At 42.3% G+C, this 144179-nt stretch overlaps 1 protein-coding gene across 2 annotated transcripts; it reads right to left on the bottom strand.

Moving 5' to 3' along the window:
* Nucleotides 1-57077: 57077 nt before the first annotated feature.
* DIS2 (Arp2/3 complex, 34 kD subunit p34-Arc) lies at nt 57078-111419 on the bottom strand. Of its 2 annotated transcripts, XM_087394563.1 has the most exons (9): nt 110985-111416; nt 94597-94663; nt 92011-92218; nt 91572-91741; nt 81457-81534; nt 80820-80952; nt 73896-73987; nt 57713-57769; nt 57078-57605 (listed from the first exon to the last, which is right to left on the bottom strand). In XM_087394563.1, the coding sequence occupies exons 1-9, from the start codon at nt 111044-111046 to the stop codon at nt 57522-57524; spliced, it is 951 nt and encodes a 316-aa protein (XP_087250689.1). In that variant the 5' UTR covers nt 111047-111416; the 3' UTR covers nt 57078-57521. The 2 variants fall into 2 exon arrangements, with proteins under 2 accessions (XP_087250689.1, XP_087250690.1); XM_087394564.1 differs by lacking the exons at nt 57078-57605; nt 57713-57769; nt 73896-73987 and adding an exon at nt 80108-80198 and having other exon boundaries at nt 110985-111419.
* Nucleotides 111420-144179: the final 32760 nt, after the last annotated feature.

Raw genomic sequence — 144179 nt, 5'->3', positions numbered from 1 at the left:
TGTATGGAACTGAGGTAGTTTTACCACTAGAGATAGAGATTCCGGTGGCACAAGAATAGAGGATGACAGAAGATGAACATGTAGAGGCCAGATTGGTGCAACTTGAGAAGCTAGATGAAACTCGATGCCTTGGACTACGCTAAACAGAGATCCAAAAGAATCGACAAAAGGCCCGCTTGGATGCTAAGATTTTCAAGGGATGGGAAAGAAATTTTGCTGAGGGGGATGTTGTGCTATGCTTTGATTGGACCACCAAATGGATAAGAAGTTTCTACCACTGTGGACCGGTCCATACAAAGTCATCAAGGAACGTAGCAATGGGTTTGTACAAGTTCAGGTGCTGCATGAACCATATGGCAAGAAGGTGATCAACAAGCATTACCTCAAGCCCTTATTTATGCATGATGGACCCAGGCATGGAAATGCTGTGCATTCCCTGCCTGGGGGGAGGAACTGTTATGGATAAATTTGTCTAAGGAAAAAGGCATAAATATGAGTGTGTGTTTGTATGTGTGGCAATAGTATAATAAAATATGGTGTGCATAGGGCCCAGGGTTGAGGTGGTAGGGCATGACCATGTGCCACCCTTCCACATAAGAGAACCCATAAGGTGTGTTGTACATAATTCATGGTAGTAATATTATAAAATGTAAGGTGGCATGGCTCCTCCATGTGCCACCCCTCTGCCTAGGCTGCATTTTGTGAGGTATGGCTCAAAGTCCATGGGAGAAGTAATATAAAATAGGTGGAGATAGATATTATATTGGGTTATTCCCTCCATATAGGATAGGTCCATGTGGGGGAGGTATAGATAGTCCAAGGATGCAAGTTAAATAATGGGGAAATTTGGATGAGGTGGCAAGATTCCTTGTGCAAACCCTCCACTTGTCCTCCTAGAGGTTTGAACATATTATAAAATTGGGAGAGACCAAGGGAATATCATAGACTTGAGATATGGGGCTTGATTTATGTGGAAAAATGAGGCAAAGGGTTGTCGCACACAATTGAGAGTGCGTAACCACCTAGCCCACATGGGAGACTTTTCCACACACACCATACATGTGGGAGGATGTATTTATTGGGAGAGAGCCCCTCTCTTGGCTATAAAAGGAGGGGGCTATTCCTTGGTGAGACACACTCATTCTTACAAAGCCACCTAGCTAGTACTTTGATATTTCCCTCTCATCCTTTCTTTCAAATAAATCATGGTTCTCTTCCCTTGATGTCTCCATCTTTACATTCCTCCTCCCATCATGAACATGCTTCTCTTCCCCCTCTCCCTTTCCCCTTGTGCCATAGTCTCCCTCTTCATTCCCTCCCCTTCTAATCCCATTTCCCCTCCCATGATAACGTTTTGCCCTCATGTTCTTCTTTCCTCTATGGCCCTTGAGCGTCGCCATGCTTAGTGTCTAGCCTCTTGTTCTGATTTCTTTTCCAGCAAACAATACACAGACGGGTTTGTGAAGATAGTGAGAGAGAGGGAAGGAGTCTCACTTGTGGCTTTATCACATACACAATGGGGGAATACACACAGAGGTGGAGGCTGAAAATAGTTTTCCTCTTCTTAGTTGTGAAAGCCAAAAGAACTCAAGTACAAAGAAATAGAAGAACCCTATATGTGGGTCTCAAACCAAACTCAACTAACTAAGGTGGCATACTAACTGAGCCACAAACTAGAGTAGATAAGGATAGCTGTCATCTCGTGGGCGGTGTACCAACCGCATCTGCAGCTAACAAGTCGGTGACATAAATACACAACGGTCACCCTAGCATATCACAAGTGGAGCTCGATATCTCAACACTCCCCCTCGAGCTCAATCCCAATTCTTACACACCAAGCAGGTCTCTAAACTTATGCAACTTCTCTGTGCCCAATGCCTTCATGAATATGTCAGCGACCTGATCCTCTATGCTGACATAAACTAGATCAATAAGACCTAGTAAAACCTTCTCCCACACATAGTGATAATGCACCTCAATGTGCTTTGTCCTAGCATGAGAGACTGGGTTATTTGCCAAGTGTATACTGCTCATGTTGTCACAATAAATGACAACTGGCCCATCTGTAGACTGATGCATATCATAAAGTAGCTTATGCAACCAAGCTACCTCACATGCAGCCATTGCTGCACCCTTGTACTCAGCCTCTGTGCTTGACAAGGCAACTGTAGGCTATTTCTTGCTGCTCCAGGTGACTGCAGCACTCCCAAAAGAGAACACATATCAGAAGTACTACCACTGGTAAATCGTCTATCAGAAGTACTACCAGCCCAATCAGCATCAATGTATCCATGCAACTGTATCTGAACCCCAGCCTCATAAAATAGTCCATACTACAATGTGGACTTCACATACCTGAGTATGCGTCTAGCCGCATCCAAATGCAGTTTCCTTGGAGCCTGCATAAATTGACTTACCAATCCAACAGCATAGCTTAAATATGGCCTGGTAATAGTCATATAAATCAGACTTCCTACTATGCGTCTGTACATAGTACGGTCTTCCACCAGAAGCTCACCTGCATCTGTGCTCAGCTTCACATTCTGCTCCAAAAGGAATTGAAAGAGGCTTACAGTAACCTGTCATCCCATATTTGGACAGCATGTCCAATCCATACTGCCTCTGCAAGAGCTGTATCCCACTTGGTGATCTAATCACCTCAATGCCCAAGAAATAACGCAGCTCTCCCAAATCTTTCATCTCAAACTTTTGCTTCAATATCATTTTCACATGAAGGACATCTTCATCACTATCACCTGTGATGATCAAATCATCAACATAAATAACAAGCAGCATAACACCTTTCTCTGTTTTTCTCACATAGAGTGAGAAATCTGCCTTGGAAATTTGAAAGCCAATAGTGACAAGATACTGTCCTATCTTGTCAGACCATGCTCTAGGTGCTTGCTTCAAGCCATACAAGGCTTTCTTCAACCTCTGCAAACAAACTCAGGATGAATAGCATGAACATAACCTGGTGGCTGCTCCATAAAGACCTCTTCTTGCAAATCACCATGCAAGAAGGCATTCTTTACATCCATCTGATGTAAAGACCATCCCTTTGATGCAGCCATAGCAATGACTGCTCTTACGGTTGCCATCCTTGCAACCGGACTGAATGTTTCTTCATAATCAATGCCATATGTCTGTGCATACCCCTTGACAACTAATCTTGCCTTGTATCTATTCACAGAACCATCTGCATTGTGCTTGATCTTATAAACCCACTTACATCCAATTGCATTCTTGTGTTTAGGCAAAGGCAACAATTCCCATGTAGCATTTGCTTCCAAGGCATCCATTTCTTCATCCATGGCTTTCTCCCATTTTTCATTTCCCATGGCTTGTTCAAAAGAAGTGGGTTCTAGTTCCTGTATCACTTTGACCATATAGGCATAGTGAATGGCTGTAAATCCATCATATTTCAGCCTATCGACAGGATACCTAGCTTTGGTAGACCTATGCAAAATAGGCTTACTTCCAGGTGCTCTCAAAACATCCCTAGTCTTCCTTACTCCAGGTGTAACAATAGAAGGAATACCCAACTCATCATCAATGCTCTGTTCTGAGCCACTGGATTCACCATCCACATAAGAGTGACGTGCATTCACATCAAACATTGGCTGATCTACCTTCTCTTTTCCTTTTCGTGATACCTGCATACCACTATCTGCATTGCTTTGAGGAGATTCTCCTGATCTCAATCTACCTATCCATGGCGAAGTATGTGAACCACTGCTAGAGGACACTATAGGTCCACTGATATTTTGTGATTGCTGCTATGAATTCTATGCAGCATTACCATTTTGTGCATCTAAATCAATCATCACATTTCCTGGTTTATACCAGCTGCTCATCTCATCAAAAACAACATCTCTACTCACTGTAAACTTACGAGTAGAAGGGTTATAGCATCTATACCCTTTCTGCTGCAGAGAAAAACCAATAAAGATGCATTCTCAGCTTTTGGATCCAACTTGGACCTCAATTCATCTGGCACATGAACATAGACAATGCAACAAAAAATTTTCAAATGAGAAATGTCTGGTTTCCTACCAGTATACATCTCCCCTAGCGTCATGCCATGTATTGCTGCAGTGGGAGTCCTGTTCATTATGTAAACTGTTGTTGCAACTGCTTCAGCCCAATAATAATTTGGTAGATCTTTTTCATTTAGCATGGCCCGAGATACCTCTCCAATATGCCTATTTTCCTTTCTACAAGTCCATTTTGCTGTGGGGTATGACTGCATGAATATTGTTGCTTTATGCCATGCTCCTGCAGGAACCTTGCAAACTCATTTGAGAGGTACTCTCCCCCTCCATCTGACCTTAGGCATTTTATTTGAAGGCCTGTTTCTTTTTCAACCATAGCTTCAAAAGCTTTGAAGTGCCCAAACACTTCACTTTTCTTTTTCATAAAATACACCCAAACTTTTCTACTGAAGTCATCAATAAAAGTGACAAAATAGTGACAGCCTCCAATAGATGCAACTTTAGTAGTCCACACATCAGAGTGGATCAATTCCAATGGCTTTTTACTCTCTTGAACATGCCTAGGAAATGGTTTCCTTGCCTGTTTTCCAAATTGACAAGCTTCACAAACCTTATGCATTTCTGCAACCTTGAATTTAGGCAATCCTACAACAATATTTTGGGCTTGCATTGATTTAACTCGTTGTATATTAACATGACCAATGTGTTTATGCTAGATATCAATATCTGCAACTACACCGGTCCCATGTGCAAACATTGCTGCACTCAATTCAGGCATGTCCGCATCCAACGTAAACATCCTGCCCTTCTTCTTTCCTTTTGCTATCTAGCGACCGTTATTTTTCATATCCTCAACAAAGCATCCATGAGGATTAAATTTGACCTGCAAGCCCTGCTCAACCATTTGACCAACAGAAACTAGGTTCTTGGTGATGTTTGGGACATGAAATACATCAGACAAGTATTTCTTTTTCCCATCCTACATAGACAAAGGAATTTTACCAGTCTGCACAATAGGATGTGCAGTATCATCACCAGTCTCCACAAATCCTAGTTTTTCCATTTTCCTTGCATCTTGCATCCATTCTGCATGACTTGTCATGTGGTTTGATGCACCTGAGTCAACATACCACACATCATTTTGTTCTTCTGCACTTGTCATAGAATTGGTCATATGCTACACCATAAATAGATGCTCATTTCTGTCATCACCCTGTCTGCTAGAAGATGCATAATTGCCTTGCTGCAATTTTCCATTCATAATGTCATTCTACTATTTGTAGCAGTCCTTAGCCATATGACCCATTTTACGACAGTAGTAGCATTCAACATTGTTGTTTGCATTTTGGCCTCTCTGCCATCCACCATGGCCTCTTTGGCTCCCCCTGCCTCTAGAGTTACCACGTCCTCCTCCATAGGACTGGTTTTCTTGAGTTTGCTGCATATTCTGATTTTTACCACAGGCTGCAGATCGGCCTCCTCTACCTCTGCCTCTACCTCTTCTAGCATTTGAGTAGAAGACAGTTTCTTTTGAAGTTCCTCCTGAAGAAGATGCACCCCCATTTCTCTCCTCTTCAGAAATTAGAAGAGCAAACAACTCTTCAAAATCAGGAAATTTTTCACGGACGACAATGGATGTCCAGAACTGTGCATAATCCTTTCCTAGACCATTCAAGGTCATAGAAACTAGATCATCATCTTCCACTGGCGACCCAATGGAAGCAAGTGCATCTGCAATTTTCTTCACCTTCATGTGGTAGTCATTGATGCTCAAATTTTCTCTCTGCATATTGTGCAACTCTTGTTTAAGTTGCATTTTCCTGGCTTGCGTATTTGTGCTGTACATTTTTGCCAAAGTATCCCATGCCTCCTTTGGCGTACTTGCATCCTGAATATGCACAATCATAGAATCTGAAATACTGATAGACAGCCAGTACATAACTTTTCTGGCTCTCTCATGCCATCCTTTAAATGCCTGCATTTCCTATTGATTGGGAACATTAGGAAGAATTGGTTCTTCTTCATTTCCTGTAATGAACTCCCAATAGCCTTTTCCCATAAGGAAATTTGTCATTCTAAACTTCCATGCCTGGAAGTTGTTCTTGTCAAGCTTTTCAGTGACAATCTATGAAAGAGAATTAGACGCCATTACAGAACACTGCAAAATATTCTGTCACTGCAAAAAACACAGCTTTTGCCTCACATGGGCAGATCTGCAAAACTGATGAAAGTGGTATTTGACCACACAGTCACTTCCTAGTGACGATTTTGCATCAACAGGAAACAAGCATGATTCTGCAACTCCCAATATCTCTGCACACAGGCATACGATGCGATTTCTGTGGCAACTTTTCACCGACCAGTAGAGCAGTGGTTGCACAGCAAAAACAGGGCCTTTTTTTGAGTGCCTACGAAGAACTTCTGCCTTCAAAATAGGCCCACAAATGGCCTAGAATCAAAAAAATAAAGTCACCAAGGGCTTTGCCCTGTCCCGTAGCATATACTGCCCTCTCGCCACACACAAAGGGCGTCTCAATTTGAGACAGTACACTCTTGCACTTCTGGTTGTGCTACCTGCATAGATTTGCTCCCAAACTCGAAAAAGGAAAGCAACACTGGTCCTCATACTAGGACACTGCGAACTTGGTTTGCTTTCTTGAGCTCCTTACCACGAACAAGGCTCTGAGACCATGTGAAGATAGTGGGAGAGAGGGAAGAAGTCTCACTTGCGGCTTTCTCACATACACAATGGGGGAATACACACACAGGTGGAGGCTGAAAATAGTTTTCCTCTTCTTAATTGTGAAAGCCAAAAGAACTCAAGTACAAAGAAATAGAAGAACCCTATATGTGGGTCTCAAACCAAACTCAACTAACTAAGGTGGCATACTAACTGAGCCACAAACTAGAGTAGATAAGGATAGCTGTCATCCAGCTATTATTCGTGGATAGTGTACCAACCGCATCTGCAGCTAACAAGTCGGTGACATAAATACACAACGGTCACCCTGGCATATCACGAGTGGAGCTCGATATCTCAACACGGTTTTGTGCATGGCAGGAGCATATTTGATAACATCTTCTCATTTTGGGAGGCTTCGAATTGGGCCATGCATAATGGCCACAAGCTAGCCATTCTACTCTTGGACTTTAAGAAAGATTATGGTAGGGTAGAGTGTGTTGAGATATCGAGCTCCACTCGCGATATGCCAGGGTGACTGTTGCGCATTTATGTCACCGACTTGTTAGCTGGAGATGCGGTTGGTACACCGCCCACGAATAATAGCTGGATGACAGCTATCCTTATCTACTCTAGTTTGTGGCTCAGTTAGTATGCCACCTTAGTTAGTTGAGTTTGGTTTGAGACCCACATATAGGGTTCTTCTATTTCTTTGTACTAGAGTTCTTTTGGCTTTCACAACTAAGAAGAGGAAAACTGTTTTTAGCCTCCACCTTTGTGTGTATTTCCCCATTGTGCATGTGAGAAAGCCACAAGTGAGACTCCTTCCCTCTCTCCCACAATCTTCACATGGTATCAGAGCCTTGTTCATGGTAAGGAGCTCAAGAAAGCAAGCCAAGTTCGTGGTGTCCTGGTAAGAGGACCAGTGTTGCTTTCCTATTTCGAGTTTGGGAGCAAATCTCTGCAGGTAGCACAGCCAGAAGTGCAGGAGTGCACTATTTCACATTGAGACGCCCTTCGCAGTGTGGCGAGAGCGCAGTATATGCTGCTATGCTGCGAGCATGGGCGAAGCCCTCAGTGACTTTATTTTTCTGATTTGAGGCTGTTTCGGGGCCCGTTTTGAAGGCGGAAGTTCTCTGCATGCACTCAGAAAAAGGCCATGTTTTTGCTGTGCGACCACTGTTCTGCGGGTCGGTGAAAAGTTGCCACAAAAATTGCATCGTATGCCTGTGTGCAGAGATATTGGGAGTTGCAGATTCATGCCTATTGCCCGTTGATGCAAAATCGTCACTAGGAAGTGACTGTGTGGTGAAATACCACTTTCGTCAGTTTTGCAGATCTGCCCGTGTGAGGCAAAAGCTATGTTTTTTTGCAGTGACAGATTATTTTGCAGTGTTCTGTAATGGCATTTGATTCTCTTTCATAGATTGTCACTGAAAAGCTTGACAAGAACAACTTCTAGGCATGGAAGTTTAGAATGACGAATTTCTTGATGGGAAAAGGCTATTGGGAATTCATTACAGGAAATGAAGAAGAACCTGTTCTTCCTAATGTTCCCAGTCAACAGGAAATGCAAGCATTTAAAGGATGGCATGAGAGAGCCAGGAAAGTTATGTACTGGCTATCTATCAGTATTTCGGACTCCATGATTGTGCATATTCAGGATGCAAATACGCCAAAGGAGGCATGGGATACTTTGGCAAAAATGTATAGCACAAATACGCAAGCCAGGAAAATGCAACTCAAACAAGAGTTGCACAATGTGCAGAGAGAAAATTTGAGCATAAATGACTACCACATGAAAGTGAAGAAAATTGCAGATGCACTTGCTTCCATTGGGTCGCCAGTGGATGATGATGATTTGGTTTCTGTGACCTTGAATGGTCTAGGAAAGGATTATGCACAGTTCCGGACATCCATTGCCGTCCGTGAAAAATTTCCAAATTTTGAGGAGTTGATTGCTCTTCTAATTTCTGAAGAGCAGAGAAATGGGGGTGCATCTTCTTCAGCAGGAACTTCAAAAGAAACTGTCTTCTACTCAAATGCTGGCAGAGGTAGAGGCAAAGGTAGAGGAGGCTGATCTGCAGGCCGTGGTAGAAATCAGAATATGCAGCAAACACAAGAAAACCAGTCCTATGCAGAAGGACGTGGTAACTCTAGAGGCAGGGGGAGCCAAAGAGGCCGTGGTGGATGGCAGAGAAGCCAAAATGCAAACAGCAATGTTGAATGCTACTATTGTGGCAAAATGGGTCATATGGCTAAGGACTGCTACAAAAGGCAGAATGACATTATGAATGGAAAATTGCAGCAAGGCAATTATGCATCTTCTAGCAGGCAAGGTGATGACAGAAATGAGCATCTTTTTATGGTGCAGCATATGACCAATTCTGTGACAAGTGCAAAAGAACAAAATGATGTGTGGTATGTTGACTCAGGTGCATCAAACCACATGACAGGTCATGCAGAATGGATGCAAGATGCAAGGAAGATGGAAAAGCCAGGATTTGTGGAGACTGGTGATGATACTGCACATCCTATTGTGCAGATTGGCAAAATTCCTTTGTCTATGTAGGATGGGAAAAAGAAATACTTGTCTGATGTATTTCATGTCCCGAACATCACCAAGAACCTGGTTTCTGTTGGTCAGATGGTTGAGCAGGGCTTGCAGGTCAGATTTAATCCTCATGGATGCTTTGTTGAGGATATGAAAAATAATGGTCGCTTGATAGCAAAAGGAAAGAAGAAGGGCAGAATGTTTACGTTGGATGCAGACATGCCTGAATTGAGTGCAGCAATGTTTGCACATGGGACCGGTGTAGTTGCAGATATTAATATCTGGCACAAACGCATTGGTCATGTTAATATACAGCGACTTAAATCAATGCAAGCCCAAAATATTGTTGCAGGATTGCCTAAATTCAAGGTTGCAGAAATGCACAAGGTTTGTGAAGCCTGTCAATTTGGGAAACAGGTAAGGAAACCTTTTCCTAGGCATGTTCAAGAGAGTAAAAAGCCATTGGAATTAATCCACTCTGATGTGTGGACTACAAAAGTGTTAGAATACTGAAAGGAAAGAGTAGAGTGGACACAAAATCAGAATACTTGCTTATAGAATGAAGAAGAAAGAGGTCCTTAAGTAGGCACCTCATACAAGGTCACTGACATCACTGATGACCTCAAAGCTCCACAATCATCTCCTCAATCTGCTCCTAGATTCACTCAATCATCCTATGTGGCTTTTCCACCACCTAACTGTGCTTGTGGGCACCTAACTATGCCTCTAGCACTCACACATAGAAACATAAGGTGTGCCTAAGGCATACACCTTGAGATATCCCAACAAACCCCCCCTCAAGGAAATGCCTCAGGCTATGTCAAGGATACATCTAGTCTCATAGTTTCTCATGCCATCTCATGGTGGTCAAGGATTAATCTATGGCTAGGTTCTCATGCTAGCAAGGGTTCCCTTGGGTGTAAGGTAAACAAAAAGGGATACAAACAGACCTTCCAATGGTTATCTCTCCTACATGTACATGCACACAATGTCTGTAGGAGGTACCATGGAACAAAACATACACATGGTCTACATCATAAGGTGACCAGAGGTGTTTACAAAACACACAACACACAATAATTTATTTTCATTCATTTTGGAGGACTATCCAGGCTGAGTACCTTGACATAAAAAGAGTGATCTGGAGCATACATAGAGATGATTTAAAATGCATAATCTTCATGGGATGCCTCATCTTGTGGAGGCAAATTCACTGTAAGTAGATTTGCATTTTTTGTCTTTGCTTTGTCTCTGCAGAACTTCTCACTATGGTTGTTTTTGCCACAGTGCTTACATGGATTAACTTTGAAGCAGTCCTTTGAAAGGTGATTTGTCTTTCCACAGTGATTGCAAGGAGAGTACTTGCCCTTCTGGAATTTCATAACATAAGCAGTGTCATTGCCTTTCCTTAACTCCATGTGTCTTTCTTCTTCTTGGAGAGCTGAGATAATGCCTTCAAGGTTTGGATTGGGAAGATTCTTCAAAGTGCTTACAATGTGATCAAAGCTTTCAGGCATACTCTTAAGTAGTACTGCCATAGCATCATCAGGGGTGATAGGAGAGTTGATAGAAGCTAACTGAGTCATAAGACTCCGCATATAGTTGACATGGGCAGCTAAAGTAGTATCACTTGCCATCTTTAATTCAAAGAAAGAGATTTTAAGTGATAGTTTAGAAATATGAGAGCTTGCACCAAAAATCAAATCTAGCTTTTGCCAAGCTTCCGATGGAGACTCCAAGTCAGATATATGATGTATGTAATCATCACCCAAAGCTAAAGCAATTATACCATATGCTTTTTCTTCTCTTGCTGGATCCCTTGCCGGTCGTGTCGGAGCTGAAGATTCCCCAGCATTTGAGGCCGTAGAAGAAGCGGTAGGAGTAGGTTTGACAAGTCCCCATAAGTTCTCCCGCATTAATGCAAATTTTACCTTCATTTGCCATGTATGGAACCCCTTTCCATTGAACTTCTCAAGATTATATAAAGTAGCCATGAGAGGGTCTAACCCAGATATTGGGCAGTGTCTATCTCTCTTACAAGGCAAAAAGAACTGCAATACTTCCAAAGTATAGCCACTTGTTGTAGCAAATAGTAGTGACTAGTTTTCAATCAATGATGCTACTTTTTATATGCTTCATAGAAGTGGATGAAATAACCACTTTCCAATCACAACCAGGTCTAGCAAGTCAAAACAAAACTGAAGCAACACTTGTAGTGAAGTTATTAAAAACTTCAAAAGACCAGAAATGCTAGAGTAGCATTTTATGTAGCATCATTTTCAAAAGCATGTAAAAACTGTCAAAACTAGAGAGCTGAACTTGGAGGGCTCATAGCACACTCTTCAAAGCAAAAGAAAGGGGGCTTTTTGAGGCAAAAGAGAGCTGGTATACCACAGTAGATCCTCTGGGAAGAAGAGGCGAAAATATGCGTCAGGTTGCCTTCACCTTCATGAACAAAGTCGACTGGTTTTTCTCTGTTTTCTCCTTCAATATGCAGCCATTGCTGCTCAGATTTCAGCACAAGGTAGCTCTAGGTATGGACTAACTCCCCCTGAAAGGAATTAGAGAAAGTCAAAGCAGGCGCAGAGAACTTGCAGCAGAGAACTTCGACGACTTTCGTACAATGGCGACCAGCAGCGCGGGTATTTTGTCAATTCCTTCCAGCCCGAAGTTTGCCCTAACAAGAGGGATCTACAGCAGAAAGGGTGTGGGAAATGGTTGAGGATTGAAGGAGAACAAGCTCAAGCAAAATTTTTGGAGAAGAGGCAGAGATGGTGAAGAAGAAGAAGAAGAAGAAGATGATGATGTGGCAGAAATGGGCTCAAGGGGGATGAAATGGCTCTGATACCATGTTAGAATACTGAAAGGAAAGAGTAGAGTGGACACAAAATCAGAATACTTGCTTATAGAATGAAGAAGAAAGAGGTCCTTAAGTAGGCACCTCATACAAGGTCACTGACATCACTGATGACCTCAAAGCTCCACAATCATCTCCTCAATCTGCTCCTAGATTCACTCAATCATCCTATGTGGCTTTTCCACCACCTAACTGTGCTTGTGGGCACCTAACTGTGCCTCTAGCACTCACACATAGAAACATAAGGTGTGCCTAAGGCATACACCTTGAGATATCCCAACAAAAAGCTGCATCTATTGGAGGCTGTCACTATTTTGTCACATTTATTGATGACTTTAGCAGAAAACTGTGGGTGTATTTTATGAAAAAGAAAAGTGAAGTGTTTGGGCACTTCAAAGCTTTCAAAGCTATGGTTGAAAAAGAAACAGGCCTGCAAATAAAATGCCTAAGGTCAGATGGAGGGGGAGAGTACCTCTCAAATGAGTTTGCAAGGTTCTTGCAGGAGCATGGTATAAAGCAGCAATATTCATGCAGTCATACCCCACAGCAAAATGGAATTGCAGAAAGAAAAAACAGGCATATTGGAGAGGTATCTCGGGCTATGCTAAATGAAAAAGATCTACCAGATTATTATTGGGCTGAAGCAGTTGCTACAGCAGTCTATATAATGAACAGGACTCCCACTGCAGCAATACATGGCATGACGCCAAAGGAGATGTATACTGGTAGGAAACCAGATATTTCTCATTTGAAGATTTTTGGTTGCATTGCCTATGTCCATGTGCCAGATGAGTTGAGGTCCAAGTTGGATCCAAAAGCTGAGAAGTGCGTCTTTATTGGTTATTCTCTGCAGCAGAAAGGGTATAGATGCTATAACCCTTCTACACATAAGTTCACAGTGAGCAGAGATGTTGTTTTTGATGAGATGAGCAGCTGGTATAAACCAGTAAACGTGATGATTGATGTAGATGCACAAAATGGTAATGCTGCACAGAATGCACAACAGCAATCACAAAATATCAGTGGACCTGGAGTGTCCTCTACCAGTGGTTCACATACTTTGCCATGGACAGGCAGATTGAGATCAGGAGAATCCCCTCAAAGCAATGCAGAGAGTGGTACGCAGGTATCACGAAAAGGAAAAGAGAAGGTAGATCAACCCATGTTTGATGTGAATGCAGGTCACTCTTGTGTGGATGGTGAATCCAGTGGCTCAGAACAGAGCATTGATGATGAGTTGGGTATTCCTTCTGTTGTTACACCTAGAGTAAGGAAGACCAGGGATGTTTTGAGAACACTTGGAAGTGAGCCTATTTTGCGCAGGTCTACCAGGTATCCTGTGGATAGGCTGAAATATGATGGATTTACAGCCATTCACTATGTCTATATGGTCAAAGTGATACAGGAACCAGAACCCACTTCTTTTGAGCAAGCCATGGGAAATGAAAAATGGGAGAAAGCCATGGATGAAGAAATGGATGCCTTGGATGCTAATGCTACATGGGAATTGGTGCCTTTGCCTAAAGGCAAGAATGCAATCGGCTATAAATGGGTTTATAAGATCAAGCACAATGCAGATGGTTCTGTGAATAGATACAAGGCAAGATTAGTTGTCAAGGGGTATGCACAGACATATGGCATTGATTATGAATAAACTTTCAGCCCGGTTGCAAGGATGGCAACCGTAAGAGCAGCCATTGCTATGGCTGCATCAAAGGGATGGTCTTTACATCAGATGGATGTAAAGAATGCCTTCTTGCATGGTGATTTGCAAGAAGAGGTCTTTATGGAGCAGCCAGCAGGTTATGTTCATGCTATTCATCCTGAGTTTGTTTGCAGGTTGAAGAAAGCCTTGTATGGCTTGAAGCAAGCACCTAGAGCATGGTCTGACAAGATAGGACAGTATCTTGTCACTATTGGCTTTCAGATTTCCAAGGCAGATTTCTCACTCTATGTGAGAAAAACAGAGAAAGGGATTATGCTGCTGGTCATTTATGTTGATGATTTGATCATCACAGGTGATAGTGATGAAGATATCCTTCATGTGAAGATGCTATTGAGGCAGAAGTTTGAGATGAAGGATTTGGGAGAGCTGCGTTATTTCTTGGGCATTGAGGTGATTAGATCACCAAGTGGGATACAGCTCTTGCAGAGGCAGTATGGATTGGACATGCTGTCCAAATATGGGATGACAGGCTGTAAGCCTATTTCAGTTCCTTTGGAGCAAAATGTGAAGCTGAGCGCAGATGCAGGTGAGCTTTTGGAAGACCCTACTATGTACAGACGCATAGTAGGAAGTTTGATTTACATGACTATTACCAGGCCAGATTTGAGCTATGCTGTTGGGTTGGTAAGTCAGTTTATGCAGGCTCCAAGGAAACCGCATTTGGATGCGGCTAGACGCATACTCAGGTATGTGAAGTCCACATTGCAGTATGGACTATTTTATGAGGCTGGGGTTCAGATACAGTTGCATGGATACACTGATGCTGATTGGGGGCTAGTAGCATTTCAGATAGACGATCTACCAGTGGATATGTGTTCTCTTTTGGGAGTGCTGCAGTCACTTGGAGCAGCAAGAAACAGCCTACAGTTGCCTTGTCGAGCACAGAGGCTGAGTACAGAGGTGCAGCAATGGCTGCATGTGAGGTAGCTTGGTTGCATAAGCTACTTTATGATATGCATCAGTCTACAGATGGGCCGGTTGTCATTTATTGTGACAACATGAGCAGCATACACTTGGCAAAGAACCCAGTCTTTCATGCTAGAACAAAGCACATTGAGGTGCATTATCACTATGTGCGGGAGAAGGTTTTACTAGGTCTTATTGATCTAGTTTATGTCAGCACAGAGGATCAGGTAGCTGACATATTCACGAAAGCATTGGGCGCAGAGAAGCTGCGCAAGTTCAGAGACCTGCTTGGTGTGCAGGATTTGGGATTGAGCTCGAGGGGGAGTGTTGAGATATCGAGCTCCGCGATATGCTAGGGTGACTGTTGTGCATTTATGTCACCGACTTGTTAGCTGGAGATGCGGTTGGTACACCGCCCACGAATAATAGCTGGATGATAGCTATCCTTATCTACTCTAGTTTGTGGCTCAGTTAGTATGCCACCTTAGTTAGTTGAGTTTGGTTTGAGACCCACATATAGGGTTCTTCTATTTCTTTGTACTAGAGTTCTTTTGGCTTTCACAACTAAGAAGAGGAAAATTGTTTTCAGCCTCCACCTTTGTGTGTATTTCCCCATTGTGCATGTGAGAAAGCCGCAAGTGAGACTCCTTCCCTCTCTCCCACAATCTTCACAGAGTGGGGCTTTTTGGAGGGCACACCTACTCGCTTTGGTTTCTTAGATGCATAGATCAGCCCACAGCCAGGTTCTTATTGGTGGAGTAAGGGGGGATAGGTTTGAGATTACCAGATCAGTCCGTCAGGGATGCCCCTTAGTCCCCTTTTTATTCCTTTTTCTGGCTGAGACTATGAGCTATTACATTAGATCTCAAGATGGGATTGTAGAGCTTAGGCTTCCTCTGAGGTAGGAGGATGAGTTCTTAGACAGTGAGTTGTAGATGATACAATTTATTTTTTAGATGCCACTCCATAGACACTAACTTCATTTAGGATGACATTGGATTTGTTTTGCATTGCGGCAAGTGCACACATTAATTGAAACAAATCCAATGGTTTTTGGATCAGTGATGAGGACACTCTAGTCTGGGGGATTGACATAGGGTTCACTTGGATTCAGAGGGGAGTCTCTGTCAATTATCTAGGATGCCAGGTTGGGGTGGGCATCTTTCCGGCACAACAGTTCGCTTCCATGTTGGATAGTGTCAAGAGGAAACTCATCTTTTGGAGTTTATCCAGACTTGACCTTGCATCTAGAGTTGTGGTTGTGAACCAGGTGTTATTGGCCACTACCTGGTTCATTTGCTCATGTTGGTGCAGATCTAGAGGTTATATTGCTTAGCTCATGAGACCTATCAGGAACTTCCTATGGAGCTGTTTAGATGGCACCTCAGATGTTGTAGCTAGGGTGCCTTGGGAGAGCCTCATTCTCCCCACAAGAGAAGGAGGTCTCAATATTATTAACCCGAACTTGCATTGTATGGCCTTGCTCTGCAAGTTCATAGTATGTGGATGATGCCTAGACAGGAGCCCTATAAAGATTTTTTCTCACGTAGCATTCAGTCTTGTACCCCTTCTCATGGGGGAGATTGGTTGGACAACCACAACAGAGGGATCTTTACTTCAGCCCACCATCTCAAATCTCCCCCTTCCCCTCTCGTGGCTACTATTTTGAAAGCTTGGGGCTACTTTAGAAACACACTTCGGAGAGTTCCACCCACCTCTCATGAAGAAATTCATAGGCAGCCAGTCATTGGGATTACTCGATTTTGGATGACCATGGTAGGCCACTTGGAGTGTCACATTATATGCAGTGGTCTAGATGGGAGAGGGGACCTACTTCTACAATATGCGCTTGGCAGGCCTTTATGAGACTTCTAGAGGATCAGAGACTTTTAGCAATTGGACACCTCAAAGGGAGTGGACTCAGGATACAGTAGATACAGGTAGCCATTCCACCAGAGTGGATTGACACAGATGACATGCCAATCACATAGTTCACTTGGTGGGTAGCATTTTTAGGGGCAAGCATTCTGTTATAGATTATTGCACTAAAGGATGCACATGAGGATACGCTTGTTTTTTATGTTCAGTTGGGTTTCATCCTATCAAGATTGCAGGTTTCATGGAGTGGGGTAGGGACTCACAGTGGTATCTTGACCCTGATCCTATTCTCCTTGCACTGGGGTCTTGGAGACTCTGGCTTTATAGTGATTCCCCTATTAGGTTCTTGCCATGGGACCCAGGGGAGTGGAAATGAATTAATGAGTTTCCCCTTCTTTTGCTACACAGTTAAAAATGCTCGAAGGTTTCAGCTCAGCAATAGAGGTTGAAGGCCCTCCAGAGTGCCACATTGGGATAGTTTTTAGATTTTCGCAGTTGTGCAGAAAAACTTCTGGCATAGGCTTCGGAAATCCCTCAGGAATATAAAGATCACTCTTTTCTTTTGGCATTCTATTCATGGAAGGATTGCAGTGAACCTGTGGAGATCCAGGTCCAGGGTTGACCCTACTTGTCCTCATTGTCACGTGGTAGTTGAGCTAGTACAACATTGCCTTTGGAAGTGCAGACATGTGAGGATGATCTGGAAAGGTGTTGCTAGGATATTTAGCATCTTTCATACAACTTTCTATATGACTTGGGGTTCAATCACTTGGTTATCTCTTACTAGCCCTAAGGTGTTTTTCAAGGGACATGATCTAGATCCAGCTTTCATTGTACGGTGACACTCAGTGGAGTCTTGTTCCCTCCAGGATGTTCCCTTCATTCCTTTCAGAGCTGCTCATGCCTCTGTAGACACGTCTTGGGAGATTTTGGCTAGCATTCCAGCTTGGCATATTTGGAGAGCTAGGTGTACAAAGGTGATGAAGGGTATCCAGGTTCCTCCTTCCTAGGTTATGGCTAGTATTTAGACCGACACAGTACACACTTTGATGGCCATATGGGCGAGCATGTAGGGATCCTCCAGAGCAGCAGAAGAGTTACTTTTTTCAGAGTTTGGAGAGGATCTCCTTTCTTCTTTGAGTCTCCCTCAGGGTTGAGATGGCATTTTCAGCCTCCACCTTGCTTTTTTATTAGCTCATTTTGAGCTATTTTTTCCTCATGCATTACATGATGTGCTCCCACATTTGAACTTGCTCTCGCCGGTTTCATTCATACTTAATGAAGTAATTTTCTTGAAAAAAAAAAAGAGATGTAGGATAAAAAGTAGTAGATCACTTCTAAGATAAAAAGGACTAATATGCAAGTATTCCCATGACTATAGGAAAAAAGAAAAGAAGCTTAGACTCTCTTATGTAAATTTTTCTATTTTGAAATTGTAAATTTTACTATTTTGAAGTAAGTTTAGACTCTCTTATGTAAAGTTTTCTATTTTGAAATAAACTTGTCAATCATTTGAATCATATATGCAAATCTTATGTAGTATTTTAGAAGTGAATATTAACTTTGAAGACTCTAAATTTCATATTTTAAGGATTAAAATATTGACTTTAAAATTTCAATTTTCAAAATAGAAATACATGTTATTCAATAGTTTATTTTAATATTTAAGGGTGAATATTAACTTGCAAGACTCTAAAGTAATATTTTAATATAAGATATAGTTAAACTAATATAAGATATCTTAATTAATCAAAAAAACTAAATTAAAATAGTTAAGTTTAATTCTAATCTAATGAATCTAATTATATTAATTTACTTGGTTTAATAAAATTCTAATGTAATTAAAACTATTTAAATTAATATAATTAAAGTAATGCCTTATATTAATTGACTTAGTTTAATTAAATTACAATAAGAAACTTCTTTTCAAATACTCTCATTTTTAAAATTTTAATTCAATAAAAAATTTTAAAAAATCAAGACAAATGTCAGAATTATCTAGATTTCATAAAAATTCACAAAGATGAAATTTTGTATTAAAATATAAAAGACTCGAACATAAAGCTTGAGCCCTATGAGCTCAAACCTTATGTGAGGGTGTAGCATATGAAGATTTATTAAAAATGTAAAGGTCTTGGGCCTTTGTTTTACATTTTCATTTTGGATTTTTTTCCAAAATCAAGCCTTAAATTGGAAGCCTTTACTAGATGGAACAAGGATATGATTTTTTAAGTATCCTCCACAAATTAGCACTTGAATATTGAGGAGTAAGATAGGAATTTAAAGCTTGTTACAAAGAGATCATGTATATTTCCTTCTTTCTTACCATGGGTGTACTTCTAACCTATATATGTATCTTTTATGGACTGATACTTTACACAAGCCTAATGTTAGTAGGATTAAGGCCTATCCAAAGTATCATACACTTGGAATATCATTTGCATGGTTAGACATGCATATTTCCTTGTTCACTTACTTGAAACCATGCATCATGCATGAGAATTAAAAACACAAAGCATGCTTCTAGCCTATGTGTATGTCTTTAATGGGCATGATGCTTTGTATAGGCCTTCATGTAATGCCTGTGCAAAGTATCATACCCTTGGTATATCATTTGCATGGCAGGACATGATATTTTCTTGTTTTCTTACTCAAACCCTAAACCTTAATTTTATGGTATAAAATTAGGAAAAAATCAAAATGTACAAGTATTTTTTTTTAAACCTATCTTTTAAAATTAATTTGATAAAAAAATCAAACTATGAAGAATTGTTTTAAAAAACTCCAATTTTTAGCTATTAAATTGGAATAAATTCCAAATGTTGGAAAAAAATGCAAAAAAGTTGAAAATCTAGAAAATGTTTTTTGAAAACATCAGTTTTTGCTATTAATTTGGAAAAATATCAAAATATTAAGAAAAGATCCATTTTGAGGTGTAAAATTGGGAAATTTTTTAAATGTGAAATCATGTTTTTTGGAATAAATAAATAAATAAAAATGTAGAAACTCTTTCCTTGAAACCCCTCATTTTATGCTATTAATTTGGAAAAAAGCAAAATGGCGAAGATATGTTTGGAAAACTCTACTTTTTTCTACAAATTTGATAACAAATTAAAAATGTGAAAGTATGTTTTTTTGTTATCCAATATAAAGCTTTATTGAAAAATAAGAGCCTTCTCTAAAACAACATATGGCGTACACCATATGTTCTATTGTTCTCAATTTAAATTGTAAAGGTTTTCAAAAATTTTCTCAAATTTAGAAATATTTAGATGAAGGTGTGGCTTGAGTCACACCTTCAAAGGAAGCTCTCTCTAAAACAACATATGGCATACACCATATGCTATATTATTCTCAATTTGAAATGAAAGATTTTGATTTCATTTCTCAAAATTAGAACTATTTAGATGGTGTGGCTTGAGGCATACCTTCAGAGGAAGCATTCTTTATATGAGAGGAATTTACTTTTTGCTTAATTTTGCATTTTTTGTCTAAATGAGCTACATGTCTAAAAAAAGGGAATTGCAGTGTACGCCATATGTTCCACACTTGCAACTTCATGTTGGATTTCTTTCTTGAATCAAGATCTAAGTTGTTTCCACACTTTGTACCCTTCATTTTGGTTTTTGATTTTTTCTTAAATCACGCTAGAAGTTAGAAGCCTTCCCGACAAACTAGTACTTGTAGAATGATTGACACCATAGCTCTTTATATATACCCCACTCTATTGCTTGCAAATGAACACTGATTCCTTACTGTCCAAATGGCATTTAACACCATTTCATGAATATATGGCTAGCATGCTTTTAGTGTAGATGTAAAGCCATATGAATCCCCTAGTAGTACCACCTTCTAATTAGGTGCCAAATGAAACCTGGCCATTAGCCCACATCTCCTTACACCTACCTCCACCTTCTCCCATCTCCCACATGCTTCTCATTACTGGACAATGCCAGAAGACATGATTGAGAACTTTAACTCCACTACCACACAAAGGATAGAGACGACTAGCATCCATATGCCTGGCCAACCTAACATGCATTGGCAACCAATTGATACAGTTTCCACATTAGGAAACTAGCTTAGGCAGCTATGCAACCCTTCCAGATGTCACATAGTCTAACCTTCCACCACAATAGGGAATGATGTAGCCCCCACTTCTTGTTAAGTCTCACTGAGCATGCCACATTCTCTATTAACCCCTTGTACATTTGATTTTACTAAGGCGCCACTGCGCATCCCTCCCTGAGCTGGCCTGAATACAATTTGTCCATGAAGTGTCTTGGATTTGCTGCAAAATAATGCTAACCAGAGTTTCCTCTCTCGTATTCAATGCAAACTTAGCAGAGATATCTTCCTAAAGAAATCCAATCTCCTTTCCTTGGATCGCAGATCTACAACCAATACCACAACCCTTCCCTATAGACATTCCTTGTGGTATAAAGATCCAATATTGCAAACAGATAGTCCCTAGTCACCATAGCTTTTCCCACCAGATTCCTTCACACAAGCTTACATCCCCCCTTAAACCAGCTCTTCCATTCTAGACCAAATTTTGCACATAGAGCTTCCAGGCCCCATACATGGCATCAACCAAATATGAACCTACAATCTTCACTAGGAAATCAAAAGACAAATGATCATACCAGTTCATTGAATTCCACGACCCGCGACCCAGACATCAAGACCCTGGCCTATGAACCACTTCACCAACTACAATGTACCCAAAGGAGATTGATCCATGAATGGTCTTGGTAGCAATTCCCAACAACTAACAAAATGTTTATCAGTCTCACATTACAGAGACCTAGACCCCCCTGTAGTTTGGGGGCTTTCCAAGCATCCCAAGGTATATAATGCATGCTCCTCTTACCCTCCTCCTTGATCTAAGAAAAAGAAACAAAACAATCATTCCAATTGCAACCAATGACTTTTCCACAAATTCCATAATGTGGCAATATATGTCACTGAAGCCAAGAGCACATGTTTTAATAACAACTACCTTGAATTCTAGCCAAGACATAACCTACCCCAAGCTTTTAGCTTTGTTTTAAGCTTCTAGAAAGCCCACCCAAATTATTGTTTGACAGTCGCCCCAATAACAATTGGAGCACCTAAGTATCTCACCACCTCCACTTTTTTGATCCAAGGTGACTGAGAGATTAGTTGACCACTAAGGGAGTGGGTCTATAGTTATTCTAAACCTGAGGCCTTGCAAAATATTTGCATCACTTGCATTAATGCTTGAATACTCTGCAAGCCTTCCTGAGAAAGGGGCATTAAGTCATCAGCAAAAAGCTATATACACAATTTATTTACTAGATGGCAATCGAACCCCCTTCACCTTACCTTTAATACAAGACTCTTTCAACAAATGCATTATAGGAACAGTACCATGACCTGTGCAGACGAGAGCACCCAACCACTCCTCCATTCAAACACAATTGCAAAAGCACTCTGAAACAGAGTTGACAACATTGTTACAAAACCCTCTCTATACAGTCAACTAGACCCAACTTGAGACACAATTGAGACCAATACTCACTCTCAAATTTGAAAACTAGGCAACCAACATATCACTTACCCATTCAGCAAAATTGCAATCTCCCCTCCACATACACTTGGAATCCGAGATCTGGGAAGATAAAGACAGACAACAATCTGATTTCTATTTGGCCAAATTTGGAGCATACACACATAAAGCATTGAACTTAAACCCATGTATAGTAATGGCACTACTATGTACCAACCCTCTTTACCCCTAAACAATTCATGAGGCTTCAAGAGACTTTCGCCAAGATTGTTGAGCCCCCTTTTCCCTTCATAGGATAGTTCATAGAAACTTCAAACCCCAACTTCCTAAACAGAAACCAGAATATATGAAACTCCTCACATTTTACTTCTTAGAGGAGCATGATAACATGCGGCTTTAGCTCTCTCAGCACCGACACACAACCTCATTGTTTCACAAACCCACAACACCCTCTAAATTCCAAGAAACTACCACAACTAACCTACCCAACTAACCCGACCCACCTCTATTAGACTCGCAAGGACTTTGTATGCATCATGCAAGAAGTGGAATCTATTTTCTTTACCTTGACGAGAGTTTCTAGCCATGTCCTGAAGGCACATAGACATGGTTAAGAGCTGTCGTGGATATGGAACAACATTACAAGATCCAAAGGAGGTCTTTCAAAACTCTTTTCATCGGGTGAACACATTTGGTGGTATGCATCAGGTATATCCTCCCCAGGGCCTCCTTGAGAAGTCATCCCACCAGTATCCATCACCTGGCAAGACAGTGAAACCCTCGACACTTCACATTCTGAGATCCCATTCCAGCACTAGTATTGGGCTTCTCATAGGCACCAACCTTTTCACTTGCATCAATCATCCGTGAACCTAATTTTGTTATAGGCGGCTCATGCAACACTTTCCCCTTTTTTTTTATTGTTTTCCAACCTCCATCTTGGAACTCAACTATCTCCCTCTAACTAGCTTGCTCCAATTTTTCTTCAATTGAAGGCTCGCTCAAAGGGATTAGCCCCATGATCATGCATGTCCACATTTTTTCGACTTGATAGGTTCACCTTAATATACTATAGCCAACTCCTTCTAGTTCTCCTAAGCCACCAACCTATTATTCGCCACCCCTTTCGAAAAGTTTCTGACAACAAAGTGGGATGCTGAATGACATAGAAAGCAAGAGTTTGGAAAGTGCACGAATGGTACTTATTGAGCAAAGACCATGCCATCATCAAGCTCCACATCGACTAAATCTAGCATGTCAAATCTTTGATCCCATAGGATCCATGCTTTTTGGATGGTAGAGGATGAACTAGACATGTGAGGAACCAATAGCACCTTTCTCAAGAACACCACAAAACTTTCCATCGAGCTGCCCCCAGTAGTGCGAGGACTCTCAGAAAGTCAACCCAAATAGGGCATCCATGGAATAGAAACTCACCTATACTGAATGTAGGACTCCATGGGATTGCAGGCACAATTGCCCTAGTAAATAGGATCTCAAGATTTTGATACTCGAGGAAATCCATCAAAATCCTCTCTTTGGTCTTTAAGAATCTCAAACACAAAGATCAACTCATGAATTTTAGCTCATTATATATTGAAATCCCTAAGTTTTCAAAACTCTCTCTCTCTCTCTCTCTCTCTCTCTCTCTCTCTCTCTCTCTCTCTCTCTCTCTCTCTCTCTCTCTCACTAAATTTTCAAAAAAACTCTTCCTACCAATTGCTCTCTCTCACCTCTTGTAGTATCTCTCCCTCCTCTCCTCTCCCCTTTGCCCTCCTCTCCTCCTTCCCGCTCTTTTCTTTGTTTTAAAAATTTTTCTCTCCTACATCCCTCCTCTCCCTCTCATCTCCTCCGCCCTCTCCCCCCCCCTCCCTCACTGCTCCCTCTCTTCTCCCTCTCCCTCCCTCCCTCGCCTCTCCCTCTCCTCTCCCTCCCCCTCTCTTGCCACTCATCCTCTCCCTCGTGCTCTCCTCCCCCTCCCCCTACCTCCACTCCTCCCCTCCCCCTCCCTCGTGCTTAGCATCTTCTCTCCCTCCCACTCCCTCACCGCTCGTTGATCGCCATTCTCACTACTCGCCATGAATTCTCCCTCCCCCTTGCTTGCCACTCCCCACTCGCCACAAAGTCTCCCCCTCTCTACTTGGCCCTCACGCTCAAGGTAATTCCTTATTATTGTGTTGTAGAGGGGTTGGATGGGGTTGGAGGAGGGGCGCGGGGGAGGGGTGGAGGAGGCTATGGTTGGAGGGGTAGGAAGCAGAGGGGGTGGAAGTTGGGAGGCAGAGGGGGGGATGCTAGGAGGCAGTGAGGGTGGAAGACAGCAGGCAGGGGGGTTCGAAGGTGGGGGGGCAGCTGGGTGGAGGATGGTAGGCGGGGCTTCTGATAACCACTATGATAACCACTATATTTCCCCATACACAGCTGGGCATATGCCACATGTTGCGGGGACCCTAGCTTAGGTTAGTGGGTTAGGCTAGGTTGTTGTTAGGCTAGGTTAGGGGTTAGATGGGTTAGCTTGTGTTAGGTTATCAGTTAGATGGGTTGGGTTAGAGTTAGATGGGTTAGGTTACATGTGTTAGTTTAATTTGAATGTAACCAGTTAAATTTAGTAAATCAAATTTAGTTACATTTTATATTAAATTAATTTAGCTAATTTAATATAATTAGGTTTATTAATTTATATAATTTGATTTATTTAATTTGAATGTAATAAGATAAATTTTATAAATTGAATTTAGTCATCTTTTATAACAATTTTAGTTAGCTTAGGCAACATATTAAATTAATCTAGCTAAACTAGATTAACCAATCTAATTAATTCAACTAATTAGATTAATTAATTCAAATTAATCAAAATGTAATTAGTTAACTTATATAATTGAATTTAATTTAATTACAATAATTAATTTGATGTAATTAATGAAAATATAATGGATCAAATCAGTCTACCTAAATTAAACAAATGAATTTAATTGATTTAACAAATTAGATTAATTAATTTAAATTAAATAAAAAATATCTAGTTAAATTGCATAGGAGAATTAATTAATTGAATTGAATTTAAATGTAAGTAATTAAATTAATATAGCTAAATTACACTAATTATTCTAATTAATTTAATTAGCTAGATTGATTAACTTAAATTATTTAAAGCGTAATTAGTTAAATTGCATATTTGAATTGAATATAATTAGATTAATCAATTTAATTAACTTAACTAAAACATAGTTGTTTAGTTTACTTAATTAACATATATTAAGTAACCTAACTAATTTAAATCAAATAAATTAAATTATGTATCCTAATTATATTTAAATATTAATTTAATTTACACATTATCTAGGTAAAATATAATTTAATTAGGTAAAGAATTTCATTAAAGATTAATTTAATTTAAGCATTATTTAGTAAAATTACATTTGATTAGGTAAATAATCTCATTTAATTAATTAAAATATATATTATTTAATTTAATTAATTTACTTAACTCATTTAGTTTACTAAATTAAAATGTAATTACTTAAATTTAATTTGATTAGTTTGATTGAGGAAATTTAGTTTCATTAGGTTAATTAATGCATATTAATATAAGATGTAAGGTACACTAATATAAGATATTCTCCTTGAAAATTAGATTAAAATTCATAGTGTGGTAGTTTAAAATATAAGGTTTATGCAATGTATATGGTTGCCAGTGCCTGCATTACACAAGCAATGTGGATGTCTTGCCAGTGCCTGCATTACCTGATATTAATATGTATAAAGGGATTGTTGGCCTAAGCCTTTTCTTCAGCAAAATGTCCTGTACTATTGCACATTGATCTAAATTCAAAGTCCAAATTGAGTTGTGACACTCATTGTTTGGTTGTGCTTTGTATGTGAAGTGAATGTGTTCAATGAATTCATTTTGCTTGTGAGTTTTGGGAAGCTCAAGTCAAATTCTTGATTTTTGTCATGGTGATTGTAGTTTAGAGATGTCGAACAATTTGTTATAGTAGAATTCAAAGGGTTGGCTTGAAGGACATTGGTTGTTACATTGGGCTCTATTTGTTTCTATGGATTGTTCATTGGCTTCATAAAGATCATGCCACGTTGGGATGCTCATACTTAGTGAATGCTCATGCTCGATGAAAGGTAAAGCAAGCATAATTATTTGTAATGTTTCTAGGGGTTCTTACTTTTGCTATAGTTATTGAAACGGATACTTCTTTCACGCTTGCACTTTTTGACGATGTTTTTGTTTCCTCCATATTTACTAACACATGAGGCCAAACAAACCTCGTGCATGCTTGGTTTTCATGTAAGTATTTTGTGATAACATTTGGAAAGAAGATGTCATTGCTCTCAGGATCCAACTTCTCTAGGGAGCCATTAGAACAGTTTACAATGGGTGTCATGAGAATGTAATGGATGGACGAGAAAGTTCATGTCTTTTTCTTCTTTTTCCTATCACTCTCCTTGTTGTCAATGTCATGTATTCCAGCCAATGACTATCATTTGCATGGACCGATGTTGAACATTTTGAACCCCTCTTTCTTCTTATGCTCACTGGTTCTATTATTGGCCTATTCATCTCAAGAGATTGTATCCCATCCTCTTCAATCATTGTGTGTGATAAATCCACAAGCCTATATCTGTCCCCTTTACCAGACCCACTACCATCAAGTATTCTTCGCGGGAGAGCATCCAAATTTGGTCCTATACCCAAGTGTCTTCCATTCATAAAGGCATTGTAGTGGGCACTCTGAAGGACACTCTTTGCAAGATCTGTTGCACAAGCATCACACAATGTTATGTGTTTTGCATATCCATGTGCTGCTCTCATGCTAGAATGTTTTGCTATGAAAGGTTCACTGTAGGAACAAATCCAGAGTGCTCTTCCATATGCCATGTTGGTAGCTCACCCTCCTTCACATGAATCGGGACCAACACAAATTCAATGTTTGTTTGCATTGGTCTGCAGAAGTTGAATTTGTTGCCTCTCTCCACTTTCGACATAGAACTTTATGCTCCTCGTGAAATTGTGGCTTAATGGATCATTTGGTGTGCTCAACCATGCTCATCTTCTAATGGAAAACACAAGTTCTTTCTCTACCATCCATCACATTTTCAGGTCCACCATTGTAAACAGTGCGGATAGCTAGCCAATTTGCTCCTACTCCATCTGCCATGAATCCATGGAATTCAGGTTTTTCAAAACCATTCTTCTCCATTGTATTGTTCAGTAGCTCCCAGAATCAAACCTGAGCATGGTTATCCTCCACCTTGAATTCACATATTGCTATAGTTAATACTTCCCTTATGAATGGGTCATACACATGAGCACCCATTGTTGACCATCCCCTCACTCGATGCACATGGTCAAAAGCTTCCACCAGGGTGCATGCAATTCACTAGATCAACTCCTGATCTTGGACCAATGGTTGACATTTTGAAGATATGTGGTTGTTGTCCATCTTGCAATTGTTCAGGAAATAGGATACTTTGTAGGTATGGATATTGCATCTCCTCTTTAAATCAAGTATAGAATCCATTCCACCATCCCCTCTTTTAGCCTCACTTCTTGCGCTCTGCACCACTCTCTAAAGCCTTCTTCTCTGGGTCATTGATGTAATGGTTTCAAGCACTTCTTCGAACTTTTGATCATCTAGCAGCTCCACAACAACCCCATCCTTTGCTAGCATCATCTCCATCACAAGGTCTTGTGCCATAGACACCTCAATATTTTTGCAAGAGGAATTTTCATTCAACCTAGCACACATTGAAATGAGATCCACTACTTGCATTTCCTTTGCTCGACTTCTACCTTTTTCAACTAGATGGTCATGGAAACCCACATGCACTATGCATCTCATTGTCTTCACTCATTCATGTGGAAAGCAATAATATATGATAGCAATGCATAGGTAAACACAGTCTGGTATTGCATCACAATGCTTGCACACAAGTGACCCCAAGGCTGGATCAATGGGACCAGGTAGAGGAGATCTCCTAGGCTTTCTTTTCCATTGTGTATCATCTAAAACTCCCATTCGTTGAAGGAAAGGACAATCCAAATTACAACATCTCAAATAACCAGAACATCTACTCATCCTCACAACACCATTGAAGCACTCTTGTGAACATGTGGAATATTTTGTCCAAACATGGCCATCAGCATTCTGTTCCATTCCAGACATTGGTGAACCCTTAGGCATAGGTGGAAGTTCGAAGACAATATATCCATCATAAGTTAGAGGAAGCTCAATAACCTTCTTCACCCAAACTATAGATTTGAGCACAACATGAAGAGAACTATTCAAAGGCATCCTCTCTATAAGTGAAACCACACTATTCAGTTCACGATTCATAAAGTCACCATGAGTACCTCTCTTATAGGGCATGTGAACTCTTAACGTTGATTGTTGGCTGCCAGTAATCTTGAACCCTTTCTGACCATCCTCTAAGTTCACCACTGGAAATACGATGGCAAGCTCATCTATTCCGATTTCTTTATGTAGCTCAATGTCCTTGTTCTCAATGTGAAAGTGTTCCTTAAGCTCCACCAATGAAATGTCCAGGAAAGGAGTGTCAAAACGAATGGTCAATGATTCGTGTTCTCCAAAGCGAATGAAAACTAAGAAAGGCATGATTCAAATGCTAGAGCCAAGATGTAGCACCAGACGACACCAACCAAAGAATAAGAGAAAAGCTAGCTACACAAAGGTCCGGAAGTAGGGAGGCAAAAGAAGAAATGGCATAGATGTGTTAGAGACCAAAGAGAATGGAGCAAAGAGAAGTGTTGAAAGAGCCACTGAGAGGGATTATGGGAGAGAAGAGAAGAAGCAAGTTTGTCTTTATAAGTTTCAAATGCAAATGGATTGCTACTGAAAAGTTGGTAGGGATGTCACTATTAGCATCCAAGGTGGTCATTTAACTGTAAGTCTTTATTGAACAATATGTGTTTATTTGTTTAGAATAATGGTAATCTTTGAACAAGATGCCTTCATGCAGATAGTAACTTGAATGATGCCTCCATGCATTTCATTAAGTAAGGGTGTACATTTAATATAAATGAATAAAAAGAGAAGTAACTTTCAAATTTATATATTGGTATTGAAAGACTAAAATATCAAGAAAAAAATTAAACATTTTTAATTACTATATTTTACTAGCAATAGTTAGAATGAGTAGTAATTTCAAATCCATATCTAAAATGAAAGCTATCAAAATGTGTTAGTTTACTTCAAATTTGCATGAACGAGCAATATTACTATTTCCAACATAAGTCATTACAAGGTGTTCTCCTCACTATTACAAGGGTTATGCGATTTCTGGCATTACCCATACCCACGTCTTCCCTACCATCTAATAATGACCAGGCCTACAAAATCTTTCAAAAATCATTTCTCTAAAGGCTAGGCCTACTATCACCTGCAAAATCATTACTACAAAATCGTTGCCATTGTATCTTGAAAAATTGCCATGCTATCTTGCAAAATCTAGAGATATTATGAGGAAGGGCATGGTGGGCTGGGTCAGATTCTCTCTCTCTTTCTATCCAGGCTTGAAATGATTTTTTCTCTCTTTCTATCTAGGCTTGAAACAAAAGCAAACCAAGGAGTTGGTTGGAAGGATCTCCTGATAGGTCCCTCCCTAATGCTTCCTTCTCCTCCCCCAAGTGCTTCCCCCAAATGCTTCCCTCCAACACTCCCCACCCCCTTCCATTCCTGCCCTCTCATCTTCCCATAGTTCAAAATTTTAGCGATGTTAACTTCTTCCTTTCCAAGGTACCTGCCAGTTCAGAAGCCACGGTCAATAGTTTAAGACGTTGACCTTCTTGCGGACTTCAACAAACTTCAACAAGCAAAGAGATTTTGAGGTAAGTACTCCTCTTTTCTTTAGAAATTCAATGATGTATATGTTTCAACTATTCAGATTGATGGGTTTGTGTACAATAGACTCTGATAGAAGTCTGACGCCAGTCTGACATACACAAAGGAAACATGTTGTTTCATCTCTAGCAACACTCAGGTATGCTCTAAACCATACAGGTCCAATCACATAAGTGGTGAAGGTACACAAAAGTTAGCTAATGTGCCCACAGTGGTGGAAAGCTTGGCCCCAACATCCATCCCTGACCACGTAGGTTTTGACTCCAATCCAACGGATACAACACCAATGACTAAGCACTTTGAGTACAATCCAAGTCTGACCAATGTCTAACTCTGACTCCTATTTGATGAGCACATGCGAGTGGATAAACAACTCTGTCAACTCCGATCTGCCTAACACGTGCGACATGTATCCTTCACTCCAACCCTACTCCGACTCACATCGCCTCTGATTTGACAACTACTTTGGCATCCAATGAATAGACAAGCCTCTAAAAATGCCCCGACTCTCCACAAAAAACAACGCAATCTGTGCCACGCGAGTGATGGATTCTCCATACCGATTGGATAGCCCAAGAACATACAAGGTATGAACCCAACCCTTGTTGATAAGCTTGAATGAGGCTCTCACTCCCACAATAGCCATCCTCTCCCACCCCTCCCCGACAAACTCCATCATCAAGAATAACCCCCGTAGTGCCAAACGAAAGATGAACACTAGTCCCTCATAGTCTTTGAATAGCACTACCAGTTCCATGCATGCAGCACTGACGGACCATCCATTGCAACAACACATTGACACAAGCTTCTCCCCACGAGCCTCCTCTACTTATGACACCCAAAAGAAGCCATTAGCTCACATTTCCCAACTGAGCAGAATAGCCAGAGCCAAACCTTGAGCTCTTAAGCACTACAGTGCTCCTCAATGCAGCCATGGCTCCTAAGAAATCTCTCACCCCTACTCGAAAAATCCCACGCCAAAGACATGCCATGAAAAAGGCTATACACATCCCAGATTTGGAGGAGACGGAATCAGATGGAGAACCACCCCTTCCTCTGTAAAAGAGCAACCATAGTGCATGCATGTGTGAAAGGAACGTGCATCATCATGGTTGGGGTAATGAAGGCTTTTGCCTTCGTTTGGGGTTGAAGGGTTTAGGATGAGTTTGAGGGTTAGAGGGAGGTTTAGGGTTTAGAAGGAGGTTCCAAGGTTCAGAGAGCAGTTTCAGAGTTTGGAAGAGGCTCAAGGGTTAGAAGGACGATCCAAGGTTCAAGGTAGAGTACATAGTGGAGAACTCGTCTCCCTTAGAGATTATGGAGGTCAAAGGTTAAGGAACTAAGGGTTTAGGAGGAGCACAGGAGTGGGAGAGGAAGAAGATGTAAGAGCATGGGGGGAAAGGAGAGAGAGAAGAAGGGAGGAGGAGGGAGGAGGAGGAGGGAGGAGGAGAAGTGAGAAGGGAGCGAGGAGGAGGAGGGAGGAGGAGAAGGGAGGAGAAGGGAGGAGGAGAGGGAGGAGGAGGAGGAGGAGGAGGAGGAGGAGGAGGAGGAGGAGGAGGAGGGAGGAAGAGGAGAGGGATAGGATGGGTTGCAAGGCTGGAGGAGAGGGGAGGAGGAGTTGCAAGGTTAGAACATGCTTTTGGATGTGGAGTTTAAGGACACTTGAGACAATTGCTTGGAATACCAAAGTAGATCTCAACACAATGCCCCAAAGAGTGTGGGCTTCATTCCATTGTCGGGTATTCATACAATTTGGAGACCTTCTCTCTCTACATGTAGGAATTGTAAGACATTCTCTCTACATGTAGAACTTGCATATAGAAGTTGCATGTAGGAGTTGCAAGTTGCATGTAGAACTCGCATGTTGCATGTAGGAGTTGCATGTAGAACTTGCATGTAGGACATGTAAGTTGGATTCCTAAGAGGGATTATTCCTAGCCTTATGCAAGTATAAGTGGAGCTTTGCCACTACTCTACACACCATTATGTGCTACCCAATTCCATGTTGGCACAGAGACAACATACTCCCGAATCCATTTTATTACCTATCCTTGGGTTATGGCTTATTTTGATTTTGGAGTTGGGATGCCATGTGCATAACCCAGTGGCTATTAAGCTTGTGGCATGCCAGTCGCTCTTGATCTAATGCTTTTGCACCATACAGTTTATGGTCTATGGTCAGGAAGCTTATCTCCTCTTGAGGAGAGGTAGACAGTTGTGAATTTTAGAGGGGATCTCGTTACTGAGGCTGTGGGCTCTGTCATCAAATCTTCTAGGGAAGAGGTTTGGCGGGGGTCACGTTGCTGAGGATGGCATTTCTTGTTATCTTGCATACATGTTGGATGCAATTGCACCCATAGCATTGAGCTTATAGATCAAGTTGTATGCAAGTGTGATGTTTGTGCATTTAGGAGACAACTGTGATGTTTGGTGGGGGTCTCGTTGTTGAGGCTACATACTCTTTTGCCAATTCATCTTGAGTTTTGGCATAGCTTCTTGTCCTGCTTGTGAGTTCATCACATGCTTTAAGAGTATGGAATGAAAGGGTGTGATAATATTATTAATGCAATCTATTATCTACCTATGCAAAATTGTGTGAGTGCACGTGATATAGGTAGGGACTAATTATATGCTTATTTGTGGGATCTCATAGGGAAACTAAGACTCGGCCATCCCTAAGTGGAAATTCATTAGGTCTTCCTAAATGTGCAAAAATGTGCATATACTAGTGAGTGTACGTGTAACAATCTAGTGCAAACTATATGTGCAGAAATGTGCATATGCTAGTGACTGCACCTGTAACAATCTAGTGCTAACTATTGAAGACTTGGGGTTCCTAAAACTTCATTATTGTCAGGGATGGCTTGTGTGTTGATGTAACATCGCTTCAATCGGCTCTTGTTTATGGTTGTCTTGAATTGGACTCCATCCAATGTTTCTAGTAGCACAACTCTGATGGGATTCATTTTTCTTACTTGGTAGGGTCCTTGACCTACATACTTGAGTTTTCCCTTATGTACTTTGGCATTGTATAACAAGACCAAGTCACCTTCCTAGAAGTCTTTGGCTTAATATTCCTATCAAACCATGCCTTTCTTCTCATGGCATGGCAGGTGACTGGACTCTGTATGCTTCTCCAATTGATAGAGTCTTTCTTTCAAGGATGCATGATCTCCCATGCATTCATGTACTGCTATGCATAGGCTTGGTATACAAATTCTAGTGGGACCACAGCTTCAAGGCCATACACCAATTGAAAAGGTGTATTTCCTATATTGACCTTGAGTGCAGTTTAGTATGCCCATAAGGCTGCATTTAGTTTCTCTACCCAATCAAAACGTTGTGGTTCTACTACGTTGGTGAGGATAATGCATAATATTTTGTTGGTGGATTCAGCCTGTCCATTCCCTTGGGGATAGTAGGGTGTGCTTTTTCTATGGATTACCATAAAGCTAGACAAGAGTTCTTGGATTACCTCATTGACAAAATGCATGCCTCTATCTGACACAGTTTCAATGGGGCATCCAAATTGGGTGATCACATTCTCATATGAGAATCTTGCTATGCTTTTGGCATCTACCTTTCTGACTACTTTAGCTTTAGCCCATTTGGTAAAGTAATCAGTGGCCACAATGATGTAGCATGCATGTGTTTCCTTTACTGCTAGATGGATGGGACCCACATAGCCAATCCCCCATTTTTCAAATGGTTTTTGTGCAACAATTATTGTTAGGAGATTGAAGACTTTGTGTTGGGGTCCGTTGGCATACTTCACATCCTTTGACATATTCATAGGCATCTACCCAAAGTGTTGGCCACCAATACCCTACGAGGAGGACTTTTCATGTTGTGGCTTCCCCTTGGAAGTGTCCTCTTGCAATGCCTTCATGGACTTCACTCAAGATTGGCATGATCTCATGAGGCATTACACATCTTCTTAAAACCTAGTCCTTGCCCATCTTGTACAGTTGTCTTGCAATGAGTTGATAGGGTGTAGCTTTTAAAATTAGTTTTCTGGCATCCACTGCTTTTCATTTCAAGGGGTGGTCTTCCTACCATTAAGTACCCAATGATATCTCCAGACCAATCTAGAATAGCATCTATCTGAAATAGTGTAGCATCTGGCAAGTCATCTTCTACTCTAGTGGCTTCTTCTCCTGACTTGACACGAGACATGTGATCAGCAATGTAGTGTTGGGCACCTTTGCGAACCACTATTTTGAAGTTGAATCTTGAAGCAAGAGGAGCCATCTAGTTATTCTTCCTATTGTAAACAGATGGTTCACAAGATAAAGCAATGCTTGATGGGGTCAGTATAGAGGACAAAATCATTTGCCAATAGATAGTGTTGAAATTTCTTAACACTATACACCCTTTCTAGGGATTCTCTTTCTGTGGTGGTATAGTTGATCTCCACATCATTGAGTTGTCGCAACTGGCAATGTAGAATGGGTAGTCTTTCTTATGTTCACCAGCTTGACAAAGCACACTTCCAATTGCATACTTGGATCCATCAGTATGAATATGAAAATTGATATCCCAATTGGGAGATATAAGGATGGGTGTTGTGATTAGGTGCCACTTTAAAAACTCAAAGGCTTGGTCGCACTCTTCGGAATTCCACTAATAATTCATAAAGTGGTATGGCTATCATGGCATACCACAAGATAAATCTTTTATAATAGCTAGCATGTACCATAATAAAGACCTGTACACCTTTGGAATTTGTAGGAGAAAATTCCATGATGATTTTGATTTTGTCCATGTTAGCAATCCCATGTTGAGAAATTATGTGTCCCAAAACAACTCCGTGGGTGACCATGAACTGGCATTTTGTTGGATTTAGGGAGATGTCATACTCTTTGCATTTGATTAGTACTGCTTCAAGACATTTGAAGTGGTCTTTTTTGTTCAAGTGGATGCACAAATCATCCAAGAACACCTATAAAAACTTCTTCAGGAATGACTTGAGAGCTATGAACATGACTCATTGGAATGTGTCCAGGGCATTACAAAGGCTGAATGGCATGATTGTATAGGTAAAAAATACGCCATTCTGTAGCAAATGCTATTTTTGATTGGTTGGAGAAATTTGCACTTGGTTATAACCATTGAAGTCATCCAAGAAGCTATATATCTCGGAACCTGCCACCTTTTCCAACACTGTTTCTGTTAAGGGTAGGAGATAGTGATCCCTAATTGTGGCAGCATTCACATTCTTTAAGTTTACACATATTTTGATCTTCTTGTTGTGTTTAGGCACGATGATGATGGGTGAAACCCAATCAGTGTGCTCTATCTCATAGATGAATTTGACATCTAAGAGTTTTCCAGCTTGTCATAAAACATAGTGCCATACTTTGGATTTGTTCGAAAAGGTCTACATACCTTAGGGTGGGCACCTTCCCTTGTAGGTATCGTGTGTACTACCATGTCTAGTGAAATTCCTTTCATCTCTTTGTATGACCATGCTAGGCAGTCTCGAAATTCCATTAGGAGTGCTTTGATCTTGCTTTCGTCATCCTATCGAAGCTATTTCCCAATGAAAACCAATTTTTCTTCCTCCCCTTCAAGGGCAAGGTTTATTACTTGAGTATTTTCCAGTCCCTCATAGATAGGAGTTTCTCCAATGCTATCAATTTCTTGAACTTCAGATTCTCTTAGTGGTCTTGGCATTGCTATGGGGACACTATCGCTTGTGTAATTCTTGACATACTCCGGCACTTCTTGAAGATCAGCCTCTGATGGTGTTGAACTAGCCTGACATGTGCTATGGGTATTGGGTGGCATAGTATCATTAACCAATTCTTGGGGACCTTCTTTTTTTGAAGTCTTAATTGATCTTCATCCACACATGTGGCTTATATTTTCAAAACTTCTGACGTTGGGAACTATGGGGCAACTTTTCCACTGGTAAGGTGTTCCCAAGTAAGGGTTCATTTGGTGTGCATAATCCTTGCAGTCCATTATAGGGGACCATTCAGGAGGAGGTGGCTCAGATTTTGAGGGAGTTGGCTTTGAAAGATACAATTCGACCATCCTTGTTTGGACTCGTTCGAATTCATTGAAGTCTTTGGCCTTGGATTTTCAATGATTTCCTCCTTCAACTTTCTTGCAAGATCTTCTACTGTTATTCAACTTTGGAGGTTCAACTTTGGGAAGCTCAACCACCATTAGGGCACGCAGAATGGTGAAGTCATTGTCAAAGACTTGATCTTCAATTTGAGCATTCTCAGCCTCAGTTCCAAGGTCCCAAGGAAAATCTGAGTCATTATTGGTATGGGTAGCTTCTTTATGTTCATTATTCCACTCAAGGTCAGCCGTAAATAATGGCACCTCTAGATCAATTGGTTCTTCATGTGTGAGTAGAGGATCTACCTGCATGACCCTAGCATCTATCTGTGAGAAGATGGGGTCTAATGAATGGTAGTTGTCAATGGTTGCCAATGTTTGTATCCAATTATTGACATTGCTTTGTGTATCACCCGCTATGGCATGCGGTTGCAAGGGAGCTAATTTGCTTGAGATTGCCATTGAAGAGGTTTCATCCAACACTAGGCACAATTGGCCTTATTGCTCCTGTCCCCACATTCATCCTCATTGCGATGTCATGATTTTGGATTGTCAATCTATCTTTTCCCCAGTCATGGAGGACTGATGCTTCCTGCAACCAAGGATGTCCCAACAAAATTTGATAGGATTTCTTGTAGAGATCCAAGATTGTGAATTGAAGGGAACATTAGACTCTTGCAACTTTTGTTGACATGCCATTCACTATTCCCAAGGTTTTTGCCCGTGAATCATCGGCAAGGCATATGTTGAAATTAGCCTTTTGCATTAGTGGGAGACCCCATTCATTGTAGAGGTCCATAGATAGGACATTTACACCTACTCAACCATCCACTATGACTTGGACTTCATTATACGCCTTGTGGGTCAAAGGCACAATGATGTTGCGTATGTCATCTCTCTCACCCATCCGCACAGGGATATCTTCTATGTTTTTGGTAGGTGGAGGGGGATTGCGAGTTCAATCCAGCCTTTGAAACTCTCTCATAGATTGGGACAATTCTGTAATAGGATTCCAATGGGAATTGACACAAGGCAACTTAGAACGCTAGAGAGAGCGGCTCCTTCAAGTTGGCATGATGGTACATTATGTTGTGGATTTTGTTGTTGGGGAACAGAGGCTCAAGTACAGTATCAATACTTTGTGGGGCCAAGTCATGGATTGGAATCTGGATCTTGTGCTTGCTTCTCAGCCTCAAATTGAGCTTGTTCCTTTTGTACCCATTGTTGAATTTCTTGAAATTGATCCTTCTCCACTTTTGCATTCGGGTATGGAGCTTCTCTTATTTGAGGCTTGGGAGCTGATGTAGATGAGCTTGGCTGCTCATTGCTTGGCGGAGGTAGAGATACTGGTGATTTTTTTTAAGAAGTCATCTTGATTAACTTGGAATATTAGGATCCTTGGTGGCCTCTTTTTGCTAGCATGTAATTACATTCACAGGTTGTGATATTACACTTGTCAGCCCCATACTTTGATAGTCCACCCCAACAATTCCGATTGGAACGTTAGGCTTAGCGTCTATTTGTTATGGGATCTTATTTTTCATGGAACAATCCATACGAGCATGGCCTATTCCACAATCTCTACAAAGTGGTTGGAAGTAGCGAGGCTTGCGATTCGATGATTTTCTCCACAACCGTAGCACTTGATTGGTGCTCAATATGTATTGGGCCGAACTTGATTCGTATAGACTAGTATTAAACCTTCTGTGCCTTCCACATAGTATACTAGGTACCTAGCTTCACACTCGAACATGATGAGGCCACTCTGTAATCTGATGATTTTCTCCACAACCATAGCACTTGATTGGTGCTCGATATGTATCGGGCTAAACTATATTGGTATAGACTGGTATTAAACCTTCTGTGCCTTCCACACAGTATACTAGCTACTGAGCTTCATACTTGAATGATGGTGAATCCACTTCCTTGGCTTGAAGTTGTTGTATTAGAACTTCTAGAGGAGCTAGATTTGGTGCTCTTAGATATGGTCATGGATTTGGATTCCTAAGTAATTGCTTGCGAGACTTGTATCCGAATGGGAACAAGATTCAGCCTTGGAGCTAGTGGCACTTGTGCAAGTGCCAGTTGCCTCTACACTGGTGTGGATGCTGGTTGGTATTGTTGAGGTCGAGGCAGGTTGTTGCACATGTTGAAGATGCAACTATTTTCATCATGGCCATCGACTACACAAATATGGCACCACAACCTTGGCAGTGGATTTGCTTATGCAATGATCCTAGCTCTAAGGACCAGGCATTCATTTGATGTATGGTTGGCCATGGAGTGTGGGCACCATACATTTTCTCACCTTGGATAAGTCTGAGGTGGTGACTGAGACATGTGAAGCTTTTGTTCCATGGCTTGCATCATTTCTTGTTTTAGCTTCATAATCATGACCTCTAGGCGATCTTCATTAGATATTTTGGAAGTGAACTTGGATTTTCCCTTTTTAGAGTGTTTATCTCATGCATTGGATGTTTCATTATCACTTCTGGTGTCAAAGTCAATCATGCCATCCTTGATTTCAATGGCTGTCGCATGAACAGCACTGAATGTTTCGTAACTGCTAATCTTTTTCATGTCTTTGCGGATTTTCTTCCTTAGTCCTTTGATAAACTAGGCTGTAGGTACTTAGCATCGGGGCGTGGGTCACATTTGGCAATGAATCATTTCATCTTGGTTAGGTACGTGTTTACATCTTCTCGGTGACCTTGTTCGAGCTTGCTTAGTTGGAGAGCGGGATCATCTTTTAGTCTCTCCATTTGAAAGTGCCTCTTGAATTCAGTTTGCACCAGGTCCCATGTGGCTCTTTCTTCCACTAGGTGGTCTAAGTACCATTTTGAGGCTTCATCATCGGTTAAGGCCATGGGGAACCAGGCGACCTTAGTTTCATTGGATTGATCTCCACTCGCTTGGCATGCGGCATCAAAATGTTGGAGGAATTGGGTTGGATCACCCCTACCACTATATTTGATGGGAAGTTCGAGTTTGCCTAGGGGGCGCATTCATTGATTGTTATTATTGTTGCCAAAATTGTTGTAATTGTTAAAGAAATTGTTCCCCTCCGCATCGAGCTCATGATCCCCATCATTGCCATGGCACCCGGCCATGTTGTGTCATGGAGGAGTCAAGGGGATTTCCTAAATTTGAGGGGGGAATTAGGGTAGAGGATTGTGAGAGGCGTTGGCTGTAGCAAAGTTGTATGTGGATTTGGTGAGCATTGGTGTCGGAGGCATTGGCTGGAGCATAGCTGCATGCAGATTTGGTGAGACATGCAATAGTGTCTCTGCCACAAGTGCGGGTGTTGATGTTTTTGTGTTAGGAGGGTTAGATATGTGTTATTGTTGTAGGGATTGTCATGTTAATAATGTGCCTAGGATTGTCCCACGTGTGTAGGGAAATGTGCCAGTGTAGACGGATCATCAATCGGAGGTCACAGTGGAATTTTATGAGCGAATTGGGCCCCCAAGGGCACACATTAACCAGTGCTAGGGATACCAAAATGGTGTGCAATGGGCTGGAAAAATGCCCCATAGCATGGTATTTATGTGTGTGAAATCATGGTTTAAATAGGGTCCAGTTTAGCCACCAACAAATGGATGAGTTATGATGGGTTAAAGTATGGGTTAAATGTGCCCTTTTGTGTGTTGAGGGGGGGTCTCTTGGTCAAAGGTTTGGTGTGAATGGGCTTTAAGTCTAACTGAGGGGAATGGACTAGAGTAATCCCAAATAGTCTAACTAAACTAATTGTCCAGTTAGATGCCTAACAGTTAGTGTAGCCTAACCTAACTATGGTTAACACTAATTGAGGTTAGGTTAGCCTAACAGTCTAGTCACTCTAACTAACTAACAACTAGTGTAACCTAACCTAACTACAGCTAACTAACCTAGAGTAAGACTGACCCACATTTAAAACTAACCTAAGTTAAATCTAATCTAACCTAGGCTAGGACTACCCTAGCTAGGGTTAGTTTAGGGTTAGGTTAGGTTTTTGTTTTTGGGGAAAGAGGGGGGGCGGCCGGCGCAGCAACTGAGTGGCAAGAGGGGGGGCTGTCGCAACCAACGGGAGGGGGTGGAGAGTGGTGAGAGAGAAGCCGAGGAAGGGAGGAGAGGGTTGGAGGGAGGAGAGGAGAGGCAGGGCACGGGGTTGGAGAGGAGGTGGCTGGAGTGGAGTGCCACGAAGGAGGAGGCACAGAGGGAGTTGTGGTGGAGGGAGCTGGAGCGGCCAGAGTTGAAGAGCGGAGGGAGGCGGAGGAGGTAGTCCAGGCAGGACGGGCACGCCGTCGTGGGTGCGAACGTGAGCACAAGAGGGAATAGTAGGGTGGGCACCTTGTAGGAGTAAGGGCTTTAAGCCCTTTGTTAGATGTTAGAGTAGATAGGGAGAGGAGAGCAGGTAGCAGGGGGGCAAAAACAGCACGGGAGGGGGGGTGATGTTAGAGTAGATAGGGGGGAGAGCGGGTGGCAAGGGGGGCCAAAATAGAGAGGGAGGGGGGGTGGAAGAGAGGGGGGGGAGAGCGGGGGGGTTGGAAGAGGGGGGTGGAAGAGAGGGGGCGTGGAAGTGGGGGAGCAGAGGGGAAGAGAGGGGGGGTATGGAAGAGGGGGGGGGTGGGTGGGTGGGTGGAGGGGATGGGGGTGGGGGTGGGGGTGGGTGGAGGGGGAGGGATGGGTGGGGGGGAGGGGGGGGGGGGGGATGGAGGGGTTGGAGGGGGAGAGGGGTGGATGGAGGAGGGGTGCAGGGGGAAGGGGGGTGGGGTGGAGGGGATGGAGGAGGTGGAGGGGGGGGAAGGGGATAGAGGGGGGGGATGGAGGGGTGGGGGAAGGGGGGGTTGGAGGGGGGGTGGAGGGGATGGACGGGGGAGGGGGGGGGGCATGGAGGGGGTGGAGGGGATGGAGGGAGGGGGGCATGGGGGGGCATGGAGGGGGGAGGCGGGGTTGGAGGGGATGGAGGGGGGGTGGAGGGGAAGGGGGTTGGAGCGGTGGTGGTGCAAGAAACTTGACGGATGGAAAAATTTGACGAAAATACAAAGGGAGGAAGAGATTGACACCCTAACGCTATCCAAGTCTTTCTCGATGTAACAGGATTGTTGATGGCAAATGAACAATGGGTGGATAGCTAGGTTATCGCTACGAGAAGGGCTTGAAATAACTCACCATGTGAGGATGGGAGTAGGATGGTGGTCGATGGAGAGGGAGGAGTGTATTGTATAGGGCTCAGAATGGGGAAGAGGATGGAGGCTAGATGTCAAAGAAGAAGAATGAGGAGGTGGAGTGGGTTTTTATAGGAATGGCCATCACTTTTCATGGTTAGCTCGTATCACTCTTCTATAAAAAGGTGAAATTGTCAAAATTGCAAGCTCTACGCATTCGTGTCCATTAGCTAACCTGATTTGTTTTTCAAGTGGCTTCTCTTTAAGAAATAAAGAAAATTTTTTAAGATAGTAACCCAAGGTTGATGCTTGGGGTTGATATAATTGGCTAGAGTTGGGAAAAAAAATTGCTCTCCTTGCCCTTAAGTGTTATGTTTATGAAAGTTCATAGTAGTTCAATTTTTTACACATACTTGCATATGTTTACTCGTTACTTGACACACTAGCCTCCCTGGCACTGACGCCAAATGTTGGCTCTTTCCCACAGCTTTTGTAGGAAGACTAAGGTAATCTCAGTATGCAAGGTCTCGAGGCTTTTTGTCACCTACATATATATCAGTATTGTTGTTTGTAGTATAAGTGTAGCTTAGGACCTCGAGTCATATTCTGATGAGAGATGTAGGCTTAAGTGTGGTAAGCATAGTGCATGCATGTGTGAAAGGAACATGCATCATCATGGTTGGGGTCATGAAGGCTTTCGCCTTCATTGAGGGTTGAAGGGTTTAGGAGGAGTTTAAGGGTTAGAGGGAGGTTCAGGGTTTAGAAGGAGGTTCCAAGGTTCAGAGAGAGGTTCCAAAGTTTAGAAGAGGTTCAACGGTTAAAAGGAGGATCCAAGGTTTAGGGTAGAGTACATAGTGGAGAACTCATCTCCCTAGGAGATCATGGAGATTAAAGGTTGACGAACTAAGGGTTTAGGGGGAGAATAGGGGTGGGAGAGGAAGAAGATGTAAGAGCATGGGGGGAAAATGAGAGAGAGAAGAAGGGAGGAGGAGGGAGGAGGAGAAGGGAGAAGGGAGGGAGGAGGAGGAGGGAGGAGGAGAAGGGAAGAGGGAGGAGGAGGAGGAGGAGGAGGAGGAGGAGGAGGAGGAGGAGGGAGGAGGAGGAGAGGGAGAGGATGGGTTGCAAGGTTGGAGGAGAGGGGAGGAGGAGTTACAAGGTTAGGACATGCTTTTGGATGTGGAGTGCAAGGAAGCATGGACACTTGAGACAATAGCTTGGAATACCAAAGTAGAACTTAACACAATGCCCCAACGAGTGTGGGCTTCATTCCATTATGAGGTATTTATACAAGTTGGAGGGCTTCTCTCTCTGCATGTAGGAATTGTAAGACATTATCTCTCTACATGTAGAACTTGCATATAGAAGTTGCATGTAGGAGTTGCATGTAGAAATTGCATGTAGAACTTGCATGTAGAACATGCATGTAGGAGTTGCATGTAGAACTCACATGTTGCATGTAGAAGTTGCATGTAGAGATTGCATGTTGCATGTAGAACTTGCATGTAGAACATGCAAGTTGGATTCCTAATAAGAGGGATTATTATTCCTAGCCTTCTTCTAATGGTAAAAAAGATATCATGGGCACATCTGCTGCACTCATGCCTTATGAGTGAGATTGCCATAAAGGATTTGACCACTTCCAATGCTCATTCCAAGATAGGGCCGTTTATTTCTATGTTATTTGAATTTGCCATCCATATGGGTACAAAGACCTCGAAGGTAGTCCATCAATATAGAGAAGAGTGCACCAAAGCAATGCATGATAGCCAACATGAGGAGGAAAAGACAAAGCAAGACATACTGCAAGCATTGGAATCTGCCCAGTACTCCAAAGAGGAAGCTACTATGGCTGTGCATGGCCAATCTTTCGTGGAATTCATGTGGAATATGCCCTTAGTAGGAGAAGAGTTGTTAGCCACCCTTGCAGAGCCCAAATCTCCCAAGAATATATAAAGTTAAATCCTCAGGCAAGACCTGCGCTTCAAAATCCAGAGACCTGGAAAAAACTAGAGGGAGACCTGGAAAAAACTAGAGGAGAACATTGCCAGTATACTGCTTACAATGCCACCCAAAATCTCCTTCAAAGTATTCTCCCCTGTCCACAACATGATAGACTTATAGGCATCCCCTGAGACTTCATGGAACACTCTACACATGACAATACTCATGAGGTCTTATTTACTATATGTTGATTGTGCCCCTGTGGAGAGGTTAGTTGTGAGCCAAGTTACAACATCATGGGCATCATTGAGCTTTTCTTTAGGGCATGTTATTTGGTGTTTGAATAGAGCTTGCTTAATAACAGCACCACATCCATCATGTTTTCCTAAAGGTATTCCCTCATTTCCTTTGGGCAGACATCATATCTATTCATGTGCTACAAATGCATTCAATGTGGTGTCACTAAGAGTCTCCCTTTGGATTCTCTAGAGACCTTAGGCTACAAAGCTTGGTTTCATTATTGTATGCACAAGTTTGGAATACAAGCTCCCTCTTCTCTTTCAAGAGTGTCTTTGGGTGTTTTCTTGTTTCCTTTGTAGTGCCTCTATGTTTTCCACTCCATCCCCCTTCATTCTCCCCTCTCCCTCTCCCTCTCCCTCCTTCTCCCACCTCCCCTTGTCCCTCTCTTCTCCCCTCTCCCCCTTCCCTCTTCTCTCATGGAAACACATTATTGCAACAATTCGGGAATCGCTTGAGTGATACTTGTGAATGGCTCATGCTTTGCATTGCTCTCCCAAGGAGTAGCTTGGAATGGAGGCTCCGATGACATTCCTTCTATATCTGCACGACATGTGAGTCACCATTGAGACTACACAGCATCCAACATAAAAACACTTTTAGAGTTTAAATTCAATTGGTGGTGTTGAACATATCATGTAATGTGTAATGTGTGTTTCACCCCATCCATCTACCATGGATTGAGTAAACTCGGTGCATCCTTAAACAATTGCACATCATTTTTTAGTCATGGAAGTTCTTTGTAAATTTTTGCTAGCTTATCTAGTGCTCTCCAAACATGTGCCCTCATATTTTTGCATTACGATTCGATTCTAAATTTGTGGTGCACTCCCACAATGCCTTCCAAAAACCCCAAGTTATGCCATGCCTATTTTTACCATGATTAGAGAAAACTCTTCATGCCTTTGCACTGCCCATGGAAGCTTCACATGGAAGAATCCCTGAAGCCCCTAAGACTAGAGCATTTTTTTTTACTGTGACATTTCCTCCATGCAATCCCATGCTAGATTATAATTCTTTGAGATTTGCAATAGAACCTGTAGCTCTTTCTTTATGTTTCATATTCCATACATACACTATATGTAAGTATAAGAACTTGCCGATCAAGCGCATCTTTGCATGCAAGACACAAAAATGCACTCTTTCTAGTGGGATGGTTAAAATAGCATCCCAAAATTCAATAACTTTGTCTTGATCCGATGTACTCTCTTGATCACAACTCATAACACCATTGCTTTTACTATTTTTACATTGCCTTTACTATTTTTTGTGTTTTTTACTTCTTTGTGAGTGCATGAAAAATACATTACATTTGCGCTTGTCTAGACTCCAAACATGCAATTTAATGTTTTCAAGTCTCCTGAAATATATCACTCAATATTCAAATATCCAAACCCTTCAACATGAAGAAACTCTCCCTTGGTCTGAGTATCTAAAATGTTTGGAATTGGAGACCGTTCAAAGACCCACTTCAAGTGGGATGGGGTCTCTTTAGGGACTTCAAATGTAGCAAGCTAGCAAATATGCTTTTCTAATTGCACACTAAAATCTTCAATAAATTCACTAGCTTGTGCATGTTATAAGGATTTCTTCATAAGTGTAATGCTAAGTCCTTCTAACTTGGGTCCTTTCACTACTTCACACTCATTTAGCTTGATAACAAACAATAGTTTACCATTGCAATGTGCAAAAGCACAATAGTAAAGCCATGAAGCCTATACACAAGTCCTTATTAACACAATTTCTCAAAGAAAACATGAAATTAAGACCCAAATTATTATACAACACTATATTAGAGAATCATGGAATTTCCCAAGTCCCACTTTCAAGCAATAGGTCAAGTGTTGACCAGGTGCTCAAATCTTAACAAACTATTTGAATTTGGGATGTAGGAGGATTCCCTAATATAGTATCTAGGGTGAATTCAACTTTCAAGTAATGGGTTAAGATTGGACCATGTGGCCAAATCTTAACCATGTTGGGAACTTCCAAAATATTTTAAAATTCCCAAATTTCCTAATATATTGTTATACTCACCTATTGCCTTCATGTTATAGAACTCAACCATTGCAACTTGCAACCTATGTACATCCAAAGTACACATTATTGTACTCAAATGCACGTAAATTGTTTGAGATCTTTTTTGACCGCACTATTTTCTTTGCAACTACCATGTCATCAATCCACATCACCATGCCATGTCATCATGCCATGTCTGCAAGTCTTGTCATTATGCTACATCAACATGCCATGTCATCATTAACACATGGCATAGTGCCATCCAAGCACAATCATCTCTTCACAGGCATAGTTTGCACACTGCATGTGCACCCACCTCCCATATCATCATTTTTCACGTTAATTTTTGTTTGTATAAAAAGTTACAATGTTATAAGATAGTGTGCATTGAAAGATTCCAATCTTTGTAGGTATTTCATTGGAAGGAAAAAAATTTGCATGTATTTCACATATAAAAGGTTTAGATGGAAAATAATGCAATGGGAAGCAATGGATGCTGATTTGCATGATGGGACTCATAGGCCCATTGTTGAAGTATTTATTTCTTAGCAAGGACAGCTTGATCTAATGTTGGAATTGGAAGAGGAGTGGACCATGTGGTTCATCAGAGAAGAGATATAGTTGGCAACAATAAGCACTCCCCAAGGCTACTATCTTAGACTTGACAATCACGAAGCTAGATACAGGGGTGAGACAAACATCCTTTGTAAGAATTTTTGTCGCCCACATACTCTTGAAATAATAGAAACATGATGGTAGGGGCTCATTATTTTTGTTCCAAAGATTTGAGATCAAGTGTTTGGATTCTTAGTGCTCAGCAATGCACTTGGCCATGAGGCATTGTTAGATGTATGAACAGAACACATAATACAAAGTGATGTTTCAGTCATTGTGTTAAATCATTTAAAACTTTGAATTGATGGCTCCTTATGGTGTACAAGGGACAAATCTTTAAATCTTTGTACTTTTTAATCTATGCAAATGATTGCAATTTTAAATCTGTGGAGAGGGAGAAGCCACGAGATATAGAAAGAGAGGGAGAGGGAGGAAATTGGATGAATTTCTAGCACAAAAAAGCCCTAGAAGCATGAAATGCAACATCATGCAACCAAAAGTGGGATCTGGTTGCAAATGTTAAATTTCCCTCTTCTTGGACATTTTTCTTGGCTAAAAATTCACCATGTATGTTTTCTCTACTATCGGAGCACACAAATGAAAATAAAATTGTCTCAAACCCTAAATTGATTTAAAATGTTTTTCATCAGATTCCTAAGTTTTTCCTACCATAAATATGCTATTATAATCACAAATCAAGGTTTAGGGTGTTGATGTAATATGTTCATTCTAGGATGTTTTGTGGATCAATGAGTATGCTATGAGCAAGGGCGAAACCAAAGGATCTTCGAGGGGAGAGATGGCTTCAATCACTCACTATATTGGTGACAAAGTGGTTCAACATATTTTGGTCTTCCATCGGCAATTGTCACAAGATGGAAAACTAGACACTATGAAGTTCAAGGTCCTTGCTCAAATGGTGAAGATGAAGCCTATCCGTCACACTACAAATCCTATTGTTTTGATAAAGCGTAGCATTGCTCTTTTTTTGTTCTCAAACACACGATTCGGCCTCCTCCATATCATTATGGCCATTGTAGGACTAGCTATAGTGTCACTGATCTCCAAGTAATTGAGAATGAAATCATCAAACCCTCTCTTGTTAGGCAAGCCAAAAAGGGTGTGAAACCCAACAAAAAGAAGCATAGGCTAGAGTGAAAATTTCCCTAAAGGATTGATCCTTGTAAATGTGCCCTAAAGGGTTGATTGTTCATAAATGCACTTTGAATCAATAAAGACTTGAATTTTCAATTTATTTCTTTCTTTTTATTATTTCCTTTCTTTGAATTTCATGTAATTTAAATTTGCAAAGAGAAAGGAAAAATATTATGTTCTATTATTCTTTTCTTTTTTTGAATTGCATGTAGTTTAAATTGAAGTTGAAAAGACAAAGGCAAAATATTATTTTATTTTTTCATATTCCATGTAAGGAAATTAGAGATTGCAATGACAAAGGCATAGATTACAAACATTGTAAAAAAGGACACTTTATTACATTTATAGGAGCAAAATATAACATTGAGAATCACCCAAGGCACAATACATATGCCATCGCTAACCATCGCCCAAGGCTTAGTACCAAAAAGTCAAACTATTCTTGGTTCTCCTAAGCCATACAATGAATTGCATATCCTTTGCAGTAACAGTCACCTTGTTCTTGTGGATGGCAACCACTTGGACATCATTGATGAGGTCTATCAAGTAGGCCTCAGTTGCATGCTGCAATGCAAGAAGGGCATCCAATGCAATATGCCAAGGAGCCTCCCCCACCCCTCCTAGACCCCCTCTAAAAAACCACCTATTTGTAGGGCCCTGGTTGATGTCTTACATGACATCACGAATGACTTTGGCAAAGCTCATCTCAGAGATGAGGAGATCGATAGACTTTTAATACATGTGGATCTCCCAAAGTGCCACAGTTCTTGGTTTGAACCTATACCATCTCCTTGGAGGAGGACCTCTTTGGCTTGGACATAGAGGTGGCTATTGTGCTCTCCCTTGGGGTGTGCGTGGACCATGTGCCTATGGAGGATGGGATGGGTGTTGAGGATGACATTGCTACTCTTGGTTGTTCTTCAACCTCTACTCTTGATGTTGTTGGAATTCCCATTCAAAATATTCATACACATAATCTTAATAAACTATTTAAAAAATATTCATACACATAGTTGAGAAAGCCAAAAAGATCTTTTTAATTTCAAAATAGAATTTACATATAAGAAAGACAATCTATTTTGCATTCTTTCCTTCTTCACATTTCTCAAGCTCCTCTTTCCTTAGACGTTCAACTTCCTTTTTTGATTCTTCGGCACTCTAGCCTACATCCAATAGGTACTACTATGTTTGTCAAGTTTCACTTCTTGAGATAGTGCAGTAGCAACCTAGCTAGCCATCTAGGGGGCTTCACTATGCGATATGCAGTAAAGTTAGTGATCAAGCTATGAAAAGGAAAATTTTGAGTTGTTCGATGTTAATTATAGGTTTCTAGCTCTAGGTTATGCCAATTCTATGCTTTTGGAGTTTATGTTGAAAACAAGAATTTTTAAACATGAGGGTTTTTGGCCCTATATAAAGAAAAGGGATTGCAATAAAGAAAGAAAAATTTGAGTTGTTGGATGTAAATTATAAGTTTTCAGCTCAAGGTTGCCCCAAGTTTATGTTCTAGGAGTTTATGTCAAAAACAAGTATTTTTAAAAATTAAGGTTTTGGGCCCTATATAAAGGAATCGGCTCTCATTTGCATTTCATTGTTTTAAGAGCTCCCACACTCTCACACTCCCACACTTCCATGCTCCAACACACCCTCCAAGTTGCCCCTAATCCCCCATCCCCCTCTCGCACCCTCTCTCCCTCTCTCCCTCTCTCTCTATCCCCCATGGCCAAGAAAAAGTAGAAGGAGAGGAAGCTAGGAACACTAGTATCGCTAGACAAGAAGAGCTCCTTTAGTGACTCACCCCTTCGCCCACCCCACTCATGACAAAAATTCGGATGCGAGAAGCTTCCAGTGCACAAGCCAAATGGGTGAGAAGGAGAGCAAGAATCAAACACGTAGATGGAAGGATCACTTCCAAGTAGTACATCACAACATGGGTTAGATGTTTGTGTACAATTTGTTTCAAACATATTAAAAGCAATGTTGTGATGGGCACCCCTGATGTCCTTACTTGTGCAGACCAGAGCACCCAACTACTCCATTCAAACAAAAAATTGCAGAAGCACTCTGAAACAGAGTTGACAACATTGTTACAAAACCCTCTCCAAAATCTAGGCTGTAGCCTTGGATCTTGTAGCCTTGAAGTCACAAACAGTAAATATCAAAGAAAAACTCGTATGGGTTCTTCCAAGCTTCACTACCCATCGCCATAAATCCCCGATACTGACAGGGACTAGGGAGACGTGTATAAAAGCAAAGTCGAGCAAGCAAAAGGGGAAGGGGGATTTGAGCTGTATCTACTGAAGGACTAGATCTTGAGATATGTAGTCTAGGTATACCTTTCCTTCCTTCCTTCACTATATGAGAGTATTATCTGCTCTCAGATATATATGTGTCATCTTTGACCTCAAAGAAATAGATTATACCTTGGCCTTAATTGCTCAACATTATAGCATAGATAAGGAGGTCGAAAGTTAAGACGATGACTTAATGGTACTAGAAGATACATTTGACCCCATGCAGGCACTCTCAATGTGCTTTAAAAAAGTTGAGGATGAGAAGGAGATGGATGATGAGACCTTTAATAAGTTCAAAATGCAAAAGATGGAGGAGCAGAAGAATATTCAGCCAAAGGTGAAAGAGCAAAGAAAAACACAAAGTAGCCTGGAAAGAAGCACTGATCTTTGGACCGATAAAATTTTGGAGGATGATGAGAATATGAAGGTATTCTATCACCATTTTCTCTGCTTGACATTTTTTATCATGACTTGTGTAAATATTTCTCCTTACTTTTGTTTTGACATTGTAGCTTTATATTGAATATGATAGTTTTTTTAGAAGGTCCGAGAAAGGGGACTTGGACAATTGTCTTCCCTTGCACAGTACATGAACAAAATGTCCTTTGCCAAGATTTTGATATACCAGAGACAATTAACGATGAACCCTAAAACCCTAAAAGGGTACCAGGTAAATTGGCAAAACAACAAGTTTATATTACTTGAGAAGTTATTTTCTTTGGACATTTTTGGGGATTGCCCAGGTGAACAACGCTCAAGGGCAAGGTACTTTTTGACACACACGCTTATGCTTTAGTAGAAGAATATCTTTATTCTTTCATCCTCTAACATGTTTACAGTACTTATGAATATTTTATTGAGTATATTATTATTTTCCCATATTTCAAACTCACAAAAAAGAAGAAATTGTGGACTTCTCTCAAGGCCCCAAAATGAGCTCCCTTTTTTCCTAATGTCTTCTCCCCTAATGTTCTTCTTACACCATACTTATTCTTGACAGCAATTAGACATAAATAGGATTGCTAATACCTATCTTCCCAACAAAGACTAACTTATGGTATTCTGTGCTGCGTAATGGCAAATACGAGATTACATATTTGGAGAGTAATGATGATGTGTTGGGCATTATCTTTAAAGATTTTTATGAAAGTGTACATTAAAATTTTGCAATATAGGATCCCTTTTCCTTGCCTCTAAATCTTCTTAAATTTCTCAAGCATTTCGTATATCTTTTTTGCATTTACCAAAACACATAGGCATCTCTTCATAGGAATGGTAGTCTAGGCCCACGTGCATGCATGTGCATATATACACTCACACACATATGCACGTGCATATACATAGACCTTTATCCACAAAAACCAACTTAACAATTAAAAGGAATTACCCAAGAACAAGATTTGGATGAATTGGATGCCCATGGTAATTTAGCCACATGCTCTTGAGGTTGTCTAGAATCATGAAAAACAATAAATTTGGATAATTAGTTCTCATGATCATTTTGTAAGAAGATATTAGACCATCCACAAACACTAGTAAGGCTATAATCACTATTGAGGGTAGGGATTTGATAATTTACCTTTTGCAAGATTTATGCAAGAGAAATCACAAGCCTTGCCAAAATACTAGAGTTCTTGAGTATATACTTACTGGAACATATTTTTTGCAAGAACATGTTACTCAACAATATTAAATTAGATGATCTAAACCCTAAACCATAGTAAGAGATCTTGAGGTGTTAAGCGGTCTTGAGGTTTGAATACTTCAAAAGTAGAGAAGGTACTCATGAACAATCTTGCTAGAGGAAACACAGGGCGCATGTCAAAAACTTGAGCGATCCTAGTGTTATAATACTCAAAAATTACATTCTCTCTCTCTCTCTCTCTCTCTCTCTCTCTCTCTCTCTCTCTCTCTCTCTCTCTTCATTGGAATCATGCATTTTGAAATGCTATTACAATCAAATGTATCTCAATATGTAGGAGAATTTCCTTCTAGATTCCAAGCTCGTGTACCATTATCTTGCATAATCCAAGGATAGTTGACTTGAATGGCCTAGTTTTTTTGGTTGTCTAGTGCAAAACCTTCACTACACAATAGTCGATGTGATATTTTTATAAAGTGATTTATTTAAAGAGAGAGGAAGAATAAATTTAAAATTTTGTAGTATTGAGTTAGAAACAAATAGGAAAACCTTTGAGGACTTGAGTGCATCTAAGGCAAGAAAGTCGCATGCATAGTATTAAGGAAGGTAGACCCATGAGTCAAAGGTCCAAAGATCAATTATCATTTAAAAATAGACTTCCAACCAAAAAGAGACCCTCATGCAAGTTGTTAAGAGGCTTGAATAGCTTTTAGTACTAGCTTGTCTTTTAAATGTACTAATTCAAAGCATGTACTACACACATAAATAAGGTTCCTTATCCACCCAAAAGTGTTGTATAACGAGTTTAATTGGCAAGGCTATTTGGATTATCCCTTGAGTATTAAGCATAAGACTCTATGTCATATCCTATACATAGTTGAGATAGCTAACACAATTGCACTAAATGGAGAAGATTAAAGCACACCATACCCGCCCATAGAAGTGACAATGAAATTATAGGCATTGAAGACCTCTACATGTCCTAAGAGGGGAAAGACAAATAAAGGGTAGGTGAACAAATGGCACTCGAAGAACATTTGACTTGACAATTTGTTAAGATACCTTAGGACTTGCATGACAAGACTAAAGGTTCTCAGTTGTTGCAATCCATTTAGCTAGAATTCATGCATGTGCATGGAATATATATACAAACAATTCATGGGAAATGAAAAGGCATTTAACTCAATCTCACATCTTAATGACATTTGTGGCATTTTCTTTGTTTAAAATGTTAAGATTGTACATTTCATAAGGGCTAAATTGAAAAGAAACATGTCATTTAGACCTCATGAGTTGTAATAATTTGAACCCCTACATGAGAATTCTCATGAGATGCACCTACCTCACTAGATTAGCAAAGCCACATCATTTCCAATGATCATTTCATTAGTGAAGATGTATACAATCTTAGTTGAGGCAACTTAATCACAATTACTCAAACTTGTACCTTTAATCATCATTTTTCAACCTAACCATTTTTTATTGATTTACCATTGGGTCGGTGCTAATTTATTAACTCAACATGATGTTTGGTTTATATCATGCAAACCAAAGTTTATCATATATAATTCACTAGAATTTATGCCCCATAACATCATTTTTCCAATTATTTGGCCTCTTTAAGGTCTTAGCCCTAATGACCATCATACAAATGTCAAGACATCATGTTCCCACTAGGGCCTTTCTCAATCAAATTTTGGAAATCCGGTATCTTTTCCATTCAACATCCAAATTGACTATTGTCTCATAAACACTTGAACCATAAAAGGAACTAATTTATAAGATTATTTGGACATTTTTTGACTCTTTCTATAAAGCATGCCTTATTTACACAATTCTAGATTTTCTAATCCTTCCAACCAATATGCAACATCGATCCTAGAGAGAACATGATAATGCAATGATCAAAACAAAAGAACAAATGATCATTCATAATTAGAGGCTAACACAATTATAGATAGAGAATGACATAATCCTAGTGGAGGTTGCGAGTAATCATGGAGAGGCCAAGTAAGCATAGGCAGAGGAGATGCTAATGCACACAGTAAGGTAGGAAACTACAAGTATTGCAATAACTAGGCTTTTGGCAATGAAAAATCAAGGAGTAGTTGAATGATATTAGCAACAACCCAAATTATCAAGCAAATTTGAGCATCATACTTAGAAAAATCATAGGTAAGACAAGATACTTATGTTAACCCAACAAGAACTTGAACCAAAGACACAACTCACATGGCTACTTCAAAGAATGAATTTTTTGAAAATGGAAAGGAATCAAAATCTGAATTAGAATCTATTCACTTGAAAATTGACAACTTATAAAATTATCCCTTGATTGAATGACAATTCAAGTTAATTCCAATCACATGAGAGCTTTTAAAAGTTAATTCAAATCGCATGAGAACTATTTAGAAGCTTTCTATATTGTAGCTCTTGCTCAAAATCTATCATCCATTAGGTAAATTGTGGAAAAAAAAGAAAAATTGTTACTAGAGGAATCAAGCTAGAATGCTCACTCAACCTTACACCAATTCCACCAATCTAGCAAGCCAAAGCTAGTAATTGTGAACTTTGACCCATATAGCATTCCATTAGATGAGAGGTTTGGCTAGCAGAGCTTCATTTATATGAAGTTTAAAAACATAATCCAAGGATGACCATTTCAACACCCATCAACGAAATTTGGACTCTTACCTACCATAGAAATAGTTTTTTGCATCAAAATCAAGAACCATCAATGCTCTTCATATAGTACACATAGATATTTTAGGAGCAACCCAATGCTCAGCACCCATAGATTCATGATGCTATATACTTCATGTCAAAGGCATGGGTTTTTCAAGAAAGGCATGGATTAATCCATTAATTACTAAGAAAGATATGGATATATTTCATGACCAACAAGGAAAAGGGACTTGAACACGGTAAAAGCATAAATAAAATTTAGTGTGGTAATAAAGAATACATAACATGATGATGTAAATCAATTTCAAAGATACCACAACATAAAAGGGCATTGCACATGTAGTTTATATTATATAAGCAACTAGAATTGTTAAGAGGTTGAAATGCAAAATCAAGATGACACATGGCCGATAGAAAGAACCATGTAGCTTGGCAAATTACTTAATGATATAAGCCTCACCACCATTTGCAAGCATAACAAATAAACAAGCATACAATAGTAGAAAGATCATACCTTCTCATCTTGAAATTTGTGCATGCTCACGTGAAAGGCGAGGTTGGAAAAGATAAAGGAAATGAGTTCTTACAAGCACTCAAGGCCTAACATTTGTTAAGTTGTGTGCAGCACCCTATTGATCCGTACTGCTGCTGAGGTCAGCCGCCATGTGTCACCATCATGCAGCCACTCCTCGCCTTTATCTGGAGCTCCAAATTGCCACTGATTTGCTTCTAGACCTTCTCTAGATGTGCTGCCCACATGACAGTCATGATGTTGTCCATGTGGCAGCCCCTTTCTCTATTTTTCTGTGGGGTACTGCCCTAGGTCTCCCTCCCCCATGCTCTCCTCATATGGGGGCTTATAGATGGGGAGGTGACCATTCCAACACTAGTGTGTTGCTTGTGCAGCCTCTCACAAGCCATGGTTTCTACCTTAGATGCGAGGTATTGTGATGATTCATCACATGAATTCCATTGTTTTCAAGCTGTTCTACACATCTACTATTGTCTATTGTCATTTCTAATTACATAAGCTGTGGAAATAAGGTTAAACTAGCATGAGGTAGGCTAGTTTTGCTACAGTTTTCTTTCATTTCTTCTGTTTTAATGTAAAACATATATCAATTTGGAGGATTATATAAAATTATATTCTAATGAAAATAATCATAACAACATCACACGATTCATTAAAGTTTATGTAACATTTTCATTAGTAGATCTTTCATCCTATTAGTCCAGCACACATTGAACCTCAAGGAGGTCTCCTTAGGGAAATCTTTAGCAAAAGAGAGAATTCAATTCAAGAAATATCCTCATCTCAATGATTCTAGTTCATAGCTTACAATGCCAACAAATACGATTGCAATCCAAGCAATGGAACGTAGCATTAGAAAGCATATAAAGGTGGTTTACAAGTCATTAGAGGTGGATGATGTGTTTTTGCACATATTAGGTGTAATCTTGATGATTGTGTTCTTTTTTTCAAAATGCGGAGTTAGGCAAGGAACAATCAAAGAGCTTGCACAAGATCGACTAATCGAATGTCAACCTATGAAGAAGATACGCTCTTGTATTTTTAAGGAGCATATTGAAGAGGGCTCATGAGAACATTGGTATATGCTTTTTTTGTGGATGTTAGGTTTCTCAATGGACCAATGGATCTCAACAGGTAGAATTATAACAATTTGTGTCTTGATATGTATTGGTGAATTTCACTTATAGCAAAGTGACTCCACAAATTACTTTAGCATTGATCACAATGACCCCTAGGCCATATGGGTGAAGTGAAGTGCCAAGCTAAGATTGAACACAATGCCTTTTTTAGGATAGAACCAAAGCGCTAATTGCAATCCATTTGCAAACCAACTTGGCCATATATTAACCCATTTGCAACCAATTATGTATGTGTACTAGCCATCTTCAAATTTTGGGTTTGATCTTTATGATGGACTTATTCTAGTAATCCATTTTTGCTTTCCACTTTGGCAGATGTGCAACTTAAACATGGATTATAAGCCTCATTGACTAATTTGTTGCCATGACTTTAGCCATTAGTGAAATCTATTACCTATGCCTATTCAAGTTGGACCCTTATTTTTGCATTGGATCACTTAAAGGTGTACAAAAGAACTTTTTTTTCTTTGCTTTGTTCAATTTGAAGCCAAAATTCTAAAAATTATTCCTTATGAGGTTGCATAGAAGAAATATTATATCCATGGAAATTACCAACCCCTCCATGAACATGCATATGACACGTGGCCATTTAACTTGAAATTGGTTGAACTCCCACATAGATACTAAGCCCATTCAAATATAAAGAGTTGCGTTTTGTCATAGGCTTGCATTATTGTATAAAGCTAAATAGCGTTAGATTTCTTTGAACAAAATATAGGTAGTGTCATAATGATATTCTCTTGCAATGATGACGGGTACTGACACCCATAAGAAAAAGGGCCAAAAACTTACATGACATTTACTTAACTTTTCAAAGATATTTCTTGATACAACATGATATGTTCAATATCTTATTATCTCCACACTAAATCAATCCATGAAAAAGAAATCCATATGAAAATCACATATGAGCGCTAGTTTGACTCTAACTACTCAATGGCTAGAGGAAAATTTTAAATTCTTTTGATAGACATACATTCACAAAATTTTAAAATGATTATGACATGAGGTTTCTTCTACCTTCTTGTGAAAATCCTACGTTATCACCATATAAGCCATCGTATTTGCATATACCTAGATGAGTTCAGGAACATGCCCAAACTCATCCTCTAAAAACACAACATAGTGCAGTTTCAATCTCATGATAGTCACTCATAAGGTTGAAAACCATAAACTCCATCACGCATAGCAAGGACTAGCTACTATGTCATCGCCACTGATGTCATCAACGCCCAACAGTGGGTGTAGACCATAGTATAAACATATGCTCTCACACATACAAATCCACACACACACACACATACTTGAGCATCCATTTATACAAAGTCTTTGTACTGAGTTTATGTTGGCACTCCAGAGGTGTAGGGCAGACTCAGCCATGACGAAGGCTAGCACTGAAGGAGAAGGCTGATCAAAAGGTAGTCCAATATCTCCTTCATTCAAGCTACAACTGCTTGTGAAGACTAAACGATTTCATTTTAGTCTCTCTCAGACGAGCATCGTATTTGCATTCCCAACTTTATGTCACTTCATTTTTTAATCAAAAACAGGTTTGGACTTTCACTGATATCCAAGATTTAAAATGATTTCCATTTTGTCAACCACATAAAATCTCCTAGTAAAAGTTTACTCAGGTTAGACACAAATAATCAAACAACTTGAGAAGTGCCATGCCTCTTAAACATTGCATGAAGGTTGTGGAACTGCCTAATGCTAGGTATTCCGCTTTGCCGCAATACCAAGGGAAAAAAGCATAAAAAATCTGCCTCAGAAATATGGAGGTTGAAAATTGGCAAATAAATGTGAGAGGCGAAGAATCACCTAAACATGAACCACATATTTACTCTAGGGCAATTGACAAGCAGAGGATATAGAGCAGCCAACCTAAGCTGTAGATACCTCGCCAATCTAGCAAGAATTTGGCAATCGACTGTCTAAGAGGGTCAACCCACCAGCCTACACTTTGTATGGGATTGGCCTACCTCCCTACAATTTCTCCAGTCGCTTAAACGATCGTCCTTGTGCCGTTTTCTTCTCCTTCTCAATCTCAGGTTTTGCACGATTCAAAGCCTGAATAAATGCAGGAAGTTAGTGATGCTGGATAAAGCAATTCTTGCTGACACTTCCAATCAATCTGAAAGCTTGAATAACCCAGCATAAGAAACTCCATGTTTCACCTGGATGAGCGTTTCCACTCGCCGCCTCATCCTTGTGTGCATGAAGGCCTTTGAACACTGTATTTCAATACTACAGAATCAAATGTACACTCACTCGAAGCCACTAAATCATTAAGCAACCACAGCAAGATAAAACGAGGTTTATGCTGATTTCATAGAATACCAATGTAAGCAGCAATCAAGAAAATTCTTTTTCAGACAGAATGTTACAACACCACACTTGTGTGCTACATCATCAGCAACTGCATCCACAGATGATGCACAAGAAGTCACAAGTCATGTACTAGTTATGAATCAACCTAGAACACATTACGCATCCAGCATGGCAAAGCCACTCGTTACCATTGTAGAAACCAGACGTATAAGCATTATTTGGGCATGGTTGCATATGAGGAAAAGAACAGTCCTCACACAAAGCCCATGGTAAACCACTACAAGTATTTCATTTAGAAGGGTACCCCAAGGGGGACGGGCTCTGTCAAGAAACACAAGAGGATAGTGCTTTACTGCAGACGTAAAAGACAAGTACAGCCTCATCAAGCAAACCCAGCTGGCTTAGGATGTTGTTGTGCAACCCCACACCCAGTCTTCCATCCAAGGGATTTGATACAATGCATGGATTTAATCAACGATCTATCGTGAGGGATATGCACCAGAGAACAAGTATTTCATTTCAATGCTTTTATATGGGGTTCAGAGATACACTGCCACAGATAGGGAAAGAGGAAGCAGCACAGCAGGCAATCAAAATTCCATTTTATACGGAGCTTCATTTCTCTCTTGTATGAGGCACCTGAGTGTCATTGTGAGAGCACGGTCGATGGTGAGAACTTGCATAAGGACATGTATGCCAATAACAAAGAGCAAGTTGGATATACAATGGCATCCTACATAAGGCAGGAGACTCCAGCAGAGCCACTAGAATTGAAGGATGGCACCGGAACTGGAGCAACACAAACCCTCGAGAAATATCACTTTTAAAACACATACAAATATCCCATCAGGAGCCTCATCGACAATCGAGGGAGAGAGAGAGAGAGAGAGAGACTGTGTGCATGAGAGTCTGTGGATTATAATACTCCAGATGATCCAAAAATGATGTTCGTTCTAGGAAGGCATTAAAAACTTTCAAGGAGCTATTCCAAGCATCCGACACTTCAACCTTATGCCTTTTAAAACAAAACCAACCTTATGCCTTTTAAAACAAAACATTGGGTTAGAGAGGGTCATATTACTAATGACAAAAGTGAAAAATTTGTTCTGTATGTTCACATCTCACACTTGAAACTAAGACTCAGTAAAACCATCCATCAAAATGATTTTCACCGCTATCATTTCTATGCTTCTTATTCTCAATAACAGTAGAGCTGATACGGGTAACGGAGCAGAAGCAAGGTCATGAGAACAACCTTCCTGTATGGCTAAACAAAATGCCAAGTTAATCCAAAATATTGTCGTGAATGGGGGGTTTCTGCTTCCACAAAGAATTTCAGACCATCATTGTCAAAAGGCGTTGGCATGCATGCATGCTGACAGAGATTATTCTAAAGGTTTGACTGTGAAGGACAAGGTCAAGTTGCTGTTTAAATCCGCATGATGAGGCCACATTGCCAAACTTTACTGATTGAAGGCATCTGCGTTAGGCCAAAATTATGTTAAAGGGGGATCCGCTTCTCTCAACTACCCAACAAGGCTCAAACATATTGATAAGCAGCAGTAAACCTGGTGTCACAAGGGTGTGATTTCTGGTGCATGCATGTTGGCCTGCATGTGGGCAGGACCCTGGGAAAACAAAGAGCAAGGTCATGGGTTGCTTGATGTGCTAGAACCCCTAGCAATTGTGCCTTGGGGGTGAATTTTGTGGTTTGGAACAAGAAGGGGGCCAAATACCCTTAGTTTTCAAGTTAAGCCATTGGTAGGCTTCCAAAAAGAGCCCCACTAGAGGGGGCTAGGGGCAAATGAGGGAGGAATGCCACGTGGCATTTCCCCATGGCCAGATTCTTTTGGTAAGGTTGCCCATGGAAGCTCCCACGAGAAACCAGGAAGAAAAAGAGACGACGGGCGACGGAGTGCGTGGAGGGGGCGCATGCAAAAATATGTCACGGGCTGGCTGGTCACCACGAGGGCTGACGGACCTAAAGGCTGGTTGGCCGACGAGCAGTAATGGGCTGATGGCGCATGCAAGAGCTCACGGGCTGGGCATTTGGATCACGGTGCTAGCTAGGAGATCACGGCTGATGAGCTGCTGCGTGGAGAGGCACATGGCATGAAGCTCACGGGCTGGAGAGAAGACACAAAGGCCTAGTTGACGATACGATTTTCTCAGTCGTGGAGGCCAGGCAGCGCCACTTTGTGCCTTCGTACGGTTCACTGGTGCCAGCTCTATAGTGGCAGCGCACGGGCTGACCACCAGGGCATTGATAGTGGTCACGACTCAGGCAAGGAGACCAAGATCTATGCTTAGTTCCGTATGTTACTTGCAAATGGTTTCGGGGGTCTGGCTGGGCATAAAGGCCAGCTCCATGGTCATAGGCTGGGTGAGCAAGGCTGCTCACCTGTGGCTGCCGTCAGCTGTCGTTCGTGCATGGCCAGCCAGCTTTCCTTTTACACTGACTTGACCCTTTCCTTCTAGGGCTGCGACTCCACCGTAGCTTTGGGACTCCTCTACGAAGGGAAGCCACCCATACCCACCATCACTAATCCAGACTTGGTACACATGCCACATCACTTTATCATGCCCACGTCATACATGCCTAGCTCTATCATCCCTACCCACGCCCACCATGTCCACCCTATTTACCACATGGAATGTGGCTCATGACACAAGAGCCTAGGACTGCAAGGGTCTACAGACGGAGCGCTTCGCTCACGGAAAAGAGGTCCGCTCACGGGCACCCACAGCCCGTGGCCATGCTGGACTGCCACACGAGCAGCCAACTCAGCAGCAGCAACGTGGCTTGCCACGCAGGCAACCACATCAGCCGCTGCCACATGGGACTGTCACGTAGTCTGCCAGCAGGAACAGGGTGCAGGAGCTGTCGCAACAGAGGCACCACCTCAGCCATGCCACGTCGGCAGCTAGTTGGCTGCCACATGGCCTGGTCAGTGCCACACCAACAGCCAGTCAGCCACATCAGCTCCAGTCGGTGGTGCAGTAGCAGAGTCAGCCTACTGGTCGATATTTTTGGAGCCCAAGGGGGCCTATAAAGGCAGCCACCTTGGCCCTCATTCTCCATCCAATCCTGAGGCCTTCGAGCCTTCAGAGCAGCAGAGCCAGGCCTCCCCGCAACAGACCAGCAGGGTAGCCTCAGCCTCTTCAGGGATCTAGTGAGGATTCACCTCCTCTAGGTAGTCTAGTCTTTACAATTTTGCAGTGAAGGTTTCAGCCCCTTCATACAATTGTATGCAGCCCTTTGGGCATTCATTATTCAGTTGTATCTATTTCCTCTTCGGAGGTCTACTACATTCTCTCCTTCTGATTCTCTCACTCACATCCACAGCATCACTTTGTGTATTGAGTGCATCATCTTGCAGTTGCAGTTGGTATTGAGCAGGAGAGAGAGTGACGATAGTCTATCTCCCACTACAAGTCCTAGCCCCAATCTTGGGTGGAATGTTTAATGAAGTAGTATGCCATGGCATTCCTCCCTCTTGGAGCATCTCGACTAGTGTACCGATATACAAGGTTGGGGACCTTATGGATACACGGAACTACTGCACTACCACACATTGGCCGAGATCTACAAGTCAATACTGGAGAGAGAGATAAGTACATTTTGCAAAGACTAAAGGACAAAGGGCGTTGGGGCAGGCAAGGTTTCAAAGGCAGCATTCAACTTTGAACCACATTTTCGCCTTAAAAATTGGAAAACTTATGTAAACCACTTTGTTGCTTAGCTTGAGCCTTAGGCCCATAGGCAATGTACTCGGTACATAGCCCTTCATGATCTTTGGCTTGACTATCGTGTTTGATATCACCGGTGATGAAGAGTGAGTAGGAGGTCACGCTTGGGAGATCTAGTGTAAGTTGGTAGGAAATGTCATAAAGGGTGCGTGCATACGTGTGCCAAATGATGGGTTTGAGAGGGGGGATGTAGACCTCTGCTTGAGAAACTTTATTAACGTCTTCCGAAGGCCTCGCAGGACTATGAGACAAAGTACAATCAAGAAAGTAACTCATACAGGCCACTGTGGGCTGAAACAAAGGGCTCGCTAAGGCCCTTGCTGAGTGTTAAAGTAATAATCTCAAAACTTAGGCATGCGAAGCTAGTGCTCCAAATACATATCCGGATGCCATGGTGGCTCTCCAATGAGATGTGAAGATGTCTTGTATCTGCGTTTGTCAAGCCGTCTCTCGCTGTGGCGGGAGGCATGGTTGCAATGAAGGAGGCATGGCAAATTGGAGAAGGGGATATAATTGGCAGGGGAAAGAGAGAGGAAGAGGGAGAAGGCGTGAGAAGTGAAGAAAGGGGGGGGGGAGAGAGAGAGAGAGAGAGAGAGAGAGAGAGAGAGAAGGGTGAGGGAAGAGAGGGATAGAGAGAGGTTGGGAGAGAGCGTGAAGGCAGCACGTAGGAGGGAGGAGAAGTGAGTAGTTAGGATTAGATGTCACATCAAAAGTCCATACAAAAGGGTGGGGAGGTGGACTTATATAGTCTCCCTCCACACTATCTCCTTTCCCTCTCTAGGCCTGAACATCCCCTAGAAGAATTAGCCTAACCTTCACTAACTTGGCCCAATCTTAGCCTTCATTGCAATGGCTCTCACCCCCAAGCTGCCAGACTCCCCCCTTTCCTCCTCCTTACAGCCTAAGTCTCTCACCCAGCTCCGTTCTTCCTCTCACAGCCCAATCTCTCACACGCCACTTGCCATACATATCCTCTCTCCCACCTTTCTCACTTTCACACCCCCGAGCTGCCACAGCCCACTCCTGGGCTGCTGTTTTTACCCTATCTTTTTCCCCTCTCGTACCCTAGATCTCTCACCCTTGGCCTGCTATAATTTCCCTCCCTCCTTTTTTAAAGCTCCTTGCCCCTCCCCTACTCTTCCCGTGCCCACTCCCTTCTTGCAACGCCTCTCCCTCTCTCATTTGGTCAGCTACCTTCCTACCCCTTCTGAACCAGCCCTCTTCTCTTGCTTCTTGTTTGCTGGCAATGCCACCCTTTCCCCTGATGACCACCATCTTCTCACATCCCAAATCTCCCATCCTCGGCTTCCATGTATCTTCCCCCCTTTCTTTTTCTTGTCGGCCTAAATCTCTCAATCACAACCTACCATATTTTAATAAGAATATAGCAATGGAGAGAGATATCGAACGAGAAGTGCAATAGACAATGCAATAGATACACAATGAAGAGAATTCAAAAAGCTAATGAGATCAAATAGAGAGATAGGTATAAATGATGGCTCTATGTAGAGCTACAGTGTAGAGCTTAGATGGTGATCTAGACAAACTCTAGAGGGACTAAGGGTAGAAGGCCTTGGATCGAACTCTGCCCTCATCAAGCATACTATGCTCTTGGGGGAGCCTCTTGGAGCGACTCTCTACAATTGCGACCTGATATGGAGCCATCTGCCAAGTAGAGCTCTTTGGGTAGAGAAGGGGGCGGGAACTTGGTGCAAGCAGGGCGACGAAAGATTAGCGCTGGCAGCACTGGTCATCGATGGCGTATTTCCTTCCTTGGAGGAGCTTGACGGCTACCATGGCTTTGCCTTGACGGGAAGTCGACACGATGCTCACGGCAATGAGAAGTGGATATTGAAGCTTTGCGATGTCTTGCGCACTTTGCATCTAAAGCGGAAGAAATTTCTAGGGGTATGCTTCGGTCACCAGAGTGATTGAGTCACATCAGGACCAGCTTGGTTGACAGAGGGGCGACATGGTTTCCCCATCGAGATGGTCTATCCATCCTAGAAGATAGGTGGACAGGATCCTTCACTCGCAGCTTCCTGTTGCTGTGACTCCCTTACTCCAAGCTTTGTCCACAACAACTAAGGATCTCTTCAATAGCCAGTCTCGACGGCTCCCTGATTCTCCAGCAGCCCGTAAAGCAAGCAAGGTGCCATAGGCAACGAGCCAAGCCCGTGTGACCTTCAATCAAAATGAAGCTCACGACTCTGGCTCACCGATAGCCGCGACTAGCACAGCGAGCCGTCGGCAACCATCTACGTACCTACTTCCAAGCCTTAACGAAGCTCCACCTCCAAAGCATCGATGTCCAACAACCGGCCCTTCAGCTGTACAAGCTCCCGGATCCTGGGTTTGCACACAGAGACGACCGTCATGCAACGACCCATCAACCAACACTCCTGCAACTCCAAAGGACGTAGAATATAGGGTGCTCAAGCTTCTCCGTCTCCAAGAGCCAAGCAGTTGGCGAGTACGTCAATCACGTAGCGCTCTCACCTCACAGTGCCTCAAATGCATAGCCCATCGACTAGCTACTCCAAAGAGCCTCATAGCCCGCTCCAACGAGCTTGCAGACGGACAAAATTGACTCTCCAGCCCTCCATCATCGGGAGCGGCCTCCATCACTGAGAGCGCCATGCACAACCACTTGGCCTCTTGCATCCTCACAACCTTGCGAGAGAGCTCACCAAAACTAAGGGAAGTCTGGACCTTCCCTAGAGAGCAAATTCAGTTTAATTACCTGCAAGGATTCCCTTTTGGGAGCTTTGTGTGTTGCTTGAGACAACGAGCCGACCTGCACTCAGAATACCGATCCACTTTTTCAAGTAGCGCAGCTCTTCATGTTTGTTTCTCGGGAGAACTGACCTTGACATCGACCCTTGGTCTGGCAAGAAGGGCTCCCATGGCAGCACCTTCGACCCCCACTGTGGTTAAGATTATGCTCTCTCCGGAAGACAAGCAACAGGTCAAGTGTGAGGTAGAGGCTTTACAGGACGGGGCCCTGGTGGGTCGCATTGTTGGGCTCACCCCGTCAAGGAAACAGGTCAGGGATTGGCTTCAAGGGAGCTTAGCCCTAGGGGCTGACCACATCCAAGAGGTCATGATCTATGGGAGAGGAGTCTTCCTCATGCAGCTGAACTCCCCCGACACCACGGCCTCCCTTGTCGAGCAGAGCCCTATCCTACTAGGCCCTCATGTCGTCTACCTCCTTCCTTGGTACCATGGCTTCACAGTCGAGGACATGGATTCGACTCATCACGTAACACGATTCCCAGTGATGCTCCGCTTCCCGGGGCTTCCGAAGGAGTATAGATCTTCCTTCCATAGGGAATTGTTTTGGCATAGTTTTATCTCCGCCACAGACAACGGCTTCAGTAGTGGCAGACGACGAGGTCCCCCACCTCCGGGTTATCGCAAAGCATCCAGAGTTCCTCCCAGAGGAGATCCTCCTAGAGACCTTAGATGGAGGCGAGTTTAGACAGCGTGAGGAGATCTCTGGCTTTCCCGAGCGCTGTCTTCGGTGCAGACAGATGGGTCACTTGGCACGGGACTGTTTGGTGGGCAGGGCCCCTCACCAGAGACAGGAGCATAGGGAGGCTCAGTGTCGTCCGTCGGCCAAGCCCCAACAGCAAGCCAAGCCACAGTAGACTCAGACACCTTGGGTTGACTCCCAAGGAACTTGGACCAAGGTGGAGAAAAAGAAGCCCTCCAAATCAGCTCGAAAAAACAAAAGAAGGAGAGCCATACTTAAAGAGCGCAAGAAGGCACAGAATTCTAGGACACAGGGAAGGGGAAGGTGCCAGCGGAGTCCCCGGACCGGACACAAATGGAGGAGGAGGAGACCTTTTTCGATCTCCCCTCGGACCCGCAGGCGACAACAGAGCAGAGTACCCAGGTTCCTGTTCAACAAGAGTCTGGAGCCCCAACAGAGTCGGCTCCGGAGGTCCCTCTGCCTCCCCCGCCCCCTCCTACCGAGGTCGCCCCCGAGGAACTACCTAGAGAGTTTTGGAGGCTAGGACCATGGAACTACCTAGAGATTTCGGACAGATACGCGCTTGCTCTGGAGGTGTCAGTCCTGATTTTACAGCCCAAAAAGGGGGTTCCATAGGAGTGTATGGCTCTCGCACTCGTCCCTTCTGGGGATTTCACTTGTCAGCTAGTGGGGAGGAGCAATGGACCCCCACGCTGTTCGATCTGATGATAGGGCAGCAGATGTTCAACATGATGGAGGAGTGGCTAGGCCCGCAGGGGAGGGAACTGTGGGTCTGCCATGGGAAGACCGCCACTTTTCAGTTGGGTTTTTCTGCAGATAGACAGGACTTGGGAGCAGCTATTTGTGTGCTTCGCCTAGGTCCTGAGGTTCAGCTTAAGCACGCATCATACTGGACGCTACAGCAGTGCACGGATAGGCTTGGAGTCGAGGCCACAACCCCAACACTTGTTACTTCGCCAGGAGTTACAGAGAGCAATGGTTGGCAAGGGAGTGGATTTCCTTTTGATACAACAGCATATGTTTTCTGCCTCGGACATCAGATGTAGACACCACCTCCTTCCTGGGAGAGGCCCGAAAATCTGGTCTCCCGTAGTAGTAGTGAGTGGAGGGGTTTGCATTTCAGTCTTGCAAGCGGTTGCATCAGAGGTATATGACCAGGGGGAGCTCATTACAGGTAGAGCAGCCTGGATGGAATTACGGATGGGAGATTCCAGGATTGGGATCCTGAACGTGTATGCCCCAGCTTGTAAAGAGCAACGTCCGGCCTTCTAGAGGCGCTTGACCGATTGTCTCCCGGATGTAGACTCGTGGATTGTTGGAGAGGACTTCAACAATCTTGAGTTCAGAGAAGACAAACAAGGGGGTGCTTCTTTCTCCGAGATGCCCACGGCAAAGAAGAGTACTTGGGAGCAGTTTATCTTTTCAGTCTGCGGCAAGGACCCTTGGAGGGAGGCTGAGTTCTCCAAGATCCCTAGCAGTCTTAGTTTCTCCTTTAGCCAGCGCCAGCATGATGGATTGCTTTAGAGGCTGGATAGGTTCTACGTTGGAGATTGGACCATGCATAGAGGTGATTCCACGGGCATTCTTGCAAGGACTACCCTCTCAGACCACTTGCCGATTGTGCTTTCATTTGGAGCAGCCCCGTTGAGGGCTCGCACAGAGGGGGGTTCGCATCCCAGATGTGTTGATGCAGGAGGAGGTGCAGCAGGTCATATCGGAGATTTGGCAACATGCAGAGGACACTCCGGAGGGTGGCTGGGCTTCCTGGACAGCCGAGGCGATTCAGAGGAGCAATGAGGAGCTCCGACCCAGGCTCTTTGCCAACGTTTTTCCCTTCAAGAGAGAGAGAGAGCTTTGAGGCGTGACTTAGTCTTCATCGAGTGTCTCAGGGAGCAGAACACGGAATTCCAATGGCTTGCTGACAAATACGAGTGTGCACATCTGGAGCTTCAAGACACGGAGTTGAGGAGGGCTGAGTGTTCTTACCATTTCGCTCGTGCTCGTTGTGTACAACACGGGGATAGGATGAGCCGCCAATTCTTTTAGGCCACGGGGCCTAGGTTGGCAAGTGCCCAATTGCAGAGACTGAGAGACGCTAGCGGCAGGGTGGTTTCGGACCCTCATGAGATTATGGAGTTGGCTTCGGATTTCTATCAACACCTTTTTCAAGCTGAGGAGGAGTCCCCCCAGGTGCAAGAGGCCCGTGAGGCGATATGGGAGCATGTCCCAGCTGTGGTCTCTCAGGGCGTGAGCAGCCAGTTGGATTCTCCCTTCACAGATGATGAGCTTCGGGAAGCTCTCAGGGCACTTCCGACTCAGAAGTGCCCAGGGGATGATGGGCTCTCCCCGGCCTTCCTCAGGAGCTTTTGGCCCTTTGTGCACACCCCCCTTCGCCTAGCCTTTCAGGGGATCTTTGACTCAGGAGCACTCCCACCGTCCCTGAGCAGAGGCTAGATTTGTTTGATCCCAAAGGAAGGGGACCGCTCGAACATTCGACAGTGGAGACCGATCACTCTGCTAGACAACGCATACAAGATCTTAGCCAAGGTCTTGAGTTTGTGGCTACGACCCCATCTAGTCGACATCATCCACGACACGCAAACAAGTTTTGTCCAAGAGCGTAGCATCCTCGACGACATCTTCTTCACCTTTTGGGAGGTGCCGGATTGGGTCAAGGAGGAGGCGCAGCCCCTTGCGATCCTGCTGCTGGATTTTGAGAAGGCCTACGATCGGGTAGAGTGGTCCTTCTTGGAGGGCACGATGCAAAGATTAGGCTTCTCAGACAGGTGGATCAGAGGGGTCTCCGCCTTGTATGCACAGAGTTCCAGTTAGATGTTGATTGGTGGGTTCACCGGGGAGGCCTTCCCACTCACCCGCTCCGTGAAACAGGGCTATATGGCTCCCTTCCTCTTTCTCTTTGTCACGGAGGAGTTGGGCTATTTCCTAAGGTCGCAAACGGTTGGCCTCAGAGGGATGAGGCTACCGATCAGACAGGAGGAGGAGCTTCTGGACTCAGAGTTCGCAGATGATACGGCCTTGTATGTGGAGGGTTCGGAGGAGAGCCTCGATGCGGTGAGGGGGGCTCTTGAGGTTTATTGCACCGCCTCAGGGGCAAGGATCAACTGGGGCAAATCAGCCGGTTTTCTTTCAATGACTAAGGAGTCCCAGGAGATTCTTCGGTGGGGCGCATTGGTAGGCTTCAGGTGGATCCCAAGTGGCCAGTCGGCGAGGTACTTGGGATGCCATGTGGGCATTGACATCTCCACAGAGCGACAAATAGCCCCGGTCCTTGAGAGCGTGAGGCGCAAGCTTCTTTACTGGAGCTCAGCCAAACTCTCTCTGGCAAGCAGGGCCTTGGTGGCTAACCAGGTCCTGTTGGCCACAGCCTGGTATATAGCCTCTTGCTGGTGTTTTCACAGGGGTTGCATGGGATAGTCAAGACGCTTGGTGCATAACTTCCTTTGGGCAGGATGAGGTGGCACTCGCAACACCAGAGCTAGAGTTGCGTGGCAAAAAGTGATACTACCACATGCACAGGGAGGCCTAGGTATTATAGACCCAAAGATGCAGAGCAGAGCCATGTTGGGCAAGTTGATAGTCAGGGGTCTCACTCCAGCGTGGTCTCTTGAGGAACACCCCCCGCACAGGATCTCAGAAGGTCTCATCCGAGTCAACCCTCGGTACGCGGAGGAGTTTGCACGCCAACCGCTTATCTAGCACCCGGAGGTCAGAGACCAGGATGGTTTGATGCTAGGACAACCGCTACACATTGGCTGGGCACGGTGGGACAGCGGCCTAGCTCGCTCCCTGCGGACATGGTCTAGACTCCCAACAGAGGCAGAGGCATGATTGGAGGTCCTTTCTCATCTGAGAGGGGCCGGCTAGAGGATGGTGGAGATAGAGGCAGCTATTCTGGACTCTTGGAGAGAGGGACTACAGGTTTTCACTCCAGCACACTGGCTAGGACCAGTTCTCTAGCACGGTGTTAGAATTATTATTATAATTCAGCAGTGACCAATGTAATGTAATAAGTAGGTTAGGGGCACTTTTCCCTCATTTAGAGGTTTTTTCCCCTAACCACAGTTAGTTCACTAACTACGGTTAGTGAAGGATAAGGTTTTGTCACTTAGACAAAACCCATCCCACTTCTTGTATTAGTCACTTCTTCTATTGCAAGCACTACGTTCAGCTCTCTTCCATCTTGCTCTCACTCTCTCGTTTCTAACATTTGGTATCAGAACGAGATCTTGCTCCTAGCTTCCTAGCCCGCAAGCTCCCTACTCCTTGCTCACTGATTCTGTACAGCAGCCCACGCTTCAGTTCTTGAGGCGCCGTACACCGTGCGTCGTACGTACTTGCAACGTCGTCAGGTCCGTACAACCGTACAAGCTCACAAAGATCCCGCAGTCGCACATCCGTACTGTCCCGCGCCGTACAGCCGTACTGAAGTCCCGTCGTACAATAGCCGTACATTCGCCGTGCGACGTGCGGACTTCCGTACTGCAGGTATTATTTCGTCCATACAATTCGTACGCTATCTGCACCATACAAATCTATACCATACAGCTCCTGCGCCCGTACAGTCCTGCTTTCCGTACGCTGCCACCATTCCGTACATCTGCGTCAGCTTGTCCGTACTTCGTACAGTTGGTCGTACAGTTGGCCGTACTCAGTCCATATCTTGTACGGAATCCATACTGACAGTTCCGTACTGTCAGTTCTGTACAAGTTGAAAGCTTCCGTACACTTCTATTGCAGAATCTTCTATGCAAGCTCTAACCTTGCAGGTACTCTAGCAATTTTGTTTTTTGGCAGGCATTGTTTGCAGATAGCCATTTTTTGGCTTAGATCTTGCGAAAATTTAGGGCATTCCGTATTTGTGGACAGACATTGCATTTGGGTTGCAGGTTGTCCAAAATTTGGGGCTTTTGCAATCACACTGCAATTTTGAGGTGAAATTTGGGGCTTTTGCAGGCAGAGTGCAATTTGTGCAACATTTGGGGCTTTCAGACCATTTGCCCTCTTTTGTATGCAATTTCCCACAAGAAATTGGGGCTTTTGCATTTGGGTTGCAATTTTGCAAGTAAAAGGGCAGTTTGAAAGTTTGCAGACAGGTTTGGACTCAGTACGAGTCAAATTGCAGACTTTTGCCACTGTTTGCAGATTTTTGGGCATTGAGCAGAGCATTGTGGTGCATTTTGAGCCTTTGATAGGCTGTGACAATATTTGTCACTAAGGGAATATTTTTCCTTGCAGATTTTACTTGTGCATCTTACATCCCAAGAAGGGATTTTACTTGTTCAGTTTGCTGTATTTCTGAGTTTATCTGGCAAAAATGGCACAGAACAACTCAAATGAGGTGTTCGGGGTTCTCACACAGGAGGATAAGTTGGATGGCACCAACTACTCCTTGTGGAGTTTCATGGTTCGCAATATCTTAGTTGGCAGAAATCTTTGGTATTATGTCAATGGAGATGAAGAAAGACCAGATACAATGCCTATACCTGTCACTCCTACAGCTGGAGGCAGGGGTAGAGGTACAAATACAGCACAGGTAATTGGAGTAGCCGCTCCAAGAGATGCACAAGCTCTTTCAGTAATTTCTCTTTCTGTCAAGAGGTTCATTATACCTCATATTCGGTCATGCAAGACATCTATGGCAACTTGGGTAATACTGGAGAGTATGTTTGCAGCAAGAAACAATGCCAGAGTTTCCTTTCTGAAGAGAGAACTTTCCCATACACATATGGAGGAGGGAGATTCCATGAATTCTCACCTCACAAAGCTTCAGGATCTCAGGGAACAATTGCTGAACATTGATGAAGTCATTCCGGATTCAGAGATAATGTCCACCACTCTGAACTCTCTTCCTGAGTCCTATCTCGGTTTCCACACCTCGCTGAATTTGTCATTGAGGGGGGGCAGCAATCCTCTCTCCTTTCACGAGTTGGTAGGACTTCTGTTGCAGGAAGAACAAACATGCAGAAATATGGCAACCCAGGCTGGCGAGCATGCTATGCTCTCCAAGTTCAAGCCCAAGGGTAAAGGGCAGCATAAGCCACATGCCCATCATCCCACACATCAGCATAAAGCTGATTCTGGACAGCCTTCTTATAAGGCACAGGGTGATACAAACAAGCAGAAAAAGAAGGGCATCTATCATTATTGCAAGAAGCCAGGTCATTATATTTGAGAGTGCAAGAAGCGCATAGCCAAAGAAAAGAAAAGGGATTCCGGTATGGCTGTATCAGATGCATCAGGTCCACATTGCCATGATGGAGGAGATGCTGCAGCCAACTTGGTTGAAGAGCACTATGCCTTTTTGACTTGCACTTCAGATTTTTCAGTGGGTAGTTCAGATACTACAGCCACCAATGATTATGACCCATATGCTTTTTTGACTTGCAGTTACGATCCTTCAAAGGATGAATGCTCTTTTAAGTGTTGATGAGACACTACACACTTGGTATTTTGATAGTGGTGCTTCAAAGCACATCACTTCCAATAAAAATATGTTTGTAACTTTGCATTCTTCACCCACCAAGAAGAAGGTAACTTGTGCAAATAATTCTTCTCATTCAGTATGTGGAGTGGGAGACATTATTCTCACATCCACTGATGGCACAGATTTCAAAATATCAGATGTACTCTATGTGCCAGGTATAAAGAAGAATTTGCTTTCAATGTCCTTACTCAATAGAGGAGGATTTCAGGTTGTTTTTTATGATGACAAGTGTGTAGTCAGAGACAAAGAAAATGAATATGCTTTGAGGTTGTCTGGCACTTTGTATCGGGGTCTTTTTCAGCTTGATTTATATGAAAAAAGATCCCATCTTGCATTATCAGTTAGCACTCCCACCGCTGCGATGCACAATGCGGAGTTGTGGCATGCCAAGTATGGGCACATGAGCTATGGCAGCTTAATGACACTTCAGAGGCATGATATGGTTGATGCATTACCTCCTTTGGAGTCACCTCGTCCTCATGCAATCACTCCCTATGAGGCATGGCATGGGAGAAAGCCTCCAGTGGACCACTTCAGAGTTTTTGGTTGTGTTGCATATGCCCACGTGCCTGTGGAGTTCAGACACAAGTTGTCAGATAAGGCACTAAAATGCATTTTTGTGGGATATAGTTCACAAAGCAAAGGCTATCGTCTCTACAATCCTGCTACACGCAAGATTTTTGTCAGTAGAGATGTCATATTCTCTGAAAATTCTGCATATACAAATGCTGAATTTCAAATTCCGGCCTCTTCAAATGATGTGTTTGAGGGGATGCTTCTTATAGCATTTGGTTCCCCCGCTGAAAATCAGAATTTACAGCAACCTCCGCCAGCTCCACAAGCACAAATTCAACCCCCAACTGAATTGGTTCAACCTCAGGGTGTGGATGAATTTGTCAGGCAAGAAATTCAAGAAATACACGCAGCCAAAACAGTCCCGCATTGGTTGCTTTAGACTCTTAGAAAGAGTAGGCTTGAAGCTCCATTGCCTGGCAGAACTCGTAGTGCAGTAAGGCACATGGAGGGAGCTCATTCACTTGAATCAGCTTATGCAGGTACTCTTCTTGATGATGAGGAGCCTGAGACATTTGAAGAAGCAAAAGATAATGTGCATTGGATGAATGCCATGCACGATGAGTTGCAGTCCATTCATAAAAATCAGACTTGGGATGTTGTGGATTTGCCACCAGGTAAGAATGCCATAGGTACACGGTGGGTTTTCAAAGTCAAAAGAAAGCCAGATGGGTCCATTGATCGGTACAAGGCAAGGCTAGTTGCAAAAGGATATGCTCAGAAAAAGGGCATAGATTATGAGGAGACTTTTGCTCCTACATCCAGGATGTCAACCATCAGGTCAGTTATAGCCATGGCTGCAACCCTATGGGTGCTTGTTTCAGCGGGCTTTATAGATGAGTAACTAAGCTACAGGAAAGATGGTGGAGCACACTTTCGTGCCCTTCAGCAGCTACAATTTGATACTGAACTATGTATGTCCACAAATTTCAATCACCAACAACTACCAAGGCCAGGCGGTTGACCCTCTATACAAAGAGGACATGGAGATGACTGTGCAGATAAGAAATGCATTCTCCACATAGGTAGCATGGACACACGATGGGAAACCACAATCAGATGGCTTGTGACAAATATTGTTGCTATTATACTCACTTGCAAGAATGCCCTGAAACGCACAACAGATAAATAACATAACAAAGGGTTGTAGTCAATGCAGGAAGGGGTGCATCCTCCTTCCAAGAGAATGCTCCTTTCCTGTATAACGACAAACATTGGAGAGCATGCACTCAAGACATGGGCATATTTTTCGAGTGAAGACAAGCACAGGATTAGATGTCACGAGCAGCTGCGCACTTTCAATTAAATATTACTAAACCGGTTTCTTAAATAATAGTTAAACCACACAGCTGGTACAGCTTCTAGTTTGCTTCTGTTCTTTGGAAAGTGGGCTAAGAATGGTACTGCAGTGCTAAAACCATGTTCTGTAAGCAAGCACTCAACTGTCTGCCTAGAGTTGGAGTGATGACAAATGTGGTCTAGGTTTCAAACCCACACCGCCAAGCACTACAGCTGCTCACGACTCAAGAATCAATTAGAAGCTACAATGGTGGAATAGGGAAACTGATTTGTCTCATAAAAATGACACCATTATCAAATAATTAGCCCATCAGCCACATGCATGGGCTTTATCATTGCAATTGAGCATTGATAAGAGAAATGCACAAGCTTAGATCCTGCAACAAACAGATCAACAGTTCCATACCTTGATATGATAGCTTACGTACGCATGAAAGGTACAAAGACTCCAAACTGTCTTATCCAGTTTGTCACCCTCCACATGCCTTGGAAATATTACTGCCCAAAAATAGGGGGATTGTTAATCACAAAGTACAAAAAATAAATCAAGCAAAAAAAAATCTAAAATACTAACATCAATTCATAATGTTTATACCCATGAACTGCTGAAGGAGCAATTGGGAGAAACACTCTTAGTGAACAGCTAGACCATAACTCTTCTAGAGATTGGAATGTTTACAGCTTTGGCGACCAGGCGATTTAATATTAGACTTCGCACAAAGAGAATGTATTAGCAATGCCAATCACTTCAACAACCAGACAAACAAGCTCTACATGACTCGTGGAATGCTAGCAGATGTTACAAGCTGCTTATAAAGTGTTATACAAGAGAAATATGTATAGTTCATTTTCCCCTGGCAACAATCACTTCATACTTAGAGGCAAGAGTATAGGTGAAATAGATTTCATTACCATCTCCAACCTCTGACTTAGCTAAAGAGGGTATCTAGTGTGTTCCCATGTTGCAGTTCACAAAATGATGTGGCCTCTCTTCTCATTGCCGCACTTACCGGAACCAAGATTTCTAGATGGATTGCTACCATGTGGGTGTTGAAGAACTGAAAGGAAAGCATGAAGTTGAACACGAAATGAGAATGCTTGCTTGCTTATGGAATGAAGAAAGGTAAGGTCCATATGTAGGCTCCTCTTACATGAGCCACCAAGCTCCACAATCATCTCCTAGATTCTCTCAATCATCCTATGTGGCATCTACCACCACCTAACAGTGCTTATGGGCACCTAACTGTGCCTCTAGCACACACACATAGAAACCAAGGTGTGCCTGGGGCATACACCTTGAGATATCCCATCATACCCCCCCTCAAGGGAATGCCTCAGGCTATGTCAAGGATACATCTAGTCTCATAGTTTCTCATGCCATCTCATGGTGGTCAAGGATAAATCTATGGCTAGGATCTCATGCTAGCAAGGGGTTCCCAAGGGTGTGAAGTAAACAAAAGGGATACATAAGACCTTCCAATGGTTATGTCCCCTGCATGTACATGCACATAATGTCTGCAGGAGGTGCCATGGAGCAAAACACATACACATGGCCTACATCATATGGTGACCAGAGGTGTTTACAAAACACACAATAGTTTATTCCATTCATTTTGGAGGACTATCCAGGCAGAGTACCTTGACTCAACATAAAAAGAGAGATCTGGAGCATATATGGAGATGGTTCAAAAAGCATAATCTTCATAGGAGGCCTCATCTTGTGGAGGCACATCAACTGAAAGTAGATTGGCAGTTTCTGGTTTTGTAGCAGCTTCCTTTTTGGCCTTACAATACTTTTCATGGTGATTGTTTTTGCCACAATGTTTGCAAGGTGAAAACTTGCCCTTTTGAGTTTTTATGGCATAGGCTGTGTCATTGCCTCTCCGGAGATCCATGTGCCTGTCTTCTTCTTGAAGAGCAGTAATAAGACCTTCAAGAGTAGGATTAGGAAGATTTTTCAAAGTGGTAACAACATGATCATAATCTCCAGGCATACTTTTGAGCAATACTGCCATTGCATCATCTGTAGTGATTGGAGAGTTGATAGAAGCAAGTTGAGTCATGAGACTCCGCATGTGATTGACATGGATAGCCAAAGGAGTGCCACTAGCCATCTTCAATTCAAAGAAAGCAATCTTAAGTGACAATTTTGAGATGTGAGAGCTAGCACCAAAAATAATATCAAGCTTTTGCCATGCTTCAAAAGGAGACTCCAAATCAGAAATGTGATGAATATAGTCATCTCCTAAGCCAAGAGCAATGATGTCATAGGCTTTCTCCTCTCTAGCAGGATCTCGTGCCGGGCGTGTAGGAGCTGAGGATTCTCCAGCATTAGAGGATGTTGAAGAAGAAGTTGAAGTAGGATTCTCCAGCATTAGAGGATGTTGAAGAAGAAGTTGAAGCCTCAGAGGTTTTCCCTCATCAATGCAAACTTAACTTTCATCTGCCATGTGTGAAAGCCTTTACCATTGAACTTATCCATATTCAAGAAGGTAGCCATGAGAGAGTCTAACCCGAAATGGGCAGTGTCTACTCTCTTACAAGGCTAGAAAGAGTTGAAGAGCTTCAAAGTACAAGCATTTAGAGTAGCAAAGACTTGTAACCAAATTCCATACTACAAATCATAATGGACATGATGCTTCAACTTGCATGCTTCATAGAGGTAGCTAAATGAAAGTATTCCAAGCAAATCCAGGTACCAACTTAAAGGAAAGTTGTAGCCACAGTTGTACTGATGCTATTCAACACTTAAAACATCAAAAATGCTAAAGTAGCATCTAATGTAGCATCAAACTCACAACATTGTCAAAACTGTCCAAAACAGTGGCCTGAACTTGGAGGGCTTGTATCTCACTCTTCAAAGCAAAGAAAAGAGGGCTTTCTAGGTAGAAACAAAGCTGATATACCAGAGAAGAGCCACTGAGGAGAGAGGCGAAATGCCACGTCACGTCGCCATAGCCAACAGCTTGAAAGTCGATTGGTTTTTTTGCTGTTTGTCCCTCCCTGGTGGACCATTTCCCTTCAAATCTGGCCAGGAGCTAGCTCATACTGTTGTGCAAGCTTGGCTCAGAGGAATTTTGGAATGGCTGCTCCAGCAAGTCGCATTGCAAGAAATGGTGTCACGAAGAAGACGACTGTTGCGCGGTTTCGTGGCACCATTCTCTAATCCCTCTGACGTGGAAGTTCGCCCATATAAGGGGTCTCTCCAGCCAGAAGGACCCTGGGAATGGTTGCTTGTAGGTGGAGAACTCAGCCCTCCAAGTGGTTGGGCAGAAAGGGGCAAAATGGAGAAGAAGAAGATGATGATGAAGAAGATGACATGGCACAAATGGGCTCAAGGAGGATCATAGTGCTCTGATACCATGTTGAAGAACTAAAAGGAAAGCATGAAGCTGAACACGAAATGAGAATGCTTGCTTGCTTATGGAATGAAGAAAGGTGAGGTCCATATGTAGGCACCTCTTACATGAGCCACCAAGCTCCACAATCATCTCCTCAATTAGCTCCTAGATTCTCTCAATCATCCTATGTGGCATCTACCACCACCTAACAGTGCTTATGGGCACCTAACTGTGCCTCTAGCACACACACATAGAAACCAAGGTGTGCCTGGGACATACACCTTGAGATATCCCATCAGTGGGTAGGTTCAATATAATACAAACACTCAGGTCACCTGCAGTAGGAATGCTGTTGGCCATGTATAGCTGTCAAATAGGACTGTTAGCTTCTCGAGACATTTCGCTTTGCTCTCCCATGTGGAAGTTGGAATTAATCCCAAATTACCTACTTCTATGTATGTGGGTTGGGAAGAGATGTCTACACCCAGCCACAAATATATACCTTTGTAAGACTAGAATAAGTCCAATCATACAAATTTAGAGATTTTGTCTACACCCAGCCACAAAGTCTATTCTATACACAGATGGTGGTTCTATCTTTCTCCTAGTAGGAGCCCCAACTATGAGTTTCTAGGGGACCAAGGAATAGTGAAAGCAAGTCTACAAGTCAACAAAGCCAATAAAGACACTGCTTTAGCACTGGCTGAAGATATATATATACATATACCTAGATGAATCCAAGAACATTCCCAAACTCATCCTCTAAAAACACAACATAGTGCAGTTTCAATCTCACGATAGTCACTCATAAGCTTAAAAACCATAAACTCCATCACGCATAGCAGGGACTACCTACTATGACATCCCCACTGACGTCATCAGCACCCAAGAGTGGGTGTAGACCATAGTATAAAAGTATGCTCTCACACATACAAATCCACACATCCACACACACACACACACACACACACATATATATGTATGTATAGAGAGAGAGAGAGAGAGGGGGGGGGGGGGGTGTGTGTCCGTGTGTGTGTGTGTGTGTGTGTGTGTGTGTGTGTGTGACAGTTTTTCAGTCTCCACTGGCTTTACAGGAACCTCGTCGTTCCTACTTTGTTTCTTTTAAGGACATCACTTCTGTTGCTGATGTTATTCATGATGATGGCTCTCTCCTACCTTTTTCTCTAGCAGCTACACGATATTTCTTGGGCTCTCATTATCGTGCTTTGTGGCAACAAATTGCTTATATACTTTCGCCTTTTGTTCTGATTCCTCCTTTGGAACTTCAGGACAGGTTGGAGGATTGGACTTTGACTTCCCCAGGTCCTCTTCTCGCCCTTTGAGGCTATCTCAGATTACGGTGCCTGCATTGTATAAAATCCATTTGCCTCAACCTTGGGTTTCAGAGAAAGGCAATTCTATTTGACAAATGCATCGCCCAGTCAAGTGGTGGAGAAAGAGATTACAGCAGCTTTGGGCCTACAAAGCTCCTCTTCGGCAACAGGTTTTCTTCTGGCGAGTGCTTTTGGGCATTTTTCCTTCTGGACAGATGTTGGCTCGTAGACACATTGCTCTTGCTCATTGCCACAGATGTTTGAGTTCTCAGGAGACTGTGCCTCATTTATTCTGATTTTGTCCATGTTCTCATGAGTTCATTGATCTTCTTCAGCAGCGCCTATGAGCGAGATTCCCGACTGTTCCTTTTAGAAAGTCTTTCTGGCTCTTTGGTTTTCATCCACCCAAACCGGAGTTTCATCTTTTCTTTGTTTGGGTTCGCTATTGGGCACTCTAGACTTTATGGACAGACAGGAACTGTAAAGTCTTTGGTGATCCTATATTTTCCTTGTTTGGCTTTTTTAAGCGTTCTCTGCAGCAATCCTTCTTTGATTGCTTGCAGACGCGCTGAATACATCAAGATGTATATCTAGCATACACTGAGATTTTCAGCTGATGTAATTTCGGTTGCCTCATTTTGAGGTCGCTACTCTTGTAATATAATCAATCAAAAGTTATCACTATAAAAAAAAAGTGTGTGTGTGTGTGTAGACAGAGGGAGAAAACAGGTCAGCTATGGTGTTTCAGGCTGTCTACGGCTCCGCCCGTGGCCTGCTACCCCCGCAAGGTGTCCTCATCTTCATTTGCATCTCCCCCTCTGTCATGACTGCCTTTGGGACCGCTATGCTGCTGCAATCTGCATTCCAAGCTCCTTGGAGTCTTTGTTGGCTGCGTGATTGCCCTCTCTAGGTCATTACGCTGTTCGAAATCCCCTTTGGAGTGCATATTTCCAGCAACATCCTCCTGTCAGTCTTCCCTGCTATCACATAGCTCTTGCTGTGGCTTGTGCCATCTCTTCACACATTTCCGTCACCCTAAATTCCCATCCCTTGCTTCAGTCCACTGCCCAGGTTTGTGATAGAGTGCTGTCGGCCACTCACACGTGCAACCCTAGCACATCTCTTGGTCATAGCTCTGCGTCTAACCAGGGCTACCGTGACCCCTGTCAGTCGGGCTCCGAGTCTAAACAAGGAGGGGATATCCCCAAGTGTGATCTGTGTGTCAAGCCTCTATCCGAGCTGTCGGGCCACTGGGTGAGAGTTATTCCAAAGATATAACTACAATAACGTAGAACAAAGCAGAGTTTCTTCATTACTTTTCTTGCAGAGAAGTACTAGAATTTAATTGACAAATTGAGAGATAAAGGCACTCTTGTGCAAAGACGAGAGACCCTATAGAATTTTGGAGGTAATCACTCCATATTTAACCATATGTTAGAAATGGAGATTTTTTTTTTAAAGTGCAGTAAGATCTCATCCTTGAGCAGCTATAATGCCTATGAAGAGGCATGCACCAGTAGGGAAGGGTTTTACAGCAGACGGTGCCTACGATGGTGCCATAATTGGCTCTACCTCACAGCAAATAGTGGTACGCTATAGTGGCAGTTTTGTGTACTTGATTCATCTAACTATTCATGAGGTTTCTGGCTGTACTACTGTGTGTACTCTTTCCAGGTCTGGAATGTTTCTTTATCTACTTGTGTGCACGCATATGAAGAAAGAGTGGTCGTAATACCCTTGCATATCTTCTGCATTAGATGACTCATGATCAAGCGTGGAGATTGATGCCAGGGCATTGTTGTAACTTGTATTCCAACATGATCTCTAAGCTAGAGGCACATGTTGAGATTTTGCCACAAGATAACAAGGAGTATGCATCCTCGAAAGATAAATCAAGAAGTACGATAGTTGACACCAATCAATCACTTTTCACCAATTTTCAATCCCATCTATTTCTATCATTTCCAAGCATCTTGGAACATAATTAGCTGTATTGCACAAAGTATTGGTGAAGATGTCTGCTGCGCATTTGTCCTGAAGGGAGCAGAAATTGCATTAGACTTCGCCTCAATTTTGTATGGACTCCTTCATAAAAAGACCAACATAATGGACTCCTCCATCAAGTCGTGATCAAACTATACGTGTTTATGAACACTGGATCCCTCACAACTACAATGCAATAATGGAAGTCAGGGTGAGTCTCTTTAGCTTCCAGCTTCTTTTTTAGTAGCATTTGAACCCAATCACCCAGCCCCCCATGTCGATGCCATCGTGAAAGCTTTCGACTACTCTATGCTATCACACATATGCCAGGTGAAAAATTAAGATGTACTTGAGCAGACCAATCATTCACTATTAAACATAAAAACTGCTTCAACCCATGCACTCCTATATCCATAACAGCGAAAGACATGCATTCTCAAATACTGTATTGGCCTTCTGATTAGGTTCGAAATTTATGCTTCCCAATTGCAACCTCATGACTCCAATGACAAAGCACCACACAAAAGTTAAAACATAAATCTAAGACTCTCTGCTGTAATAAAGTTCCAATTTGAATGCCCTAAAAACATAAATCCAATCACCTCTGCTAGCTGGAAGTTTTAGTCTGACTTGTATATAGAATGCGTAACTCAGGCATGTATGAGCATTTACCAAACGAGACAAATCCTGAATTTGCACTCAATGCGTGAGCAGGGGCTCCCTTCAGTTCCAAGGGTGGATGAGGGGACCATTGGCAAGAAGGGGCCGTGTGCAACCCACCAGTGCGCCTTGCTTCCATGAACTCCTATGAGGTAAATCAAACTATGAGATGTGAAGGTCAAAGTGCAAGAAATGAACATAAAAGTTATCTTTAGACATAATGTACCTGCTGAAAAGATGAAAGAGGACAAAATCAATTCTTCTAGATATATCAACTTCACCACTGCCTGGCCCCCCCAAAAAAAGGAGCCTGCCAGATATGCAGTTTTTTCACATTTCGGACATGTCTGACTGCAAATGCAAATTCTTTCCAATTCCGAGCCATTGAAATGAAAATGAAAGTAACAATATGCAGACAAATCACTGATGACATTAAAAGTTGCAAACCAATACAGTTCTAGAAATGAACCCACTAATCCCCTTCCCCCAAACCCTCAGGACAAAAGACTAGATGCATGACTGGGATGTTCCAGAGGAACAACAAGATATGCAGCCAAGTAACCAATAACTAAGAAAGAAAATCAAAAATTAAAAATTGTAGGTTCAGATCTACCGAAAAGAATGACTTTCTTTGAGAGGTATCACTCACTTGCAGAAAAGATGTCGCAAGGACAACATCATTGCTATCCTTAAAGCGCATCGGGAATACAACAGTGACCTTTTCTGGCTGCCACACAACACCATGTTAGATTAAACACACATTAAAACATAGAGTTACAGTGACCTGCCTACATTAAAAGCAGCAAAGAAGCCATTGGAACAAAAAAAAACGACCATAAAGCAGCCTCTTGCACAAGGATGACAAGAGCTAGATTAATGCACACACAGCTCAAAACATGATTGAATAGACTGAAAATAGTAGGGATGCAACTGTACGATTTGACAAATTTGATGCACATGCATATTTCATGCAACCATCAAACCTAAATCTGACCAAGTAGTCAACATACTTAAAACGAAAAAACCATGATAAAATTATCTGTCATCTATGAGGTATCCAATTTTTATGGATGAATCTATATGCTATCTTGTCTGCAGGTAGGAGAAACTCTGTCTGCATGCATGCCATCCAATTTCGAATGTGCATACTTGTAGCTCAGCACAGACTTGCCATCCAGGCAACCTCACAAATTCCTGCACAAGCATGTTTTTACTTTTGCTTAAAGAGATCCATAACATATGCAATGTTAAAAAGATCGATAAACACATGCAAGGACTCTCCCTTGAATAGCAGGACTGCTCATGGACCTGGCTGCTCCCGCTGCCCGCCATCGCCCTTCCGCCCCTCTCTCCTCTCCTCTCCGCCTCACCTCAGCTTCCGCCTCCTCTCTGCCCCTAGCCTCCTCCCCGTCTTCCGCCCTGCCCTGATATTCGAGAGGCACTTGAGGAGGAACAGCAGGAGCGACCTCCCCCAGCGGAAGGGGCCACCGCCCAGCCAAATGATCCTCCTGTTTTGGAGGTTCAGCCTCATCAGCAGCAAGCCCCAAGAGCTCCAGATGCGGCAATAGCGGAAGCCACTGACGCTAGCCCGACAGTGACTGCGGAGGAGCGGATCCAGAGCCTTGGCAAGCCTGATCAGCAAGGGGGGGCTGCGGTCGCCCCTATCCCTCCTCCTCCCCCTCCCCCTCCAGATCCCTCCCCCTCTTCCTTTCCACATCCCCCCCCCCCTCCAGCGTTCCCCCCGCCCCCTCCCCCCCCAGCCCCTCCTGCTATGATCACTCTCACCACCCACCCCCTCCCTCCGCCCCCCACTCTCCTACCCCCCCCGCTGCCCCCCTCTCCACCTCTGCAACAGGTTCTTCATCCTCCCTTCCCTCCCCCGCCTCGACACCCCTGCCAGTAGGCAAGGGTAAGATGACGCCCCCTTCCGCTTCCTCATCGCAGCAGCCGGTCCATCACGGCCGGGGCTCATCGTCCCGGTCAGAGCCAACCTCCAACCTAGGCGTCCCTTACTGCGGGACTTTTGGAGGTTAGGACCTTGGAACTTTGGAGATTCTGGACTTGTATCCGCTACCACTGGAGATAACGCTCATGGTCCTACAACCCCGAAAGGGGGGTTTGATCAGCGCAATGGGCTCTCAGACACACCCCGTTTGGAGATTCCAGTTTGCCTCCACAGGGTTGGAGAAGTGGTCCCTAGAGGTGTTTGATGCTATTATGGGAGATCAGATTTCACGCATGATGGACGAGTGGATGGGGCCACAGGGACTGGACCTTTGGCACGCCCATGGTGCAGAGGTGAACTTTCAGCTGAGCTTCAAATGCGCAAGGAGCTTATGTGTGGTTTGGCGGTAGGAGCCGTTGGAGGCAAAGGTGGAGCAGGCATACTACTGGCCCCTCCAGAAGTGTGCGGAGCTGTTCAAGATGGAAGTCTCCTTCATGATGAAGTGGGCACAGAAGATCGGTATTGAGCCGATATCCACCCTAGTACGTCGTCACACAGACACAGACTATTCGCCCTCCAAACGCCCGGCAAAGTCACATAAGGCAGTCTTTCTAGAACAAGCACCCACCCACAGGAGAGCCTTGTTCTCGGCACCCCCGTCCTCATGAGCTGGACCATAGTGAGTTGGAATGTGCACGGGCTCCACGACCGTGCTCGTAGCCAACCGCAGTACCTGATACTCTAGCAGGAGTTGCAGAGGGTAGTGGTAGGACGAACAATGGACATCCTTTTGATTCAGGAGCACATGTTTTCCGCATCAGACATCAGACGACGACAGCACCTTCTCCCAGGGGGAGGTCCAAAGGAGTGGTCCCTCGCAGTAGGACAAAGCGGAGGGGTCTGCATCTCAGTCTCATAGACTTTGGCTCCGGAGGTCTACAATTAGGGCAAGATCCTAGGACGGGCAGTTTGGATGGGAGCTCAAACGAGAGAGTCTAGGATTGGGATCCTGAACATGTATGCCCCATCGTGCAGACAGCACCGCCCAGGTTGTCAGAGTATCTTCCGGATGTAAACTCCTGGATTGTTGGAGGGGACTCCAACAACCTGGAGTTTAGGGAAGACAAGCAGGGCGGCGGCTCCTTCTCTGAGATGCCAGCAGTAGAGCGTAGCACCTGGGAGCAGTTCATTTCATGATCCGTGGTAGAGACCCATGGAGAGAGCCAGATTTCAGCAGGACACCTGGCAACATCCTCTTCTCCTTTGGACAGAGGAGACATGATGGACTGCTTGAGAGACTAGACCGTTTTTATGTTGGGGATTGGGCACTGCACAGAGGCGGCTCTACCGAGATTCTGGCAGGTACCACGATGTCAGATCCTGCAGGACGATGAGATCCAGCAAGTCATGGCAGGGATTTGAGAGCAATCAGAGATGACACCATGCGAGGGCTAGGCTGCGTGGGTGGCCGATGCGATTCAGAGGAGCAGTGAGGAGCTGCAGGCTCACACCCTTAGGCGGAGGACTCTTCAAGAGCGTGAGCGGGCTTTGAGGAGAGACCTCGCCTCCATAGAGCGGCTCAGAGAGCAAGACCCAGGTTCTTAGTGGCTTAGCGACAGGTTCAAGAGCGCTCGCCTTGAGCTTCAGGACACGGAGATTCGGCGGGCTGAGTTCTCCTATCACTCCTCCTGGGCCCGGTGGGTGCAGCAGGGGGACAAGATGACGAAGCAGTTTTTTCATACCACTAGGCCCCAATCGGCAGGCACACAGCTATAGCGTCTCCAAGACTCGCAGGGCATCATGCACACTCACCCGCAAGAGATTTTAGACCTGACCATAGGTTTTTACAGCCAGCTCTTTCAGACGAAGAGGATGACTCCAGCTGGTCTTGTGGCCAGCGAGGTAGTTTGGGATCACATTCCAACAATAGTCTCACAGGATTTATGCAGTAGACTGGAGGAGACTTTCACAAATGAGGAGCTCTGGGAAGCCCTCAAGGCTCTCCCCACCCAGAAGTGTCCTGCCGAGGATGGCTTGACTCCAGCCTTCTTCCGAAACTTCTGGGAGATTATCTCCACCCCTTTCCGATTAGCTTGCCATGAGATATTTGATATAGGCTCCCTCCCTCAATCCTTGAGCACGGGATGGATTTGTTTGATCCTGAAAGAGGGATATAGGTCAGACATTCGACAGTGGAGACCGATCACTCTGCTTGACACTACATACAAGATCCTCGCCAAGGTTTTGAGCTTGCGGTTACGGCCCCATCTTACAGACATCATCCACGACACGCAGACCGGGTTCGTCCAGGAGCATAGCATCCTAGACAACATCTTCACGTTCTGGGAGGCAGTGGATTGGTCCAGGGAGGAGTCACAACCACTGGTTCTCCTTCTCTTGGATTTTGAGAAGGCCTACGACAAGGTGGAGTGGTCCTTCTTGGAGGGTACTATGCAGAGATTGGGTTTCTCACACAGATGGGTCAAAGGAGTTTCTACGCTTTATGCGAGGAGCTCTAGTCAGATGCTTATTGGAGGACACACGGGCGAGGCCTTTCTCTCTCTCGCTTGGTCCACCAGGGCTGCACCCTCGCTCCCTTCCTCTTCTTGTTCGCGGCGAAGGCTTCGGCCTATTACTTGAGATCACAGGTGGTAGGCCTCACAGGGATGAGACTCCCAATCAGACAGGAGAAGCTACTTGACTCGGAGTTTGCAGATGACACGGCCTTGCATGTTGAGGGCACCACAGCGAGTTTGGAGAGAGTCAGGGGTGCCCTGGCTATTTACTGCAAGGCCTCGAGTGCACGGATCAACTGGGCAAAATCCATAGATTTCTTCACAGGCTTTGAGAAGACACAAGAGATCCGTGAGTGGGGGAGTGACTTTGGCTTCAGATGGATACCGCGGGGCAAGACAGCGAGATACCTCGGATGCCAGGTTGGTATTGACATTACAGCAGAGCAGCAAATCGCCCCGGTCCTTGAGAGTGTTCAGCGCAAGCTTCTCTACTGGAGGTCAGCCAAACTCTCCCTAGCAAGTCATGCCTTAGTGGCAAACCAGGTCCTTCTTGCCACAACCTGGTATTTCACCTCCTGCTGGTGCTTTCACAGAGGATGCATTGGGCAGCTCTGACGGTTGGTTCGGAACTTCCTTTGGGCATGTTCGGACGGCACGAGGAACACTAGAGCCCGGGTTGCTTGGCAGACAGTGATCATGCCGCAAGCACTGGGAGGCTTGGGTATCATTGATCCAGAGATGCAAAGCAGAGCAGAGCCCTCCTGGGCAAGTTGGTTGTTTGCGGCCTCACCCCAGGTGCAGAGCCTTGGAAGCTCCTCTTACAGCGAGGGCTTCTAAGAAACACCCCACGCACTGGGGGACAATGGCAGCCTTCACACAGATGGATCTTCTCTAGAAGGGTTCCCCCTTGATGAGGAGCCTCCACAAGGTCTGGCAGAGACTGGCAGGGGGTCTCATTCATGCTCCGCCCAGATGCAGAGAGGAGTTTGAGCGTCAGTCCCTTATGCGGCACCTAGAGATCAGAGATCAAGAGGAGCGTATGCTCGGACAGCGGACTCACATTGGTTCGGCACAATGGGACAGTGGCCCAGCCGCGTCTTTTGGCCGATGGAGCTGATTACCCATGGAGGCAGAGGCGAGGCTTGGAGGCAAAGGCGAGGGGCAAGGCAACGGATGAGAGAGATTGACCTAGCCATTCCTAAGTCCTGGTGGGAATGACTTCGCGTATAGAGGGACAGTAGATGGTTGAGGCAGTTTTCTCATACTCGTGTCCCCTTGAGGATGTTGATGCAGCAAGGCAGTATGCACCCCGGGTTCTTCCGTGTAGGACCTGGAGGCCTACTTCAGCCACTCAGTGAGAGAGACCCTGAGATGGATGGGAGTCTCGATGGGATTCATTAGTACGCAACAAAAACATTAAATGAGGGCAACCCACCCATGACTCCCCAGACAAAGGGCTAGCTATCTGATTGCGATCAACAACCTACAGGACACAATCTAAATAGAACAGGGTCACAGGCTCTCCTCAAGCCTCCTATTAAAAAAATGATAGATGACACTCCAATGTTATCATGTGCATGTTGTGGCACTTTGAATTCTACTCCAAATTGAATAGGTTACCTTTGGCCACTACATTGTTACTAGAAGAACATAATGTGACGCTCAGAGAGACAACATTGACTACACCTTGTATTTGCTCAAGTTGCTTACACAAATGAGGAGACCAAAAATACCAAGAAAATTCTCTAAAGACATGGTCCTACCAAATAAAATGAGGTATACATCAACTTTAAGTAGAATGGAAGAGCGAGTAGTGCCAATAAGAATACCCTTTGCACAGATCTGAGAACTAACATATGAATGCTAATATGGTTTACATGGAATTGTTGCAAATGTGTTTATAGAGAAAACATTAGAAGCAAAAGATGCAATAGCCAATAGACATATTGAGAAACTCTTGCAATGTAAGGTTGTGACTTCACGATCAGAGTAGTGGGACATTGACCCTCCTAGTATCTCAGAGCAGGATGCCCCTAGATGGCGCCTTTGGCTGTGGGAGGGTAGACCCTTAAGGGAGGTCCAGTGGGATCCAAGAGAGTAGTTCTAGCCTTCCAGGGGCGGCCTAGCCGAGCAAGTGGATGAGCTGCCCTTCTTTTCCTACACCACATGGATTGGCAGGAGGCTTCAGATGGACTCGTTGAGGTGGACCCCCTCGAGGGAGAGGCGTTGGGTGATTCAGATATTCTGCAAGGCTTAGCTTGCAGGAGTTTTCTACATCTTCACCCCGTATCTTGTATGAAATCTTTCAAGCATTAATAGAAGGTTCCTTTCTTTGGGAAAAAAAAACACATGCAAGGACTCCAGCATAATTGCCCTGAAGAAAGACACCTTCAGGTATTAACAAAGCAACAACCCCAAGTGCATAGTGGCTAACCTTGAAAGGATCTACTGCTCACACATTGTTTATTGGTCTGAATCTACCCATGCCAACTAGGAAGAATCATAGGAAAACCAGGATATGGATGCTCATATACATCATGAAAACGCATAACCTTGGCATCTAATACACTTGGGATACTACTCTCAATGGCTTTCGCCACTCCTGCCTAGACCATTGAACCCAATAGAGAAATTTAAACTTAGGATACTATATTGTGTTCAAATTGGGTTCATCATTTGGATCAATAAGGAGCAACTTGCAGTAACAATTTGATCCACGAAGGCAAAGTACAAATCAACTTACTTTACGACATGCAAGGCAGTGCAGTTGGCTTGGAGGATATAGGCAGATCATTGAATGCAACAGCTAAAGTTGCAACCAAATGTTCCATGATGTTCATCAAGTTAATGAAATGCAAACAGAGGGTATCCCGCAGCAGAAGACTTATAGACAGCCCAAGAATTACACGCGGAAGTGTTTCACTACGGAATCAAGCTTCATCAACATGTGTGTACTTCACAACCATTAGTGTGCTCCATCCGTCCACAAACTGGACAAGATACAATACCACAAAGGTTCTCCTACTATTTGCCTGGAATGTGTGCTCAACTGAGCTTACGTAGACTCTCCATCCAAATAATCCCTTCCACCTTGCTGTCCGGAAAGCCAGCCTAGGTGGGCAACACCTTGAGCTAAGCTGCAGCCTTTGTAGGTCTCCTTCACCTCCTATGTATAGACCCAAGGATGGTACTCCTGCTGCTCCCTCCTGCTCTTGGTTTGCTGCAAGTGATGCCATGTGGTCCCAAAACCTTTGCTGTAGGGTTCTCTCCATCTGTCCGTACAGTTGTGCCATCCCAGCCCTGATCTACAGCAGTTTAATCCGCCCTGCAGCATCCGTACAGCTTTGTGTGGCCTCTCCATACCTCTGCTCATGTCACCCTCTTTCCTCTTGTTGTGAGGTAGTGCCCATTTGGCAGCCCCCTCTCTCTCTTTCCCTTTGTCCTATGGTTCACCCTCCATTGCACACCTCATTTGGGGGCTCACACATGGGGAGGTGACCAACTCTATTCCAACAGTTAATGCCACTTTGTTCAAGGAGTAAAGCCATCAAACTTGCCACAACACATAACTTCAACTACATCTTCAGGAAAGCATTGGAGAGGGATCAGCACAAGTATCTTCTTCATCAACTCGGCATCTGGCAACAATTACAGTCCACATTTTGACTTGAGAAGGGGGGGTGGAAGTCAATGCTGAACTTTAGTCAAGTTTACTAGATTGTGAAACGCTATCTAGGCCATATATGAGGCCCAGCATGTGCCAATTTCAAGGCGAAGGGTTGTTAAACCTATCTAAGCCATAGACCACCACCTCAACTAATCAAGGCCATGAGGATCCAACAGACGTAGCCACACTCCAAACAGCTCACTTTATTGCCAGGGGAAGTTTCAATACCCTCCTCAACTCACTCTGAGGGGTCAACGGCACTCTATTGCCGACTTCATGCCTCCACTGCCTCATCCATCCTGATATCTTGCTATTGCTGGGGATGATGATGATATTGATGATGATGCTGAGATTGATATATAGTCGACCATCGACATGAATATGTTGTACTTAGGACTTAGTACTGCCATTCTGCATTTTTGCATTTTTTGCATTTTGCATTTTGTATTGGTATGGATGCTCGTTTAGTAGCTCCACTACCACAGCTCGTTGTATCAGGATTTTCACAGTCTCATAGACCCATCGGTCTTCCGAAGACTTTAATAAACTTTCTTTCTTTCTTTCTTTCTGGCTTCTATGCACTCTTGGGAGCGCTGTTCTTCAGTTCTCCCACCCGGAATAGCTTGTTTGCAGGTTCTCAAAGCCAATACCTGAACTATCTCATCTCCACCAACCAGTGTGCAGCTTGTGCAAGTATCACACATCAATTTCGGGCATTTGCAAAGGTCATGTATCATTTTCAAGTCGCATGGAGCTTGTTATTATTGTTATGTCAATGAATATCTAAAAACCAAAAGCACTCGACAGTCAGTTGCATTACCCACTTGAAGGATTTGGGTTTAAGAATGTAGTGTCGGTGGCTTAAGAGCATTCATGGGTAGGCATGCTGCTACTGAAACTTGAACAACAACAAAAGGGTAAAAGATTACAACCAGCCAGAAGAAAGCCACAACTGTGAAAGGGTTTACAAGACTGCCAAGTGGGCAGGAAATATAAATAATAAATTATCATAATAGCATCATTGGATATATGATGTGAGCTCAGAAAAGCCTACTTGTAAGGGCTACTCCAAGCACAGAAGTCACCTGCAGGGTAGAAGTATATTATGCGGAATATGCAGGCTACTGTCCATGATCAGGAGGCACAAAAGTGGCAAAAGTAGGCATAATAGAGATAAGGCAAGTGAGCTGCATACAAACGTTGCTGAAAACAACCAATAAAAGGCTGCATGCGATTTGGTTTCAACTGTCCACCTACTCACCCTTGCTGCCCACGCTGCTGTCCACGAAGGTCTCGTGGAGGCTTCTCTTGTAAATTGGATCAAGAAGGGGCTGCCTATGATCTCCTTTAGGGCGTCCATGCTGATGTGAGCAGCCTAGGCTAGGCTAGAAGAGCTGAGAGCTAGGCAGACACAGAGAGTGACAGCACAACACAGGCTGGCGATGAAAAAAGGGCCATACACCTCTATGGTGATCTTAAGGCAAGTGAAATTTTTTGGACGGCAACTGAACATTCCTGAAATGTTCCTGACTCCTAGATTCATTTCTAAGGTTCCTAATGTTTATAGCCATATGAGCTGAACTAACCTGATAGCAGGGACTAACTACTACGACATCCATGAGTAGATGTTGACCATAGTATAAAGATACACTCTCACACGTCCATATCCACACTCCCACACACTCCTAATCATCCATGTATACAATTTTCTTTGTACTGAGTTGTCAGCATTCAGGGGGTGAAGATCAAACTCTATTTGGATGAAGGCCAGTACTAAAGGAGATAGCCAAGCAAAAAGTACTTCATTGAAGCTACAACTGCCTATAAGGACTGGACTATTTCATTCTAATTAGCATATTAAGCAAAATTCTTAGGAAAGATAGTTGATAAGGAAGTGCACCACTGAAAAGAATTTAATGTAATGTCAACAAGCCACAACATGGACAAAAACAAATCGCCAGGTGAAATTTGCAGTCCACTAATAAGGGACAGATAAATACAATACATGCCCAGACTTTGGCACAGTTGCAAACTCATGATAGACACCTCAGAAAGTTGACAACCATAACTAGCTATTATCAAATCCCCACTGACGTAAGGGGTGTAGGCCATAGTATAAACTCATGCACACATATCCATGCACAGGGCACCCACGCAGACTTGCACATCCATTTGTACCAATGCTTTCAAACTGCATTTCTATCAGCACTCCGGATGTGACAGGAAGAATCAGTCTAGAGGTGAAGCATAGAATCAGTCATGAGGTAGTACACGACAACATCCTCCAAAATACAATTTCAAAGTCCACTCAAGTAATAAACATATGGACTAATGTCGACTACTTTGCCATTCCATATGTTAAGAAATGCATGCTTTGAACAAATTCTAATATCACTGAGCATGCAACTGAAAGCAAAGGCCAAAACCCAATGTGTACGTGAACTCAATAGACTCTTCACATAGGAATAGCGTTTGCGAAGTAGAGTTTGGCAGTAGACTTTATGGCAGCAAATGCACAATAAGAGGTCTTGCAAAGAGACATGAGGTTGTGGCCTCTGTTCTTGCATTTCATGGTTTATAATTATTTAACATACGCAACCATGCTCCTGGATACTTCAAAGCACATACTGCATCACCTGTGGAACAACAAAAAAAGACTCTCTTGGACGATGCACTACAGCTGTCAAACGGTCTGCTTCAGAAGCCACAACTTTGGCTGCCAAATGCTTTAATATCTCCCTCAATGGTGCCCCCAACACCAATGCTCGTAGACAGGCAACTTTGATCATCAACTGAACACAATCATCTGCAAAAGTACAGCTTATTACAGATCAAAATGAAGATTCAAAAGCTTAATAGCCATTTGAATCGAAGTCAGTAAGCTTAATGCTAACGACTGCACACCCAATCAGCTTTAAATAAAAACAACCTACACTAATCTTGAGCACCATGACTGTCATATAAAAGGACGATTCGAATGCTTTATGAATATACACTATAATATGCATGAATCAACGCTTGACATTAATAGTTTTACATAAACACCAATAATCTTCACTAAGAGACAGCTTGAACCTTCATTTGGTGGCAATTTTGAAAAGTCAAGTTTCAGTGTAAGTTGAAATCCAGGCTCAGCAGGGTCGATAATCTGGGCTACAGGTCCACAGGCAGCTCTCACAGCCTCGATCGCGCCAAATGGAAGACCCCCAGAGAAAACAACCTCAGGAGGTGGGGAAGGAACCGCTATTGACACAACCATTGACTGTGAATCACTTGCAGATGCCTGCAAAACGAGATTTGAAACATGATACATCCCATCAGAGTTTATCGTGGAGCTGGAAAGGAAGAAGGGGTGCAGGGTGTGCCACAGGAGATTCAGCTTACAATTGGAAAGAAGAAGCAAACCACATAGCATTCACTGCAGGACAGCAGCCATTGTTGCCATAACGAGAGAATATTACACCTTGTCTAAAATATCGGGTAATCTAATTTGGAAATCGTCATGGGACCTTCATTATACACAAACCAATCCTTTGCGAGGTCAAATGAAATTTGCAGCCAATATAGTCATTCAAAGACTTGCCATAACCATATACACACAAACCAGAAGTTTGATTCATATTCTCAACTTCCCAAAGTGACACATAATTTCGTTTTGAATTTTATAATAACTTAGCAGGCCAGTACCATAACTGAATTGCATAATTTAGTTATGATTTCTATACAAACTCAATTGGCCAGTGCCATATGTACACCTATTGGTGCTCAACTTGCCACACCCCCTCCCCCCCCCCCCCAAAAAAAAAAAGAAAACAATGCTAAACAAATGAGGCAGGATTGCTCTCCTTCTATAGGGCCAACGGCCCCTTGAATAAACCGACCCAGAAATGCCGACCCCTCAGTCTGTGAGGCCGACTGATCTGTGGGTACACCTCACATGGAGACTATAAGCTGCCCTAAAGGTCCCGCCTGACCACATGTGGCCCAAGCCCCATCCTACCCTAGTCGGGTCCTGTCCAGGCCCAAAGCTGGCCCAAAAGCTGCTCCAGTCAGTCGCCTTCTCGCTCCAGACTTTTTGCCACTGTCCTGGCCATTCTTGTGCAGTCGATCTTCTGCTCCAACTCCGTACAGCCACCTGTACTAGTCCGTACAACAAGCACCACCAGTGGTTTTTTTTTTTCAAAGAGCCCCCTTGAAAAAGGAGCGCCTAATTGGGCTATCCTAATAAACTCACCCTTGGAAAACGATGCACTAAAACGGGCGATCGTGCTCTAAATTAGTGGAAAAAATTAGGCATAACTTCATAAAATGCTTATTTTCAGTAACTTTATTAAATGTTGAAACAAATGATAGATGTGTCGCTCATGTCTTGCCATTTAATTTGATATGCTACATGAACCCATTTGGATTTGCCAATCAAAAGATATAGGTTGTCAAATTTTGGCAACCAACATAGAATTTTCCACACAAAAAAAGAATCCCATGGTCACCCAGCTTTTTGTCCCAAAGCCAAATGAGCGCCTAATTTTCTAACATTCACCTTTTAAAAAAACATTGGGCGCAACTTGTCCCAGCTACTTCCTGGTAATCCCAACGTTGCCATCCGATGCTCCAGATAGTCCATGCAGACATGCAGCCCAGGTCTGTTCCAGCTCCTTTTCCAGGCCGTATCAAAGCTGAGCACCTCCCAGATTCTACCACGTGTCATTGCAGCACTTGTTGGCAGGGTCCCATGCACTACTGTTGCTTCGACTATGGTCCGATCTTCTCCAAGCAGCCAGGTACATGTCTTCAAAAAAAAAAATTTCTTCTGGAAAAAAAATGGGGAAGGGCTTTTTGCCAAATATTACAGGGCGGGAGATGCCCATGTGGCAGCCCCATCTTTGTCTTTTCTGTGTTTGTATGCTGCCCACATGGCAGCCAATGTGCTGCCCAAGCCATGGTCCACCTCCCCCATGCTCTCCTCATATGGGGGCTTACAAATGGGGAGGTGACCACCTAATCTCCAACAGGGCCACCTGGATCGCCCTTGGTCAGCATGTGTTGCTGACCAGCTAAGGTCAGTTGACCCGACCAGTCAAAGTCGGTTGACCTGACCTGAGGGTCGGTCAACCACTTGGCCATTTACTATATGTGTGTGTGTGTGGGGGGGGGCGGGGGGGGGGGGGGGGGGCTATAAAAGGAGCTGTTCTGCCCCTTGTTTTAGCATTCAGTTTCAGCCCTCCCAGCCTCACCTCCAGCCCATTGTGCCACACCAATCCAGGTCTAGAGGCAGCCATCCAGCAGTTCCAACAAATCGTGATTTAAGGGGTCTTCTCCACTCAGAAGCGCTCGGAAGCAACAAAGCATGAGGTTTGGGCAGTCTTTTTCAGCACTTTCCTTTCAGTTTCCAGTCACCACTTCATCTCTCAGTTTTCTATATAGCACATTCCTTTTTCTAAATGTCTGTACTACAAGTAGAAAGATACTAACACAACAATGACAAAAGGTGAAATTTTATTCACTTAACAGCTGGAAAGTATCAAGGCTGTGTGCTTAAGAATCAAATAGCAACAAGACGAAAAAATGCTTTATGTAATATATATTCCAGTTTTCAACTTCACCACAAAATGTTCACATGGATTAATCCCATCTAACAAAGTCTAGGAGCTTAGAGCATACTTGAATGTGATAGTGAACATCATCAAACTCGACAAGGTGGTAGTCCAACTCGATTGCACGGTCCAAACTACAAGAAAGGAAGCAAAAATCACGTTACACAACAAGTGTTGTAAATCAATCAAGAAAGAAAACTTGCATATGCCTTTTAAAATTGTATATTTTGATGCACCAAGAGGGTAACTTATGTCAACAATCAATATAAAGGTCTCAAAAAGTACTTTGAAAAAAGCAAGAATAGAACTAAAAAGATCCAAGCCTGATCTAATTAAGACACTGCAATGGATACCCTATGAGTCATGAAAATCCTTACCTTGAACCCATGTATGAACCCCAAAAGTGCACAATACTTGGGGCCATAGGCATATAAACAAAGGAAAATAAAATCACATTATCTCTATCACCATTCATAACCATCCCCATCATCCAAACCCATTTGCAAAGCTGTTCAAGGTGAGGAAACAAGGAATTAATGGGAAAGCAGGGTAAAGTGAGAGGAAAAAGGCCCACCTCTCTTAGTAAGTCAATCAAAAAAGCATGTAACTCTGCAAATAAGTACTAAAAGGTTAAATCTCATGCAAACTCTCAAAGTATAAGGAGAGGCAAGAATTGCAAGAGACAGTGGAGTATGGGCACAATATTGTCATCAAGAATTAAAATAATGTATAAATAAGTGTGTGCGCGCACGTGTGTGTGTGTGTTATGCGCAGGGAATTCCTCAGGCCCAGTTGGAAGTTTTGTATTGCTGTTTTTAGTTATGAGTAGCAGCTGTCTCACTCTGGGACAGCTATGAATGTAAATGCTTTCTTAATGCAATATTTCTTTTACCAAAAAAAGAAGTGTGTTGGGGGTAGGGAATTCAATTTTGTTTGTTGTCTTCTGAAAATGAAACTTTCAAAAGTATAGAAACGTTGTGTAGTACACATGGAAGGATCTGAATTCAATCAAGTAGATAATGTAAAAGCTGAGTACAACATTAAGACCACTCAGGCTGATAAACCTCAGGATGATAATGCTAATTAACTCCCTAACAAGTTATCACTTAAAGTATCACCGTGTCCTCGGGCTTTTGTAGCTGAGGTTGTACGTGGCTGATAGATGAAGTGGTGCATGCCTATGTACTGGCCCATCTAGCTGCTGGTCCATGGGACCAGCCAAAGGTCAAGCCATACACTGTCCCCATCAGAACCACCATCGCTCATCCTCTTCCTTCTAAAAAATTTCCACGATACAACACGAGGCAAGGAGATACGAGAGTAGAGTTTCCTATCGAAATATCAAAACAAACCTCACTAATTAACTTTGGTACATGCCAATCAGAGCTGACTGTTGGGTTTTTAGGGATCATCTCCCCCCATGTGAGCCCCGAAATGAGGAGGACACGGGGGAGGTAGGCCAGCAGCAAAAGAGGGCTATGAGAGAGTCCATGTGGTTTTGCCATGTGGGCAGATCTGAGAGCTGTAGCGGGGCTGCCACATGGGCAGCATGCAGGCTGCCATGTGAGCAGCATATATGACTGCATAGAAGGATTGCACTGGCAGCAGGAGCAGCACAAAGAAGACTGCACGGACTTCTGCGGAGACCAGTGACAGGAGTGGAGCAGGGCGGAAGAACCTGGACCAGGTCAGCAGTCAGACAGGTCTGTGGTGGCAGATCTGGGAAAGGGCAGAGGCCCAGAAGGCAGCAAAACAGAGCAAGCCAGTAGGTGCCAGGTCCAGGGCTATTGAGAGAGAGATATGAGCAAGACACAGGGTTGTGTATTGTACAATAGTATACACTATGCTCTAATATACTCAGGGATTTGTGGGAGATTTAAATCCGCTGTTTAAATCAACAGTTTAAATCGATGTAAACGTACTTTCAAGGGGAAAACCATTAAGGGCCCAGTTACAACCAGTTACCATGTGATAAATAGAAAATGATGCACAGTATGTTTTAATTTATCTTCCTTATCTCCTTGTAGCAGCTGAGTTGTACAATGTTTTTCAAGCATTATTAGAAGCTTCCTTTTTCTGGGAAAAAAAACTTGCCACATGGCATTTTAAACTTACTGTGTAGTATTGTTATACCACATGGTAATAACAAATTACCACGCATGATAGTTAGTATTTACTGTGGTGGGTAGTGCATTCCCACTGCCTTGCTTGGATAAGCACCACTTATATCACTTTGACCTAATAGGGCTTTTGGCTTTTTGGCTGTTTGTAGGCATTCATAAAGATCTTTGTGTAGAATCCCGTAGGATAGAATAGATGCATCTTGCAAGAGGTGTGAGAGTACAATGAAAGAAAGATGGTAGTTCTCTATTATGATTGTGAGAGAGAGGTCTCTCTCTTATAGAAAGGGGGAGAAGGTAATACCTTCCCCACATAAGTGGCAATCAGCCCCTACATCAGTGGGAATCAATCCCTACATCAGTGGGATTGCCTTTGTCTTACATCATCACTTAGGTCACACACTAGACACATCATAGCACTTGATGTGCCTTTACAACACACATGTGACTCCTCTAGATGCACACATGCACCATAGAGCAAGCCCTTGATCATACTTATCCCAACATACCCCCCCTCAAGGGGTTGCCTCTTGCAGTGTCAAGGATACATCTAGTCTCATAGTTTCTCATGCCATCTCATGGTGGTCAAGGATAAATCTATGGCTAGGATCTCATGCTAGCAAGGGTTCCCAAGGGTGTGAGGTTCACAGAAATGGGATAGTCAAAACACATATCACATGGTCTACATCATATGGTGACCAGAGGTGATTTACATAACATATTCTTTTTGGAGTACTACTCCAGGCAAAGAACCTCAAAATTTGACCAAGTGATGATAAACAAAAAAGTGCTTAAAAAGCATAGTCTTCATAGGAGGCCTCATCTTGTGGAGGCACATCAACTGAAAGTAGATTGGCACTTTCTAGCTTTGTAGTTGCTTCCTTTTTGGCTTTACAATACTTTTCATAGTGATTGTTTTTGCCAAAATGTTTGCAAGGATTGATTTTGAAGCAATCTTTTGAGAGGTGAATAGTCTTCCCACAATGTCTGCAAGGTGAAAACTTGCCCTTTTGAATTTTTATGGCATAGGCTGTGTCATTGCCTCTCCGGAGTTCCATGTGCCTTTCTTCTTCTTGAAGAGCAATAATAAGACTTTCAAGAGTAGGATTAGAAAGATTTTTTAAAGTGGTAACAACATGATCATAATCTTCAGGCATACTTTTGAGCAACACTGCCATTGCATCATCTGTAGTGATAAGAGAGTTGATAGAAGCAAGTTGAGTCATGAGACTCCGCATATGATTGACATGGGCAGCCAAAGGAGTGCCACTAGCCATCTTTAATTCAAAGAAAGCAATCTTAAGAGACAATTTTGAGATGTGAGAGCTAGCACCAAAAATAATATCAAGCTTCTGCCAAGCTTCAGAAGGAGACTCTAAATCAGAAATGTGATGAATATAGTCATCTCCTAAGCCAAGAGCAATGATGCCATAGGCTTTCTCCTCTCTAGCAGGAACTCGTGCCGGGTGTGTCAAAGCTGAGGATTCTCCAGCATTAGAGGCTGTTGAAGAAGAAATTGAAGCAGGTTTAACAAGCCCCCAGAGGTTTTCCCTCATCAATGCAAACTTAACCTTCATCTGCCATGTGTGAAAGCCTTTACCATTGAACTTATCCATATTCAAGAAGGTAGCCATGAGAGGGTCTAACCCAAAATGGGCAGTGTCTATTGTCTTACAAGGCTAGAAAGAGTTAAAAAATTTCAAAGTACAAGCATTTAGTATAGCAAAGACTTGTAACCAAATTCCATACTACAAATCATAATGGAAATGATGCTTTCACTTGCATGCTTCATAGAGGTGGCTTAAATGAAAGTATTCCAAGCAACTCCAGGTATAGCAACTTAAAGCAAAGCTGTAGCCACAGTTGTACTGATGCTATTCAACACTTTTACATCAGAAATGCTAAAGTAGCATCTAATGTAGCATCAAACTCACAACCTTGTCAAAACTGTCCAAAACAGAGGCTTGAACTTGGAGGGTGCAATTCTCACAGCTCATAGCTCTATTCAAGGGGATTTTTATGCAGGAAGAAAGGCCTTATACCAGAGAAGGTCCACCACCAAGGAGGGGCGCAATGTTGCGCCAAGTCGCCAAAGCCAAGCTTGAGAAGACCGACTGGTTTTTTGTCTGTTGTGCCTCCATTTCTTGACCAAACGAGCTCAGATTTCAACAGCAGCTTGCCTTCAGTGTCGTCCAGCTCGAGCTCAGAGGAATTTGCAGATAGGTAAGCACAGAGGCGGCATTGCGCGAAAGTTCGTCGAGGAGTGTTCGTGTTGGCGTTGCACGTACAGACGAAATTTCCCTAAATGCTTGCAGCTGGAAGTTCGCCCATACGTGAGGAGTCTGCAACTCAAAGGGTTTGAGCAATGGTCGCTTGTAGGCAGAGAACAGAGCTCTCAAAGATTTGGGGAAGAAGGAGGAAAATGGAGAAGATGAAGAAGTTTTGAGAAACTAGTAGTTTATGCTAGAGAAAGCATCTAATGCTAGGCTAGGCTAGATCTAGAACCTAAGGCTCTCATACCAAGTGTAGAATCCCGTAGGATAGAATAGATGCATCTTGCAAGAGGTGTGAGAGTACAATGAAAGAAAGATGGTAGTTCTCTATTATGATTGTGAGAGAGAGGTCTCTCTCTTATAGAAAGGGGGAGAAGGTAATACCTTCCCCACATAAGTGGCAATCAGCCCCTACATCAGTGGGAATCAATCCCTACATCAGTGGGATTGCCTTTGTCTTACATCATCACTTAGGTCACACACTAGACACATCATAGCACTTGATGTGCCTTTACAACACACAAACACACATGTGACTCCTCTAGATGCACACATGCACCATAGAGCAAGCCCTTGATCATACTTATCCCAACACTTCGTGTATGTGTGTGCATGTACATGTGTGCACTCGTTCACGCGAGGGTTCAAGGGAGGAGGCTAGCAGTGCATGTCTGTGTGGGCATGTGTGTGTGTGTGTGTGTGTGTGATTTGTTTTTTATATGGGTTTGACATTGGGCACTATGGACTCTCTGGAAAGATAGAAATCATAGAGTCTTTGGTAATCCTGTTTTCCCCCTATACTCTTTCTTCAAGCACTCTTTGCAGCAATCTTTTTTTGATTGCTTGCAAACAGTGATCATGATGTATATTTGTCATATCTTGACATCTTCTCTTGATATACTTGAGCACATCCTGCTTTGGGATTGTGACTCTGTAATATAAAAGAAAATCTTTTCACCAAAAAATGTGTGTGTGTGTGTGTGTGAGAGAGAGAGAGAGAGACGGCACCTGTACGGCAGCCGTACAGGTATACGGGCAGAAGGGGGAGCCGTACGACCAGTCTGCTCGCCCCTGCGCAACCTGCATAATCCCGCTCCGTCAGCATCCCTGTTCTCGCCAGGAACCTTGCGCAACTTTCATCTGTACATCTGTACAGTCGCCGTACGGCGTCCATACGTCTGTACGATTCCGTACCAACTCAGCTTTCCCGTACAGTCAAACTCCCCCCCCCGTGCAGCCCGTATATACTACAGCACAGCTCATCATCGTCCGTACAGTTTGGTACCTCTTGCCGTACAAGTTTTGGGGTTTTTCTGCTCCGGCGTCTTCCCTAGCAGTCCTGTGTCTTCCGCCAAAATCTCACCTATCCCTCTGCTCTCTCCTTACCAGTTATACTCTTCTTCTCCTCTCTTGTGGGCTTCCTGTGATATTTCTTTGGGACTAGTTTTTTTGGCTTTCACTACCCTTTTACAGGTACTTCATTCTCAAGCTCCTTTTCTTACAAAGTCATGGCAGAGTATTCATATGAAAAAACGTTTCAAAAGGAGCGCTCGGCTCCCTGCAAGAAGCAAAAGCAGGTTGAGGGTCAGCATGACCCAATGCATGATACTCTTGAGGCTCAACTGGTATATGATGTAATGCATGAAGGATTTGCAGATACGAGAAAAGAGTGGAAAGACTCGGTTCCTTCAGTTGGCCTCATGGTTGAGGTCGATGAAATTGTGGATCCAGTCAGAGAATATGCCAAGAATGCAGTCGTATTATTCTTTCCAGGCCGGATGCCACATGCTGCAGAGATAGGCAACTGGCTGACACGCACATTGGCTGGCTCTTTTGTTCGTAAAGTACACTATGCAGCCAGGGGCTTTTTTGAGGTTATCATGGTGGATGAGATCCACAAACAAATGCTTTTGGAACATTCACCTCTCTTTTTTGGGCAGCAAATGGTGCATGTCTTGCCATGGTCTCCCACAAGGGACTTTCAGGCTTTAATCCGACACAGATGCCCAGTTTGGGTTGAAGTTGTTGATTTCCCCCAATGTATGGCCTCACTTTTGCCTAAAATTGCTGCATCTTTAGATAACGTGGTCTACCCACCACGGCCAAATGGCAACTCAAACAGATTTTGCATTCTCTGGGATACTGATAATCCCACACCGGACTCTTATTCAGTCACGGTGAATAATGTGAACATGGGAAGTGCTTTTTATAAACTCAAATGGGGTTTATTTGCAGAAGGGGCCTGTTTTGAATGCAAAAAGTTTGGACACATGGCTTCTTAGTGTCTAATGAATCAACATAAAATGCCTCATGCCAACTTGCCAGTTCACATGCCTACTAAAGATGCTCCTACTCCAGTTGCCAACAAAAATAAAAGCAGTAGATAGCCTTCTGGGAGTCAGGATAAAGGCAAAGCTCCAGTGGCTCCCAATGGGAATATCACTTCACATTCACCTCCTGCTATTCAATCCTCGACCAAAGGAAAACAACCTTCAACTGATGGCTGGCAAAGCCCAAGAAAAGTTATTTCTGCTCGAAGAATTCCACCCCCCCGCACTTGGAATGGTGCGTCTTCTAGCGGAAATACCCCAGAGATAAATACAAGAATTGGGATTACATGGGCTGCAGTAACAGCCAGCAGAACACTCTTCCCTGAAGAAGAGGTTGCTGCTTTGCTGTCTACTTCTCAGGCGGCTACTTCTTCTCAGGGGCGAGGCCTCGACCCTGAGATAGAAATGCAAGGCTGACCTCATAAATTTTGCTACTGTACATAGTTGTTACATTACTATAAATACCTGTATATATGACTGCTCACATCAAATGTTTTACACTCAATGTCCAGGGCATGTGTGACAGTAGGAAATGGAAATCTGTGTGGCTGTACATCAACAGATTTCAGCCTGACATAGTGGCATTACAAGAGCACAACCAACATATTTATGCAGGCAAGACAGGACACTACTGTGGATATGATATTTTCTATGCTGGGGAGCACTCTTTCTCAGGGGTTGTCCTTTTGATCAAACATGAGCTTCAACCGGTCATTGCATTAAATGACAACAAAGGCAGATGGCTTGTTCTCCAATGCATTATTAGAGGAGAGGTGTTTGAATTTGCTTCAGTTTATGCACCTCAGTCCTCTAAAGAAAGAAATGCAATTTGGGATGCCATGCAACAATATCCGTAGAGATATCATGCCTACATATGTGGGGATTTCAATAATGCTCCACAACAGGGAGACAACACCTCCAGACATGACCATATGTTATCTCCTGAAAGGCATGCATGGTCTCAACTACTTTTGCATTTGGATCCGGTTGACCTTCGGAAGGAATTGCAGCCTTTGTCACCGGGCTACACTTTTCAACATAATGCTCTTTCCGCTTATCAGGCACGTCTGGATCGATGGTATAGTGTCGCTCCCCAACAAAATGGGGATTTCACATGCAAAATGTGGATTGACTATGCCTTTGTGCATTCAGACCATGCACCGCTATGGCTGCGGTTATCTTTTCATAATATACGAGATGATAGATTGGCACAAAGGAGACATCTAATCATAAACAATAGTTATTTGCAACATGCTGATTTCAAGGCAATGGTTACTGAAGCAGCTCATTGTCTTTCCTCTAGCAGCCATCTTCATGTTGATGGTGCCTGGGATTCTTTTATTTCTAAAATGCAAGTGGTGATTAGAGCTTATGGCAAGTCTTACATGAAGACTCTGAGGGAAACCATTGCTCAGGCCAAATCTACTTGTCAAGACCTCACTGAACTCGGTCATCATCGTTCGTTGTCCATGCATGAGCAAACAACACTATGCCAAGCCAGACATTGTCTTAAACTAAATGATCACAGGAAACTGGCAAAATGGGAGACTAGAGCAAGACAAAGAGCCTTCACAGATAAAGGTTGCTCTTCCAAAGAATTTTTCAAAAGTTTACATCAAAGGAGAATCAAAACAGAAATTTGCAGAGTGCTTATGCCCGATGGATCATGGACTACTTCAAGGTCACAGCTTGCCTCTGTTTGTGTGCATCATTTCTCTCAGCAATTTGGCTCTGCAGCTCCTCCCTCGCAACAAATTTTGCTTGCACGAAATTTACTGTTGCAACATGTTTCTCCAATCATTTCCCCTACTCAAGCTTTGGAATTGGAGGAACCCTTTACTGAGAGGGAACTGTCAGATGCGATCAAATCATGTGGCAGATGGAAATCCCCAAGATGGGATGGTTTAACAGTCGAGTTTTTTCTAGCATACTGGCCTATTTTGAAGCATTCATTGCTATATATGGTGAATGCTGCGTGGCAAAATCAGAAAATGCCGGACACATGGAAGCGAGGTCTTGTTAAACTCCTTCCCAAAAAACAAATTTGTGAGTCTTTGGCAGACTGGAGACCTATCACTCTTATGCCTGTAATTTACAAAGTCACAACCAAAATGATTGTTGATCGGCTAAAGGAGTTTTTACATGATGGGTTGCATCCTGCTCAATATGGCTTTGTCCCGCGTAGACATATCACAGATAACATTGCTAATGCCTACATTGGAATTGAATATGCCAAATACACACAGCAGGATGTTTTGTTATTGCAAGTTGATATTGCCAAAGCCTTTGATACTGTTCAGTGGGATTTTATTTCATCGACTATGCAAGCATTGGGTTTTGGCACAAAAATGCAGCAACTCATCACTTGGCTATATCAAGATAGTGAAGCTGCTTGCATACTTTCAGGAGATATTTCTCCATCCTGGACTCTTGCTTGCTCTGTCAGGCAAGGATGTCCACTGAGTGCTTTACTTTTTGCCATAGCCACTCATCCACTGCTTCAATATCTGGATCACCTCTTGGACACTGACCAGTTGCACGGTTTGGAGATTCTTGGCAGTCGCAGCATGATTGCTCAGGCATATGCTGATGATTCATTCTTTACTCCAAAAAATACTCGGGCTGTTCTGTCCATGATTATGCATGCTCTTTCTACATATGGATTGGCTGCTGGCCTTCGGGTAAATTTTCAGAAATCAAAATTGCTGCCGTTACATGCATAGGAATGGCACAACCTTCTGTGGCCTGGGGAAATTGTCCCCGCTTCTCAATTCATTCGACATCTCGGTTATCCTCTAGGCTGGGGACTCACCCGTTCACAACAAACTGATTGGGTGCTAGTAAAGTGAAGGGCAAAACTTGAATATTGGAAGCTTGCAACTTGGCCATTACATGTTCGTCTGCGAATTACACAATCCATTTTGATAGCATACATACAATTTTATCTGCCTCTCACTATGTTCACTAAGGCAGATCTAGTTTCATTTATGTCAGCTATCATGGAAATTTTCTGGCGTTCAAAACATGGCAAGAAAAGTCTTAGATTACTCTCTATGCATCGTCTCTGTTCTCCAAAGATGCACGGGGGTCTGAACATTCTCAATATTCAAATGCATTTACTTGCTCACAGAGGGAAAATGATGATACAATTTATGCAAGGAGATCAGCCTTGGGCTTTCATGATCCGCTCTCTCTTATTACATCTTCATACATCTGCCTTTGGGAATTGGCAGCCTACTCAGTGGGATTTTTTATTTGGCTCTATCCAAGGCAAGATCAGAGGATGCCCTTTTGTCTCTCGTCTGCTTCTTGATTAGAAACACATTCTATCCCACTTGGAATGGCATGGCAGGGACTCTCTCTCGAGCAACTCTTTGAGGGTAGAGAATATTTTTTGGTCTAAAGTATTCCACCCTCCTTTGGCCATACAAGAACCCCGACGTTCTTATTTTCTCTCCTTCAAAGGCATTTCATCTGTGGCGGATGTCCTTCAGGATGATGGCACAATTTTATCTTTTTCTATGGCTGCTCGCAAATATGGCTTGCGAGCTCATTATCGTCCTTTATGGCATAGAATTTCAGCAATGCTCCAACCGTACTTGCCAGTACCTCATTTGGAACTTCAGAATCGGCTTGAGGATTGGATTTTACGCTCTCCTTCCTCATACGCCCGTCCTTTGAAGCTCTCACATATCACAGTGTCATCACTGTATAAAGTGTTATTACCTCCACCTTGGATTTCCCATAGAGCAAATACTGTTTGGCATATGGATCGTCCAATGAAGTGGTGGAGAAAAAGGCTGCGTCTCCTTTGGCATTACAAAGTCCCTCTTCGACAACAACTTTTCCTATGGTGAGTTCTCCTTGGCATTTTTCCATCCGCACAGTTACTCGCACACAGACATATTGCTTCAGCTGTTTGTCACAGATGCCAACACGCTACTGAATCAGTGTTTCACATCTTTTGGTCCTGTCCAAATACTTCTGATCTCATTGCTCTCATCAGACAGAGGCTTCGACAGCGATTTCCTACTGTTACTTTTGGCAGATTTTTCTGGTTGTTTGGCTTTCATCCACAGAGACAGGGTTTTGATTTATTTTTTGTATGGGTGCGCTATTGGACCCTATGGACTTTATGGATGGATAGAAATCATAGAGTCTTTGGTGATCCACTATTTTCATCCTTTCTTTTTTTCAAACGATCTCTACAACAATCATTCTACGATTGTTTTCAGACTCGTTTGATTGATCAGAATGTGTATACAGCTTATACTGAGATCTTTAGTTGAGTAGTAGCTACTTCGTTTTTGAAGTAACTATGAATGTAATTATTCTACAGAAATAAAAGATTTCTTCCCACAAAAAAAAAAAAAAAAGGTGTGTGTGAGAGAGAGAGAGAGAGAGAAAGAAAGAAAGAAAGAAAGAAAGAAAGAAAGAAAGCTTGTTATAGTCTATGGAAGACCGATGGGTCTATGAGACTGGTAGAAAACCTTATACAACAAGCAAAAAGGGTGGAGCTACCAAACAAGCATCATCACCCATGCTAAATGCTAAGTCCTAAGAACTACATCGTCATACCATCAGTAAAATGGCATCATCATCATCATCAAAATCCTCATCATCATGTCGATCGATCCACGTCACCAGGCCATGCCGGCTTTGGCCAATACAATGTAGCCTCACAGGCTGTAAATGTCAAGGGGAGCTCGAAAGGGGGTGAGGTCATGCTGATGCGTAGCCAGTGGAGTGCCGGCGAACGTCTATGGGCATTGTCCATCTCGATCTCCTGGCAGTGGCTATGTCCTAACCAAGGCTATTGTAACACCTATGGGTCGTCCCAAGACTAAACAAGGATGGGAGGTCACCCAATGTGATCTGCATGTCCGTCCGCTGTCGAGAATGATGTGCCTCGGGCTCCGAGTCCCTATTGTGTTTGCAGTCAATGGTTGTGTGGTCCGTACGATCCGACTCGAAGAACTCTGTGATCCTGCTCTAAGAAGAGTCGGCGGGCAGTGTATCTGAGGCTTGCCTCTGTTAGAAAATACCCAACAGAGGGTACACGTAGCAGAAGACTTATAGTAATGCCCAGGAGCTCACACAGTCTGCGGTGTGGGTGTGGAATCACAAACTTCTTTACTTATGTGCATCCAATAGGTGTGCAGACTCATCAATAGACAATGAACCAAACCAGATAGAGAAACCACCAAATAATATATTTCCGTCCACAACTATGGACACAATACAAAAGAGACAGATCCAGAGTCCCACCAATGGTGTGGTCCTCTGATCTTACCACAAAAGTCCTTCTCCTATCTGCTGGCTATCTCTAGACTAGAGTCCGCGTGCTCCACCTCGAGTGTGAGTAGACTTTCCGTCTAGAATGATCTTCTCCACCTTGCTGTCTGGAAACCAGTCTAGGTGGGCAGCCGCCTGCAAGCTAGGTCTGCAGCACAAGGTACTTCTTTCTCCTCCTGACTGTAGGCCCAAAGGTAGCCCTGCTGCTGCTCCTTCTGCTGATGGAATTGCTGCTCCAGATGATGTGCAAATGAGACCTGAATGGCCCCCTTATATAGCCCTCAAGGGCCTGACCACCTCGCGTGCTCCACCTCGAGTGTGAGTAGACTTTCCGTCTAGAATGATCTTCTCCACCTTGCTGTCTGGAAACCAGTCTAGGTGGGCAGCCTCCTGCAAGCTAGGTCTGCAGCACAAGGTACTTCTTTCTCCTCCTAACTGTAGGCCCAAAGGTAGCCCTGCTGCTGCTCCTTCTGCTGATGGAATTGCTGCTCCAGATGATGTGCAAATGAGACCTGAATGGCCCCCTTATATAGCCCTCAAGGGCCTGACCAAAAAAACCGACCCAGTCTGTACAAAAACCGACCCAGTCTGTATGAAAACCGACCAGAATGCTTGGGAAAAACCGCCCTTAAAGGGCTCACAATTCAGGCCTTTTATGGCCCAAACTTCCAGGGCTTTTGGCCCTCCATTCAAGGCAAATATGCAGCCTATAAAAGGCCTGCCACCTCCCCACTGACAGTCACATTCCTTGCTGCAGATCTGAGCCTGCACTCCCTGCCATGTCTGCGCCTCTGCAAACAGTGCGCCTCCATGTCCTAGATCCTCCGCAATCTGTCCCAGACTGTCTTGCTTCTGCTCCGTACTTTCCTGGCCCTCTGTCCTGCCCTTAACAGCCCTAGATGTGCTGCCCACATGCCAGCCATGATGCTGTCTATGTGGCAGCCCCTTTCTCTCATTTCCTGTTGGGTACTGCCCTAGGTCTCCCTCCCCCATGCTCTCCTCATATGGGGGCTTACAGATGGGGAGGTGACCTTTCCAACAGCCTCTATATCTGAGTAAGTGCTCTTACTATCAAACCACCTCATGAATGAAAGCAGCGAGGCACCCCTAGTTTTGATACGAAAGGAGTTTGGAGAGGGGCCCAAATCCCTCTCTAAAGAGACAATGATAGCGACCACAGATCTCGTAGTACACGGGACATCGAAGTGCGAACTGTTCCTCAAACTCAACCTCCTACCAGTTATGTAGCGTACATAGGCGGTAGTACTCCCTGGGTATTATCAACTCAGCTCGTCCGTTCTCAATACGGAGTCAATGTGACAATACTCGAACTACCCGATGGAGATGCTCAATGAGTGCGGTAAGTGAATCCGAGTGTACTCTGGTGGGACAATGAAACCCTCCTCAAAGATGCGAAGGCAGTCATCTCTAAGCTTCAATGGAAGCTCTCTCAACTCCAACCAGGTCCTGAATGTGTGTAGCTGTAAGAGATCCTCTCGAATGACTAGGTTCTCGAGGTACCCAAGTGGGATAGATGGAGCGTCTAAACTATACTAGAAGGGGATAATCTTCCATGTGGAGCCCTATAAATCCATGTAGAAACAATGAGACACAAATGTGGTTGTTTATTCATAGAGTGGTTACATATATAGGCAACTGCCTCCATGTAGGTAGATCTTAGATCCATAATCATCTCCCTGATTATGGCTCTGATTATCTCAATGAAGCACCTCCTATGATCACTCACTCATCACACCAACCTGACACACCTAACTAGAACCTTCTAGCACACCTACACTCACACACTTCTTACATAGGACTCCAATCCCATAGGCACACACACACACACATCAATTTGCCCCTTCATTCCCTCTCACAAATTGATGACCTCATCCCTTAGCAGTAGTACATGGGATGCTCCATGGCTTGCCCACTATCATGTGGCAACACTCATGGCCCCAACCTGTGACTCACTCATAGGATTCTTGGTTTACAACTGGGAGATGGACACAGACTATGTATGTAAAGCCCAATAGTCCAATAAGGAAAAATCTCAAAAGACTAACAATCATTTAAGGATAGACTATCCATGGCAGAGAACCATTATTGACCTCATACACACATAACTCAGAAAACATATGGATCCTTACCCTTGTCAGATTTGACTTGGGTGTTGGCTGAACATATCTTTTTGGCATAACATTCCTTTTCAAAGTATCCAGGTTTGCCACAAAAGTTACATTTCATTTTGCTCTTTCCCTTGAAGTTACTTAAGTTGCTTCTGGCCAAATATGCCCCTTCTTTGTAATCACTTCTTTGTTTAATCTTTCTCTCCTACTCCAAGAGTGATGCTTCAATTTCTACCAGACTTATCTCTAGAATATTGGTAACTGTGGTTACAATAGTGCCATATTCTTCATTGAGACTTCTAAGTAAGATGGCAATGACAATATCTTCACCAAGATTAAACTTGATGCCAAATAACTGTGTCAAAATGCTCTTCATTGAATTTAGATGTGAAGAGATGGACTCCCCCCTATCCAATCTTAAGTCAAAGAATTCGATAAGCAAGCTATACTTAGAGCATCTTCCCTGTGCTCCAAACACATGCTCAAGATGAGTCCATGCAGCATGAGCAGTCTCACATCTATCAATGTGATGAATAAAGGAATCACTCAGACCAAGAGCAATTATAGCAACAGCTTTTTCATCTTTTGGAAGCCATGAAGCTTCTCCTTTTCTAGTTGTAAGTTTAGTTTCTTTGCCATTTGCTACCTTCCATATTCCCTTTTTCATGAGAATAAACTTCAGTTTTGCTTGCCAAGTGTGGAATCCCTCTCCTTCAAACTTATCTATTTTCAGTTTGAAAGCCATTTAGGAAGGTCTTACCAAATTAATGGCAGTGTCTAATCCCTTTACAAAAGGTCAATCTTTCTAAACAAAAAAATCACCTTCACCATAAAGATGCAAATTGCAAGATAAGAATTCCAAAAAAACCTAATTGTTTGGCATAATCATAACCAGTTGGCTTCTCCCACAACCTCTTAACTGGGTCTGTGAGAGGAGCTTCCTTTTCTACAACATCGATTGTGTGCAAAACAAGGCAACGCCCAAAAATCCTTCCAAGTGAGTGAGGTTACCTACCTAAACGACCATTCACTCACACATTTCATCTTGGAAAGGTGCCCAAGCTCTTCAAACTCTTCCACGCATCTACTATGTCCCACCAAATCTTTATGGTGCGTCTCAAGGAATCTATTGCTCTAAGGCCGACAAGATGGGGCTATGTTCAAACCCCTCTAGTTTTCTTTTGACTAATGATTCTTCATCATGTCAATTTATCAAGCTTTAACAAGAATGGCATCGATACGTACTTATGCCCCACCCATCCTTTTAGTGCTTTTGAAAGAGGAATCTTGTCTATCGATGGAGAAGCTTTGCCTTTGAATTTGCAGAATTCTGCAAATATAACCCATCTACGCCATGTTACGCAAAGTCCTAAGATGTCCTGGCTTGGAGAACCCGTATCTAAAACTAGCACAATCATCAGCCTCAAGCTCAATAAGTTTAGGAAGGAGCATACTAGGTGTAGACTCAATCACCATGCTTTCTATCTTGTGATATGTAAGGAAGATTTTGGATCCTTTTTTTTTTTTTGTTGAAAAGTGTGCTCCAAGTATGCAACATGAGTGAAGAAGAGATGCAGTTAGCAGTAGCAAATTTGAAGAGGATCAGTAACATGAACATGAGGGCACGTGAGGATGCCATACGTGGTTAGATATCTCAAGGTTGTGAGGTTGAATTACTTGCTTGTTAGAGCAAGGTGAGCAAGTCCAACGAGTCACTGTTCGGCCCTTGAGCCAACATATAGTCTAGGACACTTTTAGCTATATTGGGATAGGCTTCAGTTAGCTCCAGCACTGAAAAAAAGAGCATATAATCTCAAGTATACAAATTCACGTGCACATGAAAATACGCTTTTTCCAATGAGCTTCTGTCATAGCTCAAGCAATCACGGGCGGAGTTTGCTCGGTTTGAATGATAAATTCAAACGTGATGATATTGAGCTGTATATAGATGCCAGCTAGGCTTAGCCCCGGGAGCTAACAAACCTACAATTTTCAAAGCTAGAACACATCGAGCTATTGCAAGTTCTCACAAGCTGGCTTGTTCTTCGCAAGCAGTACAAACTAGTCAGTTCTTTGGTGAGCGATAGCTCCAGGAGTGTCGATTCCACAGCTCTCATTCGTATGAAAATCACAAAAGACAGATGGCAGAAATCGTAGCGGAATCAAGAACTCGAAGAGCACGACCCGAGAGCTCATTTGCATGGAATTCACGCAAAAGCAGAATGCGGTCCTCTTGGAATGCTAATCCCATCATTATACAGGCTTTTGCATTCACGGAAAAAAACCGAAAACACGGAAAGATTCTTACTATTTGAGACGGTGAAGAAGGATCTGTTGGATGACACGAGTGGGTGCAGGAAGCAAGATCATGGCGACAGAGGAGAAATGATCAGAAGAGGGAGCGAGAGCGACCCAATTGAATCTGGGTCATGGCTATGTATGTAGTCGTGCACCGTGGAGGGCAAAATCCGAGGAAGTCGCACGTTCCAGTCGTGCCCACAAAGCCCTTCAAATTCTCCAGGAAGAAGAATCGCAAGATAGAGAGTGGAAAAGCACCTTGGAATACCTTCAAAATAGCTTTGTTAAACACAACTAAAGCCTCTACTACATTTCTTCTCTTCTCTTCTCTTCTCTCTCTCTTTTCTCTCAAATGAAGAACCATGTGGATGGCCAACAAGAATGATGAAAACAAGCTGCCCACGTGTCTCATTGGTGCTCCACACTTGCCTTACAACGAGCAAGCAAGCTAGACCCTCTCATTGTTGCTTTACACTTGCCTCACAAGGAGCAAGGAAGCTACACTCAAGGAAGCTAGAGCAAGGAATGTGGGGCACTCAATGTATTCATTTCAACCTCCCATGATATTTCCGTTGGTCACTTACCTTACAAGGAATGTGCCACACTGAACAAAGAAGCTAGACTCTACTCGAGCATGGAATGTGGGGCACTAAATGTAGTCATTTCAACCTCCCATGGAATTACCATTGGGCCATGGTTGTACTTTACTCACCCATGTCTTCACGTGTCAATTGCTTCCTAGCCCTCTTTGGGGATAAGGGACATTTGAACAACTCTCACATATAGCTTTAGAACCTCATCAAAGCTGGAGTTATTCATTACATATGGAAGATTCGGAATGTCGTAGTTTTTCCTCAATAGGTGCAACATGATATATTGGAGCCCATTAGTTATTTTAGCAACCGATCGATTCAATTATTTGTGGTAGCAAAAGATTTGCAATAGAGCTTCGTGCAAAGCTATAATTCTCATTTATGTATCTTCTTTTCTTTTTAATGTAAATTTTACTTTTTCTCCCCGATGAAAAAAGGTGTCAAATGCTCGCCTTCCACACAGGAGAGTCACCTCATGTGAGTGGGTGTTCGCCCACCCATGAGTTGGTGGCCGACGTCCCTCAAGAAGATCACCTACTACCTATGAGCATACACCACAAGTGGTTGGCCCCTTGTAGTTGTCCATGTGTGCATGTGGATGGGCGCCTCATAGTTGGCCATGTGTGTGTGGATGGATTCGCCCCTTATATATGGACGAGCACGTCGTAAAAAGTATTTTTGGTCACTTTCATGGGAGAATGGCACACCTATCAACTTGATAGTGCATGAGGTTGTCCTGCTACTAGCATATAGCATATGCAAAAAGCCCTAAGCTTCACAATTGTGCCACACACTTGCCTTAGGATTATAACAAGGACTATGGGGCTAGAAAGACTAGATGTGGTGATATAAACTTTCTAGGAATTACCATTGTCTCATGGTGGGACCATCTAACAATCCTTTGATTGCACTTCCATCATGTTATGTGGCATGTGTGCATTGGATATGCATTGAAAAGTAAACAAAATTATATTAAAATGGCCCCTCATCTTGTACTCACCCCCAATTACATTGCCCTTCTTGCACTACAAATGACATTAGCATTTCAAGCCCCATGGCCATACCACTTGAACAACCATTTGAGTGCAAAAAGGAATTCTAGGAGAATTGAAGAGAAATTGAATGCATTTTGCATAGAACACCATGGTAAAATGCAAAAGAATTGCATTCACAATAATTAATGAACTTATGGGCTTAAATAAGCTCAACAAACCAATAAAGCAATAATCAATGAGCTTATTAGCGTAATTATACTCAATAAACCAATATCTCCCAACCAACAGACTTGAATAAGCTCAACAAACCAATGTTGCCAAACCACTTGGGTTAAACCCCATAACAAGGTGGATATTACATGTTTAATACACACGAGCATGCCCTCTTAAGGGATTACAAGGGTTTGTGCATTGTCAACAACTTTGCTAACCCATTACAAGCCCTCCTAGGATCAACATATTAAAATACTTCAAATTAAATATATGTAAGGAGTGATTAGTCCATTTTGTAGAGAATGAAGTTGCTAGCCATTGAGAAAATGTCACTAAATAGTTGGGACATAAGCGATCCATATACCAACTTAAAAAAGTGACAAGTGGACCAGAGGGGGAAAAATAGTATCGATTAAACCGTGTATAAACCCATTCAAATAGTAAAACCCATTTACAATACTAATCCTCTAAGTATGATAGAATTGGTAACTTTCACTCAGCTTTTATGCATGATCCCATAGCCCCTTTCAATGCTAAAAGTCATTAAATATCCATAGAACTTATAAGACACGTAGAGAACTCATACAAATTTTATTCCTTTCTTTTGTCGCACAATACCAAGATTGCCAATACTAAGCATAGAAAGACATATTTTGGTATTTGGGATACGGAACCATGGATTAGTCTTTTTGAAACTTCTAGAATCGTTCAATCATGAAAGCTTGTTTGTTTATTCATTCAATTGTTTATTTGAAACATTATTTATTTTGTGTACATGTGTATTTATGTATTGTTAGGTGAGCTTCATGTTATAGCTAGCTTAAGAGTCAATTGAGAATAGATCAATATAGAAGACACACAGTAGCCAATTGATGGTTGCATGAAGAAGTATATGTGTCACTTGCATATTTAACACCCAATAAGGATACCTTGCCCACCAAGGATGGCCCTAAACTATCCTATAGGCTATTACTTTTTTGCTCTTAACTAGTTAAGGCCCACCAAGGATGCCCCTTAATGAGCCTATAGGCTTTTGGCTTTTAAAGTAGTTTGGCTAGCTAGCTAGGATAGGGCTATTATTGACATTTGTGCCTTTTGATTTTTAATAAATTTCTCATGGTTTGCATGTCTTTCTTTCAATGTACTGATTATCATAATGGGTGTTCTAATATGTTGTAATTGAGTTTTAGTGCAGTAAAAGGTACCTTCAACTAGGTTTTCCCTCTCAATTAGTATCATAGCTAAGTGACAGAAGGGGACATGTTCAATTCCTTTGTAGGCCTTCTTGAGTGGAGTCACTTTATACATTAGCAACATCATCGTTACCTTGCTTCTTGGACATCACTCAACTATATTTTAGCAAAGACATGAATTGACATGACCTTGCCAAATGTCACACATAGCAATTCTTTTTCTATAATGATGTAAAGTACTAATTGTGCTTTTGAATTTGTGTTTAAATTTATATAAGCAAGATACAAAAATAGTACATGTAACTATCCGCTATACTACAATAGCCATTTCCTTACCATCTTTTTGGCCCATTGAGCTAATTTCAAGTTCTTTAGGGAGCTCCTTGGAAAGTTGAGCAAAACAAAGTGCTATGGTTGTGCAAGACAACTAATCTATTTCATTTCTCATACTAAAGGAACTTGCAAATGCACTTTTAGATCTCATTTAGCTACAACAGAATTGTGCTTGGGAGATCAACTAACTATACCAATATTGGAATGAATGCAAGCCAAAAGTCAATGAAAGTCTACTCATCCATTAGAACATAGACATGTGATTATTATTGAACCCACAAGACCCCTTTCAAAGAGCACTTCTTGACCTACACTTTAGATTCACAAAGCATTCCTACAAAACGTAGTCATATTCCAATGTTATTTTTTGACATATTGATTGAATTTGCAAAATGTTGAAATATTATATAAAATTGATGGGTCTTGAAATAAATATCAATATCATTGCCACACAAAAAAAAGATATAAGGATCACAACCCTTGTGCAAGAGCTGTATTAGAAGTGTTGACTTCCATTTCCTCTATTGCCTCTTCTTACATCAAATGTTCCACTTCCACACCTTCAAACGCATGGTGCTTTCAAGATATCACATGCTATCACTTGTCATCGATGCAATCAGATTAAAAAACAAATGAAGATTAAAAGAGAACAATCCATACTAAGTCCATGTCTCACAATGCATACATGAAGCAAATGCATCCATATGAGAAAATGCTTACTTGCTCACAATAAACAAATATGACAATAAGATCATCCCAACATTTTGTAAAAAATCATTTTATTCTGTCCTCACTATATTATGAGCCCCTCTACAACAACCTTTAAGCATTTCCCTATCTCCTTCAAGTCTTCATGGGCTTTGGTGTTGTATTTATCACTAAAGATATTCTTCCATAAGATTTTAGCCACAACCTTAAATATATGCAAGGATCCAAAAGATACATGACTGTCAAATATTTGCAATAGGGAAGACTATAAAATATGGAGAGTTGGCTCATGCTGAGTGGAGGTGTGGGGATGCAAGGATCCATCCAAAATCTTAATTGATTTCATGATTGACTAGATAAATATCAACTCCCCAAGACTATTGAAACTTGGATGCACATGGTATGGTTGATCCATGGAAAGAAGTCTCTTGTGGTTTTCATACACAACATTGCCTAGCTTTTTGGAGTGACAACTGTGTAAACTATCACCACATAAGCATAATATCCTAAGACAATGAGTCTTGAAAATAACAAACATGATTCAAAGGACAATAAAATGATGAGCTAAAAAACAAAGTGACTATGTGTTGTAATAAGTACCTGGTAAGTACCTAAGCAATACCTAAAGCTAGAATAATATTGTAGTGTCCACATTAAAATACCCCTTAGCTAATAGGTTTTATTGGATAATGACCTTGAAATTGTCATAGATCTAAAACACATTCAATAGAATTTGAAATTCCTCCACCAAAGGATCCAAGATACGCATTCATGTCCTAACTTATGATTCCCTAGGACAATAAGCACTAACATAGAAGTCCCTTCTTTATAGTGAGCCATAGATGAATATTGTAGTTCACTACTACCATTGGCCTAGTAGACCAAGATGTGGATCGATGAGAAAATGGATTCACATCATCCATTGCCAAGACAAGCTATACATGACAAAGGCTTATTCTTGAATTATGGTCACATTTTCTCCACATGTTTTCTTTAGTAGGCATCCTTAATGTTCCATCCATGGAACAATTGTGGGCATGCCAATCCATAAGTTGAGCCAATGATGCACATAAAAACATGCTATTTACCCATGGCTAGTATTGGCATGTGTCATTAAACCTTTCTCGATACATCCAAACCATGTGTGTCTTCTCTATAGTGTGATGACACATTTTGGGAAAATTCTAGCATACTCATACATACCTCTAGAAAGGATGAAATCATTCAGATTTGTATGAAGCTGTACTCCATTACCAATGCACATAGAATTTTATTTTCATAATTACTTGATGGTGGGATGAGATCGCCTTTGGAAGTAATGCTTAAAGTAGCCTGTAAAGCAAATTCGATGAGTTAAAGGAAAAGGGTAGTAAAGTGCACAAGCAAAGCAAACATGAGTCAAAATACCTATTGAAAGAGGTTAGTGATAATATTTAGTAAAATAGGGTAGTCACTCTTGTATTTGATCGTCCATAGCTTGCATGAAAATTTTGTACCAATAAAATGGTTATAAGGAGAGATCTACTCACCCCTTGAAGAGCATTATGTTTACCTCTACACATATTTCTTCTATCCTTGGGATTCATGGTCTAAACCGGCTATTCAATTTTGGCTCGTATCCTTATGTGGATCTTGCTCCTGAATCTATAGAAGATGGTTCAAAGTAGCATCTACATGCGGATCTACAAAATGCATATTGAAGTAAGGTGGATCAAAGTAAGCATGTATCAAATCTTGCATGAGTGTCATCTTCAGTCATTGCATCAAAGTAAGGTGGATCAAAGTAAGCATATATCAAATCAGGATCAAATCTTGCATCATCAATGTCATCTTCATTCATTGCATCAAAGTAAGGTGGATCAAAGTAAGCATAAATCAAGCCTTGCATGAATTCATCATCAATGTCATCTAAGTGTCATCCTCATTCATTGAATGTTCCTCTTCATTTTCATCCATGCAAGGGGGACTCACCTTCTTTTGGCGACACACTCCTCATTTAGATCATACCTATGATTCACTGTTGGTATCTAGAATTCATGGGGACAATATTGTGTAGCATGCTCATGCATAGCTGTGGAATCCTTGTCCCTATTATAAGAGGTGGTATGAGAAAAAGCGACAATATATTATTGACACATTATTGAGGAGAAAATAGCATGGGAAAACCTTTCATGCCTCCTCATTCAAAGCATTTAGATGTGGAGGTTGGGAAGGGAACATAATCTCAAAACTGTGCAATGGTTATAGTGCATTGTCTAACTACTATCACACCATAGCATCGTACACAATTGCAGGGTATCTTTTCACAAACATATAGGGATTTATGCATGGTAATCTTTGAAATGAATGGCTTGTGGATCTTCAAAATAACTAAATATAGATGACCATCTAGGATCTTTGTCATTAACATACCATCACAAGAAGTAACTAATCTAAAACATGCTACTATGCTTCAAGCACAAAATGGTGGGGTACCACTATTGATCTTTACTAAGCAACCTCTTTAAGCCTAGGCTCTCTTGTGCATGCAAATGTAAGAAATTTGTCAAGACTTTTATTATAGTTACCTTTTTTTAAAAATGTCACTTAAACTTGTTTTTTATTAATGTGTTCAAGATAAATCATTTGAACCAACAAGAGTTGATTCCTAGTGGTCCACATACTATTTTGGACCACAGACTTAGCCATCTCTAGCTTATTGAAAGGAAGATAATGAAGTCATTTCTCATGAGATGGATATTCATGACTACTAGCTCTTCTTCTCCCAGTTGGACCTAACCCATCCCTCAAGGAAAGCAACCGATGCCCAAGGGCGATGAATGTATCCAACATGGAACTATTGTGAATCCTTATGATGGGGATCTTTACCTTGTAAATTTATCCATTCTCCTCAGTTGTTCCTTCGCATAATCTGTTGAGTTTGGATGTTCTTACAAGACCCTCTCCCTTTATGTATGCCTTAAGAAACTAGTTTTTGACTCTAGTTTTGGTGGTGAACCAATTTTGCGAGACCCTGCTAGCCCTTTCTAGAGCAATTTGCTCCCTTGGACTGCTTCCACATAGGTGGACTTCGAAGGTTGACGAGGCACATCTAGAAAGCATAACTCTCCTCCATTGAGGACCTCCTACATTTATAGCTTTCTTCCATGACCTTACTTGATAGCTTCTCTCTTACTGCCCAATTGTTGCCATCGAGGTGTTGTATTGAAGTTATCTTATTATGGTGAATAATTGGGAATTGAATTGGGTCAACGGTATCCTCCAAAGGCTACATTTTCTCTAAACAACAAGAAGCCAGATGGGGGCTGCTCTATGCCTATAAATTGAACATTATTGAAAGTAGCTACCCATTGCATGGTAGAGCTCATAAGTCTGAGGATTGGAGATTTTCTAGTGGCATTAATAGTCCCATCGGCCCCTACTTGAGATGTCTCACCTCTTGCTTGGCCTGCAGTCCCATCTTGAACATGGAGCCATCCAAGATGGGACTATACACATCAACAATTATCATGTTAGCAACACAAATTTACATAAGTCCAAATTGAATGCAAAAAATTGCAATGGTGGGATGATTACCATGTAATCTATAATATCTGACAATTCATGATCTCCATTAATTATTTAATTAGTGGAGATTTGAATTGTCAAGCATGCATAGTTTAGCATGTCAATGTACAAATATGTACTCTCTTCAATAGGATATGAAAAATGGGATCCCACTAGGGTCCATTTTATCATGATCGGGGTCTACCATTTGGTTACAAGATAGAATGACATTTTCCCATTATAAGCTTCCCTTTTGCATTCCTTGAGAGTAGGTATAGTACAAGCATGTGCATTTTTCATTTACACATCTATCAAAACTATGTAAGCAATTGAGTGTCTTGAAATCACTTGTAAGATGTTAAGGATATGATTTTCTCACTCCCCATTGGTTAATTTCTAGGCATCCAGCGCTCGGTGCTCATGAACCCTTAACCCACTCTGTGCAATGCTAGGATGAAGATGCTTGCTCTTGTAGTCCTTACTAGGATGTGCGTGCGAACTTGATCATGTATGATGAAAGTAGATGTCAATAGAAATAACTCAGAGTTTAGGTTTGCTATTTGAAAGGGAAACTGTATGATGATGGGGGATCGAGCATGCAAAAAATAAACAGACAATAGATAACAATATAGACAAGTTGCAAGCAAAGCACACTTGTATTAGGAGAAGAATTTGCTACAATGAATCCTCCTTGCTTGAATTGAGCACTCAGTTATGCAAGCTCCTATTTCTATTAGGCTAAGCTAGAGAGAGGACGTGAACCATAATAAATGTCACGCCTCCTCTTTGTTACAACACTTCTCTACTAAGTAGACTAATTGCAAATCCAACTTCTATTACTGACACTTGCAGTTTGTTGGACCACTACTCACCATTGGTCTATTGCCCTTAGCTTTAGGATGATTCCTCCTTAGACCTAGGGTCACTGCCTTAGCTACTGTGTCACTCGCTGCTCGGGAAGTTAGCCAATGATGTACTTGCCTATTTACCAGTCATCACAGAATCATGTGAAAGAATTCATAGCCATTTATTTGGATGATTTCTATGAATACTCTACAGACAAAGATCATCTATGTTTTTTTGGAAAAGGTGTTCCATCATTGTAGGCAAGTAGGCATCTCACTTAATCTAGCGAGCTCCATCTAGGAGAGAGACAAAGCCTACGAAGGAGCAAGCTTCCCAAAAGTGTTTTCTGTGTGCGAGTTGGTATCTAAATTGGGCATGTGATTTCACAAGATGGTATTTAGACTGAGCTAAGTAAATGCAGGCCATTCAACAAAGGCTCGAGTCAAAAAATTTGACTCAATTACAATTCTTTGGGGACTTTATCAGTTTAAATAGATGCTTTATAAAAGGTTTTGCCAAGATTATAGCTCCATTATATGAATTAACTAAGAAGGATCCCAAGTTTGAATGGACTACCTAGTTGTCCGCTGAATTTCATGGCTTGAAAAGTCGAGCTACAGCTACACCCATTTTGAGCCAACCTCACTAGGATGTCATTTTTCATGTGCATGTTGATGCCTATGGATATGCCTTACGGATTATAATGGCACAACTAGATGGTAGATTAGATTACCCGATGTATTATATAGTTGGTTGTTGACAGCTATAGAATCTAATTATAGCACTACTAAGCATGATGTTTTGGGCATGATCTTCAGTGTGCGAAAATTGTCTCACTATTTGCTTGGAAACCCATTTATCTTCTATGTGGACCATCACACTTTGCTTTATTTGATCAATGACACTGTCATTCAAGGACACTTGTCCATTGGATGCTTCTTTTATGGGAATTTAATTTTAAAATCATTCACAAGCCTGGTAAAATGTATGTGGGAGCCGATTGCTTGTTTACGCTACTTGCACCACTAGAAGAAACTCAAGGGGTTATTACTGACCTTCTAGATGCCGAGCTCTTTGCAGTTGAAGTGAATATGCTGATTTGATGAACTACTTGTCCCAAGGAACATTTATGGATAGTATGCCAAGAGACAAACACATGCAATTAGTCTTGAAGGCTTGGAAATTCACTTTGATTAGTGGAAATCTCTATGCAGATGGTGTTTTGGGTTCCACCACATGAGCATGCTATAATCTTGCAAGAAGCTCACATTGGATCCATCTGGTGGACACTTCCAGGGTGAATTGATAGCTCGGAAGGTATTGCAGTTAGGATTATGATGGGGAACCTTATTCAAGGATGGCTAGAAAAAATGTATGCATTATGACGTATACCAACGAACTTACCATCTTCTACCTAATCAATCTATGCCATTACAACCTACTCATCCTTCGGAAGCATTCCAAATATGGAGATTGGATTTTGTTGGTCATTTCAAGTGTGCCAGGTTTACAAAGAATAAGTATATTGTGGTTGTTACTAATTATGCTACCAAGTGGGCAAAAGCTAAGGCACTCTAGGATAACTTGACTTGGAGCACGGCCTTTTTTTTTTTGAAATTATAATATGCAAATATGGATGCCCCATACAATTGGTTAGTGATCAAGGATCACACTTCTTGAATGAAGTCATACAGTTACTGAAGGATGAATTTAAGATTATGCGCACACCATATCTACAACCTATTTTTTCTTAGGCAATGGTGAAGTTGAATCTACAAACAAAACTCTCAAGTTGATTTTGACCAAGACCATGCATTCTCATAAGAGTGATTGGGACACTAAGCTACATGCTGTGTTATGGGCATATAGAATTGCATTCAAAGTCACTAAAAATTTAACTCTATTCAGGATGACTTTTGGTTTAGAAGTTGTGGTACCCTTAGAATTTGTTGTTCTGGCAGTTGAACATCACTAAGATGAGTCAAAGGAATCAAGGGATGATTGTATCAGGTAGCCCACCGAGATGAACTATGTCCCTGAGTAGCTTGGTTAGCAGGTGATTCAAAGGAGAAGGAAAGCATGGCATGATAGGCATATTGTGCCTAAACATTTGAAAAAAGAATGTTTGTGTTACTATATAATGCCAAAATTGGGACCCCTCAAAATAGCTTTCAAATTGGGATGGAAAAGGACCTATAGGTTAACTGAAGTGTTTCTTAATGGGACACTACAACTCGAGGATCTACAAGGAAGAGTGTTTTTAAAGCTATACAATGGGAGCAAAGTAAAGCCTTACCAAGCAGCAAGTTCCTTGGAGGTTTCTTGGTAGCACGTGGCTCAAATATAGGTCACTCAATCTATAATGACTTGGTTGAGCCTTGTGTATCAGCAAGCATGCTGGCAAGATGTTTGATTACAATGGATCGAGCAACTCACATGCCACCATGTGGTAGTTTAGGAATTGAGGGCATTAATTTCCACTTATCATCCCAAACAAGGGTGTGTAATCATGCAGCCACTAATGTCCATCTTTAGCCATTGTTCATCATCTATACTCAACTCTAGCCATTCTTCTTCTTCGTCACTTATAGTTGCATTTGCTTCCTACTCTATTGCTCTCTATACTATCTTTGTTGTTGCTCCCATCTCTCTGTGTGTTCCCTGTGCCTTTGCTTTCATCTTCACCTACATCTATCCCCGTTTACACCATCTTCCTAATCATGGAGGAATGCATAGCCTACACCATCTACCAAAAGCAATGTAGGGCATCTTCATGGGTCACTCCCCCTCATTTGATCACAGAGTTCATAAATGAGGTGCTCAGGGAGATCTTAAAGTGCACTTGCTTATTCTAGTACTAGGAGCAGTTGGTTGAGTTCTTTGAGGAGAATGCAGCTAGTTTACGGCAATCACAAACTGCTCTCAACATAGAATGGGAAAGCTTGTAGGTATTAGGAAAAGATGGAGCTTATTTTGGGGCCTTTTAGAATAGAAAAAAATAGAGATCCTCCAATGAGAGAGAGGCCAACATTACGTTGAAAGTGCTTTTCTTTTTTCAAAAAAATAGACTTTCTCTCTCTAGAGACACTCGACACACTAACATTTTAAAGATCTCGCTTTTGTTTTTTAGTGTGTCATAAATGCTAGGCCAAATCTCAAAAAAGATAAATTGACATTTTGGAGTTCCCACCCTAGCATTTTTTAGTGTGTCATAAATGCTATGTCTAAGGACCCAAATGGTTTTCTTGGGCCAAGTGCCCAAGTCACTTTCTTAAGCACTTTCTTGTCATATGCCTTCTTTGGTCATTTTGACCCCTTTTTGAGAGGCTAAATTTAGTGATTCAAAAGTTGTTTCGGGGGTGTTTGCCCGCTCTAAACACAATGGTGATGCCAAAAACACCAAATTCTATACCAAAATATAGAAAGCTATTTGGGTCCTTGGACATAGCATTTATGACACACTAAAAAATGCTCAAGCAGGAACTTCAAAATCTCAATTTATATTTTTCATGATTTATACCTCTGATTAGATTCTTGACCATATAAAGTTATGCTTCTCACTCTATAAATTTTAATTATGAGTCAAGAAAATAAGAAAATCATGAATTTCTTGTAGGGCCGCAAAATGAGCTCAGTTTTTTTCTAATGAGCAAGTGGATAGCTGGAAGAATGTCTACCATGAATTGGTACAATCACACAACCAACTTCAACACACACACGAAGCTATAGAGGGACCATGGTAACTTATAGTGGGAGGTGGAAAAGTTGTACGCCAGGCTTCCCAGGTGACCATGGTAGTTGAAGCTGTTCAGCTACTGTAGATAGCTCTATAGAATGTGCAACAAGCATGAGTCAACCAACAAACCCTACAAGAGGCATAGGACAAGGCAACAACTCCTAGAGGAGAGAACAAATGACTCCGCTATGCCCTAGAGGGAATAGATCATTTACAAGATTGAGAATACATGGCTCAAAGGAAGGTACAATATTCTCAACTGTAGTCTATTATCTGACTTCTCTGGGCACCTGACAAGCACTCTGACAAGCACTCAAAGAGATCGACATGAAGGGAGCTGACAATGACTTGACAACAGGCCAAGAATGACCTCACAATCTCTCTCATCCTCTCCCTTAGGTCTGGATGGTGATTCAAAAGCCTGCCTTGAGCTCCAAACGTACAACTGCTTTGGGTCACTCCAAAGCAGTGGATGAAGATGTCATAGCTTAGGCCTTATTGTTATCCTTCTAGTAGCTAAGGGATTGTTGAGCCATGAGTCTAAGTCGAGACTTAGACCCACTTTGTTTCCTTGAGGTTTCCTTTACTAAGATGGGTGTATAGGTATCTCTCTTGGCTCATTTTGCCAGTCCAATGCATTTTGAGAAGGCATCTTCTAGTTCAATGCATTTTGACAAGCTAGTATAGGTCTTTGCCCCACCCAATTTCAAAAAAGCCACTCAGACTTCACCCAAGCGGGTTTTTGAGGAAAAGCCCATTTGGAAAGATAGGATGTGATGCCCATTGCCACCCTGGCCAACTAAAATTTTGCATCGAGTGTCTAGTAGACACCAATTACCTATCAATTATAGGGCACTATGACACCTCTACTTGGTAGACCCTAATGCCCCTCCAACCCTGCTCTTCGGTGTGATACTCGAAATGATCACCCCAGAAGTCTCTATTTATGATCGTGCCTATTGCAATTTTGATCCTTTTAACCAGGATCGAGTAGCTAGCTTGCACAATATCCATAAGGTAGATTAGTGCCTTACTGCAGCTCGGATCTATGCAATGCCATGCCCTAATATGCCAACCTTGTTGAACTACTATGCGTCACTACTTAGGGAGGTAGAGAAATTACTTGACAGTCGCATTGCGGAGGCATTTGCCATCTGCAAAAATATCAGGGATCTTTATAAGGACCCAAGATTTAAGTGATAAGATGGAGTAACAATAGCAAGATGATATGTGACTCATTTTGACAATGCCTTTGGCATCATCAACCCCTTTGAGGACCCCTCGTCGAGTTATGGTATGTGGATTGGCATGCTAAACTCAAGAGGCCTCTTATTGACATACCCTCATTGTATCATTGTATCCTGCCTCCTTTGGATCAAAGGATCCTCCATCTCCCAGGCCATCCTCCTCCCAAGCTCCTCCAAATGATGCCCCTGGCCCATCCTCTGTTGCTCCTCCATAATGAAGGTGTGACCGTGTGTGATGACCTCATGATTTCAACCACTAAGCATCTACATTTAAGCAGCATCTACTTCTAGCTAGCCCCAAATTGTGAGGGACCAAATATAGAAAGGTGTGGCAAAATGTTGGCCCTTGGGTCAAGCCAACACTTGAACTTACCAACACAAGTGCGAGAGCAAGTGGCACCCGTGACTAGTGATGAATATGCGAGTACATCATTGGCTAACTTCTCAAGTCATGAGCAACAATAGTAGCTTAGGTAGTGAAAGCAACAAAAATAGGAAAACAATAATAAAACAACATAGATTATGATTTTACTTTATCTCATGAGAATGGTCAAAATTTTCCTTTTTGGAATGAAGGAAGATCAAGTACAAGTACAAGAAACCTCCATTAGGGATCTCAAATATAGTATCTACAAAAGAGCACACTATAATACAATAGGTGTCTTCCAAAGGACAACAACACTTGCAAGCTAGATATAATATTGATTATTTTAATGGTAAGTGTTAAAGAATTACCACTTCCATTATATCTATCTCAAAAAATGGTGAATATAAGATAAGATTCTTCCCTCTACCTTTGATTGCCTCAATGCCAATATCCTTGAAATCCATTTGAGATGTCTCCTACAATTCCTTGAAATCCATTTGAGATTTCTCCCACATGTTTGGAGAAAGTTAGAAGCACTACTTCACCTCCATCTTTTTTTGACGCTTTCCTATACTGATGTTTTGCATGTGCAGGCACCAAAACCATCAGTACGGCTCAAGGGCGGGTTTGCATTTGATATTAGCATTGATATATATCGATGCTAGTTAAAGTAAGTATATATCGATGGTACCTTAAAGTTAGTATATACCAATCTTTATACTGAAGGCTATACCGATTAAATATCGTTGATAATACCGACTTTAACATAAATTTTGTATACCAATAAAGTTACAAAACATGGTTTGCAATAAGACCCCAAATAACTTTTTGCTCTACAAGTTTGGTCATTTGAAAGATAAAAAATATAAGAGTATGATAATCAAGTTTGAGATTAAAATACTCATGTATTCATGGTGAACTTAATATACGAATGTACAAAATGCCATTATTAAAGTGAAAGTGCCAAAGATAAGAAGCAGGGCCAAAGATAAAAAGCATTGTTAATGGCCAAAGAGTCAATCAATAGGATTTACATCAATGGCTTATGCCAAGTCTTATGTGCCACATAAGTCTATCTCCAACTCTATAGTTAATTGATCACCTATATCATCATCCTCTATTATATGTCTACATAAGACTTGATCCTCTATTTCACTTGCTTTAATAATATAGGGTGATACATGATCCCCATCTTATTATCTCCACCTTCTTCCATTACGATGTCATTATATGCACTTTCTTCTTGGCCCATATCGTGATGTTCATCTTCTTCCCTAGATCCATCGAGATCTACTGGATCCATTGGTGACATCTTCGTATCCAAATCCTGATCTTCAAAAACTATGTTTACTTCAGGAGCAACTTGGACCACATACAACCATCTTGGACTAGAATGATTTGGATGAAAGGCCACTCTTTTCAAGATGCAAATTAAATGCCATCAATTATATTAATTTATGCTTAATTATATATGAGCATGTACCAATTCTTTAAAAGGGAAGGCATTAGCTTAATTAATTCATTGGTACTTACCTGTTCAAAATGCTCGAGAAGAACAAAAGTATCACTTTCATTGGTCCAAAGTTTGGTGGAGTCTATGGCAAAGAGACCACTACTATCTTTCCTGGCTGTAGCATTGGGACAATTGTAGATAGTTCTAAACCATTTTACACCTAAGAGTGAAAATATTAAATCATCTAAAATCAACTCCATAGATTTGTGTATCATCCTATAATAATCTAATTTTGTGAGGAGAGAAGATTGGGATTAGAAGCACTTGCTTGTTTATCTTGTATGAAGTTAGCCATGACTCCACAATCTTATGTGACTCTCTTTGAATTGATGCATTCCATATGGAAATGCCATCCATATGACCATAATGCACTATACTTTTTGCACAAAAGAACATCATTAAAACAATGAGGATGAATTTTATGGTGATTGTGACCATGAATAACTTAATTAACTCAAAAGGTAAGAAACTTAAATGTACCATGAATCCTCGTGCAAACTCTTGCTCTCTCTTGGTAACTATCTCTCCACCATCTTTGCCTTTATGAAGAGCCTATTCTAGCCAATCACATGACATGTATTTGGGGAGAAGAGTAAGATCCCATGGACATGGTTGAGTTTGCCTATGCAAGACTCAAAATCTCATCCTCACATTTATTCTTTCTACTTTGGTGTCATATCACTCAAACCACTTGTGTATCTCCTTGCTATTGAGTATATTAAACTTGTTGAATTTCTCTCTTTGCTATTTGCTCATCTTCCTTTCAGTCCCTTTACCTTGGGGAACTGCAATGATATGATCATCATCCTTGTTATGCCAAGTGTGTGGCATATTAGGACCCATGGGGATACAAGAAACTTTATGATATATACTAATGACTCTTGCACAAGCCACAGCCCTCTGCCATGCTTGCTTCAGGTTTGCTCTTTGCCTTAAAAATCCCTTCAAAGTTTTCATAAATTGGTCAAGGAAAAACATCCAACCATTATGAATGGTTCCTACAATGGTGACCTCATCAACTATGTGTACAAGCAAGTGCACTTGAGTTATCATAATGCTTAAGGGAAAGTGCTTCTCAAGCAAGCACACAACTTTGATGGAGTCCACCCACCTTCTCGATGTTGAATACATAGATCTCTTTTTAAAAGATCCACCTATTTCAAGTGTGCATGTAAGATTTTATGTTAGAGTATGTTTTTCTTGATCAAGGTCCAAGTAATGTAAAATTTTGTTTTTTTCTTCCCTCTCTTGCTCTCCTCTCCTCTTTTTCTCTCTTCCTCTTTGGTTTTCTCTCTTTCTCTTTTCCTCTTTTTCCCTCTTTCCCTTCCGTTTCCTTCCATCTTTCCCTTTTTCTCCTCTCTCTTTTCTATTCCCTTTTGCTCCTTCTCTCACTCTCCTTTTCCCTTACTCTTTCTCCCTTTCTCTTTCCCTTTCTCTTTCTCTTTTCTCTCTCCTCTTTTTTCCTCCTCTCCACTCTTCTTTTCCTCTCCTCCCCACTCTTTCCCCTTTCCTCCCCACTCTTTCCTTTCCTCTCTTTTCCGTTTCCTCTCCTCATATATTCTTTTCCTCTTTCCCTCTGATTTTCCTCTCTTCTTTTCATGTTATCTTCTTTTCTATTTCCTCTTTTCCCTCTCCTCTCCTCTTTTTCGCTCCTCTCTTTTATTTCCCTTTCCTCTCGTCTCCACTCTTCTTTTTCTCCCCCCTCTTATCTCTTTCCTCTCCTCTCCACTCTTGATTCCTCTATTTTCCCTTTCCTCTCTTCCTTTCCTTTCTTTCTTTTCTCTTTCCTTTCCTTTTTCCATTCTTTTCTTCTCCTCTCCACTCTTCTTTCTCGCATTTTTTCCTTCTTCTCCTCTTTTCTCTTCCTCTCCTCTCTCTCTTTCCTTTTCCTCTCCTCTCTTCTTTCCTTTCCTCTCTTCTTATTTCCACATTAATATTTTTGCATTTTTGTAGTTTTATTTATTCAATTTTTTGGTGTGTTTTTGTTTGCCTATCGAATGTAATAGAGCATGGATTCACATTGCTCAGCTCCTAGTCCAAAGTAGTGTGCACATTTGAGGAGAGGCCGTTGATTTATGGGTTCAAAGAAATTTGTCTTGTAGATAATCCTAGTCGAGCTAGTTCTTGTATAGTTATTGCCATTGTGTTCTTGGTTTTTGATGTCATAAGATCGAACTTATAGGGCCTTTACTCTGATTTTTTTGGGTCTAAAGGGTGAAGTTGACCATGATACAATCATGACAAAGTGGGCTGCCATGTTGATGATGCTTAGGGATCCACATTTGAGCATTTCTATCATAATGTATTCTTGATTTCATCCTTCTTGTGTGTTTGCCAATTACCACCTCTTGCACATTCAATAAAGTGATATATGTCCTCTGGAGCAAATGTGAGTAGTAACGTATGTCTCGGAGATCTTTTGATTTTGTTGAGCTCAAGTTGCTTCCAGGAAAGTTGCCAGTGAAAATAATTCATCACTCTCATTGGAAGGTTCTTGTGTGACTTCCCATTGTGTTTGGCATGGCCGGTGTGACATGTGTAGCTTCCAAAGTAGATTCCATTCTTTTCATGGTAGATTCTTGTGTTATTGTCTCTGTTTTGGAGACAGGTTCTTGTGTAACTACCATTTGCCTTGAAGATGATGTAATGAATTCAATGACATTTTGATAAACTAGTGGTCAAGTAGGTTCTTGTGTTACTGTCTTGCTTTTTGAGATAGGCTCATGCATAACTACCTCTAATAGGAAGTAGAGGATGTTCTTTGTGTGTGATCCTCCTATATTGGTGCTTTTCCCTTGTTCTTGTGATTCTACCTTTTTTAGTTTAGGTTTGAGAGGTGAAAGTAGATGCTGATGCTAATGCTTGGATGTTGGTCCATTTGGTAGCATCTTGGTGGGTCATCACCAAACAAATCTTTGTAAGGTCTTGGATCCAACTTTTACCAAGAATTGTAGCTTCCATTAAGGTACCTATAGGAGTTACAAAAAACTTGCAAGGCACAATGTGTTTGTCCATGGAAACATTCAGCATTGAAGAACCAACGATCTTAATTGAGGTACCTCCTATGGATTGAATTTCAGAATCACTAACTTGAAGGAGTACCTCGCCCAAATGCTTCCATGTTTCCCAAGAGTTGACATTGTTGCTTGCTCGACCATTTGCCAAGGCTTGTACTTGGCATGTTGCACTTGCTAATATCACTTCTACCCAAAGTTGAGATGGAGTAATATTTATCTCCTTAGTATCAATGGTAGGATCAATTTGATTAGGTAGTACCACTCTTATGGTGTAAGAAGGTGTAATGGAGGTAGGTTTATCATTGTCAAGGTGCATAAATTGAGTTCCTTTAGTACTTGGTAGATCTATTATGGCTAGTGTATGCATCCAATTTAGTGAGTCTTTAAACTCTGGTAAAGGAGCAGACCAAGAGTCTTTAGGACTCTTCCTATTATCTTCTTCTTTATAAGTGTTTAATACATTTACTGATGTCGACCTATCGGTGGTGTCAGATTCAACTACTGCGAATAGATTTCTCGACATAGGATGACCCTTCCAAGACTAAGAGATCCACCCTCAGGAATTACACATTGTTACATAAACATTTTCTATTTGAGCTCTCCAATCCTATAGTTTTCATGAAAGGTCTACCCAAGATGATGTCATAACCATCTGGTTGGTTGAGGAAGTCCATTACAATAAACCACACTTGGTAGGTCAGATTGAAGATCTTAATCATGATGTCTCATAGAACTCCTACCGGTTGGGCTATTGTTTCATAAGCCAATTTGACAATGAGGTTTGTGCTATCCATCCCACTTGGCCCAACACTACTTAGTGACTATTCTTACACCAGATCCACCATCCAAGATTGTAGTCATGCTCTTACCTTGGTAGGAGATGGGAAGTACTATGTTGGTGTCATCATTTTCAAAGTATTGGCCCAATTTGTTCATGGGTACCTTGGGAATGTGTTGGGGGTCGATCGGGGGTTTGACTAGCTCAGGATTAGTAGACTCAACACAAATACTATTTGCCCATTTATCCAATCCAAGAGATCTCTCCATAGAGTGGGATCACCCCGTAATAGTGTTGCAATGGGCATGTTGACCTCAATCATCGATAGGAATGTAGCTAATTTGGCTATATCTCAACATTGTGTAATTGATTCATTGCTGCCAACTAGCGGTGCCTCTTCAAACCCATAAAAGGACATATTGTCCTCTCCTCTTGCTTGGTGTCATGCAGGGTCCTCCTCGAACATCTTATGCCTTATGAGTGAACATTTTGTTGATAAACCTTGTGATAGTTCCTTGTCCACTTGTTTGAGTATGGGAGAGGCTTTTGGAGCCTATTGAAGGTCTGGTAGTTAGGATGGATGGCTTATAGCCCCTTATTGGCCTTGAGCCACTGCTCAAATTTTTCTTAGTAGTCACACACTAGTTATTGTGCCTCGTTGAGGTATTGTTTCTCAATGACAGGGACTAGGTATTCACCTTGAGCTTTGGGGCCATAGGTTTCCTATGAGTCAATGCTCCCAAGTGTCATCCCCTCCTTTTGGTGGTTGATTGAATTGGTTATATGTTGAGGGAGTATGTCTAGAATAGGATAAGGTGGAAAAGGTGGCTGTGTCCTCATCAAATCAAGTTTTGGATAATCACCTTGTCAGGACCTTTTCCCACCTTAACTACACACCCTTATTGTTTACCTCTCAAGGCTGGGATGTACTGGCCTTATCTTCTTTGGCTTGGTTATGAAGTTCCTTGTTCCTAAAGGCCTTAGCATGGGCCCTTGCAATTATGTTTAAGGATACAGAGGACTTGTTTGCTAAAGGCATTAGCTGAGAATATTAAGAGTTGTATTCTTAGGTGCAGTAGTAGCTAGCGTTGTTGGTCTTCACATAGAGTCTTTTTTATAGAGGTGGTCAACTCCACACCTAGTGCACAATAGTGCTTGTGTGTTGAAACTGCTTTGGTTGGTGTGGATGGGGTGTCCCTATAAGGATAGTTTTCCAAGGAATGAGGACCTTGACACGTACAACATCTAATTGGTGGTCTCCTTATCAAGGTGTTCATATCTCTTGCATTTTGAGAGACAGAAGATGTTTAATAAATGGGGATCTATAGGTCATACTGCATAAATAATGACTTATAGAGTTGGGCTAACTCATAGTATTACTAGATTGAGAATGAGTACTCTCAATTCTTCTCAGTTACTGTGTAGTTCCTCCACTAGGACTTGGTTCATAGGAATGATTCACAATGGAGGTGGTTGAGGTCCCAATAAAGGTGGGGGTAATGGGAAATTTTGAGCCCTAAATTTCCCTTAGATGGTAGGAGTGGCTCCTTGTATTGCTAATTGTCTCTAGTTGGATGGACATGGCAGTGCAAGTAAAGTAAGAGGTGGCCATTGATGGTACATTGGCTGGGGAATGACATTAGGATATTGACACTGTGATGTCTCATGATTCCCCTATCATGCACAATGGGCACAATAGAGTGTTTTCCTTGCCCGAAGGTGAGGGCACTCATTGGTGGAAGGGTTCTCAGTATAGTTCCCACACCACACATATCACACCTTGGGAATAGGTGAGGATTACTAGGGGCTTCCTTGGCCATCCATCCCTCCAATCGCTAGCTTAATAGAGTTAATAAATTAGTAGCTAGCTCCTCCATATTCACACCCTTGGTGGGAGGGGTTGTCTCCTTGACTTCACTTGAAGTAGTGGGCTTAAAGTTCTATGATACTTTTGAGGAGGCAGATGTGGTCTTCTCTCCTTGGGCATTTTATTTCATGTTGTCATCTAATCATCACTCCGCATTTGGTATCTCCTCTTTTGGGACCACATGGGTAATACCTTAATAACAACCATGCCCGCCATGATAGGGTAGGGGCAATGGTTCTTTCTTCCTCTACACTTAGGGTAACACCTGTGGGCTATGTAGCCGTCTCCATTACCCTCTGTAGAGATTCCAAGAAGCTTTCTTTTGATAAATTCTCATTTTTAACCTTGAATGGCACACTTGTAGGGTCAGTATAGGCTATCAACCTCTTGAAAAGAGGTAACAACTAGGGGATCTATGAGGGGGAGGGAGTTGCTATCACTGGTGAGGTGAGAGAACCAAAACCAGTGCAAGGGGTTGAAGGAGGGACCAGTTAGCCATCTGAGTAGGAAGTGAAACTTGGAGTGGAGCATCATCGCAAAGGGGTAATTGAAGTTGGCTAAGCCTTTGAAAATTATCTTTGTGTTCCTGTGATCATCCATAAGTTTAAAAAGCAACGATTAGCATCAATCTAAACATAATTGAACACCTTACTACACCTTTGATACCAAATGGTCCATATCGCAGAGCTATGGATAACATTCTAATTTGAAGGTGCTCTACTGGGGGTATCTCCCAACAACAAGATGTAAGCATAGCTAAAAGGAATAAAAGCTATGTATCCCAAAGAGATTTAGAAAAACTTTGCAATTAAGGGAAAGGTGAGGAATATCTTCTTGAGCAGCTTGTGGTAGCATTTGCACAAACCGTCCCCAAGACCTATCTTCCTTGCCTAGCTGGCTATCCTCCAGTCACCCTTGTGGAGAATTAGCGAAAGAAGGCAATACTATTTTCTTGGAACATCTTTATCCCACACCCTTTCAAATCTCTTCATCCACACTTTGTCCAAATATCTTCTATGCCATTTCTGATTGAGGTGACTGATAAGCTCTTTGTGTCCATCCGTCAGGATGGGAATAGGAGTTATCTGGGATTGCCCCACCCATATGAATTCTTTGAGAGATGGAAGCAAGCAACCTCCCATCCAAGGCAGAGAGTCTCATGACCACATGTTTTGTCTTTCTTGGATAAGCAGAATATCAAATTTGTTAAGCCGATATCTGGCCATCAACGTTTCACTGTTCAGTCACTTGCCTTGATCCCGGTCCCATAAATCTCCCCACAGTCTGATTCCTTTCTTGTTTAGGCATAGTGCCCCTTATAGCTAATCATCTTGTATTTGAGAGTCTAGCCATATGACTAGGAGCCAGATTGAATCCTGGCTACAAAATGTGCCGTTCTTTCCAGAAAAGCCCTTCCAAATGATGAAAGATCTCAACAATTCCCAAGCCTTCCACAACTCTGAACCTTTAGCCATACAAGGATCCTTGCCAAGGTGTGTAACCCCAAAGGAATCTATTTCCAATTCCTACATCTGAGAATCCTTACCCTGCCAATGTTTTTGCAAATTAGAGTGGCCCATGTTGAGCTTGGCTCTTGCACTACTTTCAAAATCCACTAGGCCATGAATCTAGCCGAGGATTTTTCCACATCCACTATTCCTAGTCCTCGTGTGAATTTTGGCAATGTGCGAAATTACCATCTCACTTTGGTTATTTTGTGCTATCCCATTTCCCCTCCCTACAGGAAGGAATGGAAAATACTATTTATTTGACCCAAGCTCTTCTTTGTAGGAGACCAATAGCAAATAAAGTAGATAATGGATGGGTAGATATGGTGGTTCAAAATGAATTTCCTTTTGGACATACTTGGTTGATAGACAACCTAATTCAAACACAAATACAATCATGTTATTTTTCTTGCATCGAAGGTGTCAAATATTTAAAAGTGAGTATTTTTATATGTGTGTACAATACTTGTTCACATTGTTACGGTAGTACTAGTGTGTCCTTCTTACTTCGCCAAAACTTTGTGGCGTCAATAGTTACAAAGCCACTTCATGACGTTTGATTGTTGCATTAGGGCCTCTTTCCACCACATCTGTAAACCACTTTACATCCAAAACATACACAAAGAACCATTGAAAGTCAAGCTTAATAATATCTTGGATTATGCCACAATAATCATCCATGGCTCCATTGGCTCCCTCAAAGCTAGCAATGATGCCACAATCTTGTGTGTTTCTCTTATCATCAATCCGTTGTGTTCGAAAATGCTTGTCCTCACACCATATATCATTGAACATAGTACACCACACCAAGACAAAATCAATAAAATAAGTAATCTAAATTGTTGAAAGCTCCTAACTTATGCATAACATTCTATATACCGACTTGCTCATGCATCCTAGCATACTCCCATTCTTCCATTGTGATACACATCCCCTTGTCTCTCTCTGCTCTCTCCATTTCGTCAAGTGCGTAAGTTTTTTTTAAGTTAAGGAAACGCACCTGTGTGCATGTTTGTGGGTGCTTTACGTTGTTGTGATCCTTAATAAACCACATTCCTTGTACTTTCTAATGACATTTAAGAAAACCATTATGGGATTCCTCCAAAGAACATAGCACATACATTTGACAAGTGCACCAGTAAACACAAATGGTCCACAAGATTCTTATGCCATTTGAGTAACACTTGTGGGGATACCCAATGCACAAGAAGCATACATGTTTCATTTTGAGCAAATCAACACATGCATGCTTTAAATCCCATCTTATATTTTCTAGTGCCGGGTTTCTTGTCTAACTTGTAGTATTAATCTTTGTCAATATGTTCGTGGCATCACAAGAACCATCACATTTTATATGGAATTGAATGGTTAGAAGAAAAAGTCCTTGACCTCACAAAAACACAATTCATTTGAAAATAATTCCATGAGAGATATTGCTATGCCAACCTTTCATGCCCTTAGAGAGAAAACTTACTTACTTGAAGATATCACTTAGAATGCAAGAACTAAGAAACTTAATTAAAAGATTTAAAGTGCCTATGGGTTTTTGACAACAAGAGCTATATTTTTGGGAATTGAATGTTTTTAGTAGGCAGCCTATGGGAAATTTTGGGTTTCTTGGCCTCTCCTTGAGCCACTTGTCTTAATATAAGCCTTGGATTTGATTTTGATATGAAGGCCTAGAACATTTGATGAGAAAAGCATGCTTTTTTATGAAAAGCTCTTGATGGAAGGCATGAGCGCTTTTGAAGGCCTATAAATCTATATATTTTGCAAACTTCAACTCTTTGGATAGTCTAGCTAATGTTGGCTTTGCCGCCTTCTCTCTCCAACATCGCTCACATAGAGAAATTGCTTCGGAGGTAGAGACGGGATTTCCACGGCAAATGACGGAAGAAATCATGATAAGAATTTGGTCGATGCTCGAGTTGGAATACAGATACACTCATTGAGATTTAGGTAATATATCATTCTCTTATATATTCGTGATACTCAATCTCAATGCTAATCTTCTTAGCAATTACAACCTCAGCGCACGGGGAAGGGCCCGTTCCCTCGGATTATAACTATTTGGGGAAGGAAGTGTGTCGCCTTCCCACCCACACTATGTGTGGTTATATAAATATAAATAAATAAATAAATAAATAAATAAATAAATATATATGTTTTCCATTTTAAGTTCTATCTTTTCTTTTGCTTTTGCATATTCTAAATTCTTCTTTTTGTATTTGTCTACCGAGGTGTTCGCAAGAAAGGAATACTTAAATATATACGATATTTGGTCGGGCCTGCTATTGTCAGCTTAGTTTATAGTCAGGTATTTTTCAAACACCGTTTGTCATCCTTTCTTCATTGTTAATTTATAATCAACATATTATAGATTACTCTCTTCATTCGTTCCCCTTAGGTGGCCTACCGCACCCTAGTTTGTTAGCATTGCCCCACTAGGGGCAGGTTATAGCAATGAGAAGTGTTTGCGTTTAAAGCAGAGGTCCCCACGCTCGTTTCCTTTTTTGTAAGTGAGATGTGTGGAAATGCATATTTCATTTGTTTGGTGGTTTGGGTCTTCATCTTTCTCGTGTCGCCTGTTTTTCGTTTCCAAATCGTGACATTTCTGCAGAATTCCCTTAGCATTTGTAGTCAAACCTTGCATTTTGAGTTGAATTCCTTAAAACTACTCGCATTTGCGTCCAAATCCGTAGCATAATTTTGAAATTGCTAGAAGCACTTCAGCCATCCTAGCATCCCAAATTGGTTCCTTATTCACTTCTTTAATCCTCAAAGGCATGGCGGATTCTTAAGTTTCGTCTCCGCGGTCCTTCTTAGAATCGTGACCAGCTTCGCTTGTTCTTTGTCCCTTGTTTCTACTTTTCTTGCTTGACAGGAACTTATGCAAACAGGTTTGGAGGAGGCCCAGGTAGAGCGTGAGTCGTCGTTGCTAGCGCTTGACTGTCCTTTGGGGAAGGATCATAGAAAAGGGGGCAATGCTATCGGGCACACAAGCTGTGCCCTCTTGTTTGGTTGAGAAGTTGCGAGACTGGGAGAGCACCGAATTCCGAGCTTATTGTCATGGATGTCTCATATGTGAAGCGGCAATCGTGGAAAGGTGATGATGTCTATGATTTCTCCAAGTTCGGCAATTGCAATAGTTCTTTTGAATGCCCTCTAAAAGAACTACTGCAAGTCCCAAGAACTAATAACGGCGCTGGCTGGCTGTGGCAAGGTTCGCTAAATAACGTCATGCACATGTGATAATATCGCTTCTTTGGCTGCTACAAATGCGCGCCGGCGCGCACAATGCTCTCGATAATAAATTTCTGTCTCAGGTCGTTTAAGAAAGCATCCAAGTTCGTTACGTAATACGCAGGTCTCCCATAATAACTAAACACGGTCGTTTAAGAAAGCATCGCATCTCGATTACGCAGATTTTGGAGGAATGATTTCTTTTTTTAACAAACGGATGGAAGAGAATCCACATGGGCTGTGGGCGGTGTTGCAACAACAACAACTCTCGTCTCCTGGCTGTGGGCGGCGTTGTACGCTCAGGCCTCTGCATTTTCGGAGGATCGTTCCATTTAGTCATCGATTCTCTAGTCTGCATGGCGCGCTCAAATGAATCTCCGGCTTGCTTGCTCCTCATCAATTGATTTCCAAATGCTTTTGCTTCTTTCTTCTTGTTGATCACCGAAATTGGGAGGTTTTTCTCATAGCCACCTTAGCCTCACTGCATCCTATTGGCAGAGATAACATCCCAAAATCTCATGGATTTAGTCGTGTTAAAAGGAAAAGCAAAGATTTCAGCCACTCTCAAGGTTGCGGTAGTCAGCCTTTCTCTCATGACTCTTAACTCCAAATTGGACCTGAATCCTCACTATTATCCAATTGGAGTTTCAGAAGCAAGGTCAAGTTTTGTGAGCTTTGTCCAACAATTACTCAATCAATCTAAAAGCAAGGTCAAGTTTTGTGAGCTTTGTCCAACAATTATTCAATCGAGTGATGGCAAGAAAGAAAACAACACATAAATGCACTCTAAGGGGTCTTGCCTAAGACTTGGTCTGTCCTCGGGGAAGGGGGACCGGACGTGGAGTGCAAAAAATAATGGGCGGCCCTCTAGGATCAGACGTGGAGTGCAAAAAATAATGGGCGACCCTAGAGGGCCGCCCAACTCATTTGACAACAAGTGAGAAAATGCACAAACCACTCCCATTGGGAAAGGGCAACCCACTCCCATTGGGTATTGAACTCAAGTGGTCTATCTTCAAAAGAATTTTTCCACCACTAAGCCACTTATCCATTGATGTAATTATGAGGTAGCTTTTATTTATACGATGTCTACCAAGTGGTGTGAACTCTCACACTTGTTGCCCATCTTCCTTTCCATTTTCGTTATCCATGGCTGAGCGGGTGGTGTGAACCCGGCCTTAGTGAATGTGTGACTACCTTCAAAATAAAAGATATTTTTGGATATTATTTTTAGAGTTTTCCTTTGTGGAAAACTAATTCTAGGTGAGTCCATTTATGGCATTGATTGGAGATTATGGTTTGGACTGTCAATTCTCACCCTCTTCTCACCGATGGAGTTATCAGTGACAACTTTGCAAAATTTCCAAGTCGTACCAAAATGACTAATGCCTTGTCTAACAAGAGTCCATTCTCTATGTTTTAACCTACTAGTCCTTCAGAGCCGCGAGAGACACAATGGGATGTCTTCGTCCTTGAAATCATCATCACCTTCACTCTGGTCTTCACCATCTACACGGTCACAATAGTTCTCAAGTTTAAAGAGAACGTCCGCAGCCTTTCTTCTCTCGTAGGTGGGTCTAATTATTGGAGAAGACTATCTCATGGATGGCCATCACTATTATTTCAGTGGCACTATTGTCAATGCCAAATTAGCAATTGATCCAAGAGGGGTAATTCAAATTCATGGTGGCTTCAAGTGGAGTCTGATCTGCCCCTCATGATGGCATAATACTTGATCATATGATCATCATTGTTTACATTCATTATGATGGCTCTTGTGGGTTGTTCATGTAGTAAGAACTGAACTTCCTTTTTCTTGATTATACATTTTAGGCAGGCCTTACGAATGACAAAGTTCAATTATTTCTTTCACTTGTTTTTCATATAAAATGGTTTATTTCATTAATATGATTTATTGAGCACTTTGCATGAAACTCTCTTTCCACTCATGATCTCATATGGAGTCATGACTAGTATATCATCAACCGTGTGATGTGGATAGCAACTTACCTATGGTCACCGTTCGGCCCAGAGCCATCTGGGATCATCTGGGGCTCCCAAACGAGCCCTGTAGCCTGAGAGTGGGCTACCCTAAGAAATGCTCTATCTACCCTCAGTGCAGTCAGTCATGGGATGCCTTCTTGCACTTGCATGTAACCTAGTTGGCAGTGTGCCAACTCTATCTGAAGCCGTCCAGCCATCAGGCCACACATGGCCCCCATCTGGTGTCCAAACCAGGACCTACTGGATAACCGAGCTACTCAAATGCCTTCTCCTCATATGGGGGGCTTACAAGTAGAGTTAACTGGTTCCCGCATAGTTACACGAGAGTGGAGCATTGATATCTAACATATATGATGTTTAGTTGGTAATGTAAGTATTTAATTCAATGTCCCCCCATGTGGGTTGATTGTTCTATGTCCTTGTGATATAATTATTCTACTTCCATCTTATACCAACTCTCTCATCTTGTATTACTATGCATTTCTAATTTTGGGCTAAGGATTAGGACAAAGACTGCCATTTTAATGTTATTGTGAGAGTAGGGAGCTTCAAGTTCTTACCCTATCACATAGATAAAAGGAGTGAATATTAAAATGGTATCTACAAGAAGATGGAAGATTTAGGTTATATGCAATGATAAGCAAGATCTTTCGCTCAATGAAGTATGAAAAAAGTAATTATTAGTGTATGCAATAAACAGGTTCATTCATCTAAAGAGGAAACAAGTGAAGTGGTATATAATTCAAGATCAAAATGTGATTCTACATGACATTGTCTACATTGAGGCTAACATTGATATGGGTAAAATGGAAATATATAAAAATCTTTTTAGGGTCCATCAACACTAATAAAGTCCCTTATGAATGACCTTTCTGATAAATGCAAAACAATTCTCACTAGTTAACAACTAGTCCCTTGTATACCATACGGCTATCATGCCACTTTCTCGCTTAACTAACCATTATACCTTGCATCATTAGGATTGAAATAGCTTTCAGCGTAGGAACATTTGTGAGGAATCAATGTGTACAAGGTTTCCTTTGAAGGAATTTTAAGAGGCATATCAAGATGAACATGGTGCTCATCGCTAGAGGGGACATATATAATTTTTTCTAATATAAATAAAATTTCTTTTAATATGACCTTGGCAACACCTTTGTGGGCCATGCTAGAAAGATCTTTGTTGAATCTAAAGATACAAAAGGTTGAGCTTTTGAGATTTCTTTAGAACCTCACTCTTAAGGGGTTGATTTTCTCATGGATCATGTATGAAGAGTTCTAGAATAGCTATTTTCTCATGGTTTATTTACATTTGTTTGGCCATTGTATATGAGAGCCACAAACTTCATTCTTTTATGGCATTGCATATGTGTATAGAGGAACTTAATGTAAAGATAGTGGGAGAGAAGGAAGGTGTCTCACTTGCGACTTTCTCACATACACAATGGGGGAATACACACAAAGGTGGAGGCTGAAAATAGTTTTCCTCTTCTTAGTTGTGAAAGCCAAAAGAACTCTAGTACAAAGAAATAGAAGAACCCTATATGTGGGTCTCAAACCAAACTCAGCTAACTATGGTGGCATACTAACTGAGCCACGAACTAGAGCACATAAGGATAGCTGTCATCCAGCTATTATTCATGGGCAGTGTACCAACCGCATCTGTAGCTAACAAGTCGGTGACATAAATGCACAATGGGCACCCTGGCATATCACGAGTGAAGCTCGATATCTCAACACTCTCCCTCGAGCTCAATCCCAATTCTTGCACACCAAGCAGGTCTCTGAACTTGCGCAGCTTCTCTGTGCTCAATGCCTTCATGAATATGTCAGCTACCTGATCCTCTGTGCTGACATAAACTAGATCAATAAGACCTAGTAAAACCTTCTCCCACACAAAGTGATAATGTACCTCAATGTGCTTTGTTCTAGCATGATAGACTGGGTTATTTGCCAACTGTATACTGCTCATGTTGTCACAATAAATGACAACTGGCCCATCTGTAGACTGATGCATATCATAAAGTAGCTTATGTAACTAAGCTACCTCACATGCAGCCATTGATGCACCCCTGTACTCAGCCTCTGTGCTTGACAAGGCAACTATAGGCTGTTTCTTGCTACTCCAAGTGACTGCAGCACTCCCAAAAGAGAACACATATCCACTGGTAGATTGTCTATCTGAAATACTACCAGCCCAATCAGCATTAGTGTATCCATGCAACTGTATCTGAACCCCAGCCTCATAAAATAGTCCATACTGCAATGTGGACTTCAAATACCTGAGTATGCGTCTAGTCGCATCCAAATGCGGTTTCCTTGGAGCCTGCATAAACTGACTTACTAATCCAATAGCATAGCTCAAATCTGGCCTGGTAATAGTCATATAAATCAAACTTCCTACTATGCATCTGTACATAGTAGGGTCTTGTAGAAGCTCACTTGCATCTGTGCTCAGCTTTACATTCTGCTCCAAAGGAACTGAGATAGGCTTACAGCCTGTCATCCCATATTTGGACAGCATGACCAATCCATACTGCCTTTGCAAGAGCTGTATCCCACTTGGTGATCTAATCACCTCAATGCCCAAGAAATAACGTAGCTCTCCCAAATCCTTCATCTCAAACTTCTACTTCAATAGCATTTTCACATGAAGGATATCTTCATCACTATCACCTGTGATGATCAAATCATCAACATAAATTACAAGCAGCATAATACCTTTCTCTGTTTTTCTCACATAAAGTGAGAAATTTGCCTTGGAAATCTGAAAGCCAATAGTGACAAGATATTGTCCTATCTTGTCAAACCATGCTCTAGGTGCTTGCTTCAAGCCATACAAGGCCTTCTTCAACCTACAAACAAACTCAGGATGAGTAGCATGAACATAATCTGGTGGCTGCTCCATAAAGACCTCTTCTTGCAAATCACCATGCAAGAAGGCATTCTTTACATCCATCTAATGTAAAGACCATCCCTTTGATGCAGCCATAGCAATGACTGCTCTTACGATTGCCATCCTTACAACCGGACTGAATGTTTCTTCATAATCAATGCCATATGTTTGTGCATACCCCTTGACAACTAATCTTGCCTTGTATCTATTCACAAAACCATCTGCATTGTGCTTCACCTTATAAACCCACTTATAGCCAATTGCATTCTTGTCTTTAGGCAAAGGCACCAATTCCCATGTAGCATTTGCTTCCAAGCCATCCATTTCTTCATCCATGGCTTTCTTCCATTTTTCTTTTCCCATGGCTTGCTCAAAAGAAGTGGGTTTTGGTTCCTGTATCACTTTGACCATATAGGCATAGTGAATGGCTATAAATCCATCATATTTCAACCTATCCACAGGATACCTAGCTTTGGTAGACCTGCACAAAATAGGCTCACTTCTGGGTGCTCTCAAAACATCCCTGCTCTTCCTTACTCCAGGTGTAACAACAGAAGGAGTACCCAACTCATCATCAATGCTCTGTTCTGAGCCATTGGATTTGATCTACCTTCTCTTTTCCTTTTCATGATGCCTGCATACCACTATCTGTATTGCTTTGAGGAGATTCTCCTGATCTCAATCTGCCTGTCCATGGCGAAGTATGTGAACCACTGCTAGAGGACACTGTAGGTCCACTAATATTTTGTGATTGCTGCTGTGAATTCTATGCAGCATTACCATTTTGTGCATCTACATTATCAATCACATTTATTGGTTTATACCAGCTGCTCATCTCATCAAAAACATCTCTGCTCACTGTAAACTTACGAGTAGAAGGGTTATAGCATCTATACCCATTCTATTGCAGAGAATAACCAATAAAGATGCACTTCTCAGCTTTTGGATCCAACTTGGACCTCAACTCATCTGGCACATGAACATAGGCAATGCAACCAAAAATTTTCAAATGAGAAATATCTGGTTTCCTACCAGTATACATCTCCTCTGGCGTCATGCCATGTATTGCTGCATTGGGAGTCCTATTCATTATGTAAACTGCTGTAACAATTGCTTTAGCCCAATAATAATCTGGTAGGACTTTTTCATTTAGCATGGCCCAAGATGCCTCTCCAATATGCCTGTTTTTCCTTTCTGCAAGTCCATTTTGTTGTGGGGTATGACTGCATGAATATTGCTACTTTATGCCATGCTCCTGCAGGAACCTTGCAAACTCATTTGAGAGGTACTCTCCCCCTCCATCTGACCTTAGGCATTTTATTTGCAGGCCTATTTCTTTTTCAACCATAGCTTTAAAAGCTTTGAAATGCCCAAACACTTCACTTTTCTTTTTTATAAAATGCACCCAAACTTTTTTGCTGTAGTCATCAATAAAAGTGACAAAATAATGACAGCCTCCAATAGATGTAGCTTGAGTAGTCCACACATCAGAGTGGATTAATTCCAATGGCTTCTTACTCTCTTGAACATGTCTAGGAAATGGTTTCCTTGCCTGTTTTCCAAATTGACAGGCTTCACATACCTTATGCATTTCTGCAACCTTGAATTTAGGCAATCCTGCAACAATATTTTAGACCTGCATTGATTTAAGTCGCTGTACATTAACATGACCAATGCATTTATGCCAGATATCAATATTTGCAACTACACCGGTCCCATGTGCAAACATTGCTGCACTCAATTCAGGCATGTCTGCATCCAACGTAAACATCCTGCCCTTCTTCTTTCCTTTTGCTATCAAGCGACCGTTATTTTTCATATCCTCAACAAAGCATCCATGAGGATCAAATCAGACCTGCAAGCCCTACTCGACCATTTGGCCAACAGAAACTAGGTTCTTGGTGATATTCGGGACATGAAATACATCAGACAAGTATTTCTTTTTCCCATCCTGCATAGACAAAGGAATTTCACCAATCGGCACAATAGGATGTGTAGTATCATCACCAATCTCCACAAATCTTGGTCTTTCCATTTTCTTGCATCCTGCATCCATTTTGCATGACCTGTCATGTGGTTTGACACACCTGAGTCAACATACCACACATCATTACTTTCTTCTGCACTTGTCACAAAATTGATCATGTGCTGCACCATAAACAAATGCTCATTTATGTCATCACCCTGTCTACTAGAGGATGCATAATTGCCTTGCTACAATTTTCCATTCATAATGTCATTCTGCTTTTTGTAGCAGTCTTTAGCCATATGACCCATTTTACCACAATAGTAGCATTCGACATTGCTGTTTGCATTTTGGCCTCTCTGCTATCCACCACGACCTCTTTGGCTCCCCCTGCCTCTAGAGTTACCACGTCCTCCTCCAAAGGACTGGTTTTCTTGAGTTTGCTGCATATTCTGATTTCTACCATGGCCTCAAGATCGGCCTCCTCTACCTCTGCCTCTACCTCTTCCAACATTTGAGTAGGAGATAGTTTCTTTTGAAGTTCCTCTTGAAGAAGATGCACCACCATTTCTCTACTCTTCAAAAATTAGAAGAGCAAACAACTCCTCAAAATCAAGAAATTTTTCACGGACAGCA

Source organism: Dipteris shenzhenensis, chromosome 23, assembly GCF_047967505.1.
Source record: "Dipteris shenzhenensis isolate YYH24624 ecotype China chromosome 23, Dip_SZ_1.0, whole genome shotgun sequence".
Lineage (NCBI taxonomy): Eukaryota > Viridiplantae > Streptophyta > Polypodiopsida > Gleicheniales > Dipteridaceae > Dipteris > Dipteris shenzhenensis.
This window is presented reverse-complemented; position numbering and strand designations above follow the sequence as displayed.

Bases quoted from the DNA above. Each gene is read 5' to 3' on its own strand.
- DIS2 (XM_087394563.1), bottom strand. From the start codon at position 111,046: ATGATCTTGCTTCCTGCACCCACTCGTGTCATCCAACAGATCCTTCTT. The intron at 92,219-94,596 runs GTATGCTCTAAG...CTCGTTTTGCAG, and splicing joins ATGTTCACTATCACATTCAA to GCATCTGCAAGTGATTCACA. The intron at 80,953-81,456 runs GTGAGTGATACC...TTTACCTCATAG, and splicing joins TTGCGACATCTTTTCTGCAA to GAGTTCATGGAAGCAAGGCG.